The sequence below is a fragment of the Harpia harpyja genome, chromosome 11 (genome assembly GCF_026419915.1).
Source record: "Harpia harpyja isolate bHarHar1 chromosome 11, bHarHar1 primary haplotype, whole genome shotgun sequence".
NCBI lineage: Eukaryota > Metazoa > Chordata > Aves > Accipitriformes > Accipitridae > Harpia > Harpia harpyja.
Genome location: NC_068950.1, coordinates 44,967,057 through 45,103,630, shown reverse-complemented (window position 1 = coordinate 45,103,630; position 136,574 = coordinate 44,967,057). Strand labels below are relative to the sequence as shown.

General features: G+C 42.8%; 4 protein-coding genes across 13 annotated transcripts; 2 read left to right on the top strand and 2 right to left on the bottom strand.

Moving 5' to 3' along the window:
• Window positions 1–32,559: 32,559 nt before the first annotated feature.
• CTH (cystathionine gamma-lyase) lies at window positions 32,560–50,679 on the bottom strand. Its single transcript, XM_052801770.1, has 12 exons — window positions 50,484–50,679; window positions 48,705–48,786; window positions 48,060–48,155; window positions 44,971–45,080; window positions 44,183–44,314; window positions 42,132–42,189; window positions 41,256–41,333; window positions 39,643–39,795; window positions 39,311–39,432; window positions 37,392–37,444; window positions 36,054–36,192; window positions 32,560–33,310 (listed from the first exon to the last, which is right to left on the bottom strand). Exons 1-12 carry the CDS (start codon window positions 50,643–50,645, stop codon window positions 33,290–33,292), a joined length of 1,206 nt encoding a protein of 401 aa, XP_052657730.1. The 5' UTR covers window positions 50,646–50,679; the 3' UTR covers window positions 32,560–33,289.
• Window positions 50,680–54,759: 4,080 nt separating this feature from the next.
• On the top strand, window positions 54,760–83,957 carry ANKRD13C (ankyrin repeat domain 13C). Its single transcript, XM_052801194.1, has 13 exons — window positions 54,760–55,333; window positions 61,591–61,632; window positions 65,488–65,592; window positions 66,544–66,629; window positions 68,159–68,204; window positions 69,908–69,974; window positions 72,496–72,640; window positions 73,437–73,568; window positions 74,523–74,684; window positions 75,446–75,525; window positions 77,114–77,212; window positions 77,868–77,968; window positions 79,097–83,957. Exons 1-13 carry the CDS (start codon window positions 54,982–54,984, stop codon window positions 79,225–79,227), a joined length of 1,548 nt encoding a protein of 515 aa, XP_052657154.1. The 5' UTR covers window positions 54,760–54,981; the 3' UTR covers window positions 79,228–83,957.
• A 3,004-nt stretch (window positions 83,958–86,961) lies between these two features.
• On the bottom strand, window positions 86,962–110,064 carry SRSF11 (serine and arginine rich splicing factor 11). 10 transcript variants are annotated; one of them, XM_052800770.1, is made up of 13 exons: window positions 109,937–110,064; window positions 109,647–109,796; window positions 102,947–103,080; window positions 98,836–98,945; window positions 96,683–96,775; window positions 95,140–95,189; window positions 93,480–93,607; window positions 92,411–92,492; window positions 91,115–91,246; window positions 90,033–90,122; window positions 89,238–89,333; window positions 88,398–88,536; window positions 86,962–88,295 (listed from the first exon to the last, which is right to left on the bottom strand). In XM_052800770.1, exons 2-13 carry the CDS (start codon window positions 109,772–109,774, stop codon window positions 88,098–88,100), a joined length of 1,380 nt encoding a protein of 459 aa, XP_052656730.1. In that variant the 5' UTR covers window positions 109,775–109,796; window positions 109,937–110,064; the 3' UTR covers window positions 86,962–88,097. The 10 variants fall into 10 exon arrangements, with proteins under 10 accessions (XP_052656730.1, XP_052656735.1, XP_052656737.1 ...); XM_052800775.1 differs by lacking the exons at window positions 109,647–109,796; window positions 109,937–110,064 and adding exons at window positions 99,243–99,359; window positions 100,004–100,112 and having other exon boundaries at window positions 100,603–103,080; XM_052800777.1 differs by lacking the exons at window positions 109,647–109,796; window positions 109,937–110,064 and adding exons at window positions 99,243–100,112; window positions 100,603–100,662.
• Window positions 110,065–111,752: 1,688 nt separating this feature from the next.
• Window positions 111,753–130,673, top strand: LRRC40 (leucine rich repeat containing 40). Its single transcript, XM_052800652.1, has 15 exons — window positions 111,753–112,048; window positions 112,637–112,818; window positions 113,316–113,389; window positions 114,345–114,474; window positions 114,886–115,009; window positions 115,827–115,969; window positions 117,048–117,220; window positions 117,528–117,618; window positions 120,711–120,756; window positions 123,225–123,333; window positions 124,338–124,445; window positions 126,060–126,170; window positions 127,874–127,951; window positions 128,734–128,919; window positions 129,954–130,673. The coding sequence occupies exons 1-15, from the start codon at window positions 111,901–111,903 to the stop codon at window positions 130,057–130,059; spliced, it is 1,809 nt and encodes a 602-aa protein (XP_052656612.1). The 5' UTR covers window positions 111,753–111,900; the 3' UTR covers window positions 130,060–130,673.
• The last annotated feature ends 5,901 nt before the right edge of the window (window positions 130,674–136,574 follow it).

The following is a 136,574-nucleotide window of genomic DNA, read 5'->3' as shown; positions in this document are numbered from 1 at the left end:
TAAATCAACAACAGAATATTTGGTTCAGCAAGATCTGTGTACAGTACTGGTGATGGAAAGCAGTGTAGAAAGCTGTTTAAAATAAAAAAAAAAATTTAAAAATCCCAGTTTTTTCACACTGGTAGCAAGCCAGGTTATGTTCTCCTAAACATCCTGCCAAGATACACAATATGTGACAGTCTCAGCTTCCAGAAATTCAGAAGACCTGGCAGTCTGCAGTGCTGCTGTGGCCTGAGCACGTCACAGAGCGTGTGAGATACGGACTTCGTGGTGGGTCTCAGACCCCAGAAGCTGGTGGGTCTCCCTGGCGCGTTGGGAGCTCGGACGCCAGAGGCTGGCATGGAGGAAAGCCAAGGGTGTAGGAGGGGATCGCGGCGGTGCTCACGGCGAGGGGCTCCCAGGGCCATCGCTCCGTGCACGTGGTGCGATGGCAGCAGAAGGGGCTGTCCTGCTCTGCTGGACATCATCCTGCTGCTACCCAGCTGGGCACTGGCCGGGGCTGGGACAGCCATGGGAATGCTGGATCAAGTAGGAGAAGCGGCTGCCAGGAGCTGGGGCTCCAGCAAATCCGTATGGCAGGAGCGGGGAAGACGAGCGAGCAAACGTCCCCATGCAGGTCTCGTCCTCAGCCGGGAAGGAGCAGCAATGCTGGAGCAGCAACCAGCCCGATGCCAGCCAGGGGGTGTTTGGAAGGGAAGACATCTCCAGTTTCCGCAGCATCCTTGTGCAAACCAGTTCTGCATTTCCCTGGCTCTGAAACCATGCCCTTGCTCCACCGGGAAGAGGACAGACAGGAGCTCAGATCCAGGACTCACATCAAGGGAAGGGGTGTGTTTGCTTGCCAGAAGCACTAGCAATGTCATGAAAGCCTTTCTGGTTCATTTCAGTGTATTTAATATTTAATAAAGTCCATCTGGAGTCTGTGTGCCAATTTTTCACTGTAAAGCACAGATTTTTGAGCAAGTCTTCCACTCACAGCTGTTTACTTGGGGTTCAGCAAACCACACCAAAGAGGTTAAAGTTGAATGTGTCAGAAAGATGATGTGAAGTTCTTCCACTAAGCTGCTTTGAACAAGAGGCTTGACAACTCCTTTCTCCCCACAAAAGTGTGCTACTTCACAAATGTAGAAAAAATAGCTTTTCTTTGGAGAACAAAGTATGAAAACCCTTAGAAAAGCTAAAGGGAGCGCAGCTCTATACGTGTCTTTACTGTCACATGAGAAGAGAGAGAGGGGTTGAGTTAGAAGTTGGAGTGAAGATCAGCACACCTCTGCGCTGGTGGCAGCCCAGGACCCCCTCAACTAGGGCGGGTATCTTTAGTCATGAGAAACTGATGACTAAACTGATTTATAGCTTAGCTCCCTCGTTGGTCTTTCCAGCTTCGTGCCAGGCACAGCTTGGGCTAAACCTGCGCCTCACCTCAAACCAGAAAACATGCCAGATGCGTTTCGCTGAGCTTTGTGACCTGGACCGGTCAGAGCGCGCTGGCCGGCGGGGTGATGCTGCCCAGGGCTGCTGAGCATCAGCACCAGTGGTCCTGGCCTCGCCCTTGCCGACGGTTTTCCCTGATGCGCAGCGGGAAGGGGAAGATGAAGCAGCACTGGAAAGTCACCATCAGCAAAAAAAAAAGGTCAAGTGTGCCACTAATGGTGAAGGGCACCCTCCCCTCCCACACAGCTTCTGCACCACGGTGGGTCTCACCTGGTTATTCACTGATGGAGCTGTTGAACGGAGCTTCCTCGGAGAACCTGGAGAACATCTCCTACGCCTCTGGGCGGCTGCCGGAGTGGGTCCAGCCGTCGCCTCCCAGTCGGCTCGGGTTTGAGCACACGCTGCATTTTGCTGAAACACCACCAAACACCCACCATGAAAATACATTTTTCAAAGCGCTATCGGCACGAACACTTGTTTAAACACATGATAAATCTGAGCAAAATGTTGTTCCTATTGAGACAAGCTGAGAAGAACCATAAACTTTGAGAGGCAACTCATGAGATTGCACAAGTGGACAGGGCCCTCATATTTCGTCGTCCCCAGCCCCTTCTGCAGCCGCGGCCAAGAGCTGCCTCTGAATGCCAAAAACACCGAGTCAGGCTTGCCAGCGCTTGCCGGGGCCACACAAGTGTTCGGAGAGCCAGAGGACTTTTGCCCTCAGAGCCTCAGATGTGTGCTTGGACTTCGCTGTTTTTTTCAAAGACACAGTGTTTAAATTTAATTTTATCATTTAATGCAAATACATGCTCTGGGCAAGCTGTCCTTATGGAGCAGCAGTACGGGAAACAAGGAGCACCGTGAGTGCTGAGTGTTATGCATGGGCAGCTAAGCATCATTGACTGTGCTTTTCACAGAGAGGGGAAAAAGCACAGGTTAACAAAGAAATCAACTTGTTTAGAGAGAATGCTGTTCCCCTTCGATGATCAAAACAAGGGCCAGAGTTCCAAAAGCACTCTGAATCGATCCGTTGGGTACCTGAAAGGTTTCACAACAAAGGGGGGCACCCGAGTCCCCTGCCACGGCCAGACTCATGTCCTTCAGAGAGCAATATTTTAACCATTTCTCTTCAGAATTCAGATCCTCCAGCTTGCAACAAGCATTGAAGGAACAAGTCTAAGGAGAGGGGACAACTGTTCTCCTCGCTCACACTTTCTCGCTATAAACCTTAAAGAAATGAACTGAAAAGTAACCAGCTAGCCCTGAGTCCCGCAGCTCCTGGGCAGGCAGCATCTCTGCGGTGCAGGGTTGAGTATAGCGAGCTCTGCAGAGACGGACAGAGGGACGGATGGACTGCAGCCTCCCACTTCACGGAGCTGAGCTTTCCATCGCCTGCCCGAAGCACCGCCTGTCACCGATGGGGACATCCCCTGGGCAGAACTGGGTGTTGATGCAGACACTCTGCTGGGCAGCGGGGTAAAAAAAAATTATAAAATAATAATTAAAAAAATCAAACCCGCCTGAACCCAGACGCATGCAGGCTTCAATAGCATAAGACAGCTGGTGTCAGTAAAGTTTTGCTGCTTTGCTCTGATTTTGTCTTCATTATCAAACCATAAAAACTGAAAACATCTGAAAGAAAACTTGTACGTGCTTGGAAGCATTTTGTACATACATGGGTTTGCATTTGTCTTTTCCAGGCAATATTTGCTTCTACGTATTTGTCAGCATAGTGGGTCAGTGTTACCGATACACGTTTGATGTCTCGTTCAGGAGCACAAACTCCCCTCTTCACGTGCACCAACAGCCCCACCCAGATGCTCCCCAGCTGAGGTGAACATCACCAGCCCATGATGGGGTCATCTGGATCCTGCTCTGCAGCTCTCAAACCTGGGATGATCACAGAGATTAATTTCCTTACTTTACAATGGACCAGTAAGAAAAGACACCTACCCAGTCTGGAAAAGAAATTTCCATGTACACAAGTTTTCCAGATTAAAAAAAAAAAAAAAGGATTTGTTAATTTATGTGACTTCTCTCTGTGGCTGTATTTCACAGAGGAAAATTTTCAAAACAGCTTTGACTTTTATTACAGGACAAACATTATGAACATTTTTTTTTTAATATTTTTTTTTAAATGAATCAGCTGTTCCATCTCCAGCCTAAGTCTGTATCCTCAGAAGGAAATCTATAAACACCTTCAGAAGAGATGACTTTGGGAACCAAGAACTGAGGACTGATTTGAAACAATTGTTTTATACACTCAGGGAAAATTAAAATCCTAGGCTTATAGGATATTTCACGTTGGAAGAGACCTCGGGAGGTCTCCAGCCCAACCGCCCACTCAAAGCAGGGTGCTCTGAGATGCTCAGGACCTTACCCAGCCTGGTCTTGACATCCTCCGAGGATGGAGACCACACTTATCTCTGGGCAACCCGTGCCACTGCTCGACAGTCCGCACGGGGAGAAAGGTTTTCCTTATGTCCAGCCGGGACCTCTCTTGGTTCAACTGACGCCCACCCACCTCCTCTCATCCCCCCCCACGCACCGCTGTGAAGATCCCGGCTCTGACCACCCCTTCTAGGCGAGCTCCCCAAAGCCACCCCTGCTCCCAGCTGAACAAACCCCGCTTCTTCAGCTCCCCCCCCATCCTGGGGGCTTCCACTGAACTTACACCAGTTTACTCCCATCTGGCTTGTACTGGGGGGCCCAACACTGGAGGTGGTATTCCAGATGCAGTCTGACACGTGCCGAGAAATGGGGATGAGCACGTCCCTCTGTCCTGGCCATCTTAACGCCCACCGGCATGTCGCTGGCCTTCCTTTCTCAGCTCACTTCTTTAATCAAATTGCACATATATAATGTCTTTATCTGCTGTGAAGCCATTCTCATCTCCTTGTCCACTGCAACACAAGATGTTGTGCTGCCAGCTGATATACTTTGAAATCTGGCTGATGATAGGAATTAATGACTTGCAGGAAAGCAGAGCTCTCCCAGGCGTTTCAAAGACAGTTTTCTGTGTCTAGTGCTAAGTCAGGACTAGGAGACATTGCTCACACGTGCTGAGCAACAATCTCAGCTCTGTTCAGTTCTGCTCCAGCCACCAAAGCCTCACTGATGCTGCAACATCTACAAGAGGTTACAGCACAACCCCTCTGCAACATAAGTTGCAAATATTAAACAGAGCATGAACTCCCAGGCTGAAACCTGGGCCCTGAAAAAGAAAATAAATCCCAGCAGTCTGCGCTAATCCTGTTTGCTTCAGCAGCTCTGCTTTGGAGAAAACATTCCCTGTGATGGACGGGAGCCTGGAGCTGGGCTGCGGCCCCGAGCTATGATATCAGAAAATGTCCGGACACTTGCATTAACATTAGCTTCTCTTCTTTGTTGTATATATAGAAAATTAGTCTTCCAAAACCTGTAAATTTTGTATTAGCTCTTTCTCTAGAAGAACGTGACAGAGACGTTTATGTGCACCCACAGCTAATCCTCAGCAACTGCCAGCAGGCTCTTTCCCTCCAGCACTGTCTTGGAACATCTCTCAGCACACCTAAAAGCCTTCCCGCTCGCTCATGCAGCCCCAGAGGAGGGAAGAGACCGGCCACGGGGGCTAAAACTAGAGCAGCAGAAGGAATTCGCGGGCTCTGGGGCTGCTGCGAAGCCCCTGCGCTGCTCTGCCGCTTCCTCGGGGCACGCAGGTGGCTGCTCCTGCACAACTTGGTAGGTAAGAGAGAAAGAAGCAGCAAGAGGGAGCAGAAAGAAACGGGACGGGAGCCTTCCCCAGGTGCCCGAGCATCACGGCACGTGCTGGCGGTGGGTGTCACCGCAGCAAGATGTCCAGAGTCCTCGTCCCGTCGCTGCCCCAGCAGAGGAGGTCGACGCTGCAGGCAGACGGGGCGGAGGAGAAGCAACCCCAGTGCTACCTCGCGGCTGGCAGATGAAGGGCAGAGCAGGTCAGGGGTTAGGAAAATGGAGAGGAGAAAACAGGTAGGCTCAATGAATCCACCTTTTTGCTTTTCCTCTCCCTTTTCTTCCCCCTTACTGTGTAATCCGGGGGGTGCTTCAGACAGTGGCTTTGGGTTCGGCCCTTCAAAGGCAGAGCATCGTTAGCGAGTGACGTACCTGGAGCTCCGGACCCCTCCTGAGGCAGCCCACGCTCAGCCTCTGTGCAGCAGCGGATGGCCCCGACGCAGAGTCCGGTTCCTGCAGCGGAAAACTTGTTCTTAAATTAGGAGTGGGGACCTGGCTCCTTACCAGGCAGCAGGCAGGCGAAGGGAAAAGCATCCTGCTGGATGGCAGGAAAGTATGCACAGGAAGACAAAAGTACTCATTTATTTTTTTTAAACAGCATATTAACTAAAACCATAGTAAGTTAGCTTCTCTCTTATTTTATGCCAGATCTGGTATAAAGTTACAACCTTGCTATTGTGGCACATCTGACCGATGTGCTTTATGCCACATCCTTTCTCACCCAGTTGTTAAGGCTGAATTATTTTTGTGTCAACCCTTCAAAGAGTACCAGGAACAGAAATTCTGAGCACAAAGCTAATGTGCATGACTCCAGCCCTGCTGTCAGCTTTTATGCCTCCCCTCCCCAAGCACAGGTTTTCTGGGTTCAGTTGTGTGTCAGATATACTCTTCACCAATAAGTAAAGGAGAAGATGATTGAAACATGTTTCAGGACAATGCTATTCTCTCTTCATCTGTAAATAACAATTGGTATCTGTATTTTCTTTGTATTAACATATATATTTTTGTTATATGCATTTATCTATTTCTAGCAGCAAATTCATTTCCTTGGGTGCCCCTAGAGTACCACCAGTGGGTAAACTTCTTGTGATTCTACAAACCGGATATCTTTTGGAAACTCCAAATTTTATTTTTCTCCATGAACAACAACAAGCACACTTCATTGCAAATGAGGAGTGTCATTACTGTAGCCTATGCAAAATTATTCCGCAGCCGCATCGGATCCCTGTCAGGTTTGGGAGAAAAACAATTTCACCCAAATAACAGTGTAAGGAAAATGCTCTTTTGCATCAGACAGAGCAAATAAGAAAACCTGCCAGCCTGAAAGCAAGCAAACAGCAGTTGCAAATGATAAACAATTCAGTTATGCAGCTGACATCCGTGGCCTCACCCTGTCCGGTACATTTTTAACATGCAGCCGGAGAACCCGACCCTGCTCCGGCTCCCGCCGGCGGCAAAGCTCCCTGCCGCTGGAGCGCAACCAGAGCGGCAGCGCGGAGGCTGGGATGCACCTGCCCCTTTGGCGAGGGCCATGCCTCCTCCCTGGCACGGGGGGCACGGTTAGCCACCCAAACCCCCTGCCTAAAAGTGACCCGGGGTGTAGCTATGAGGCTGTCCCCCCAGCCCCTGCCTCCAGCCGGCTGGCAGCAGCAGCAGCAGCAGCAGCAGCAGCGGGCTCTCCCCTGCACGTTACCCACCTCGCAGCTCCGCCGTGGCCTCGGCTTCCCCAAAACGATCCCCATGGGAATGCGCTGGGAAGCTGGCAGCACCGCTCAGGCACCGGAGCCTGCCCTGTGCCCCCGCCAGGGACTCACCCCCCCCCCCCAAACATCACCTTCCCAGAAGCAAGAAGACCCATTTGTCACGCACAAGTTTGATGGGAGCTGGTTTCGCCCTGGCAGGGTGCCCTGCTTTTCTGAAAACACAGCCTGCAGAGGCCAAATTATCTCCCCTTAATCCCCGGGAGTTTGGCAGGGCTGCCTGCGCCAAGCCTGGAGCGGGTGCACCGAGCACGGGAGGGTGGCCCCGTGCCGCGACACCCCGGCACGCCAGAAACCTCGGAGGAAGGGACCTGAACAATGTGCCACGTGAAGGCGGGGGACCCCTGCTCGGAGCAAAAAGGGACCCCGACCCCCAGGTCTTTACTGAAAAATAGCTCTCTGGACACAGTGGGGCTCTGCATCTACTGTGTCTGCTTTGTTTTCCCTGCAAACTTGAGAGATGAGCTGACAAGAAGAGGGTTTGTCCCCGGTCTGAGCACCGACAGGAGTTATGACGACTGTGAACCAGTTCAAACCCAACTCCCGTCTGCAGCCAGGCAGTTTATGCTCTTACACAAGCCTGGAAAAACATATCTGCCTTCTGACCCATGAGCCACAGTTTAAAAGTATAGGTTATTAAATTGCATTTTTAATGACTAAGTCCAGAGACCCGATGCTAAATTTTTTTGTTTCAAAGGCTAAACCAGAGAAGACGACAAATTGCAGTGCCTTGGTGCTTTTTTTGGCTTTTTGTAAGGCAGGGAGCCGTGAGAGTAAAACAACCGACCGACCGCGAGACATACCTGGCACTCACGGTCAGCAGCCGCAGGGGAGGCTGGAGCATCCCTGCACGGCCGGAGGGCAGCAAGGACCACCGCTGCTCCCCCGAGACCCTTATGAACCCCGTAGCCCAGCACCCCACCTCCCCAGCACCACGGATCCCGGCCTGCCCTTTGCTGTGTGCTCAGGAGACCACCTCTCCTCCACCCCAGCACCACCAAAACCCCATCACCATGACGGGGCTTCGTTTGTGGGCTGTGTTCCTTGTTGAAGAGAAACAGGGATTACCTTTAACGAGCCTGCTGGAGGATCACGAGTCACGCCAAATGAGGCTAATTCAGTTTGTTAAACAAATCCAGCTGAAGACGTGCCAATACTTGCTCAATATTGATAAAATAAACGTTTTAAAGTGAAAAGTACATTTATGCAATTGTTTTATGGAGACATTTTAATCAGAACACCGGAGCAGGTCCCCAGGCAGGCTGTGACGTCCCCATCATTGGGGATGCTCAAGCCTGCCTGGCAGCCCGGCTCCAGGAGACCCTGCCCGCCCCAGCCCTCCTGCGGTTCTCGCTTGGACACGTTTTCCTTCGCTACCCCTCGCCCAAGACCTCGAAGGCGCACGGGCAGGGTCTGTCGGCTGCAGCCAGTCCGACGGGGCAGCCAGCGCCGCAGCCAAAATGCTCTGCCCCGTGAGCCGAAAGCCGTACCCCTAAACCCGCAGCAAAGCTCCTCGACAGAAGTGACGGGCATCCGCGCTTCCGAAGGGCGGACACAGATTTTCCAGCCCAGCTAGGGAAATCCCAGCAGGTATCCCACCTCCCCTGCAGACACCCAGAGCCACAGCTTTTATACTGCAAAAACTGAAAGTTTTCACCGTGAAGGCTTTTATATGCCCTGAGTAGTGAGTAAGTTGGGTGGCGAGTGGCTGTGGCATCACAGTCTGGTTGCAAAGCGTATCCGAAATGCAAGCGCGGAGGCAGCTGCTCGGTGCCGAGCTCCCTGTGGCCGCGGGCTCCGGCTCGGCGCTGACCCGTAGCACCGGCATCAGTACGGGCTTTCGGGCTGTCGGCACGTACCCGGGCCTCTGGAGAGTTCTGCAGGGGTATGGAAATTATATAAATTAGAGAAACAGAACAGGTCTTTAAACGCGGGTAATTTGATGAATAATAGCCCCTTGGAGGAGTATAAAATAGCAGTAATTCATAGTGGTGAAAATTATTTTCTGTTAAAGGGAGGTGCAGTAAGGAATGTAACACAGCCAGGGAAAACACAACATAAAATACAGCCTAAGCCATAACAACCGTCAGTGCATCCGCCACTCCCGAAACTGCCCAGCACCTTTTTTCCACTCCATTCCTAACCACGGCTCCGTGTGCCTCTCGCCTGCAGTGTCCAGGGCTGCCGGGGGTGTTTCACTGCAGCATTGCCAGGGCACACCGGCAGATTCCCAGTATTTCAGCGGCACTGCGGTGCATGTGAGGGCAACGCTTGGGCTGCTCCGCATGCTAAAGTAATTACATGATTACAGCTGGATCTGCGGGATCCTGAGCGGGATGATACCTGAAAACCCCGTTCTCTAATCTTTTCAACTCGAACCAGGCGCATTACAAAGGCATGTTTTAAATAATTGCTTTGCTTCAGCAACCATGGGAGCAGTGAATTCTTCAGCGCTTTACACTAGTTTTGGTGCACATGCCATACCAAATTTGACTACATCATCTTAGCTGGAATACGTGAAGACAAGCAGGCAGGCAATAAATATACATTATTCCTCTACGGAACAAGATAAATGTCTCTAGAAATATATACGTGGCCTTTAACAAAAGTTAGCATCCACACCATGTGAAGCACGTGGTAATTATTTTGTACATGTCAAGAATACCTCTCTCTTTATTCCATCTATTTTATCCTGCTTCTCCCACCACTATTTTTATTAGCCTTAATGATCATTTGAAAATAGGAGTTTGTGTTAGAAACAAGAAGAATTTTCAACATAGCAACACGGAAAGGTATAGGATAAACATGCTGCTCCGTGGAGATTAAGTGTGGAGGACTGTCTAGACAGCTAAATTCCTATGGATTTCATTTATCAGGTCCATCATGTCAAGGTCTCTTTTGTTTCCAAACAAGGTCTGGCAAAACCTTCACCCCACTTCAGCACCCAGCCTCTCCCTTCGGCTCTGCAGCCTCGTCTGCTCGGCGAGCGGGATCCTCTCGTCCTCCACCTCGGAAAGCCGCCGGGCAGGTTTAGGGTAAGGCGTGCAAGTGCTGATACCCGCTGTGCCATTCGTTCAGCATCCCTGCCTCACAGCGTTCGGTCATCAGCCACCAAAACCAGAGGCTGGTTCGCCCTGACCCATAGGACACACGTGGGGTTTATCACGGCAGCGTTCCAGCCTGGCAAAAGTCCTTCCCAGGAAATCACATTTCACTGCTCTCCAGTTGTAGCTCCTCAGAGTGTGTTTCCATTGCAGCGTGTAAACTTCTTTCTTTCCCATTTATGTAAAATACTTGAGGAAGTTGTTCCTTCGAGTCCCAATGGTCAAGAGATGAACAAAAGCCCATGATTTATGTGCAGCCTTATGTCCACCACGTTACCAAATTTTGAGTGACTGGCACAAGGTCAGCTCAGCCTTCTGCAAAGCTGAGCAATAATACCGTATTCATAATCTCATCATATTTATTTAAACTTTTCAGTTAAGGAATCCTGGGAGTGGGGTTATGGTAACCTGGCCCCCCCAGCTCAGGACACCATCCTGGGTGAAGGGGAGGTGGCACTGTGTCTGACACTCGTAGAAACCTCCAAAGATGCTGGCAGGACAGCTTAGCACCCTGACCTAAAGCATGCAGGGATTTCTAGCTGCAAAGCAAGACTGAAATACTGAAGCCCCTCGGCTTGCCTACCAGAGCATGCAGGCAGCCTCTTCGCTGGCAGAGCGTGCACCCACGTGGAGCGGGTTACAGCATCACAAACTCAAACTCCGTGCTGTATTCAGCGGTGGAAACCTCGGGAAAATGTCAGCAAAACAAGGATTTGACTCTGAGCCTTCTCTATCAAAAATTACCACTAGTCTTCAGTACTAGGGATCAATCAACGAGTCCATAAAGAATTAGTAATAAATTAACTAGTTTGTTATTTGCCTGTAAAACAAGGATGTTTACAGAGATAGAGATGATTTATTGGGCCATGACACCGTCCCATCTTTTCAATGAGCAGCTACTTAATAACTCTTTATGGTCTGCTTACAAAAGCAGCAAAAAGTGTAATACTGTAGTGCTACAAGAACAGTATTGCTGCTATAGACTAGGGATGATCTTGGCAACTCCCTTCATATCTACACAAGTCAATTCTAAAAAGACTGATCAAAGAAAGAAAAAGAACAAGCAAAGGAAAAGCCCCACTGTTAGTTGCACTAAAAAAATTCTCACACACAAACCAAACAAAAAAAATCCATTGTATTTGACCTGAAAGAGAAGCTGGACAAACCAAAGTCACCTAAACCTGATTTTTCCACATACTCCATTAGCAAAATTACTACTGTTTGTAGAGATGCACGGGCACAGGAGGATACAGGAGCATCTTTGTACCTGCAGCAGCCAGCCAGATCGGTAGCCTGAACGCCCAGTGTTAGCTGGAGCGGGTGCACGTGGCCACATAGAGCCGGGAATCCAGAGCAGAGCCATTTAAACTGCATATGTGAGGTTTCATGCAAATGGGGAAAAAAAGGAAAATGTCCTTCTTCTTTTCCCAAAGTAAATTAAAATAAACACATATGAATTCTCTCCCGAGGGTCTCAGGGAAGAGCTGAGAAGGGACCTTTTCAATATTACTGTAAAAACCACTTGCAAAGTGTCACCAACCGTCCCAAGAGAATTTCTGCCGTGAGGGGCTTGACTCCATCAGCTCCCTTTGCTCGTCCCTGCCGGTTCCCACGCCACCGACACCTCCGGCTCGCTGTTCTAATGCAGCGCTGCCTGGTCCTGCAGTCGAGCTCTGAAGGGACGGGCTCTGAAAAGCCCCAGCAATCACAGCGGCATTTTGGGTACATCCCTGGGGTCCTCCGTGCTGCAGGAGGAATTCAGATCTGGGCTAGAAACAAGCCTTTTCCGTACTGCTTCTCACCTCTCGCTTTTGCACTCCCAGGTCCCGCTGGCTGCAGGACCACTGCGAACCCTTTCTCCCATCCAACATCTGAAATTCCTTCCCGCAGCCAACATCTCCGGAGTAAAATCTTGCTGCTATAGCAACAAAGCCATGATAAACAGATTATCCCATCTTGAAGCAAGCTATATATCACCTGAATCCTGCTGCGGTGCTCCTCCCTCCGAGGCCCCTGCTCTCTCCCCTTCCTCTAAAAGTGATGGGCTTATGCGCTTCCAGCTGCAGGGGCAGAAGTAGTCGGGAGATGACCACTTGGCTGGATGATGAATATCATTGCTTTCCTTTTCACAGCTTCGAAGTTCTACACAGCTTTTACGCTAAAAAGTCAAGTAAAGCTCCCAACTCCAGCCTGCCAGCTTTGCAACATGCTGGCTTGCTGCCAAACCACAGGATCTCTGTCTTGCAGTCTCTGCGTGGTCACATGCAGCTAATGCCAACTGTCCATGACAATTAATATTTGTATTAATTACCATGTTGTTTTCTGATGCAGCAGAGATGCAGAAAAGTAGAGTTAAATCATACTCTTGTAGAAAATCTGCACAGGGGAGCAGGAACATCCTGTTTTCACTATTATGAGATGATACTATTGAACAGGATGTAATTATGTCTTTATTAGTTATGGTCATACACGTTTATTTGTGGGATTAAATATCTTGCTCAAACCACAGAACTCAATCTAGTCTAAAAAAAACCCCCAAAGACAGTTTTCCCCTCTGAAATTAAAAAGTTTTCCCTCTGAAAAGTGCCAAGGAGTTAATAAAATCCACTGATAACCAGAGAAGCAGAACTACTGACGGGATCTCAAGTGCCACGGCTGTGGCACGGCGGAGACGGCTGGGAAATGACGGCACTTTCCTCCCTAACCCCGCCGAGGGGTCGGTTGGGCCGTTGGCAGGGGTGCCATCACCGCCGCCTTCTGCTTGCTGCCGGGGTGAATGCTCTCCACTGCTTCCCCGAACCCGTTTGCTCCGGTCCGCTAGACCTTCACCGGGAGGAAGGAGTAAAGCCAAAAGGAGGAGAAAAACAACCGTCACGGGAGGATAAATCAAGATGCCAGAAGGTCTAAAGCCTACCTTCAGCCTGAGCTCATCCTCTGTGCAGCCCAGCCGCAGAGCTCACCGGGACCAGTAGCAACCGCGGCTGATGGACGTGCAGCCACGGGGGCTGTGAGCCAGGTAGGCTCGGGCTGTGCACAGAGCCACTGGCCTTACTCCCATTTTCCCCTGACTTTCCTTTTTCTGTCACTTCATCCGTCCACGAACAGCTGCTACGCGCGCGATCCGGGCGGATGGCTCTCCTCTGCTCGGCAGCGGAGCGCCGGCAGGTCCCTGTCAGACTCACCCGAAGGCTCACGTGCGGGGAACCGCACCGTGAGGGCAGTCGCACCCACCACCTGAAATGGTATCTCTCTTCAGAGCCTAAAATATTATTTATTTTCTGGGCTGTCTTTTTTTAATGGAGGAGGAAAGCTTCACTACCTTCCTCCTCATTTATTATGGGCATTAAGTTAAACATCGTTTCCTCTTAAATTCAATCTAATTAATATCAATATTGTACCGAGCCAGGCTAATCTAATCAGTGTTGACATTTAATATATTTTCTGCAAGTTGTGCTGAGAATGAGCTTCTTGCTTTCCATCACCGAGTCTAGAAAGAAGAGATAGCATTTTCTTCCAGTTCAGGAATCTGTACCAAATATGAACAAGGAAAGGCCCGGGGCATTAAGTGCTGGCCCCCTCGGCTCCTCCTGCGCCCCGTCGGTGTGCGCAAGCGATGCTGCGGGAGCTGCGAGGGCTCGGCCGCCCGGGCACAGCTGGTGAGTGTTCTTGGAAAGCAGCAACGCTAACACAGAACTCAGCCGCTCGCACACAACTCAGTGCACGCCGAAAGCCCCGCTGTCGGAAACAAAACGTTCATGTTAAAGCTTTGGCTGAGCTGGCAGGACTTCTCCCCGTGATATTCCCGATGGCGTCTCCCTGAGGGACCGGTACCTCCGGGCAGGTCACGGCGACGCGACCCTGCCACGGCACAACATCCACCGGGATGCAATTTTCCCACGGAGCAGCCCCGCTCCGCACCAGGGAGGGAGGACCTGGGGGGCATGGTTCCCCTCTCTGGGTACCCAAGCACCGGGCTCAGCGGGCACGGTCAGAGGCACCGAAACGCGGAGGAACCACGAGCGGTGGAGCTGGTTCTGCCGCCCCGGCGCTGCTGCCGGCCACAGGGGAGCGATGGGACCCCCCAGCCCGGAACCACCTGGGTGGGGGAATGCCCCCAGCACCACACATGCATTTACTGGGCAGCAAGTGTTCGTTTGAGAAGCGGATGCCGTTTCTAATGGGTTGCAAATAGGTACAGTTCACAGCAAAAGCGTTCCTCAACTCCCTGTTCCCTGGGTAACCCATTTCCATGCACAGTTTTATTTCATTAGTCCCTTAGAGACATAGAGAAGAAAGAAATCTCCACAAGTAATCACCTTTATAAAGTACCTCCTCCTCCTCCTCATGGCGTTCTCACACATCCATCAAACACAGCGGGAAAAGCTGGCGCGAGAGACTGATGTGCAACCTGAAGTGTCCCTCCCGCTACACCTCCCGGCCATCTGCTCCCACAGGGAGGCTTGGAGCGTGATGGCTCATTAACAAGCCAAGACGTCGTTGGATTCACTTTTGTTAGTGTTAGCTGATTGCAAAAATGCAGGGTTAGCAAGCTGCATGGGTTACTATACACAATAGCCAATGCAAAGTAAATAAAATAAATCCAAGATTCCTACATGCAGCTGTCATGATGAACTCAAAGAACTCAGCATTAAGTGCTATAAAAGGAGTTTCATCCTTAATTACTGCAATAGAGTCATGGTCCACACATCAGGCTAGTCTTACAAGTAATAAAATCTGCTGGACACTGATACTGTAACTCAACTGGGCAGAAAAAATTATTCACTGGTTATATGAAGAGAGCAGGCATGAACTGCCAGAGGTCAGAGAAAGGCATTTTGAGCAGAATCGCACCGTATTTTTGTTCTAGCAATAGCAGCAAGTTAAACATGATTCGGTATTATTCAGAACATAATTCCCTTTTTGTTTCGGACCCAGCAGCAAATAAATAATCTCATTTCATGTCAAGAGCTTGTAGAGAACAATGTAATGAAAACTATACTGTTACCAACTCCAAAAGTTCAAAAGAAAGACATATTCCTCCTCCCAAATCATTAGACTGATCTTTTCTTTACAAGTTCTCATGTTTTTTTGGCTAGACTACCTTTATTCAGCCTTTGATTCCTGAGGCTACTTACCACACCCTGGCTCGTGCCCAGGAACATTACTATTTTACCATGGGAAACAGCCTTATCAGCAATAGCAGTACTTGCAATAGCAGTAATAGTCGTTAACTTGCTCCTACCCTAACTGCTCTCAGGTCTACAAGCCCGTTTTCAAGCAACTTAGTTTTGTACCTCAGCCCCCTTTTTTTGCCCTGAACAGCCACCAGTGTACTCACTCCTTGACCGCAGCCCTGGGCACCCCTCTCCCAGCCGTCGGAGGGGGACTCAGCACACGTGTTGGAGGAGCAACCAGAAGACTTTGAGACAGCGAGAGCCTTGGCCGCCGTGGTCCAGCCCGCCGTGGTGCGAGAAGGGTCGGCCAAACCCTCTTCAAGGGCCTGGCACAAAGCACGTCCGAGGCTGGGCTCGTCTTACGCTCTCCCTTGTCCCTCAGCCCCAAATGACTACTTTTTCCAGCTGTTGTGGCTGGCAAGAAGCAAGAAAATGGAGCAGCCAAAGAGCATTTTCCCAACAGTGGTCAGAAGGCATGAACCAGACGATGCAGCTGGCTCTGGGGGTGCCTGGAGTTCACAGCCTCTCTTAACATCTCGCTGCTACACACTTAAAATACATAACATTTTCTACTGAGTCTCTTCAACTTTTATGGCCAGAAGAAGGTGTGTTTGTGGTGTTTTTTCTCCCTCCCTGCTAGTGATAAGAAACCATTCCCTATATCTGTATCACGCACTGCGGTCTGGCAGTGCCTTCACCAGCAGCTGCACTCTTTTTGTGGTCTTTTCTTTTGTGGTCTGATTTATAAGAATTTTATACACAATGAAGGTCAATAAATGAGGCATATAGTCATCTGGCACAGAATTAAAGTCAATACATTTAACTGCTCCCCTTGTTGCAAAGAGGGAAGGACCAACGGTGTGCATGATTGCGTGGAGCCTCAGGCTCCTCAAAGAATCACAGAATGGTTTGGGTTGGAAGGGACCCTAAAGATCATCTCGTTCCAACTGCCCTGCCATGGGCAGGGACACCTTCCACTAGACCAGGTTGCCCAAAGCCCCATCCAACCCTCCCCGGCTCTCAGGCTGGTGCGGACGCAGGGAGGGCCGGCTGGGAGCTGCGACTCCTCCACGGGCTCCTCACCCCCCCCGGCCACCCAAACCTCGCTCGGCCCTTCTCGTGGGTGACTGCGCCCATGCTGCCCGTGGGACGGCTCTCCTGGGCTTCCCACTAAATTGTGTCTGATTTTCCACATTTCTTTTGACGTGTGGCATTCAGAACTGGATACGGTATTTTAGCTGAAATCTTACCAGCATCGCGGAAAGTAGAAAACAGTCCAAATTCCCAAGTAAAACTTGACATTTTTGCAGAGTTGCTTGTTCCTGTTCAGTACGTGGTCCTCCGGACTGCGGCATACAGCTCTGCTGTCTGCCAAGTTATTGCCCATCTAGCACTGATGTATTTGACTTTTTTTCTGCTAAAGCCTTAATTTCATCTGACTGATGGGATTCGACTGGACCGTCTCCAACTTTTCAAGATCGTTTTAGGCCTGACCCTGTCAAATGCAATGACTGCGGCTCCTTCCAGCTCAATGTTATCACAAACATCTTCTGTTCTTCACTTTGTCTTGTAGAATGGTCATCAGCATTGAAGCAACTACTGAAAACAGTAATTGGGGCATGCCTGGGACCAACCCCACCTGAAACCTGTGATAGCAATCACAAAAACTTTTTTTCTTTGTGGCTTTTCCACTACTATCTTCCCCTGATGCAAATTCTTTTTTTTTTTTTTTCATGTTTTCTTCATAAAAACCCAGAAGAGAATCAACTGCCTGACTACAGCACATAAACATCCTCCGCTACCTTTCCCTGCCGGCTGCCTTTCCTGCTGTTGACCATATCTGTTCTGACATCTCGTCTCCTTTCGTTTTCTTCCCATGGTAGCCTAGATTAAATTCACGGCACATCTCTGAACGCCTCTCCAACCAGAGACCACCAGATCCACCAGATCATTTCCACATCAACCTCTGCGCCCGTTTCTGTGGCTCTTTTCTCAACAACTGAGGACAACCCCACCACCCCATTGGTAATTAAGACCCAGAACCTGATTGTCATGTCTGATTTGTACCTTCCCCCCCATACGAGATGCTCGGAGCACGAGGTATGAGAGGGTGAGGTCAAGTTGCTCAAAGTCACAAGCCAAATGACACAGCTCCCTCTGCCCTGCAGTGTGTGTGCGGCAACCAGCTGCTCCTGCCGACTAGTCTGGGCTGTAAAAAGATGTCAAAATCTGCAGGAAACCTCCTGACAAGCTTTCAGAGCCAGATACAGAGAAGTGGTGGAAGTTCTGGAGTTACGTAAATATTTTTGTTATATGGTTAAACACAACCACTTTATCCTTCCTCAGCACTGCAATAAAAAGCACATTTTAAATAAACAGCGTTTCAAAAGGATGTTTTGGTTTTGCATGCTTTACACCTTTTTTCATTCATTGGAATATATTCGGGCTGTAAGTACTACAGGTGAGACCCCCCAGCTCTGTTAGTTAGATCTGGAAAACACATCATGTTTTTCCAAATCCTTTGATTCGGGACTTAGCTTTTGGTTTAAACTATAAAAATAACCATTTGTGAAAAAGACACTATAACTTCTTGCTCCATGTTTTTTCCTGGTCCACATTGCTCACGCAGCAGGAGTCCCCCCTGGAGCACCGCTGCCGTCCCCGGCTGTGGGGTCGGCTCCGGCTGGGAGCCCGTCTGGGATCCCCCCGCCTCGGGCACGGAGCCTCCTCCTGACGGCCTTGGCAGTTTGACATTAATGGAGATGATTAAATTACAGAGAGTAAATTGGTTACTTGAGGAAATAGACTTTTTTTCCATTAAGGAGACATTCCCAAACCACCACAGATTTCTGAAAGTCTATTTATTTTCAGTAAACAGATGCAAAATAATTTGCAAACAAATCTCAGCCCCGTGTATGTTTGCAGGCTGTTCAGCACCGTTTTGGTCAGGCTGTTTCACCTTGATCCAACGTACTGTGCGCTGCTCAGTCAAAGCTTTGCACGGAATATTAATATAGATGGTTTCATACTTGTTTAGTGAGCAATAAACACTTTAGTTTACACATGAGCACAGCTGAGTCTTTGTGTGCAACACAGTCACATCCCAGCACGGCAAAGATAAAAATAGTTAACGTGAATGTTCCCCAGGCGCAACTAATAAGGGTTATGGACAGAGGAATAAATATTATGCTCAGCCCAAGTACACTTTGCTAACCCCGTGTTCCTCTTCTCTGACCAAATCCTACCAAATCTGATTAAAACAAAAAGTCGGCTGTTTTTGCAACACAAACCCATGAAAGAGGGGTTGGCTTTCCCAGCCCCTCTCCTGGAAGAAACAGAGATTTGCACCTTAGAAAGGACCAGGATTTAAGCTATTTTGCACATCACTGCGTGGCAGGGGACAGAAAAGGGCTGGCGTTGGGAAGCCTTTGCTATAAAGTGTGCTGCAGATCTGCAGGAGGCTTGGAATGAAAACCTGAATAGCTTTAATAAATCTGATGAGTTGATTTCAGTTAAAAAGAACTTATTACAAGAGGCCTTATTTTCTTATTAGGACATTTGAGCAGCTCATTAAAAGATTAGAAAATATTGAGCTTTGTAGAGCTTCTCAAACGCAATGTTTAGAATATTCCTGTTTAAAATTATTTCTGTTTAAATACTTCTGCCTAAAAACAACGTTACTAGTATTAGGTATCTGTGGCCAAATTTCGGACCGCAGGTTTGAGAAGCTCTGAGACCTTCCCGGGGCGGGGGGGGGGGGGGCCACAGCCATGGAAAACCCAGCTTGGTTTGTAGAAAATGTTTTCATTCCCCTGAAACACAAAGAAGAAAAATCACTTCAATATTCCTTAATTTGCTAATACTTGTAATCTCCTGCAGCCCAGACCAAACCCAAGAGAGCTGCCAAGAACAAATAACTACCGTTTCCATAGATTAGGAGATGAATCATTCATGTTATTTTTAGCAGGTCATTAAGGGCTGGCAGCGAAATTTGCAAACTGACTTGTGGGGCTTTTGATTTGTGTTAGCATAACCTTTTAAAGAAAACATAAACTGGGATTTAGAACAAAGGAAATTGAAAGACTGGAAATAATATCTCTAAGTTTTAAAATGACACTGAGAGATTAAAATAAATAGACTTCATGTGAGTCTCCTACTCACTCACAGCTCTCTCATTTAAACATAATGTAGCTCAACAAATACAAGCGAGAGGTTTCATATAAAAGATGCTAGGATAAGGATTTCTTTGACCCCGCAAATATTTACACGTCCTGGGTAGGGATGCTGCAGCCGCTGGGAAAAGCTGGGTCCCTGCGGGGCACCACGATCAGATCGAGAGGGAGTTTTCCTCCTCGCCCGCCTGGTTTGCGAGCAGGGAAGCTCCTTTTGGTTTCAGGGGTGCATCAGGGCACCTCAGAGGAGCCGCTGGGTCAGGGCGCAGGAGCTGGGTTTGCAGCGAGCAGGCTCCGTCGCATGCGGGGGCCGGAGAGCTTTTCACCCATCAGTGGAGCGAAGCTTCCTAAAGTGTGTGTTTAACAGAGAAACAACAAGCTGCAGATTAAATATCCAGCTTTTAACAGCTACTTTTCTTTTACCGTGCTATTGGCAGTACGGTGAGAGCTGTGCTCAGAAGGAAATCCAGGGAATATCCCATGAATTGTCTGAAAACTAAATGTAACTGGAATGATCCCAAAGAGTCGCCCGCATGCCCGGGGCGAGCAGAGCACCTTCCAGCTGGCCGGCTCTTAACGGCAGCTACCCAAAGACCCGGCCGGCGGGCGGGCGGACCGCAGCTCGCGTGCCCCCGGCCACAGCCGTACACCCCGGGCAGCCGAATTTCTGCCATAGCCCGCATCTGCCAGAGCAAGTCGGAGACTGGACTTGCACATACCTTCCCAAATGTGGAGGCGTTTTTTTGCAGGCGGGATCCCAAACATGGCTTTGACAGGGTGCTAGCCATCAGCTTTCCTATATTTCACTGTAAAATGTACTTAATCTCTAGTGTTAACAGCGGGCTTGTCACGCTGGTGTTTGTCAGCTGCACCGGCTGCAGACTGATGTATAGGGGCATCACCTCCAATGGAGCATCCCCATCCATCTTACGGAGCCTTACGTATTCCCTCGCCAGAATCAATGAGCCGAGGAGGCTCACAAGACTGCCGCACTCATCCTCACGAGCGATTTAATACCGCATCGTTTAAGATGTTATTGCTGTTGCCGTCCTGAGCCATCGTTAGGCAGCACAACCCATCCATCGGTAGGAAGAGCTGCCCGCTCGTGCACAACCAGAATGAGCAGAATACGAGCAAGGAGAGGTGCCGCTGCTCAGGTTGGGGTTACCCCTGCAGCAAGGAGGGCACGGTGCTGGGGTGTCCCTGCAAACAGAGCACCTCGCACCGCGTGTCACCCCCCCCGGGGCCACCCCGCTGCTGGCCTGGCCACTGCTGGGAGCAGGAAAGTGGCCCCGGGGTCGGGGTTCCCTTCGGCAGGAGCTGCTGTTGCTACCAAACCTCGTGCAGGATGGAAATACAGCCAGGAAAACAGGCGAGCAGGCAAAGGGGACCTGTACGGGCTGCACCATCGGGGAGTCTCACATTTCAGGGAAAGAATGGCTGACGGATCATAGGAGGCATGAAACCCCTCACCCTCTGGCTGGCCACCCACCCCAACTTTTTAGCAGCTCCAAAATACAACTATGAAAGGACCTTCGCTTCCACACCGGGCTCGGCTGCTCGCAAGAGCCCGGGAAGGACTAAATCTGGCTCCAGCTTATCAGCTCCCGCAGCAGTCGTCAAATTAAAGGGCTCTGGTTCGAGCCTCAAAGGCAGCAAGGATGCTCTGCCGCGGCGGCTGCACTCGCAGAGAGGTAAATGAGAGCACACGACGTGCGGGGAGATTGCAGGAGACGGGTTTTGAAGAGATGAAGATCGTGTCTTTGCTGAAGGGGGAAATTTGGTGTCAAAAAGGATCAGTGCTCAAGAAGGTGGTAAAAAGCGATGTACCTGAATATCTGAGGGCAGAGGAGAGCTGCTGCCTCATTATCTGCTTCACAGCCTCCTAATAGAAAGCCCCATCTCCTTTATTAACAGGATCAATAAAACTCATTTCTCAATAGGTAATGAAATAGTACGTGTCCACTTACAGTAATGCAGATAATTGATGAAATCAGCTCTCGTCCTCCCCTGCGTGTCCCCTCAGACCTCATTATTAGGTTCCCAGCACAGACACATCCATACATGGATGGCTCGTGTGAACAATACTCTGCCGAAAATAATGGAGCAGATGGCACTGTTCCCGACAGCCGGGGCAACACTCCCTGTTAGAAGGAACAGATGTACGGCTGGACAAACACTGTCCTCAGATGGGATGGTAGCAGATGTCTAGGGACGTGGAGAGCTGTTCTTACTCTGTGGACGGGGGACATATGAAATGCATGGCATCAGTCGTCTGTGCTAAAAATCCTGCAATGGTTTTGTTCGAATTTTTCTTTGAAGAATGGGTTTAATATGGAGTAAATTGAATTTAACCTTTGCTGTAAATGGAGGCATTTGTTTCTTTGAGTCTCAGGGGGGAGTTTTCATTAATTAAACTGGGCCCAATGGCCAAGTTGGCAAGAAATGTGTTTCCAAGGAAAAAAAGCAAGCCACAGATAAGCTTCAGTATGGTTTTCATATACCATAGAAAAAAATAACATATTTCCGCATCAGGGGTTAACAGTGAATTTTGCCACCTGAAATGCCTCTCTGAAAATTACAGGCACCGTGGGCAAGCCGCCTGCCGAGAGCAGAGCTGGGACCGAGTTCTAACAGGGACGTGCTGTTGCTGCAGGACGGCAGTGCCCGACACGGACCGGACTCAATTCACTCCTGCTTGGGGTCCCCCCAAGCCCCCCAAACCCCCCAAAATGCACCAAGGTGCCGAAGCCTTCCTCCTCCCAGGTGGCCTGCCCACAGCCTGGAGCTCCCGTCCAGCCCAGTCCAGAGCCTGGGGCAGAAAAGCCCCTTTCCCAGCGAGGGCTGTCCAGATTTCTCTTTCCTCCTTAGCGATGCTGAGGTTGAACTGAGTCCCACCAAGTGCTTTGTGGTCCTCCACCTTCTGGTTTGCTTCTTCAAGGACTGGGCGTGCCAGGGCAGGGCTCCGGTGGCACCAGTTTGCTGGGAAATGGAAGGAATCCTGCCGGAGACGTGCCCAGGGCTCCTGGGGAAGAGCTTCAGCAGAAGCTGCCTGGAGAAATCCGTGCTGGACATAGGCTGCAGAGCTGTGGCGGTTCACAAAGACATCACTTCAGCTGAAGCTTCGGTGAATTATTTTCAGCGTTGAAGCCCTCACGTAAGACTTGATGCTAGGAACCGAAGCTATTTCAAAGTAAGCCTTTGGAAAAAGCAACAGCATCAATGAAAACCCACGTGTGAAGGAGGACACCAGCCCAATTCTCCAAGTTCAGGCATTTCTGGAAGGAAGGCAGGGAGAAAAGAAGAAAAGGAGAGCAGTTCTGAGTTAGTCACGAAGCTCATTAGCTTAATTTTTCATGTGAGGTTGCAACACGGGAGGCATCAGCGAGATGGCCATACTGGGGGGTCTGCAAAGAGAATTAGGCAGAAGGATGGGCTCTGGGACCTGGGTCAGTAAGAACTTGCCATGCAGTTGTTATTTCATGGAAGCGGTGAACATAAAAGGATATTATCGCCAAGCCAAACCTACCACAGACCTTAGGCTGCCGGTCAGAACATCCCCCTATGGGAAATATGAGTCCAAGCAGATGACGTCCTATTTAACAAGCAACAAGAAAAAATAAAGTTCAATAAGCCAAATACTTGGAATCTGGGGAAATTTTTAGGATTTGGGACATCTGATTGCTTTTGCTTTTATTTTTATTATTCTCTGTCTTTGCTTCTTTTCATGTTCACTCTCTTTTCTATTTTGCCTACAGGCAGAAGTATCTTAATTTGACTTTCTGAGATACTTCTCGCTTCAGACAAATATTTGTTTTGATATCTCAAATGGTAGCTTTTCTAAATTTTAAATCTAAACTTCCCACTTCCCCATCTTAACACATTGCTGAAACTAGCTCTGAACTTGCTGCTTGGATGAAATCACTTACCAAAAGCAGGCATACCGATGCTGAAATGAAGCCTGGGAACAGAAAACATTACTGGTGGCTGGAACTGATCTGTTTCTGCTCTCCTCTATGTGTCCAAGCGAGAGAATTCCTTTTACGTTCATCTGTCCTCATGAAAGCCTAGAAGAGGAGAGGAGATAAATGATTAACATAATCTAAATATAAAGATTTTCTTCATTCTTAGAGCCTTTGTGACACACTCTCTTGGGAAATATTCCCAACTGAAATGGAATTTCACTCCGTTCTTCACAGATCTCGTATTGCTCTTGTGAAACACATGAAGCCTTTGAAAGTCAGTAATTATGATGTCAATAATTGTGCCATGGTGAGAACACCACAGGCATCTTGGAAATACAGGCAGACATGGAAATATTAAAAAAACACCTAACTATTAAACTTCCCTACCCAAACTCTGCAGCTGATCTGGATGAAGGTCCACTGGGGTGAAATGTATGTCTATACATTAACTGGTGCAGCGGCCCTGCTCCAGCGGTGGGTGCTGACCTGCAGACCAGCTGAAGACTCTGCCAAAAATCCCCTTCCCATCTTGCAGTCAGGCACTGTAATTTCTAGCAGGTAAAGGAGTACCTCGCATGCTTGGGAAAGGAAATGCAATCCGTAGAACTGCCTATAAAATTGAGGTTGTCCAAATCAATGAGTTACCTAAAGAAGGGAAAACGCAACCACTTAAAGGGCTTGGCTATGTCGTGCGTCCGGTGGTTTTTGAAAGGCAGCCATCAGACCATAAAATTCCTTATCAGCATTCCAGTATCTTGTTCCTCTTAATCTGAATTTTTTAAGCATCGGACTTGGGAAAAGGCAGGGATTTCCAGCTCCAGCCCATCGTGGTGCCGTGGCGGCTGTCAGCTCCAGCCTGGTCCTGCCGGCAGGACTTCCAGCCCCCATCACTCTCCCGCTTCACGGCTTAGAGCTGCTGGAAAAGGTGAAGCCGAGGCCAGCTTCATGCGGTATTTTCAGTGCTGCTGGTTTGCCAAGAAATATCCACCCTCGCTGAGAATTTGAGAGACCTGGATTGAGACCTGGACTGCTCTTCACCCTCTTGGCAGGACCAAGCGCAGGTCCCGACCCCTCTGCCTTACCCCCAGGGCAGCAGCACAGCGGGCTTGGGGGGTGAAGAGATGCCAGTATGGCAGAAAGAGAGACGTGCAAATAGTTCACACGCTCAGAACCAATAAATATGTGATGAAAGCCTTTGCATGCGATCGGCTGGTGGAACTGACCTAAACTTCTCATTAAATGAGATTCACAGCTGGGCTATAAATCACGGAGGGGAGCTGCGGAGCAGAGTGGATATTCCCACTCCTTATACGGGACCCCGGAGGATCCCATCCAGCTCATCTGCCAAAGGATGAATTCAGGATGAAATTGCCAATGGCAGCATGATCGTCTCAGCTATATATAGGGGTCTCCAGAGTGAGGGTTTTGCAAATCTAAATAAACTGATCACGGACAGTTACTTGAAGAAGTTAAGAAAAATGTCTGTCTGAGAAACCAGATGGGATTTGGTCTTGAATGTGGAAGACAATCTGAACTAAGTACTGTTGTACCTTAAATAAACATTACTGCCACTAAGAACTGCAACATGTTTTCTAAGAGTAAAAAGCAGTTTAGCCTTGGATTTACAGATTATCCTTGGAAATGTAGGTATCTGATTTCTCAGGGAATTAGCAATCTTAATTTTCTTGTGCTCCTCTGAAAAATCACAGATTCTGGATCCAACAAATACTTCTATGTACTTTAGAAATACATTCAAATAAATGTCTAGTATTAATAATTGTAGGGATGATAAATGAGGAAAAAAACAGATTTTTCTGTGAAGGAGGGCTGGTAATTTAAGAATTAATTCTGTGCTGACGCAGCACTGCACTGAAGCTGGAGCATTATCTATCTGAGACATGCATCTTGCTGGTGCCCTGACAAACCTTCTCAACACCTCCGAGGAGTCACACCTTCAGCATCTCTGCTACCCCAGACTCGCTTCGGTAGGTGGGTTTGTGCTGTACCTGAGAGGATGAGGACCCAGGAGGGGAGCACAGGCGGGGTCTGCCCACAGCAGCCCATTTTAGCGCTAGTCAAAAAAGTAGGGGGAAAAATGCATATTTTTTTAGTTCCATTCAAAAAATTAACACAGCATTCCCTCGGGACAGGAGAAAAATGAGCCTCGTTTGTGGCCACCTCCGCATTAGTATAGCTTCAAGTTTTCCCACTTGTCACATCCAACTAAAAAGCTGTTCAGACTTAATTTATTCATTCCAAATAGCCTTGACATTTAGTCACGATACAGGTGAAATTCTAGCCATGCACTCCAGTTTCTTCATTAATTCTAGACACTAATGTAGACTTAAGATTTTTAGGCTTTTTAAGAGCAGCTTGCTCAGCATTCCACGTGCAAGAAATTTACCCGAAATTTCTATTGACCGACCTAATTAAAGGCAAGAGGAAATGGTTGCAGAATCCTTTGTGATTTCTGAAAGAGACCAATATCTATAGTCATTAATTCATATTCACTCTCTCAAATACTGCACATCGATCAACAAATGAATTTTCCTTGTTAATAGATCAAATACTCTCAATTAATAAGTGTCGCTAATCGCATTTTTTCTTCCTGTAAATAGCAGGACCGCACTGCAAGGGTGCAGCATCTTTAATTGTGTGCAACCCAGGCTTTGGAGTGATGGACTGCGATTTGTTTCTCATGCACAACTGGGAGAGGGCTCGGCACTGCAGGGTCCCGGCGAGTCAGGAGTCCCCGTGCTTAAGTCTCATAAAGTCTCTTCCCCATTTTGCAAAAAATATATGTTCTTGTTTCCGTTTCTGCAACCTGTGTCAGAGACAAGAGAGCATCGCTTGCCCTTAGAGCAGGGGAAAATGAGTCGGGGGGAGCCCGGGGCTGCGGGGAGGGCTGGCGGGGAGCCGGCTGCTTTCATGGCAGCGATGGAGAGGCAGACATCTGCTCCCGCTCCACGGGGACATAAAAAGCCCCGAGTCATTGGACTTTTTTCAGAGAACGGTGTCAGGCTCAAAACATCTCTTTTTTCATCAAATCTTTCCCTTTCTTTCCAGTTCTGTCCTCGGCAATGCCTTGACAGCCCCAACCTGAACCGGAAAACTTTCACCAAGAAAGTCAGCGTTTCCACCGAACGCGCTTTCCCTCGGAGGGAGCGGCACTCTTGGGCAAGAAATAAACAGCCAGGGCGTTCTTCCCTCCCGAGGCGAGGGGGGGGAAGCTCCCTGCAGCCGCCGGCTCCGGGGGGGGCTCCGCTCGCTGCCTCTCGGGGAGCGGAGCAGCCCCCAGAAAAGGGCAGGAAGGTTTGGTGAGCCGAAGCCAATGCCCTCGTTGGTGCGGCTCGGGGACAGCGGTGCCAGACACTCTGCAAACACCTGCGTAAACAAACACACGGGGAGGAAAGGCAGGCAGGTACACAGCCTTTTGGTTTAATAAAGCAGGAATATGATATACTAGGTGAAAAACGTGTTATGCAATAGAGGAAAAATAAATTTTCAGAGCTGTTTATAGGGATAAAACCGAAGGCTGAAAGCTTTGGGAGAAAAATCTTTCAATCCCTCTCCCTGCCCCGCCATCCCAGGGACCCAGCCGGTGGGATGGGGATGCATCTCCAACCCCAGCAACTGCCCAGAGCGACCTGGGTGTCTGCGGAGACCGAGATGCCCTCACCTCTGCACGAGCTGAGCAGAGGGAAACTGGGGGAACCCAGAGACGGGTTTGGCCACGGCGAGGCTGCCAGAGCAAGAGCCTTGGCTCTGTTCCCATTTTACAACACCTGGCTTTTTAGCAAGCCATGAGAGAATCAGTATTTTCCTAATGGAAGACCATAAAAGGGAGGAACAAAAATTGCATTTGTAAGTCAGCTACCGCACATGATAGCAGACAAAAAAAATTATGAAGCACTTATCAGGCTCAAACTCAGTTTAGTGTTTCACAAAGACGTGCCTGCAATGGTTAGGAAGCCATACTAACACAAGAGTGCATCTGCTTTGCTGGAGTTAATGCCTTTGAGTCCACTAAATCCATAAATATGCAGGATACTGAGCTGCCATTTCCCAGCTTGTGCTCTGACACGGACCTACAGCAGCAGGAAAAGATGAAGCATCTTCATATTTCTGTGTTCATGGTCAGTGGTGACAGCAGGGGCCAGTCTGCAAATCTGCAAAATGGGCAAGTGTCTGCTGAAATGGAAAGTATGCACAGTATCGCTTGACATTTTCAATATATACAAGTTTATCTAATTATGACAAATAGCAGATTTCAATTACAGCAACTTTCCTGTAAGTAAAAGCTGGAAGTTTCTAAGAACTGTTCTGACTAATGTGGTACAGCTCTTGGCTGTGCTACGGCTGGAAAACAAAAAAGCCCTTCATCAAATGGTTGCAACTGCGACTGCAGCCAATAAATGCCAAAAAAAGCTCAAGTTAGGGCAATCTGAGGCTGGGAGAGAGCGCCGGAGGTGCTGACTCTTGCACTTGCTGCAAAACCTCCCGTGGACGATGACACTGCTCGCCCGGTCCCACGCTGCTCCGCAGCTCCCGCGGCGTGCCCTGGCTGCTCCTGGCATCCTCCCCGGGTGATTTGGGATGGAGATACCCACACATTCCCTTCCCCAAATACCCCTCCTGGCTGCGGAGAGAGGGGTTCACAGCCACATCTACCTTCGGTGCAAGGCAGTCGATTGGTACGGGAAGAGCAGCACCTCCTCTCCTTCGCGATGGTAAAAATGTCAGAAAACAGCCAGATGGGGATCACTCTTGTATACGGCTTAAAATTACATTCTAGCCCAAAGTTTTTCAGCAGAAGTTGCACAGGTGGCATTTTATTTCAGCACAGGCCGCTAACTCTTTATAGCCAGGCCCAGGAAAGAGCAAACGAACCGTGCCCCCCCACGCCAGCAGTGCCAGGGCCGAGGGGAAGGTGGGCACAGCCCCGCAGCCGGCAAGGCAGCAGCATCACCTGCGGCAAAACCAAAGCGATCTCCGTGATTTGGGATTTTTCCGTCCGGCAGAATCCCCCTCCTCGCAGCTGGCAGGGCAGAGGCTTGCTGGGGAGCAATGAGCTGATGCTTCTGCTCCCGAGTGCTCGCCTGCCCCATGCCAAAAAGCGGGGCACCCCAAATGCAGAAACTCTTCTGAAATGTGCGCATAGAACTGCGTGCCCAGAGCAGCAGTTTTCTTGCTTGTGGGTGTCTCTCCTGCCCCAGTGGGGTTTTGCTTTTTGCTTTCTGACCTGGGCTGGTGAGTCGGTGCACTACAGAAGAGGAAGGGCAGGCGCCAGCAGAGTTTTCAGTGCCAAAAGCCACCTCTGCTCTCATTTATTCCTGGGACACCCACTGTCCTCAGCAGATTCCTGCCGGTGTAAGAACAAGAACCATTTTGTCTTTGGCGTCCCCCACCATGCAGATTGGCAGCACATCAAATTCACAGGGCAAGGAGCAAGCCTGTAACTCTGCGCTGGATTTTGTGCAGGAGCTGCCACATCACTTCCACTTCCCCCTAACACCATTAAGTCACCTTGCGGGCTGCAGTTTCTCAGGAGAGACACGGTTTAATTGGTCTTATTTCTAGGCTTAGCACTATACAATTATTTTCCAGGGAACAAATGTAATCTTTATAATGTAAAGATAAAATGTAATCTGGCCTCAACATAAAAAGGAAATTCCCCTTGAAGTCTCATGTAATCTGAATCCACATCTGCAAAACCTAACTGAAGGATGAAACTCATCCTTTTAACTTCAGAAAGAATGTGATCTATGAAATACATGATGGATCTGGAGTCGGCCCGTGAGAGGGGGCAGATGGGAATGACTCCAGGAAAGTCACAGAAAGAACAGGTATTTAGAGAAGATCTCAAAGGATTATCTGCTATTCAGATGTATAACCAGCTTGTTGCATTCTCCTACTGTTCACTTCAACCCCTCCCCACAAGGAGACCGGTTCCTGGCAGATCCAACACAAGGCCAGTCCCCGGTTCTGGGGAGGACAACCTTAGAGCTGACTTCAGGCCGATATTGCACATGTTAAGAAAATCATTGAACAATTCACTGAGAATGTAGCTGCTGGCAGTTTTGTCTGTCCCTTCCCCAAATAAATGGTATAAAGGAAATTCATGTCTGCAGAAGGCAGCAGCCAAAGAACTAGGAAACACACAAGCTATTAATTTCATGGCAGATATTCTTTTGACAGAAACCAGACGCTTGTGCCCCTTCGCAAGCAGCTGAAGACCAACCATTCCCATACCAGGAGCTCATTGCACAACATAGTAGCTGCACGCTTACTAGAAAACGTATGTATCTGAGAGACTTTCTATGGATGGGCTTTTACACGCTGCTGACCCGGTGTAACCAGTAACCCACATTAAACCAACTAAACCAAAAACCAAAACGTTGCATGCACCACCCAGCAACCTTACCGACCCTGCCACAAGGCGCAGAGTGTCCTGCCCGGCCGGGAGAGGACGGTGGCTCTGGCAGGGCCAACCGATCCAGCACAAAAGCAGGTCTCCCCAGTCCTACCAGCTCCTCCAGGGATCATCCTCGTGAGAGGTCCATGCAGACTGCAGCCGTGGTTAACAGAGCACTCACGTTCGTGGGCTAGACTCGGGAAAACCTCAGCAGAAGGAAGGGTATCCTGACTGTAAAGCTGGTTTACGTAGCAAAACTTAAAACTTGTTGACTTGATTGCAAGAAGACAAATACTTCCTGAGCTGGGGAAGGCTGGAAGGGGCTGGCTTGGTCCCCAATCAGCCAAAACGAGCCACACCGAGGCCACAGATCATAGAGGACAGCAGGACCCAGCCTGCCCCAGGACTCACTCGTGTCGATTTCTTGTCCTCTCCACAGCCCTGATGTGCGGTTCAGCCCCCCGGGGCTCGGCTCTCCCCTCTCCGGCCAGCCATGACCCAAGCACTGGCATTACTTCAGTGTGGCAGCTCCTGTATTCGACATTTCAGTGAAATCTTATTTTGACATTTGTGATCTAATTTGCAAACACTGATCAAGGATATTCAGATGAATAAAGAATAATGGAAAAATTACTTCTGGTTCCTGATTTCCTGGGAAGGAGAAAAATGCAAGCTGCTCACCTCTTAACACTTCACTCTGCACAAGCAGGGAGCGAGGGGTTTCCAGCCCATCACTGCCACCTAAGGGTGCATACGGTCCCTGGGACATTCCCATCTCCCCATCAATTCCTCGCAGGCCCAGGCACATCTTCAGTTTATCCTTTCTAAAACTGCCCATATTCATCACTCATTACCTCTGTGTTAGTGAAGACACTACTAAAACTACCCGGACTGGGAACATACAAGTTAAATCAGGTATTTACTCAAAAAACGTTATAACCACAAATATGAAAATTTAAGAGAGAGATTAACATGGAAGAGAAGATAGTTTTCACTAGAGCAGGGAGAGTTACTAGCTCACACAATACAACCACGATGCCTTCATCACCAGTTGTGGGCTTTTTGAAAAATAACAAGAGCTCCTCATTTTCATACCACATACCAGCTACACCCCTATAGCATCTACTTGTTTTGCACGTGCTTTTGTAATATACTCATATGCAAATAAGTAAATGAGATGTTTCTTGGGTATGCATACCTTCATCTCAGTTTCCCCAGGATTTAATCATGCTAGATAATCAAGACTATTCTGTTTGTCTGTCAATATACATTAATTGTTTGCTGCTCAGAAGGCACAGTGCCTAGACAGGCACTGTTGATTGTCTTTGTACTCCGTACTTCACACCAAAATGCTGTATTGACCTGGTATGGAAAAAAAAGTCCTAATTTTAATTACAACAAAGAGAACTCTCGACCTATTTAAAGCCCTGCCTGAGCTCCGACGTTGTGCTGGGCCATGCAAGGCAGGCAGGGCTCTGCGGTTATCTGTAAGCGGAGGCACACAGGCACCCTCTGTGCTGGTTCCCCTCTCAGGGAGGGCAGACCGATGCACCGCAACACCGGTTCAGCATGCCCGCACCCCTACCACTGCTGTGCCAAGCACAGCCCCACCACTTTTGACTTTCTTTATTGTCCCAAAATCAGGCCCTGGGATCTCAGCCCGCTGCCTGCACCACAGCTGGCATCCGCCACCACTCCCCGACCCATCTGATCCATCTGCAGGTGGATGTCCCCGGCCGTAGCCCCTTCCCACCCTCCGACTCAGCCGCCAGCATCACTGATGTGCCACGCGCCTGCACAAATGCCAACGCAGTTCATCTGGAGCTTGTCAAGGTTTTTAAAGCTGTACTCATAATTATATACGCAAAAACTTATTTGCTGAAGCCTTTCCACAGAAATTAACACTGATGTGCTGCTTTTGCTTAGAGTCAAAACCAGATCTGGATAGTACAGTAACAATATTTATCCTGCAGAAGTTAATAAAAAGCCACCTGCAATGTTTCACTGATCTTACAGACAGGCTAACCGAGAATGACTCAGAACAACCACTCTGAGGGCTAGATGAAACACATTCATTTCCATCTCATGTTCAGCCTCTGCCCTGGCCATGGAGAACCCCGAGGGCTCGATTCTCCTACAGCCATAGCAGACGACAGCTAGCCCTGCTCAGGGTACTACTGGGGCTCACAGCAACTGGCAGCTGGCTACAGCCCTCTCGTCTCACCTTAGGGTGTTCCATACCATAATCTAAGGCAGCTTTTAATCAGCTGGCGAGTGAAAGTCTCCAAACTCGCATTTCGTGTCAGCTCTCAGCCTGAGAAAGAAACAAAACAAAGAAGACACCCCCAGAAAGTATAATTTTAATTTAGTCTGGGAAAGCTAGATGTTTTTACCAAGAAAGCTCTGTGTAGTCAGTCTTGTAGCAAACACCTGTAGTACTTGTGCCTCTTTTGTGGTTCTTCAGCACAGGTATTGAGGTAAGCCGTGGGGAAGCGGGCAGGAGGGCTGAGGTCTGTTCAGAGCTGACGCCTTGCAAGGCGCTTCAGGCAGCCGCCCACCACACACCCCAAGCAAGCAGCACCCCGGGGCACCTGAATATTCCTTGCCTGAGCATTGCAATTCGCAGGATAAGTTGTTATGCATTAGAATTTATATCTTTTTTTCTTGACAAAAGTAAAAACATCAGTGACATCATTTTCCCGTAGGAAAATTTAAACAAATCCAGGGTCATTTCATCATCTGATTTTGAATGTAAGTAGTATACACAAATGTCAAAACAAGTAATACATCAGGGAAATTCAAAGCATGTTTTAATTAAAATTATTCCCATTCCAAATATAAACCAAATCATTACCATGATTAACATTACATGATTTTTTTAAAAAAGGGAAAGAATCCTCTTTAGAAAGTTACTATTGTTTACCAGGTATTGGATTTCACTTCATTTTCAATAGTCCATAAAATATCAACAGGTGAAAAAGCAAGCATTTAACCACATTTCCAACCTAATTAAAAAAAAAAAAAAATCTAAGTTAAATCAACAGTTTTTACATTGGACTGTTGGATTAGAAGATATGAGAAAAATCAGCTGTGCATCCTGAGGAGCAGTAGTAGAAACCAACCCTTTTGACCTAACACCCTTGCACCCTTAGCAGGACAAATGAGAAACACTAACCTCCACTGAGAGAACCGGGATAATATTCCTGAGTGTGCATCACAGCTGCTCTCAAACACAACTTATTGACTCCATAAATTCCAAAGCCAAAGGATTACAATACAACAGAAACAGACCCACAGGAGAGCACAGGCTGTGTGCCATAGCGCACGGTCCACGTACAGCCAAACATCAGCAGAATAAATGTAGCGGCACAAAGTAAGAACTCCCTGGGAATCCAGCAGTGGATTGAACAGATTTAAATTCTCAGAGGCAAATCAAAGGAAAATCATTAGCAACTTGGCTTTCTGCGTCATCTTCTTTAGCCATTTCAACGTTCAATTTCAAGTTCCAGTTTTAAACATCAAGCCTTATGGTCTTCAAACTGCAATGAGAAGGAAAAACAGAGAGAATTACGCTATGCACCTATATCAACCATGCACTTTTTTTTTTTTTTTCCTTTTCATAAGATACATTTTAGCATTAGATTATAGTCATGCTCTGTGCTGGCATATAGAAATACAGGCAGTTACTGTTGCCAATATTCCTGATCACCAACCAAAAAAAACGGCAAAAAAAAAAAAAAAAGACCAAAAAATAAGAGGGACTAAAAATTTCCTGCCTGTACAGTACATCAAACTACTATACATCTGCAATTGCTGCAGGACTCAAATTTATGCTTGCCCACCAATACCACCATTTTCTCTCACACAGACAAAACTCTATTTCAAACACCTTTATTTTTTAAAAACATTATTTTGGGGGTATGCAGGTGCCTGCAGGGGTGCAGAGGAGAAAAAGGCAGTGCTGCACCTAGCTCTGCCTCAGACGTTGACTTGGAGCTGACTCAAAGTCCACCAAAGACTGTGAACTCTGCCCTCGGCATTACAAGGACTCCTGAGGAGTCACCAAATCTGCAGAATTCCCACTCAAAGAAAACAAACAGAGAAACCACCAAGAGTTATGGTGCTCCTACAGTACGAAAGTACAAGCTGGGAGAAAGGAAGAAGGAAACTCATGCTTTTTTAGTGTGGTTATTTATTAAACTTTATTCCCATACTTGCTGAAGTCCCTCTTAAACGTATGCCTTGCTGCAGTCCTTGGTTTGTCTCCTTCTCTTTGACCTCCTTGCCCACCCCATGGCGTGGCAGAGAGCGTGCCGCCTGGATGAAACATTTTCACTGCCTGGTGGCAACATGCCTAATACCTACATTTGCCTGTGTGGGAGCAACATGGGATCAAGTGGATACAAACAGACTAGAGTACATTTAGATTTTGTAAATCAAAGTTTTTGACTTTCCAGGAGTAAAGTTCAGTATCAGGCAAACAGGATACTTGGGAACAGAACCTAAAGTTGTAAAGACAGAATAACAAATTTTATGGATGGGATTGTGTGACAGTAGTTGGCAGTTCCTGAGAACAAAAACTAAGCTTGCAACAAGAACCAAAGATCTAGTACTGTCCTGGTTTTGGCTGGGATAGAGTTAATTTTCTTCCTAGTAGCTGGTGTAGTGTTATGTTTTGGGTTCAGTATGAGAAGAATGTTGATAACACACTGATGTTTTCAGTTGTTGCTAAGTAGTGTTTACTCCTATGAGTTTTTCCTCACTTTTACCGTTCCGATTCTCTCCCCCGTCCCACTGTGAGGGAGGTGAGTGAGCGGCTGCATGGTGCTTAGTTGCCGGCCGGGGTTAAACCACGACAAGTACACATCCTTGAGCAATGGATATCCTGAGATCGCCAACAGCATTTGCAAGGACTGGCTGGCACTCTCCTCTGGCAGCAATACCTCTGGGCTCTGTTTGTTGCCCACCAGGATCGGGAGGAAATTCTCCTTCCTCTCCCCAACACATAATTATGCTTATGAAGGTTGGAAGGATTTTAGTCTTCCATTAAAGCTCTGGAGAACAGACAAAATGAGAGGTTGAGGCAGAGTGCCTGGGTAGCCTTAAGGCATCTGGTTCACATGCTTTGCTCACACACTCAGATCTAAAGCTGCCATGAGATTTCACATCAAGAGGAATTCTCCTGCATACCCGAAGGTCAGGGACCTCCTTCTGGAAAAAAGAAAGGACCTTTCACACGACATGATCTGCTTCCTAGGATCATCTGGGAAACTCACCTAATAAGTTATCTGCAATTGCAGAAACGAAAGACATTGGCATTGCCCTTGATAAGTCACAGCATGATAAATATAGAGTACAGTACGACATGGCACATTCTGCAATGAAATACTGGTACATCAAACTGCAAGTCTGCAGCTGCCAAAGGGGATCAATCAGACTGATGTACCAGTTCAAAGTCAAGTGCCCATACTTTATATTTTTCAGCTATGACTAATCCTTTCCAGCAAAAAAAAAAAAAAAAAAAAAAGTGATTAAAAAAAAAAAGCTTGCAAAAAACCCCATTATCCTTTCAGTCACAGCATTAGCCGATCCAAAGCACAGCACAAATCTGCGTAGAACCAAAAGAAAGTACCCATTTAACCAGCCTCTCCCCTGCACACATGCACGTGCGTATACTCATACACAAACACATCTATACCTCATGAATTTTAGGTGACCTGCCTTGAGAAGAAAAGTCACTACATGGCATCACATTAATTACCATGTGCAAATAACAATTTTAACCTATTTTCTGAAATACAGAACTTTGGGTAGAAGAGTAGAAGTAGTGCTTATAAACAAAATAGCATTACTCAAATATTGGACTTACTGTCTGGGAGAAGCTCTTTTCTTGAAGCTCTTTAATATGTTTCAACCATCTCTAAAACTATGACATAAAAAATCTGAAGCACACGCTAAACACTTCGATGCCTGTATGACAGTCTCCCCTCAGCCTGGCTTTAGCGGCTATCCCCATCACTCAGAGGCCAGGGACATCCCGTCTGCTGTATCTGAATCTATGTCAATTCAGATCATGACTGACAAGGATTGTAAACCTTGCTGCACAGAAAAACCTAAAAATGAAAGCTTTAAAACTGCACACACACTCTGCAAAGTACATTTATGAGTAGTTTAAAAATTAAGTGAGGTAAGAATTACCAGGAGACAGTTTAGTGAGAAAGGCAGAGGACTAGAAGGGAAATTATTTTTAGAGTGACAGCACTAAGGTAACAACCAACTTACCGCAGCTTTCAGAGCTTGATCTAGGTCTTCCAGTAAATCTTCTTCATCTTCCAAACCAACTGACAGGCGAATTAATGTATCACCGATTCCAAGAGCTTCCCTATCTTCTTTAGGCACTGAAGAGTGAGTCATGATGGCCCTGTAGGAAAAAAAAATAGCCTTTTTTCTAAGAAGTTTTTACTTTTATCTGTAAAGACCAAACAAATTCGTTTCGCATCAGTATCCCCTGAAATTCTATGAAGATTTTACACCTTTTGTGTACCACCTGCTGGTTAACCCACAGATGGAAAGAGATCCTATCATCAGTTACTGTAAATTATGCAAACTGCAGACAAGTCAGTGACTTGTATCTCCCAGCGTTTCAGTACAGTATTTCCAAGCTACAAATGAGGAATAAGAAGAGGATACTTAATCTGGAACTGAAAAAGGAGAAAATCCTATTCCTCTTCCTTCCAGATATTTTTAATTTTTTTTCTAAAAAAGAGTATCTAAAAGCTCTGCTTTAAGCATGTGGAGAAACAGCTATAGTATACAGTCTCCAGTATAAAATCTCCTGATTTTTAATTTTTTTTTTTAACTTCTGGTTTCTCAGATCACTTGTCAAACTGCACCCACTTACACTGAAGAGTTTATTCTCTCCAGCTACGGAGGATATAGGTGAGAAGCTATTTCCCCCATATGCTCAGTCACTGACATCCACCAATTTGCAATCACCTTCCAACTGCTTCAGTGTTTTAAGATTTGCTGTTATTCTAAAATGAGTAACTGAAATGATTTAGCATATACGTTTAGCCATAACTTTCCATATGTCTTTTTGAAAAGCAAATTGGATTTAAGTAAAATAATTTAATTCCATAAAAATCCTGTTGTTAGCCTTTTAACCTAGACAGGGGCAACTAAGTATTACTAAAATCCCCACAACATTTACCTGACAGGGAGACAGATGCAGTTCGGTGTAGCATACTGAATGTGCCCTCTTGTGTAAGCAGGCAGAACGACAGACCTCTTTCCTCATCAGTGTGACCAAATCTGCTCAATACGACTTATTCAAACACACACTGATTTCTTGGATTTGTTATCATAGCAACAAATTGTGTCTCAGTCTCCCAGTTAAAACAAGGAAGCATGGAAATGCTTTCATCATTGCATTCTTATATTCACAAAAGTCACGCTCAGTTCTGGAGTAGCTGCTGTTTTTTGTGCTATACAACATACTATCCTTGAATCTCAGTTACATGCAAAATATCTAGGCTTTGTGTACTAGAAAATTTTAGAACTCCCATAAGAATTTTTTGTTACTCTGCGGCTTTTTTAGACTTAAGATGACGAATGACTTACGGATGCTCTGCTAGGCTTTCGTATCCGCCCAGACTCTCAGCCAGTGTAAAAACCTATGGGAAAAATTAAACAGAAGTTAACATAAGAAAGGTAAGGTTATGAATGCCTAGAAAGAGATGGTTAAGGAAAAAGGAATGTTTAGTGGTTTGTTTGGGGTTTTTTTTTTCCAATTTTTTCTGTAATAATTTTTATATTATGAAAGGTATTAGCTGTAACTAGGGGAAAAAAAGTGTACATTTAGCAGGTTAACAGCTATTAAGATTTAGAATAGACTTGTCCTAAAAAGGCCCTAAAGGGGACACTGATGCAAAAATTGAAATTAAAATATGCCCATGTTGAGCAAATATAACTCAGGAGTAGTTCCTACAATGCAATGCATGGGCAGCAATGGAGGCAGAGCAGAAGGGAAATGCACAACACGAGGGAGCAGGCTCTGCCTGGGCACCACCACAGTTTTCATTCTGTTCAGAGGAAGGATAGAGCAGGCTGCCTGAACAAGGTAAGACTCGGATTTCAAAAATTTCAGTTAAGGTTTAAGTGATCATATCCTACCCTTACTCTTCTTTCAGCATCACTCATCACTGTTCGCATTTAACACCTACGCTTTTCAGGCTGGCAAATGGCAGACTTGATGGGGAAAAAACCCAAACATTTAAGATTCTTCCCATAAGGCTGAACAGATTTTTTCCCCTCATTCCTTGAGTCTGATGGTTAGTTTAGTATTTTGAAAACCAGCCTAAATTTCTCAGTGCTTAACAGGACTAGTGTTTGTGAAATGCTTACTGTTAGGTAAAGGGTTTTTTAGCACTGATCTTTGAACTGTGGACAGGTATTCATGGATGACAAAAAGGCTCTCTAGAGAGCCAGCTGCAGTCAAACACAGATTCACGATTTGTCTGCTGTGAATGCATGTACTGCCCTCAACATTTCTCTAAAGCCCTGGTTGCTCATATTCATTTTTTTCCCTTTAAAAAAAACCCCAAACACAACTAAACTTATCAACAAAATAATCCTCTTCTCAGCCTGGTTTAAGGAAATGGCTTTACATTTGTACCAACCTAGTGACAAACTGATGGTTACCCAAGTCAAAGGGCTGAAGTGAATATACTCGTAAGCGACTACTTCTCCTGGAATGTATTCCCTGATACTTTGTCAAAGCTGGTAGATGTCCTGTGCCAGGATTAAATGCTCGCTTTCATGTAAAAGGATATTTTGTGGGAAAATTGTATTTTTAGTAAATTAATTTTCAGCTGATGACATTAGCTGGCAAGTAAGAAAGACAGGGAGGAGAAGGAAGTTCTAATTTACCTTTGTCAATTATTATTGATTTGTTTTTCCAAGAGCAAAACAGCAAAGACACAAGAGCAGGATGCAAATTAACCAGAGATCAAGACTAGCAAACACATTAAAGAGCACAGGCAGAATTAATACATTGCAAAGACAAGAGCAAAAGCCTACGGTTTAGATAAAAAACCCAAACAACTATGAGGGACTCCCTCTTTGCTTCATGATTCATGTCATTTCTCAATGGGTTTTTCTCCTGATGAGTACTTTGAAATATTACGACAGTATTACACCAGCCACAGCTTCTCTGCTGTCAAATCCTACAGGTATTTTTGCAAAAGGCTGGTATGCAGGCCCTTTATTAGAAGCAATGCCTGGGCTAACCTGGATATACTACACCCTACTGTGTAAACAAATACTTCAAATGAGCTGAGGCATCCTCTTCTTCCCTCTCATTAGCCTCCCATCTACAAATAATCTATTATTTAGAGATGGTTACACCCAAATGACTTTAGGAGCTTTGCAAGTACAGAGAAAGACTCCCCACCCCAAGAAAAAAAAAATTCCTTCCATTATCACCCTCAGAAGGACAGTCTCAAGTCCCTCTAAGGTAGTGTGTATTTACAGTCATTTACCTTTAAATTCCTGAGAAAGGTAGCAGCATGTTTGAGATTTCCTTTAATGTAAAAGGTTACCATCCCAGGACAGCCAGTACACTGCCGCTTGATCAACTCATGCTGAGGGTGTGAAGGCAAGCCTGAAATTTGTAGAAGTTGCTTTAAGTTAATTACCATCACTTCAAAGGGTAAAACAGCTCACCCTCAGCTATGTAGAAACAGCCTATTGCCAAGGTGGACACCTAACCCAGAGTCACCAAATGTGAAGGGTGCACAAACGACACGTAGTATTACAGTAGTCAAATCCATCACTCTAAGATGTCACCCGCTCTGAACTCTTGCCAACCTACCTGGGAAAATGACTTTCTCCACCCGAGAATCTGACTCAAGAAATCGAGCAACAGCTAATGCGTTGTGGAAATGTTGTTTCATCCGGATTTGCAGTGTCTTCAAACCACGATTGCACAGGTAACAGTCAAAGGGAGATGGAACAGCTCCAAGAGCTACAGAAATTGAAACAATATTCCACATAAAACAAAGGGGTTGGGTTTTTTTTAGTAAAACTAAATACAATCCTGATTTCCAAAATGTCGAAAGTTACAAGACAAGTAGAAAGACATCTGATGCAATCTGTCTTCCTCATCTCACACACATGGTAAGCCAGTTAATGAGCTGAACTAACAAGCTGAAGACTCAAGGATTAAATTTCTTAGACATAATATACCTTTACTCTTTCTGTTGTAGACAGAGCGCAGACAGAACACTGTACAGAAATTTATTCATTACAGTTAAGAGGCAGTAAAATTGTTAAAATCAACCTATATAAGGAAATTCTGTGTTAGGCAGATCCTCTGATGTGTGAATGAATTAAAAAAACCCCAGACGTACTTGACACGAGTTAGATGAAATTAAATAAAGGCATAATTTAGGATAGGACAAGGGGTAATGGCTTTAAACTGAAAGAGGGTAGCTTTAGATTAGATGTAAGGAAGAAATTCTTCACTGTGAGGGTGGTGAGGCACTGGAACAGGTTGCCCAGAGAGGTTGTGGATGCCCCATCCCTGGAAGTGTCCAAGGCCAGGTTGCATGGGGCTTGGAGCAACCTGGTCTAGTGGAAGGTGTCCCTGCCCATGGCAGGAGGGTTGGAACGAGATGATCTTTAAGGTCTCTTCCAACCCAAACCATTCTATGATTCTATAACTTAAATGTTTGTATGCCTCTTCATATACGGTGGTACTCTTTCTGCCGTGGTCTTAACTATAACCTAAAAAGAGACTTTGTAAGCAGTCATGCCCCACATAACTGCAGGTGCTGCCCATGGGAGACAGCCCGCAGCCGCTCTGCATCTGACGCTTTCAGGACGTGCCCCATCTCCTGCCTCTGCACATGATGCACAGAGCACCGGCAGAGCTCTCTGCGCCACACCAGGCATGGCTCTGGGAAGGGCAATAGAGAGAGGCTCCACGGCTCAGTCCTCTCCCGGGAGGAGCGGGACACACGCTTCTCAGGGGAAAGCAGGGATAGAGCGGAATTACAGTCCTGCAGCGAAGAGCGCTGCCTGCATTCAAGCCCCTGCCACCAGACAATTCACCCCACTCACCAGCCCCTGGTGAACAAATGTTGAACAACCCACACTGCTCTCTGCACTTTTCTAGAAGCAGTTAGGACGTGGAGACCAGTGGGATTAACTTTACTTGAGAGAGAAGCCACAGAGGCGTACCAAAAGCTATCATGTTTCCATAAGGCCACCCTATGTACCGGTGAAAGGCAGGGAAGAGAATTCAGGTTTCTTAGATCTGTGTTACCACTTTGTCTCCAGTCATTTACACTTCTGCACATTTAAATGCCTGAGCTACATCTCTAGATAGATTTTGTACTTGTGTGCATGCAACATGTTTCCCATTACGAGCTGGTATATTTGAATACAATTCATTTCAAGGTACTTCCTATATTGACAACTTACAGTTTTGTAAGAATTTGAGCCTTTCGTAGAGATCATCACAGTTTACCGAAACAAGTCCCATTACAACATCACTATGCCCTAAAAATGCAAGGGGAAGACAAGAACAGAATCAGCCACTCCATCTGCTCCAGCGTTCTGCCACAAACCCCCATTTTCTCAGTCTTGGTGCTAATACAGTCCCATTTTTGCGAGACACTGGGTTCCTTCTCATTGCTACAGCCGTCCTTCCTGTGCAGCACACGAATCATAAGGCAGATTTCAGCTTTTTCGAAAGCTCTGGTCAGCAGTGTGCTCTGCTGTGTGCTGCACGCATGCCCCCAGACAATTCCCAAGCCCACCGCCGCTAACTGCCAGAAAGCAGGACATTGTACAGAAATCAGGTGTGTCCTGTGGAGCAGCACCAGGCTGCTGTCTTAGCGACAGCGAACACCAGCCAGAAAACTTCCACTTCTATCCACACCACCAAGGATGTGTGGCTACAGCACAGGTACAGTAACGTTAACTCCAAGTCTGGGCTGTTTGGGAAACAACACAATGGACGTACTTTTGGACAGGGTCCAACACAGCCGTATGAAACCTCCTTTGAACCTTAATATAATTTCTGGCAGCTATCTTCTGCTGAAGCCACTTGCTTTGTTGTAGTCAAATTAAAGCCAACATGGCTATAAACACCTCTAGGTCTATTACCTGAAGTCAGGTCAATATTCCTTCTCCCAGGGGCAGTTTAGGAGCTATGAAGACTAACGATCTATTCAATGGTCCATCTCCTCTAATGGTCCATCTAAGAATTACTGGCACACTGGCTTTTGTGAACTGCCTGCAGCCAGAATGACTTTTAAATAGCCAGCCCGAGTTGTGCTGAACTCACATACTTACCGTTCATGTATTTGGTTGCAGAATACATACAAATATCAGCCCCCAGAGATAAAGGACGCTGAAATGAAATTAAAATAATAGGTCCAATTAAAGCTTGTGTGCACTTTGGTTCATTTCAAGCTATCAAGAAAGGCTGTGATCCAACACAGAAAATAACAATAGGTGGAGAAACTAAAAAAAAAAAAAAAAAAACACACCACAAAAACTTAACACAAAACTTAACACCCTAAACAAAAACCTGAGAATTAAGATAGATAGAATATGTGACAAAAACAATAGTACAGGAAAGCACTCTGACTTCAAGATAAGCACAATAAAAAGAACCCACAATAAATAATTCCCACTGGCTTCAGGGAGAGGAGTGATTGAATACATCTAACATACAGCCTGTTCATATTTGTGAAAAAAATAGTTATATTGGTTATGGATGAGGCAGGATAAGTAATGGTATTTACTCTGAAGCGTATTTCCTTGGAAAATGAAGACCTCAACATAGCCTGCAAAGCAAAAAAAATTGCATTGTTTTCTAGATATCAGTATTGGTGATACTGCACCGAAAGAACAACTGAAAACCTGAAGAAAGTGCAAAGGGTTTTGTTTGCCAGGTCTCTCTTCCCTAACCTCCCAGCTTTCTTCCCAGAAGCCTTTTTAAGGTGAGGCAAACTGAGATATTGTTCATTACTTCTTGCTCATCAACATTTTTTTTTAATCAGTTACTAAAGTAAAGGACTTCGCTCATAATATAAACATTTTATAAAGACTGAAGAGTATCAATATGTTAAAAGGTAACAAAACAAGCAGATTTAGAATAAAAGACTGCTGCTGTCAGATTAAACGCAGACATCTATTCAAGGAACGTGGATAATGTGCGTTCCCAATGTGCAGCCAGGAGAACGGTAGCATAAGCACCAGTGCCGTTTACATTCAATATAGCTATATAAATCACTCTAAAATTATGATCTTCTTAGTACAGTGTATCAGCAGCAGTCTGGAGGGGTTTAAAGACATTACCTATTATGCTTACTAGAATTAATCATTACAACTGACTTTCTCTTAGCATCAGGCCAACAAAGGATACATTAACTAGCTCATATATCCAGATGCTCACTTTTCTTCTTTCACACACGACTTTCTGAAGTAATACACATTGTGGGGCAGAAATCACCAAGGCTTTGGTATGTACAAGAGAAAAACCAAGTGCTGCTTTAGCTAAGCATTAACACGTTCTGTAAAACTCTTAATTTATAAAGCTCTCAGTACCCTTAATAAAGACACCTTGCCTTTGGCACTCATAAAGAAGTTTTACTTTAGACCTAAAATAGAAGCAATTAGCTTGGTCTCCTGAGAAATATACATAAGTTATTTGTAGCCCATGTTAAGATGAACAAGACTGACGTTTATTATTCTGAAGCATTTTTAGAACTTAGGAAATTGTCTTCACTTCATGTATTCTAGTTATAAAAGCAGAAAAGTTATGCCAGTTGTTTGAGATCAAAATTACAAACTTCTAAGCCACACATTCACCAAAATATTGAAGAAAAAGGTAACTTGAATGTCTCAAAGAAAGCTTTAACAAAGTTTACTTTTAACTTTTTCTTCCACTACCTTTTTTAGAATATCAGGTGGTTCAGAACAGATCATAAGCAGCATATACAGAAGAACTGGTATAAAAAGGCCAAAGTTAGAAAACAGGACACAGGCCTGTTACGATTTCCATCAGTGAGAACTAAAAAATGTGATTTTTTTGAATGGCAGAGAAGCCATTCTCCCAATAGCTTACCTGACTGTCTTGATGCAGTGTGTTTACTTGACTGCTGAGCTATATTGCTTTTGCTGCTATCATACTGGTATATGGCTAGCTATAAAATAGTTTGCATACCATCTTTACTAATGTAAAAAGCAGCAGTACATGGGTTGTATTTACAAGCAGAACAGGTAATTTTACAATGCATAGATCAAAACTACAGTTCCTTGGTGGTGCTTCCATTTTAAAAATGTATCTTCGAATACACCGAAATAACGGGGTAATTGTAAACAAACAAAGTACTTACCTGGAAATACGCAGACATAAAGGTGTTGTCTACTACTAGAAGAACATCTTTATGCTTATGTACTACATCTGCACAGGCCTGAATGTCAGTGACCTTCAATGTGGGATTTGTGGGTGTTTCAATCCAAACGAGCTGCAGTAATTCAACAACACAAAACATCAGTTTAGAGATTTTACAGTGCTGGTGATGATACATGTGTAAGTCATAAGTGCTTTTAAATGTTAACTTGTTGAGTGTCAGCTTCCCATGCAGGTTTGCAGAGTGGAAATAAGAAAGCATCCCTACTGAAGAAAGGCAAGGTTTCTTGGGAGAGGTAATATTCTCCACAAAAACAACTGATGCATGGGAAGATCATCAAGGCTTTTGAAAACTGAAGTGCATCACATCTGAAGGCGGCCTGACATAGGCAGAAGAAAGTCTTTACACCCAAAAGTTTGTAAGCCTTTTCCAGCTGAATTATCTTCCACTAGAGCAGGGGATTATCTGTTCCAGTGCCACACAGCACCTCCTCCGACCTTGGTGTTCCCTCTGCTGTTTCTTACCTTTTCCATCCTCCTCTCTCTCTCTCTGGTGTTTTTTTGCCCTTCTTAAAATGTTTTCAGTGAAGCACCACAAACATCACCAAGTGGCCTGCAGCGGAGATGTGTTGCAGCCAGCTGTGCCCCAACCTGTCACTTCAGAGGCCACCTCTGCAGACCCTTCTGCTCGACACATACCCAATACAACAAGAGCAAGAATAAAATTAATTAACGACACTAAGTAAGTTCAGCGATTTCGCTCTCTCCTACCTTGGTCTCTGGTGTAATTGCAGCTTCCAGGCATTCAATTTTTGTGCAGTCAACAAAAAATACATTCAAACCCATTTTCATGGCTACTTTCCTGAAGTATCTGTTTGTGCCTAAAAAACCCCAAACAAAACCAAACCAAACAAAACAAAAAATCAGAGACACAAAATGAAACATCTTCCTTAACTTTTCTTCACTGATCTCCAGTCTCTTGTATGCATCCATGGAAAGTCAGGAGGGTACAGTTTTATGCTGTACACCATAAATGGCACATTAGTACTTTTTTATTTCTAAAAAGTTTAAACATCGCTGTAGTTTTAAACAACATGGAAAAGTAATAATGGGAAAATGGAATCAGAGCGACTTATGAAGTACTCTCAATTAATAGCTGTTTGGGAGGGGGGGGTTAATCAGAAAATTAAATAGACCCCTTTTAGTTTGCCCGCTTCTAACTTTGTCTCCAGCCCTTTGCCATGCACAAGCTAGCAGTTCCAGTTTTTATATCCTCTTTCCCCCACCCCACTTTTAATAACTTTTTTTCCACCACATATTTTAAAACTGTTTTTTTTTTCTATTTAATAAGCTTAATTGAGAATATGGGAGAAGAAGAATCAAGGTGAAGACTCTAGCTACTGTGTTTCTTATCATTCCATTAAATAAACATGTAGAGAGGAAAATAGAAAAGTGATTATTTCCTTCCTTTCTGTCTTTGAAGCCTTTAATTGGAAAGATTAAAAGAAGCAACCAGAAGCAACCAGTTGATCACCAGATGTGCAACATACTGACTATCTGGCAACACTGCCTGGATTAAAAATTAATTCATTAGGTCTTCCTGCCAAGGTTATTCAACATTTACTCACTTACGCAGAACAGCAGTTTGCAATCTAGCCCTAAAGTCATAGTACATGCAGGGTATGATTCTGTGTGCTGAACACTATGTCTGAATAATTTTTTCTTTTTTTTTTTTTTTAAGGAAACACTTTTATTTCTACAATAAGCTATATATTAAATTCTCTCTTGTGCTGCAAGAAGCTTATTCAAGCATGGGAAATTTTCACATAGGCTATCAACTCTACAAATACAAACCACAGAAAAGTTGCTTTACAGTAGTCTTACATACTTTTAATAATAGCACACTACAAAGAATCCTTAGATGAAAATTAGAGGTTACACTGAAAGCAGCCCTTTTAAGAAGTTACAGCCATGGCTCAGAATTCAGAGATGTCAACTACCTACAGCTCCTCCTCACACGTCCCAAAACCCAGCACCTCTTAAACACGTCCCAGGCAATATGCTTTCCAGCACTGCCCGAGAGCTTTTCAATTTCTTTTACTGCTTTTCTGACAACCTTGAATACTGCAGACTCATTTGAGTTAGCAAGCGCAGTACCGCGCTCCTATCCAACCAGGCTTTTTACAAAAAATGCACTAAAAGCTTACCAAAGCTAGTGTACCCTTGAGGGAGCAGGGACACAGGCCAGCACTCAGCACCCAGCGACTCAAAGGTTGAGTCACTTCAGCTACAGGGCTGAAGCACGAAAGGCTGCACAGGGCAAGCGTGGTGGAGGAGTAAACCCCGCACGGCAAAAAGCAGTCAGCACAGGCAATGGCGAGGAAGTGGCTCACAAAGGACCAGGCTGCAGCGTGCAAGAACATGAGCAGGAAAGATGGCTAGGAACAGGCAGAAGAGCACAGCCTAGGAGAAAAACAAGCAGGGACGTAGGGGACAAGGAGCCCCCGATAACCGAGGGAAGCATGAAGGGGCTAAACACATCCTGGCCACAGCGGCCAGTGGCAGATCTGCAGATGTCCCAAGTCATGGGGCGTGAGCTCTACTGAATAAGGCTGTCTGTGTGGAAGCCGGTCTCTTTACAACAAAAGTATGAAAAAAATTCAGGGAAGAAGCAACAAAATTTGTCTCTGCAGAAACCACCACGGGCTGAGGCTTTAATGAGCAGGTGAATTGGTTTTGCTTGAAAAATTCACCTATGAGCCTTTCTGAAGTGAGGAGCTGATCATATGCTTTGGCCAAACGACTTTGATTTACCGAGTTCTGTGGTGGGAGGGCTGTGAATTAAAGGAGCAGATTGTCAGCGGGGATTCCTGCTGTCTTCACTCAACTTGGCTCCAGATGTACTTTGGCGAAGAGCTATCTGGCACGACAGAACTAAGACATCAAAAGCAAATGTGTGTATTTACGTTTGATGTGCACAAGCATAGAGATTACTGGCAAACAGTAATCACTCTTAGCAATGGGAAAGGTGATTACTCTCGCTAAAAGGTTTTCCAGCTATTGCTTGGGAAAACACTACCTGTTGCTGGCCTCTCTAACCTTCCTTTGAAAACAATGCAGATTTGATATCTTTGTGCCAAGGCCTTGAAGCAGACAGAGGGAGACAACAAGCTTTGCCAACCAGTGAAACACAGGAGTCAGGCGCGGAGGACACTGATTGCCACAGGACATCCTGGCAGACCTTCCCACTAGGGAATTTTGGGTGGCATCAACCTTTTGAAGGACTTTGGCAGAGGTGGATGCACTCTGTTACTGGGGAGTTTCTTGGAAAAATGGATCAAAAAAACCCTACGCAAGATCAAAACCTAATAGCGGGCTGCAGCATCACTGAAGCATTCAGAAGACATGGGCATAACAGATGCAAATTGTGCTTTCAGGGAAGATGACAGAATAGTTGTCTGAAACCAGACAAAATGCTGGTTGGTAACGGGTCAAACCTAGGAAAGAAACAGTAGAAATACCAGAAGCCGGAAAGCTCTGCTACGTTGGAATGCAGAGGGTCCTGCTCTGCAAACAAATCTGTGCAAGGCTAGGAAGTTGTTATTTTCCCCTCACTTAAGCATATAATACTAGTTAGCTATATTTTTTTAAAACCTCCATGTTGTGCTGCAGGATCTTTCAGTGTTTGAATTTCTAACACCAAAATCAGACAGGAGTGTTCTGTGTTCTGATGACTTGAAGAGGCTTTTAAGAAAAGTAAGGTCCTGCGTGGGAAATTCAGAAAGTTCATGAGAATCACAAATAAGTACATTTAATCACTTGTACAATGAAGATCAAAAACACACTTGTGCTTTACATACCTCCATAGACATCATTCATGCAGATAATCGTATCCCCTGCCTTTAACAGGTGAGTAATATTCAAAGTAGCAGCTAAGCCAGAAGCATAAGCCAAACCTAAAACAGAAAAGAGTAAGTGGCAGACGGACTGTATTTTAGTGTGATACAACCTTGTCAAACTTGCCTTCGCTTTCCTCACTTTGCTGCTTTCAAAAGGAACCTGTTCTGTCATTCTCGCTTATGCTATCTCACTCATAAAGTGGAATCAGTAGAAGCAGCAGCCTGATTTTACACAGAGTGGAACCCAGGACGAACACTGGTAACACAGTCTGGTAACAGCTGCTGCCTGGCTCCCACTCCCCACTGCATTCAGTGCTGCTGCACAAGGACAGACTCAGTTTAGCTGAGGCAATCAAATGCAGCAAGAGGAAGCACTAGAGAAAGCCCAATGATTGAGCTGGACTTTCCTGAACGATAAGCGTTGGACCCTTTTCACACCACAAAGCAGCTCTTGCCCATCACCAGTAGTCACAAGCTGTGAAAGCCTTGCTGTGATACAGCTGCTGCTGACAGCTCAGTGTCCTTGCTCCCCAAGTTATGCCTACTGTAGACAGTCAGGAGACACACATGCTGACATCTTGCTTGAGGAACCTATTAATTGCTTACAGTATTTAGCTCCATCTAGCGCTGCCACAGCCTTCTCTAGGCAATTCCGGGTAGGGTTTCCACTCCGGCTGTATTCATAACCCTGTTGTGAAAGCAAGAAACAAACATAACTTAAAAGAGAGCACCGAGAGAGTTTTGTACAGTATTAGTCCCAGGTTCCTTAAAAAGCCCTCGCTCTCAACACTGAGGTGACGCATCCACCTCCTCCAAGAACAGCAGGCTGGTTTTCTGGCTACGTCAAGCTGCTGTACACAACATCCGACTGGGCATCCCCAACCTGACAATGGTTTCTAGGGGTGCACTGGGGGAAGTATCATGCTGCTAGCCACATTCTCCTACTTTTTCCTAGATATCCATCTCTGGTCACTGTTGGAGAAAAGGCCTTGGGCTGACACAGTCCACTCATCCTTACGTTATCAGAAAGAATGAGTCCCATCTCCACGATGCTCTGCTTGAGGGCATTGGCCAGTGCCAACCTGTACCCATCAAAAGTTCTTGAAAGCTCAAACGTTTCCCTGGCATGCAATCAGGCCAAGTTCCATGTTCAAGTGCAACAGCTTTTATGTGAATACTGAGAAAAAAAAGAGTACTCATGCATGCACGGATGCACTGGTTACAGAGAGAACCTGGCTAAGCATCCTGGTATTTGCGTACTTTCAGGATTTCTGTTTAATGACAACTTGATCATATTCAGGAATCTGGCAGACCGCTCTCACAGAGCTTCCGGCAAGAACATGGCCACTCTATCATCAGCACATGAATGCAGCAGCGTGTGACTCCTTCTTCTGTGGTCTTCTTCAACACAGCTACCTACTTACAAGCATTCACAATTTTAGTCTGTGTAAGTGATTTTCTGTGGAATCAAAGATCACAAGGCAAATTCCTATTGCCCAACCAGCACAGCACGACGTTCGGACCTCAGGTTTGGAACAAATACTAATTTAGAAGTTGCAAATTTGTGCCATTTCCCTCACACATGCACGGTAGCCACCAGAAACTTCATGACAGACCAACGCAAACACTTCCAGTACTTTCCACAACACATCCACAAAATACTTACGATATATACATTTGGTTTGGAAGGACAACAGAAAGAGCCTCTTACACAATCTGCGTAAATAAGAAAATGTATTCTGCCTGGGCCCAGCGGCAAAGTAAAGCATCGTTATCAGACGGACTTCGAGAAAGTCCCCGATTGCGTGCAAACCACCCGGCCGAGGCCTGAACCTTAGCAGGGCCGGCAGCTGCCCGCACCTCACGCCCACGCACGCAGCGGAGCGGAGGCTGCCGAGCCCGAGGGGCGCGGGGTGCCCCTCTTCGTGCGGTTTTCACCCTGAAAACCACCCTAAAGGTGTCTTCCAGCCCACTGCGGGAGAAACCATCTCTGCCGGTGGGAAAAAGACGTTTTGGGTTTGGGTTTTCCCCCCCCCAAGAGCTAGCACCAGGGAAAATATTTCCAAGCGCTACAAACTGGGACACCCCCCTCCTCCCCTTCCCAGGGCCTGCCGTCTCCCCAGACCCCCCCTCCCCGGCCGGCCGGCCAGCACCGCCCGGGGCAGCCCGCCGACCCGGGCCGGGCCATGCGGGGCCGGGCCACTCCGGGCCGGGCCGCGGGCCTTCGCGGTGTCCCCAGCCGCACCTCCGAAGGCGACGGCTTTGACCCCAGAGCCCCGAGCCGCCCCGGAGCCCCCCCACCTCCCCGGGGGGCCGGGCCGGTGTGGACAATGCCCGGCTGGGGGGGGGGGGGGGGGGGGAAGCTCCGCCGGCGACCGCACTCACCGCGTGTTCCCCGGGGGCCTGCTGCTTGAAGGTGGTGGAGAGGGAGACGGGCGGTACCACGGCGCTCGAACGCCACTGCTCGGGTTCCTGCCCGGCGTGGATGGCCTGCGTGGCGAAGTGCGGGAAGGGCGGCAAGAAGCCCCGCGCCCCGCCGCGCTCCATGGCCGCGCTGCCACTACTGCCGCCGCCGGCACCACAGGCACCGCCGCCGCCCCGCCCTGAGGGACCCGGCGCGGGCGGGGCCTCGCCACCGCCCCTTCCCATTGGCTGGGGCGGGGCGGGGCGGGGCCGGGCAGCGCCCGCGCCTCAGGGAGGGGAGCGGGCTCCCGCTGCGGCACCGCCCGCCGGCGGGTGGCTGACTGACTGACTGACTGACGGACGGACTGACGGACTGACTGACTGACTGACAGGCGGACCGGGCCGGACCCGCTCCGCTCCTCCGCCCCGGTGCCGGCAGCGGTAACGGCAGCGCTGTCCCAGCCCGCGGCCCGCCGGAACGGCCCGCGGGCAGGCCAAGCGGTGAGTCAGCGCGGCTCGGTTCCCGAGCGCAGCCCAACCATCCGCAGGGAACCGTGTCTTGCGCCGGAGGCCGGCAGCCCGCCCAGCGAGGTCCCGCCACCTAAACGGTAGAGGAGTTTTCCTAATGCCGACACCTTCTTCTCTTACATTTCGGGCTCAATTTGAAACAACTGTCGTAACACTTGCAGGTAAATTTAGAGCAACGCTGGACCTAAGTGGAAGAAATACACCGGTTATCCTCAAGCCTGTTTTTCAGCCTCAGCACGTAGTAGAAACCTGAAATTGAGGGCAGAGGAATTTAGTCCTCCGTGGTGACAAATCTGTTTCCTCTGAAAATGTCTACGTAAATCCCATGGGCAAAGCTTTGCTCTGAGCCCGCCACACTGCCAGGACACCCGGTCACAAAGTCTCGGGTGGCCAGTGAATCTCGGGCAGTATCATAAAGGGTCCGTTTTCTTTTTATAATAGTTTCTGTTATGAAATTCGGGGTAGTCAATCTGAGACAAAGGGGAAAATGGAATTATTTCCTTGTCGTACAAAATTTCTTCCTCTACCTCCAGTGTGTAGCCCACAGTAGTCTTCTGCGGCTGTTTCTGGAGAAAGGAGGAGGTTGTCCTGCCCGTAAGTAAGTATACAGGTCTTCAGTGCTATTGCTCCTTTCACGGGCACAGATCCTCACCCTGATATCCCCACAACTGGCTGCTGAAGCACTTCACTGAGTAAGCACAAAGAGGAACTCTGCAGAAGCTAGTCCCACGGATTAGCCTGAGCAACCTGAGTAAATAGCTTGCGTGTTTTTCTTTTTAGTAAGGAGACATAAAAATTTCTGGAGTGCTTCGGGACAGCACCAGCTGAAAAGAGAATTAATGCTTCCACTTGAATGGAAGCCATTGAGGCTATGATGTCTTAAAATTTCTTACCTACTTTTTTTCCATTAAGTTTCCTTAAGTGTTCTTTGTCACTTTGAAGAATGTCTTGCTCTCTAGCATCTCTCAAGCCAGTCATTCTGAATGCCCAGGAGAAGCAGAAGCTAATTTCTCCAGAGCTGGCAAATTCCGTTCACTGTCCTCCAGGACCTCATTTAGTTTTGTTTTGCCTTGTGGAAGTAAGGGAAACAGCGACCAGAGAGCATTTCTCTATACTCGGGTGCTTTCGATATTCTCTTAGGTACACTTCATAAGTTTAAATGTTACTGTTAGACTTACAGATAGAATAAATGCAGATGCATGCTTACAGTGTATTATTTTCATTTACTGCCTGTCTTTGGGTTTTGTACAAATTTAGTCTTTTATTCCTCTCTATTTTTTGACCTATTCATTTATATACTAAAAAAGTCAGCATCCTTCCTGGAGGAATACACCCACGAGAAATTACTCCTCTGTTATTTATATCCTGCTTGAGGAATTCTGTTAAGTGAAGTTTCCACAGACTCACAGCCCAGAAACTGTAGAAGATGCAGTTCCACTCTGCCACAATATCTGATCCTGCTACTTTTATCTGAATTGCCTTGTGCTTGGAAGAGAGCAACTTAAGTAATTTAAGATGGAGAATATAAACAAGACCAAGTTCTGTTGTTAGATGGTAAAAAAACCCCAAACATTCTCGAGAATTTGTAGGTGTATAACAATTACGCCGTAGAGTCCTAGCACGGGAGGACATCTGGATGCACTACAAACGCCAGTTTTCAACAGAGCAGTTCCCATTAGTAATACATTCATTGTATTTCTGGATTGAATAAGGGACTCCATAATAAGCTGGTAAACAGTGACTTCATGCCTCTGTCTCCTCTTAGCTGGCCTCCAGTAATTAAGAATGCAACGTGAAGCTTCCAACATCAGCTAAAACCTGAGCTAGTACCTCTCCTCCACAAGACTAGCTGTGCACTGCACATGTTTCCAGCACAGCACCAGGGCAAACAGCCTCTTGTGCAGCACTGGAGAACGGACAAGAGACATGGGAGTTGCTAACAGTGTCAACCTCTAAAATTCTGTTTGTAAGTGGGTTTTAATTTTCTCTAAAAAGAGGAAGAGCCAGAAAAATCTTGTTGGAAAGACCAATGGGGTATAGAGCAAAGGTGACTTTTTTTTTTTCCCCCTAGACTTATTTAAAATTCCATATTAGAATTGTAAATAGCTGTGCGGGAAGCAGCTGTGCTGTCACTCTGAAGACAGCAGGCGCAGAAAATCGTATTTCGTAGTTCTCATCTCCCTAGAATTCTTCTTAGCCACTTAGTAGGAGAGGAGATGATGCAAATTGGGTAAAGGAAGAGGTGACCCAGAAAGGTGGTTCATTTATCACAGCAGATCTAATCTTCCTGACAACTTGCAGGTTGTTTCCCCTGGAAGCATTAGTAAAAATTCCAGTTTACCTGGAATTTGACACATCATCATTTTTTAAATGATTCATTCCACTATAGTAAGTAGATACTTGCAGAACTAGCGCTAAAGAAGGAGCTCCTGCAGGGAAATCTGGAAGCTCTGAACATAACGCAGTTACTTTGTAAGACGATAATGCATCTACAAGGACTGATGTAAGGACAGGATGGCTGTCTCGCCTTTCCCTTTTCCTGCATGTGCTTTTGAGGAAGACAACTTGTACAGGTCCTGTCATTCTCCAGATAACTTCTTGTTTCACAGTCGTGTATCCCGCTGGGTCTTTTCCTTCTATTTCCCTTTCCCTCTGTGAATGAAATAGCCACGCAAAAGAGGGAAATAGACGAATAGCGAAGGGACTGGGCAACGTTTTGTTCAGAACAGCACTAGCAGCCTATTTCTTGGCTCACAAGGGGATTCATGGAAGGAGGGCCGGGGGAGACGTGCGAGTGCGGATTTGAGATTGTGTTGTGAAATCCCTTGGCCTTTCGTGACCCGGGAAGTAACCCACAGCTTCTGTTCTCTTCGCAAACGAGGGGAATTGGCTCATCTCATTTATTTCATTGTTGTGTGGTTTGTTTATACCTCTGGCGCTCCGCAACGTACAGAACGTACGCCGTCATCTACACAGTTGTGTAACTAAACCTCAAACCAAGGCACTCCTGGATCCACCTTGGACGAGAGGAGTCCGTCGGAGCCATCACAGCAGATTTTTGCAACGGACCGAGAATCTGGGTCCTTCCCTCATCATACGCAGCACCAGAGACGGTGCTTCTCTCCCTCGGCAGGCTGAGCTAAGCCTGGGTAGGCGGGAGCGCTTCCCAACAGCCAGAGCCTGTGCTGTAGCAGCAGTCACGGTCCAAGGATAAGGGATGCAAGGTCTGTAGGAAGGCACGCTCCTCTGCCAAATGCAGTCACCTCAGGGGCAGAACGGCGAGCTGCCTGGCCCACACGGTACTCCCTCTCCCCGCACCCGTGAGACAACGGCAGGCCCTTACTGCCAGTGCAAGAAGCAGCTGTTTCCCTGGAAATGTCAGATATATTCTTAAGGCAGACGCACCAGCCTGTGCGTAAATCCCTGTGAAGGACACACAACCCGAAGACCCAGCGCAGCCCTCCGGCCAGGGGCCGCTCCGACCGCCGGCTCGGCCTTCGCCTCGGCCGCCCGCGGGCTCCCTGCCCCGGCCGAGGGCCCGCATAGGGAAGCGCCGGGCCCTCAGGGGACCCGCCGAGCCGAGCCAGGGGCGGCACCGGCCCACGCCGCCTTCAGCCCCGGCAGCAGCCCCGCCGCCGCCGCCGCCGACTCCCGCCCTCCTCCTCCTCCTCCTCCTCCGCCCTCCGCGCAGTCTCGCGGTGCCCGGGGAAGTCTCGCCTGGCGCCGCGCCTCTCGCGGGAGCAGTCGGCCAAGATGGCGGCGGCGCCGGGCCGTTGAGCGGGTCCCGGCGGGCGGGCGGGCTCCTGAGGCGCGGCGGTGTTTCGGGTGCTTCTGGCGGGGGATGCCGACGGGACGGGACTCGCCGCCGCGGCTCTGAGAGTATCGACCCTCCGGTCCGCGGCGAGCCTTCCCGGCGGGGCCCCGCCGCCCAGCGGGGCCGCCGCCGCTGGCGATGACCGGAGAGAAGCTGCGCTCGCTGCGCAGGGACCACAAGCCCAGCAAGGAGGACGGGGACCTGCTGGCGCCCGGCGAGGAGGAGGCGGCCGCCGCGCCCGGGGGCATCTTCACCGGGGGGCGCGGGAGCAGCGGCAAGGGCGGCCGGGCCGGGGGCCACCGCATCTTCAGCAACCACCACCACCGGCTGCCGCTGAAGGGGGGGCCGGCGGCCGGCGGGACGGGCCCGCCCGCCGAGCCCGACAAGTGCCCGGCGCACTTCCCCGTGCACGAGTGCGTCTTCAAGGGGGACGTGAGGCGGCTCTCGGCCCTCATCCGTACCCAGGGCATCGGCCAGAAGGACAGTCACGGTGAGCGGACGGGGACGGGGCGGGGGGAAGCGGAGCCCGTCGGGCCTGGCGGGAGGTGTCGGCCGCTTGGCCCGCCGCGCTGCGGGGAGCTGCCGCGGGCTCCGCCGGAGCCTTCCCTCCCGCTCCTGCTCCGCCCGAGACCTCGTCTCTCCGAGACCTCGTCTCTCCTCTCTGGGTTGCCGCCGGTGTTTCTCTCCTGGGGTTTGGGGGGGGGTCCGTGGGGTCTGCGGGGTAGTGCGGCCGCGCACTTGGAAAATTCGTGGGGTTTTCGTAATACGGGTGAGCACGGTACCGGCTTTTGTAACAGCGTAATGCTGGGAGAGCTTCCTCTTGCCGGGTGTTGCTTCACGTCCCAAACCTCCTCCATTTGAGGGGGAAAAAAAAAAAATAATTTTTGTAAAGTGTCTGAACTGTCACCTGTTCGCTTTTGGAGGTGGTGAGTGCACTCAGGAGTGGTTCTTTCGGCTGTTGGTGGAACGATCTTTGATTTTTTTCCCCAGGCTAAAAAAGCAAAACAAAACTTTTTTTTTTTTTTCTTTTAAATGCTTTAGTTCTGGGTTTGAAAGAGCCAAAATCTTGTTCTCTGCTCCTCTGCAAGCTTGCTTGGGGCATAGAAGTGGCAGTAGCAGAGGTGGAAATATGATCCTCGTGCTACTCTAATGCATAGATCTATAAAATCTTGCTAGAATGCTTTAAAATAATACGTTTAATTGGGGGAATATTTTACATTGTTAAAAAATAAATCAGCCTGTCACGTCAGCTTAAGTTTCGTGGTTAGTTTCCATCTCTACGTTTCCTACCTATTTCAAGAGTAACATGATATGGTTCTGCTGGGGAATGCTAAGTTATACCGTGGTATCTGGAGAAGTTGTGATTAAAGGGTACAGTTATGTTCTTTTTCTGATTAAGAGATAAATGTTCCCTTTGTTTTACTTAATGTTCCTTTTTATTTTACATAACACAATTAAGGTAGAGCAGTCTTTGGGAAGAATAATGTAATTGGAAATTAAAAGCCATGTCCACAATAACATTGGGCACTCTGAAACACAAACTAATCTATGCAGAGTAATGTACAGCTCAGTTGTCTCAATCAAGATGGGGAGGAGTATTTCTTACAACTGTCATAACATTTTTCTAAGTACGTTGTAGTAAATATAGCTACAGATATATTTATCCTGTCATCTTCATTCCAAATGTCCCAGCAAATAGCAGTAGAATGAAGGTAACAGACTCGGGAAGAAATTTTCTCACTCGGTGTATTTCTTCTGCTGCCTTCTCCCCTACACCTCCTCCGATTCCTCATCATCGTAAGCTTAATATCTTTCCTTTGAAGACACTTCCTGATCCATCTTTGCTGCACTATCATCTTCAACTGTATCACAACCATTGATACCATCCTTTTTTTGATATATAGATATGCACATGCACATATATAAAAAAAAATTTCAAATGAATGTCTTTCTGCTTTTTCAATGCTGTTTAGAATAGGAATGTTTTGGGGATTTCTGTCTCATCTTCTTCCAAGTTTTTGCTTTAAGTGTTCCTTTGCTATTAACTTTTCAAAAAAACTCCAGCAACAAAACCCTTGATATCTTGACATACCAAAGGCCTGACTAATATTTCCTTGTTATTGTTTTCTTTCTGCCTGAATCCATCTGTCACTTGTTTACGTATTTGAATTGTGAGTTATTTGGGACAGATAACTTCAGCTTACAATTATGCTCGGAAATAAGCCTGAAGAATCCTAGTACATGATAAGGAAGTGACAGAGGGGAGAAAGAACTTCTAGTAACAGTTATTGTTTATAATTCAGTCCCATTTTTAGTGTGCGGTTAAGTGCAGAAAAGCCAGGTCCTGTAGAATGTTAAACTCTTGGTGTTCTGTAAAACAAACACTGGCTGTGTCTGTAAATTGAGTGCAGCCTGCCTCGCTCTCTAAATTAACTTCAAAAAACATTACCCATCGGAAGGCCAGTGTCATTATTCCAAAGATGATGAGTTTCTTGGGAGAAGCCTGTATGTATACCTATTAGATTACTTTTATTTTTACTATAATAGGCACTGAAGAGCTTAAACACATATTCAGAATAAAAACATGTTATATTCTGGAATAGACAAATCTTCTTGCCGAATTACTCTTGGAAAACAGACTCAGCTTCCTTGTAGGTGTGCCAGATGCCTAACAAAAGGTTGAAAGCTACATATGCACGCGCATGTGGACAAGTACTGTATTTTATGCACGTTTTTGTGCAGTTTTTATTTGCATGCCCTGGATGTGCGTGTGCAGAATTTCAGGCACTGTTGTATCACTGCTTTCTTGGAATACGGCCCCGCAGGCTATATGACTTGGGGAGGGAGGCATATATGCTCATTTCCCAAAGCTATAGATATCGATGAAGTTGTCTTTAGATGAAAGGGAAATGTGAGATTTGTTTATATGATGAATCAAGCTGTTGCCAAAAGAGAATGAATTTGATCGCAACTGTTCCAAGTATGTGCCCATTCATGTTCTAGTCAGTGTCTAGAAATGATCATATCAAACAGGTTATCATTATGATTAAATTGCATGCAAGTCATCAAAGCTACACGTCAGCCACTTAATTATTTACAGTGCCCTTTTTATTATGGCTCTCTTTGCATAGATAAATGACATAGTTGTATATTTGCACCTTTCTCTCCCTCTCCAGCAGCTGTCTCGCGTAAAGCTACTTGTTTTCATGGAATCTTATGTTTACCGTTGTGGTTTGTGCTGTGGTTCACTGAAAACCTCAAGCTGTTAAAACCATCCGTGGAACTGAAAGAAGTGAAACTGCCCTCTCCCACCCTCTTGCCTATCCTGGCAGAAATGCTTAGTTGCACTGTGCACTGGCTAGGAAAAATTGATTAGCATTAAAGTTCAATTTTTTTTTTTTTTCGTCAGACTAATTTAACCTAGAATTATTCTGTATGCTCTGGATAGTAAACGTTCTAGAGGAGCCGCAGCTGTCCTTGCCATGATGAAGCAACTAAACATGATTTGTATTTTAGGATTGGTGGAACTTGAGGTTGCAGTGTGATAGAATTCCCTTGGAGCGGTTCCCTTTGAGTCCTGTAAATACTGGTACTAATTAATTTATCGGTCTGTGACTTCTATCATCCAAATGCTAGCAAGAGCTTGATAGTGTGGCTCTGTTTCAGCACCTGCTGGGGTTGGGTTTACATTTTCAGATCCCATCTCTCCCAAAGGAGTGGAAGTTAAGTTGTCCTGTTGTGCCTGCCAGCCAGCCAGGTTTTTGAGATGAAACTTATGGAAAGTCTTTGGCTGCTGCTGGCTTCAGACCCTGATAAGTACCACTGCTGCTACTCAGTATTTTGATGGTTGACAGTTGTTGCTAGATGGGAGACTGTGGCAGCACTGGTCTCATCTTCTCCAAGGCATTTGTCTTCCCTCAGTTTTCCTGGGCAGAGCGAAAGCTTACCTCTGCTTAAGACCATGATTAGACAAAAGAGGAGTCTTTCTGCTTGAACAGCTCTTCCGTTTCTCCTGCTGGGAGGAAGAACTTGAAGATTGCATGGATGCATTCTGTGAGCTGAGTGATTCCTCACTGCAATTTCTTCATTTTGTAACATACAACCTTACATAGTTTGGATGGCTTATTTTGACAAGTCAGAGTTAAATTTGCTATTGATCAAACCCATTTTGATTGGCCCAAAGAGTATCAAGACCTCCCCAGGTTTATTAGATCTTAAGACGGATGATTAGTGACGGAACTGTGCAAACCGCCATTCCAGGTTTGATTTTTGGATGTGCCAAAGCTAGCGTTGTGTCTCAGCTTGTGCTGAGACTGTTTTCCTTTGGGGAAGGGGTCAGGGAGGTACTTTTGTAAAGTAGCAGTGGAATTCTGATGGAATTAAAACGTATGTGAGATTACTGTGGTGCTTACAGGGTTTGGTGTGCTGGGTGCACGTTGTTAGGCTGCTCCATCATCCCCAGTCCTACCACCATGCTCCAGCTGGCTCTCCAAAGCAGCCGTGCACTGTTGCGTCTGTGCTCCCTGAGCTTGGCTGGTCCAGGTTAGGAGTTGTCTGGAGAGGAGTTTGTCGTGGGCAGTGAAAAAAAAGGCTTGACGGGCCAGGTGGTCCAGAACGGTAGAACTACAGTGTTTCTAAGTTTCATAATGTCCCTTTTCTATGTGTTTGCCATGCCTCTCCTTCTTACTCCCTTTCTTAAAGGTGCTTTCCTGCCTTACCTGTTAGTGTGGCTCTTCTCCCTTTGGTACAGCAGCTAACCTCCTATTTTATCTCGCTGATGTTTGTTAAACCTTAGACTCCTTCTTGCCAGGGACTTACTGGCTAAAGACCAGCAAGCAGGATATTACCGCTTTTCAGCTTCCTCGTAAATAGCTTTTTATTTTTTTTCTTCTGGAATTGATAGATTCTAGTTTTTGTGCTTTATCGGTTATTGTACTGTCTGTTTTTCTGCATGCTCCTCTTCTTCTTTCCCTTGTCTGCTGTATCCATGTTTCCTACCTAATTTTTGAATTGCAGACTTTTCGGTGATCGCTGAGTCAAAGAAAAATCTATGCTGGAACTGCTCTCTGGAGGTGATCTAGTCCAACCTCCTGCTCAAAGCAGAGATAACACGAGTTAGATCAGGTTGCTCAGAACCTTGTCCAGAGGAGTTTTGAAATGATGTGTGTTATCACACAACTGCTTCTGCTTATCGGCCAAATGAAAGCCAACAAAGTTCTTGGGAAAGCTGTCAGGGGCCTGGTTAGCTTTCGTTTTGTTGTTTCTTGCCATTATACCAAGCTGTCATAGCTACTGGCGCTGTCTAGCTGTGTTTTATTCACTGAAAGGGGGTGTGGTTTTTTAAATTTTAAGGTTTATTAATGTGAGAGAAAACTTAGTGTAGAGCTATTTATATATATATCCCATTGAAGTGCCTGATAAGGTGAGGAAAATGTTTACCCTGGCTTGCATAATTTGAATTTTCTGAGTACATGGTTTGGCTCATTCTCAAGTTTGTTCCTCAGTAATGTTGTTATTTCAGTCACTTAAAAAAGAATGGCTGTATCCAGTCTTCTAAATTATGTTTTGACTAACAGATGTTACAAAATCTATCAACAGAAAATTTGAGGTTGGCTTAGTTAGAGTGTACATAATGAACTAGGATGTAGCTGTCTGTGATATTGCTAGTGACCTGCAAGAATAATTTGTACTACATGTTGAATAGCTCATTCAAAACCGCTTAGAAACTCTGCCTTTTACTGCTTGACTATCTTGATCAGAGATTCCATGATACTTTAGTATGCTGGCAATTACTTTGTATAGCAACCTCTCAGTGTTTTGGATTGCATCTTTTAGATGTACAGTACATCATCCTTTGCATGTAGCAAGTACTTATTGCTAACATGGTACTGTAAAATAACCCCAAATCAAATGCATTTGTTATAATTGCAAAAGAAATTTGTTTTCCAGCAATTTTTCTGTTAACTCCACTAAGAAAATGTTTAAACATATAAACAGAGTAATACAGTTAAATGGCAGAATTTTGCATCCTTAAGCTACATAAATAAAATGCGTCAGAATTCTGGTAGCAGCATTAATCCAGAAAAACAACTCTCTGTACCTTACAGTGCATATTTAAGAATAGAAGTACAAAATGTGTCATATGCATAGCCAGGAAAATAGGGTCATGTTTGTAATACCTGCTGATAATCTCAGAAGCTTTCTTTGGAAACAAGGCATTAAAATAACCAAAAGGCTTTTTTGTAGTGAAGTTACTGTTACTTTGCAATCTGTCCAATACCATATCAGTAAAAAATTTTGTACTGAATCTTTGAAAAATTAATAAAATAGGCTCTTAAAATTTTAATCAGTATCATATCTTTGAGTAGCTTTTAACCTAGATATGTCATTCTTTGTAAAATATCAGACTTTTCAGACCATGATAAGCACAGAGGTTTAGGTTCTCTCTCTCTTGAAGGTACAATTGGATCCCTTTGACTGGGGTAAGGTTCAAGATGTCATTTAAAAAAAGCTCTCTTGGCCCATGAAATGTGTTTCAGATATGTTTATTTTAACAAGTATAATCCAAATGCTTGCTTAGAAAAAGGTAACTGCTCTGGTGTATTTTAGTATGTTCCTTGGTTAGGTCATGGAACTGAGGTTCCTTAACATGTAATGTTTGAGTCGTATGTGCAAACGCCTGAAGGAATTGCAATGGATTCTGTTACCTTGAATCTAATATCTTTTTATTTCTATTACTTGTTTTAGGAAACACTCCTTTACATCTTGCTGTGATGTTGGGACATAAAGGTAGGTAAAACCATTAATTTTGTTAGCTCTTAAATTATCCTGAAGAATTAGGGGGAAGAGGAAAAAAAGGTTTTTCAGTTTTCCTGAACATGATCTTGTGTTTCAAGCTAGTTCAGAGTTGGGGTTTTCTGAAAAGAAGATGCCACGCAGATTTAGAAGAGAAAAGTTGGAGAAGAAATCAGAGCGGTTCTTTAGGCCAAAATCAAGGAGCTAGGTAGTGAACGGGGTAGAGTGGAAAGGAGTTGTAGCAGTTGGACTCTATGAGCCTAGAACAAGAACAGTGGGTGGACCCAGCTCCTCTCTTTTTGCAGAGTTGGAAGGAAATTGGGAAACTTGGCATATCATAGAAGATTGAGAAACAACTCAAAGCAGTGGAGGCAAGCATATGCATGCCTGCTTCCCCTTTGGCATCCAAGCAGCTGAAGCAGAGGGATATATATACTCAGTATGTGTAGTAGGCAGGGGGCTTGATCCAGGCAAATCTCTATTTTAACGTGCAGTTAATTCATGGTACAGAAGGGTTAGTAATTTCTGTCTGTGTGATGATACCCTTTTTCTTTGTCAACACTTTTCTGGTTATTAGTGTCACTGTGTTGGTTGCTGATCTGGTCACTAGAGGTGTTGAACAACCCCATTTAGCTTTTTCCCAGTGAATTGAATCAGAATAACATCCTCTAGAATAAAAAGACTCTGTGAGTGGAAATGTAATCGCTCACCTGCTTTTTGCATACTCCTTTACTCACTTGATTTGAATTTCTGACTCACTGCCTAGCTGTTTCTTCATGTGTCAGGACTGCCCTTTGCGGGGCACGGGACAGCCTGTAGGACTGTGCAGCCTGTTGATTCACGATGGGTCTCCTCTTTCCAGATACCCTTTGAGGATTTCTTTACAGCAGAATTTCAAGGCACAAGATTTAAATTTCTACTTCAGATAGAAAGTATAGAAGTAGATGTGTTTCAAGACTGGGAAGAAACCTGGAATATGATTGTTTAGTCTCTGTGACAGTAAAATTCTTTTTCACTACTGAAACAGGAATGGCTTGGTTTCATTCAGCCATGGGAGTCCTGTGCCTGGTGCATGGTACTGTTCCACAAGAGAGCTGTTGTTAACTGAAACACCTGGCAGATTTGGAGAGGGGAAAGCAGGAAATGCAATAAGTTGTCTCAGGACATTTTGGTAATACCTATGAAGTGATCTAAGATAATTGAGAGTTAGAGTGGGAGGTAATTTTGAAGGAAGAAGGGAGAGAGGTGGCTTATACAGAAGCAGCAGCAGTAGAGCTTGCTGGAATCTGCCAATATTGGTCTAGCCTGTGATACTTTTTAAATTAAAAAAAAAAAAAGGAAGAAAAGAAAAACATGATATGCAAAACCTTTTTGAGACAGCAGTGACGCAGATATGTTTTACAAGTGCCTGCCTGCTAGAAGTCAGAGACAGGAGGTTTTTTCAACCTGAGAAAAATGGTGCTTTATCAGAACTGCTGTTTTCCAGTGAGGATCCTAGACTAGAGGCTTGGAACAACAGAAGGAAACAGTGGCAGAAGCCTTAAATAAGGCATTTTTCTTTGTAAGATAGATTTTGCTTTTGTGACTACTTTATGTTTTCAAGCAATGATGATCAGCTATGTATATGACTTCTGTTGTGCCTTATTGCAGTGTTTGGTTCAAGCTTTAGTTTGTCACAGTCATTAGTTCATATTTACAAGTTTTTCACTGTTGGGTGAAGGGGTTGTGTGGTTTTGGTTAAAAGGCTATTAGCTGTCATGATGGGACACTTTCCATATAGCTACAACAGTATCATACCACATTAATAAATACAAACAATTTTGATCAAAAAAGCTGCTTCTAATAAAACTGTTAGAAAAGAGTTTACCAACTTTAATTCAGTATGGTTGAATATTTATTCTAAGTCTTTCTTGAAAGTTTGTTATTTCATGTTTCAGCTCTAGGATATCTATTCAGTGCTGACAGATCCCTTGAATATGAGTTATCCCTGTGTTTAGTGTAGCGAGGAGAGGAGAGGCCTTTCTTCCCCCTACCCTTTTTCTCATTGGCTGCATGTTTTAGATTTCAGTTTGCAGTTCACCTCTTGGCTTCTTTCCATATAGTCAGTCATCCTGTGTGTAAATCCTTTAGGATGCTTGTGATAAGCCTTTGTCTAGCTTGCCTAGAGCAGGGCTATTTGTGCATGACATCCAGCACAATACCTGGTTTTATTGTTTTGACTTTGAATCCTGCATAGTCGTTGATCCACCAAGAACCCCAAGTGCTTTCCCACCTTCTTAGTCTGTCTCATTGATATCAAAGGTCAGTTTTCCGTCTTCCTGGGGTGATGCATGTAGACTGTTCAGCTGTATATAGCGATGTTATAGCCATTTTTTTCTGAAGTGCAGGATGAATTTACATCCTGTTTGTGTAACTGAAAATGTAATCTGGTTAGTAAATGCAAGCTTATCTGCCTGCTCACTGTACAGTGTTGTTATTGTGTTAGGCACTATATTTAAGCAACCATAAAAATACCTCTCTGTGTTTGCTGACAAAGTAGTCAGGGCTTTTGTTTATTTACCACAAAAGATAGTATATTCACCAGTGAAGTATCTCTTCCTTTCAAAACACTGTGCCTGCCAGTGACTCACGATTGCTGCATCTGGAATGACTAGTATGGTTTCCTGTAACACCTATAGTAGGAGAATAATCCAGGAAGTTCCTCTATCCGTCATGCCTGCCTGTCCGATTTCTAATGAGACATTTCTTCACTTTTCTGTAGTTAGAAACTGAAGAGGTGTTTCAATTGAGGACAGCTTATTCAAAACATGGAAACACTGAAAGCTTTCTTCTCTCCTTAATTTTAAGGACTATTCATCATTCAGGATATATCCATCATTCACCTTTTACCTGGAGACAGAGAAGGGAATGCAAGCTGAGCTGTGACTCCGCTAGGAACTTGTGTGGCTTTGATGAGATGTTAACATTGCTTTATCGGCACGGTGTGTGCATGCTGAGCGTCAGGGATAGCATTGATGCACGCTGTTACTGGTGCTGTTGATGAAAAATGTAGCGCGTTGCAAGTGTACCTCTACTGATGGAGCACAGGACCACGAGTTGTGTGCTCTGTCATCAGTGCTCCAGGTACCCATGTTGTTAGTCCTACAGTACCTGTTACTTGTTGTACAGCTGGTTATGCACATGTTCTGAGGCTTTCCTAGGTCAGATTGTGCTTGTTTGCCCGCTTTAGATACCATGTTACCACAAGACCTTACACCACACAGGGATGAGTTAGTGCCACAGCTTCCTCTCTGCCTCCCATAAACGCGAGGTTCTCAAGAGTTGCCTAAAGTCTATGTCTCCATGCGCATTTCTAGCAAATCAGTTCGCCGTTGACCTTTGGGTGAAGGGGATTCAGATAGAGAGGGGGAAGACTGTGCACAACTTCCATGTGTGGAAGATCAGGAAGTTTGTCTTGGTTCGTGGGTTTGTGCGTGGAGAGAGCTGATGTAATGTTTTAAAAATATTTGTTGCATAGTTGTGTGTGTGTATATGCATGTAAAGAAATAACAGCTTTAGAAAAAGCAAAATGTAAGCAGCAGAAGGGACATTTCTTCAGAGGTTATGTAATTGGTGGTTGATCACCAATTATGTTCTTAGTGCTTATATTTAACAGGGAAGTGCTGTAAGTACTTACGTAAATGTTTTTTGTTTGTTAAAGTTTGAGTCAGAATCCAGATATGTATATTGATAAACAGTTTAATATCTTGAATATCTACTTCTTCTGCTTTATTATTGTTTCCTTTATTATGAATCATATTGCTACATCCTTGATGTTTACTGGAAATAATTATTACTATTTTGTTACAGAATGTGCCCACTTGCTTTTAGCTCATAATGCTCCAGTAAAGGTGAAAAACGCTCAGGGATGGAGCCCTCTTGCAGAAGCCATCAGCTATGGAGACAGACAAATGAGTAAGAACCTCTGCTTCGCAATTAATTAGAAATGGAGGCCTCATTCAGAACAGGAAAACAAAGGTTTTCAAGCTAGGGTTTTTTATAATACTATTTTAGTTCTCTGAAGAGTTTATCTGAATCAACTAAACTTTTTTATATCTAAATACGATATGAAAGCTCTATACATGCCCATTTCCTTGAAAGAAATTGTATTAGGATACATAATGCTAAGTAGAGTTAAGATTTTGCTTAAAGTGATTGTGAAAGCTATAAACTAGCATTCTGTATTTAAAACTGGAGTTACAAGGTCAGAATGATTTTAGATGTATGGGATCATCTAATATGAACTGCTCCATGTGGTCATACATATATTTGGTATATCAACTAACAATGCAATAATGCTTTTGTGTTGCGTCTCAGCAGGCCAGTAGGCAAATACAGTGATTACTTATTCACTCCAGACACAAAGTAGTAAAGGGAGAATTATTCTACTGCTGCTCACTAGTGGATGTTAACAGTATTTGGTATTACCATGTCCCATAGCAGAAAACTCACTATATATTATATATCTATTAATATATTAATGCACTAGTTTGTAGTATACTAACAACATTCTGCATGTCAGCTCCTCACTGCTAAAGAATTTTCTCAGTGGGAGTAGCTGTTATGCAATCTATAGGCTCGTGTTCAATGATATACATGTGTACCCACATGTTTACTAATACGCATGTAAAGACCTCTTGGTACGATTGTATACTTTATATTATAAACAATTATTGAGGCTTTTCTTCCTGTTGTGATCAGGGTAGGCTATGTATAATTACTATAACTTGAAGTGAACTTCTCCAAAGTCTGATGAAATGTTATATTTGCATTGGTTTTTCTTTTTTTAAGATGTCAAATAACAACACTAATGTGTAATTAACAAACAAATAGAATAGATTTACCTTATCATTAATTTCTATTTAGTTACAGCACTTCTAAGGAAGCTTAAACAGCAGTCCAGGGAAAGTGTTGAAGAAAAGCGACCTCGATTATTAAAAGCCCTGAAAGAGGTAAGTTCAAGGCAGTTGTATTGACAACAGAAGATTGTTATGGAAAGCAGTGGCTTATATTCTGAGTATGGATGCTCTGGCAAACTGTAAAAAAGGTTTTACTTGCTTTTACAAATCTCTTTTGCTCTTAATAGCAGTCTTGGCTTACAGTGTCCATTTTAAGGGGTCACAGAATTATGTGTATTTTTGAGATAATACTTCCTTCTCAACTTCTAGAAATTCAGATAGAAAGGTTTATGTAAGACAGAGCTGCTAGTTGTCTTTGCAATCTAAAAGTTAAAGAATGTGTTTTTAATCTGTATTTATTTAATTAGATTTTTAAGGCTTTCTTAAATCTTTTGTTTTGGTGAATAATTTACTGGTTTTGTTTAGTCACCAATGATGACTGACGCTTTCTTTTCTTGCTTAGTAATGAAAGAGATTTTTGGTTTAATTCTCCATCTACATGCAGCAGCCAATTCTTCTTGAGCACAGTGAAACTTTCCTCAGTTTAGGGAAATGAAGAAGAAAAGCTCAGTTTCCTCTGTTTCAAACTGCTGCTAGTGTGCTAAAACTATGGTTATAAAACACAGGTGTTTATTTCCCTTTAGGTGGGGTGAGCTTCTCCTGCCTAGTCAAGTGGTAAAATATGAATGTGTTTGTAGAAAACCAACTGTTTATCTTAAGTTAATTAAACCATATATCTGAAAAGTTGAGCTAAACTGTGTCAGTGATACACTCTACGAATATGCTCTACCAGTGTTCCTACGTTTTTCATCGATCCAAGGGAAAAAAAACCAAACCTGCTGTCTGTCTAGAAGTGAAAAACTTTCAGGTTTTGTGTGAGAGCAAACAGAAAGCAGACATAGCCTTACTAAAACAGCTCTGCTGTTCCCTGTTCCTGCTGGTGCAAGACCTGGCCTAGAGTTGGGTATTTTTCTTCTTGCATGGAGTAGAAGTATGTGGCTACCTCAGTGTATTACCATCATTTGCTAGTTTTAATCAAGTCACCCCTTACTTTGCCTTTGCCTTTGCTTTGCATACAGTTTAAATGTGTTGGCTGGCATGTTTATGGAGGTAGACCAGTTTTTATATAAAGACTTAAGCATATTTCCAGAAGGCAAATTGAAATTCGTGTATGTGAATACTCCTAGCTGAAACTTGACTTACTAATTTAAGCCAGAACATGTAATTCCATGGGGTTGGATGTGATCAATCAAAGCAAGCAGAGAGCTCCATAGATCTTTTTTTTTAAACACACATTTACAATAAATCTTCTACAATCCATGGCTTTATAGCTCTGTAAATTATTATTTTTAAAAATAATTCATTAAAAATGGGTAGTTCAAATGAGTTACATAATTTTATCATCATTTAATTCTACTCTAGTTAAAGTTTCAGAAATGTTTAAGTTCAGTATAAATTCAAATACTAACATTAGAGAAAAAGTTTTCTTTGTTTGGCAAAACAAAACTGCCGGTCTTTCAGCAAATTTTACAGTTGTCATTTAGACTAAAAAGCTTGTTAATATATTCTTCTTTTCATCTCAGCTAGGTGACTTCTATCTAGAGCTTCACTGGGATTTTCAAAGTTGGGGTAAGCAATTGCATATTCCTTTCATACGGAGATAATGGAATCAGTCTTCAGCATGCTTGTTCTCTCAAGCTTAAATTCTCTTCTGGTTTGCATGTTGGAAAGTTCACAATCCAGTTCTCAAGATCTAAGTTATAAAGAAGGGACAGACAGCTTTTTTGCTGAACTATTTTTGCTTACTCATTTTTGGAGCTGAATTCTATTCTGTAATTCAGTGACACAATATTGCGGAGAACAAGCTGTTGTTTAAGAAATTATTAGAAGAGTGAAATATTTAAAATGTCTCTATCTGGTCGATTGGTGTCACTATAGAGCAGTGGTTTGAACAATTTAGTTGAGTAACTGCACTTGGGGCATTTAATTCCCTGAATTTCAGCCTGTACTCTGGTGCCTGTCAGTTAAGTGCAGCTATGTGGTAGGTTCTTCAAACCCTAGCTTCACCTTAGTGTTTCTATTATGTGACTGTATAATGCTTAGTGTTTTCTTAATTTCCACCCCCTCGTATTTGTAGAAGCAAAATCTAAATAAATTAGCAAAAACATACTAACGATGATCAACATTTCTGAATAATGTCAAAATATCAGAAGTGATACCTTCTGTTAGTGGTTGAAATTTAAGTTAGTAATTTTATATACTTTTATATAGGCATAGTCTAAGTATTTGCTGACTACATGCCTCTTCCAATATTTAGAGGAGGAATGAACACCCAGGCTGCCATCAAATGTTGAACAGATATGGAACAAACACCTCATTTTTCTAGGTGGCCTACTGTGTGCTGCACATTTAATGAGTGGACTCTTTCATGGAAGAGTCAGCATAAAAAAGAGAGTAGAGCTAGGCATAGAGTAAGGTAAGACATTGCTTAGTGATGAGACTGCAGCCTGACTTGCCGAGTATGATGGTGGCAGTCAGACATTGCACAGAAAAAAGTAATGCCAGAGGTAAAGCCAGCTTCTAGGGGTCCTCTTCTCCAGGAGTCTCACTGCACCTCTCTTTACATTATTTAGTTTTTTCTATATATTCTCTTTCTTGAAAGGAAAAAGATACTCTGGGCAGTGCCTCTGTCCTAATTATTGGTCGTCTAGGCTAATTACATTTTACAGGTGGTCTTAATTCTTTGTAGTTCATTTTGAAAGAAGCGTTGAAATGTCATTGTGTTGAATTGGTTTTATTGCTATAAAGTAAACGGTCCTCTTTAGAGTAAGGACAGCTGCAGTCTCATATATCCATCTTGTAATACTATACTGACTCTCAGTTCCACTGGTCGTTTAATGTTTGCTTGGTGTTTTAAGCTTAGTGCATTGGATCTTTTTTTCTTTTTTGCTTGTGGGTGTTCTGCTTTAATTATAGCTAGGCTTTCAACTGGAACAATATATAAGTAAGCTATCAGATCATAGAAATAAAATTTCAAACAGCTAGAAGACAAGTTATTAGAATTTATAAATGATTTAGCTGTGGCTGAGGACATTTTAAATTATGTCCTGATGCTGAAAGTAGTCTGTACAAATACAAATCAGTTTTGCAGTTATTGAATAGAAATAACCCTGGTATTAGTCAATTATATTTGTATTGAGATTATGATGGAAAATGGGTATGCTGTATTTGTATTAATATACATTGAGATTCAAACTGATGTATAGTTTTAATAGAAATACTTTGCAGAAGAACCTTAATGTCCCAATTGCATTCTCTCTCCCTACCTTTAGTGCCTTTACTTTCCCGAATTCTGCCTTCTGATGCATGTAAAATACACAAACAAGGTATAAATATCAGGTAAGGACTGATTTTACAGTGTGTGTTTGTCATGTCCCACCTATGGGAAGTGGGGAGTGACTCAGATCTGCAAATCCCCTTGGTGTGGATTAAAGTGAAATAGCACTTGAGGTCCATACATAAACATCAACTTTAATGAGAAACTTCTATAGCAACAAATATTCCACAAACGATGGCACTTTCACAACTAGATCTACCTAAGGTATGCGACTTTATGGGAAGTCAAGGTTGGCCTTGCGTTACTGTCATGATTTAACCCCAGCCAGCAACTAAGCACCACGCAGCTGCTCCCTCTCTTCCCCCCCACCCAGTGGGATGGGGGGAGGGAATTTAAAAAAAAAGTAAAACTCGTGGGTTGAGATAAGAACAGTTTAACAGAACAGAAAGGAAGAAACTAATAAAGATAATAATAACACTAATAAAATTACAATAATAATAATAAAAGGATTGGAATATACAAGTGATGCACAATGCAATTGCTCAACACCTGCCAACTGATGCCCAGTTAGTTCTCAAGCAGCGACCCCCCCACACACCCCACCACTCCCCCCAGTTTATATACTGGCCATGACGTCACATGGTATGGAATACCCCTTTGGCCAGTTTGGGTCAGCTGCCCTGGCTGTGTCCCTTCCCAACTTCTTGTGCCCCTCCAGCCTTCTTGCTGGCTGGGCAGGAGAAGCTGAAAAAAATCCTTGACTTAGTCTAAACATTACTTAGCAACAACTGAAAACATCAGTGTGTTATCATCATTCTTCTCTTACTGAATCCAAATCATAACACTGTACCAGCTACTAGGAAGACAATTGACTCTATCGCAACCAAAGCCAGGATAGTTACTTAACGATTTTAACTATAACTTAGAGGCTACTTAGAAGTGGGGGGTGAGGGGGGTGGGAGAGAGAGAGAGATCACCAGTTGTGGAACTGGTCATGCCTACTTCATGCCTACTTCAGACCTTTCTTCTTGGTGCGTGCATTGTGCCTCTTCTCATGGTCCCAACTCCGGTGCTTCTACAGAGGCCATCTTCCCTACCAAAGTTTTTTAACAAGTGTTTGAGACGTTGGCTATAATTAGTCAGACCCTTGCACTGCTATCTAAGTCATAAATATCTGCATGTTAGTGAAAATGCTGGATGCCAGCGGGCGCTGAGGAGTCTGCAAACATTTGTGAAACTGCATTGTGTTTGTATGTTGGCGTTCAGAGGCAAGAAGTGGTTTGAACTTCAGACTGTCTTCTTTTCTCTATTGATCTGAATTTAACTTCGGTTCCTGAGTCACTTAAAATACAAAGGAAAAGCAATTAAGCTGTATAAGGCTTTATCTACCAGACATGACAATGATTAATTGAAAAATAAGAATTTGATATTTTTAACACAATTTCAAATACATGAGCTTTCAGTATTTTGTGGAGAAATGTTGCTTCTCCAGTCTGCGTAGTTAAAAAAAAGTGGCATAGTTTCTCTTTTTAAAATGCTTAATGTGACAGATTCACAAAGCCAATAGAGAGCTTCCAGGAGTCTTCCCAAGCTCAGCTCTTTAACTGGTTTAGTTCAGGGTTTTGGATTCAAATGTCTTTTCTGTCTTTTTCTTTAGGTTCCAAAGTTTAAAACAGAAAGTCAAGAATATGATTCAGAAGATTCAATCTGTAGAAAATGTTCTATTAAAGCTGTTAGCATAGGTGTGTGAACTGACTTTTTAGGTCAAATTTGAGTCTGAGACCTTTTTTTTCCTTCCCATTTCTGTGTCCTCTGCTTGTATGAGACTGGCACTGAGTGAAAATAGCTACAGATTCTTTCTTGAAATCAGAGGCCAATATATGATGAGTATTAAGCAATCACCCCTTAGAGCTGAAGTGGCCACTGAATTCAGGCTCTTTAACCATCTTTGTTAAAGAAGTCAATATTCGAGCAATAATGGGTATGAATTGCTAGAGAGATCTTTGTCCTTGGCTCTGTCTTGCAGTTATTCAGGTCAGCAGAAGCATTTCTTTTGTGTTGGTGAGGGGGAAAAAATAGAAATAGCAACTAAAATAAGTCAAATAAAAAAAAAATCTGTCTGTTTCTTAGTCCTTTTTGTAATTTGGGTCATGTCCTAGTATTGTTACTCAAATCAGTGGCTGCTGCTTGTAGGATAGGGTGCTGATCACATGGAGTAGTTGTATTTCTCAACATGTAGCACATACTGGCTATATAAATTCTGTCACTTCCTCATGCTGGCAGTTTTGAAATAAAGTTTTCTGATGAAAGCTTTACTTCTTCCTATGAGTTTAGTGTAAGAATAGTTTGGAATGCATTTATAATGGTAGAGATGTTAAAATGTGAAACTTATTAATTGTTAATAGCAATTTTTTTTATTTCTGCATACAGGCTTCACTTAAAAAATATTCTATGAAAACTTAAGCCTTAGTGTGTTTGGTTGTCATTAAAAAAAAAAAAAAGCTTCTGCTTGCAAACTGAACTTACTAATGTGTTTGAGTGTTTATGAGTAACTTCTTTTAAAGTATCGGTATATTTTCACAGGCTGGACACAACTCTCATAGACTTTACCGACATGAAGTGCCAACGAGGGGATTTAAGCTTCATTTTTAATGGTGATGCTGCACCCTCTGAATCTTTTGTAGTTTTAGACAATGAACAAAAAGTTTACCAGCGAATACATCATGAGGTAAAGATCTGTGTGAACGTAGGCTGTGAAATACCTCAAGCTTTTACTTCACATCAGAAGTCTGACTTATTTTATTAAAAGAAATGTGCCTCTCAAAAAGACCCAAACAAGCTCCAAAGAAATGTAAACCAAAGAATTTTTTGTTCAGTTGTTACAACTTAAGCTGTATAGGTAACATAAAATTTTGTTACGAAAAACAGTGCTTTTGAATACAGACTTCTAAATGAGGAAAAAGCTAGAATATGAATCTTTTGGAAAAATCTTTTATCATTCTGAATAGGCAAATATGTTCGAAGTTCTGACATGTGCTACTTTTAATCTTTCCAGTGGGCTTAATTTAGGTGTCCTCAGGTGGGTTTTCAAAGTTGCTTGCCACTGCTTTGCATTCATTTAGTCACTCTGTGGCCACTTTAACTGTTAACAATGCAAGGGTATGACTCATTGGACCCCTTGTGTTTAGTCAAGTTTTTAATTATAGCTTTATCCACCAATCCCTTAAGCATATGGATCTTGGCCTGTGGAACGGGTGTGGCTGCTGAGCTTCTGGATAAATCACACTTGGATGCTTTATTTGCATTAATATTTAAGATTAAACTGTCTGGTAACCATTTGGGCAGAGCTTCTATAAAACAGTTTGAAAATTCAGGAAATGCTAGTTCTGGGAAAAGTTCCAAAGGAAAAGACTTATTGATTTTTTTATTATTCTTTTTTTTTTTTTTTTTTTTTTTTTTTTTTTTACGAAGGAGAAGTAATCATTATTTAAGTTCTGTTCAGTAATTGGGAATTTTTCTTCTAGGAATCTGAGATGGAAACAGAAGAAGAGGTTGACATTTTGATGAGCAGTGATATTTACTCAGCAACGTTATCAACCAAATCAATTACCTTCACACGTGCCCAAACAGGATGGCTTTTTCGAGAAGACAAAACAGTAAGCTGAAAGACAATTTCACAGACTGCTTTACTGGAGACAAAATAGTTCAGACAGCCTTAGGATGATGTGGTTGGGAAGAAATAAGGAGTAAAAGAGTAAGAAGTTCAGGGCGGAGGAAAAATGTCTCTCCTTACGCCCCACAATTGTCACTAGTTTGACCACATAGAATGTATGTGATGGACTGCCTTCATAAGAAAAAAGTAGCCTGGAAGAAAGATGACAAAGTGTAGCTATTGGGCAGGTGGGAGAACAGATTGTACTGAAAATTACTTTATTGTAGGACTATATGGTCTCTGCAAATTCATTCCAGGGCGTGCAGTAAAGATTTGCTGCGCTCCTGTGTTGGAGAAATGCAGGAAGATGGGAGTGTTCTGGGTAGTTTCCTTTGGGTGTTCCTTTCCATGTTATCAGTCTGACTGAGGTGCAAGTTCTCAGCTGTGGAAAAAATTGAAATGGCCACCGTTGTAACTTCTTTGAGTAGGAAATTGCTGTCTTGTGACTAGCGCGGAAGGATTTTGTTTTCATCTGGATCTGTTCAGGTAGTGCCATTCATCACAAGTTTTCATCTAAGCTAGTGTTTCAGAACTTTTTTCCTTTTGAATACCAAATCCATATTCTACATGTGTAAATCACCCTTTAACACAGCTTGCTGTTGAAGGGGATTTTAGTCAGATTTCCCTTGACCACCCTTAAATTCTTAAACAATCTTTTCTGTCTTAAAGTTTCCATTGATATGAAATTTCTGTTCCTGATGGAGTTCTTGTGTTTGTGCTGTACATAACCTTACTGGGAATGTCCACTGAGAGCTCTTGTGGTTGGCTGTGTAAATTACAACATTTCAATCCTGAAGTTATCTGTCTGCACTGAAGTGCAATCATTTGGATATGCAAGAATTCAGATGTTTTTATTTTATCTTCTCTGCGTCATTAATGTCTGATTCCTTTCATGCAGGAAAGAGTAGGAAACTTTTTGGCAGATTTCTACTTGGTTAATGGTCTTGTATTAGAATCAAGGAAAAGAAGAGAACATCTCAGTGAGGAGGATATTCTTCGAAATAAAGCTATCATGGAGAGCCTGAGTAAAGGTGGCAACTTAATGGAACAAAATTTTGAGGTATGCTTAAGTAATTCTTCACAGTATGTGAATTTTTGCATAGGAGGATAATCTTTCACACCAGTCATTTAGCAAAATCTATAGATAATGTTTTTATTCTATTTTGATTGTCTTAATTAAAAAATAATAAATATGACCTACGAGTATAATCACGGTGATACATTAATGAATTATCCTGATTAGTGAACACATTGAGGAATTTCTGTGATTATATTGGATATTTCAGTCTTAATTTGTTTCTTAGTAAAAGATGATGGTTTTGGCTGTGGCAAATCACTTTAACTTCTTTTAGACCAAATGTTTAATGTTTAAAATGCCTTTCTGGTTTTCTTTTCAATCGAGTTTTCCTTTAGCTTCATTAAAATGGACTAAGCCTGTTATTATCACGATGAAATCAAGAGCTATTCAGAATGAGCCAGACATCATCTGGGAACACGCATACAGCCTTTTAAAAATGAATAATTTATTTCTGTATTAGCTTGTGCTTTGTTACTTGTCATTCAGACACTTGAATTAACTGATTAACTGATGTATTAAACCAGCCAACTTCTATGTAAAATACAGTTTGAGGCCAAATACCTAAATGGAGACTATGAGAGCAAGAGCAGGAGATAGAAAAGCCCAGTGAAGTATCAGCTACAGACTGGATAGACTGTATTGCTGTTCTTCATAGAATTGAAGTACAGTTGTATCTTTTGAATGGCAAAATTCTAAGAGAATATAAGGAAAGATAAACAGTTAAGATATGTTTTTCTGAACAGCCTGTCAGACGGCAGTCACTTACGCCGCCATCACCCAATACAATTACATGGGAAGAGTACATATCTGCTGAAAATGGAAAGTAAGTATTTTTGTTTCGTTGACATTAACTTCCACAGACACCTTTAGATTTTTGGTTTGGGGTAGTGGTTTTGGTTTTTTTTGTTTGTTTGGGGTTTTTTTTGTGTTCTCTACTTTGCAGGTGGCTTTTTGTTTATAGCTTTCTTGGGACAGAGGAACGTTGGGTTTGATGTCTTGGATGTTTAATGTTCTTCAGTAGGCTGGCTGGGAAGCTGATACCTATATACATAAACAGTATTATTGCATCAACTGGTGACAAAAATACTGGATGGGTGTCTACCTGAGACGCATGGCTTGAAATTTAAACATTTTGAAAATATGCACGTCTAAGATGGCTTTTTTTTCTTAAGGAAGGTTTTCTGACAAATTCATTGCTGTAATTCATTTATCTTTACTTAGGATAGTAATAAATAATCCAGTTCACCATGTTTAAAAGAAAAGTTTATGATTTAATGAGACTCTAGGAGCAGTGGCAGTGTATAAAAATGCACACTTCTGGAATACAAGGACATACAGATCTCCTAGAACTGTCTAGATTTTTGCAAGATACTCTCCTCTAGGTGTGTAACTAGGTAGGGAACAGCTATAATTTAATTTAAAGTAGCTTCATTTCTAGAAGATGGAAGCAGTTGAGTTTATTTTCTAGGACTGCATGCTGTCTAACTGTTGAATGTAGAAGGACCAAAAAATGTACTGTCACATAAGTAACAATGGTTAAAAGTCCTTTCTCCAAAGATAGTAGGCTAGCCTATAGTCAGATGTTACCAGGGAATATGATGATATTACAGTACAGGCTTAGTAAAAAGGTACATGGATCCGTTTGGGGTTTTGTTGGGTTTGGGTTTTGTTTTTTTTTTTGACTAATTTAATTTTTAATGTACTTGAGAGAGAATGAATATTCAAGCAGAATAAATAGGTTATGCTTGAACAGCTGTTACTATTGGGACAAATATGTATATACATAAGATTTTGCTTTGTTTAATAATCTGATTAACTGAAGGGAGTTTAATGGGAAAATCTAGGTTTCTAGCTAATACAAAGCAAAAGAGGAAAAGACTTGTTATCTTATTTGTTACCTGTCTATTCCTCTTCTATAACAGAATTTTCTGTCCTGTGTTTTCCAGTATTGCCTTCTAGTGATAGTAGAGTAACTTTTCTGCCTTCTCTGAAATTGTTTCATATTTTAGGCTGAAAGCAAATTAACCTTCTTCTAGTTCAACTTGATACTTTGTTCACATATAGACTATTTTAATTAACATCTGAAATCAGCTGTATATATTTCTGGGTTGTTATGTCTTTCTATAGTGTTATTAATATAATGTTTATGAGGAATTATTTGAAGATTTTTAAGTCGTTTCCCTAACTGTTTTTGTCTTGTCTCCCAGGTTAGCAGAACTCATAGTAATCTAAATTAAGATGGTTAGTGACTCATTTTTACTATGCACAGCTTTTACTTTTAAAGTATTTGCTTTATTGTAGGGATTCTTTACTGGCGTTCTCAAACCTGAGTCTGTCTGTCTGCCTTCCTTTAAAACCAAGGTTTTACTGAGAGAAAAACTGACTTTGTCTTTCTCCCCTCCCCCCTACAGAGCTCCTCATCTGGGAAGAGAGCTGGTCTGCAAAGAAAGCAAGAAAACCTTTAAAGCTACAATAGCTATGAGCCAGGAGTTTCCCTTAGGAATTGAATCGTAAGTCAAAATTATTGGCAATGAATGTTATTTATATGTAGGAAATGTTTTAATGTGTTTATGAACTGCAGAATTCTTTGTATCTTCAGATATGGGAATTTGGCAGTTTAAAACCTGTGAACGAAGTGACGCTGTTAAGCACGTAAACTGTTAAAATTAGAGACCTCAGTGCTGGCGTGCCTGTTACTGGAAGAGCCAAGCACTTATCTTACTTGATAAGACCAGAGGTTTGACCAGGTTTATCATGAACTTGTCACAATACCGATGTGCCTGATACTACAGAATTCTAAAACATTTTTGTCTGTAACAAGTTTTAGCATAAAGTTATGCCCTCTAAACCAATACAAAACCATGTCAGGTTCCTTATGCCCACGGAGAAGAGGGTGTGGTACAACATGCTTCGGTCTCTTGTGTAAAATGAGGACAAGAAATTAGTATCGTGATGTTTATTTGTACGCCTGTGGTAATAAAATATGGATCACTAAGAACTGAATGTGAGGATGCTGATATTGAAGCTCTAAGGAGATAGATATGTAAGCATGATGTAATTTTTAAACTCCTTTTTTATCACCTTGCTCTTTGGGTCATTTTTATCTTTTCTAGAGGGAAAGCTTGTGAAACAAGAATTTGTAATGAAATCTGTTTTCCTTTTCAGACTGTTGAATGTTTTAGAAGTAATTGCACCCTTCAAGCACTTTAACAAACTTAGAGAATTTGTTCAAATGAAGCTTCCACCAGGCTTTCCTGTAAAATTAGGTAAGATGACTACAACAACTCTTGTGGCTTTGTGTTTCCAAAATGTGTGTACTTACTCATGCAACATGTTCAAAACTTCTGCTGAGTTTTGGAAAAGAACTTGCTTACATAAGAGTGTGTTGCTGTAGGTTTCAGGCAAACATAGTTAAGTCAGTGGAAGTAACATTAGGTAGGAAATCTGCAGCTGAAAGGTGAATATAGTCCTAGTCAGGAAGAGCGCTCTGTAATTCACATTTTCCTAATGCTAGGGTCTTGCTCTAAGAGTAATGTAGATATACTGAATTATCCTTGTGTTAAAGGATGATCTCAGTCATGAGTTAAGTATTTTGTAGCATTTTTGTGTTTCTGTTTCCTCAAGGCTTACTGGTGATATATTTTTCACTTACAAATAAATAGAAAACTATTACACTCTAACAAATGGAAAAGTATAAAGCAATTTATTCATGGTATAGATTATCACAGCATAAGCTGCCAAAAAGTAATAGTACCTATTCCAAGTGTTAAAAGATTTCTTGCATACCAGTAAGTCGTTTAAGCTAGACAATTCTGAACAGACTATATTCTACCTCCTATCGTATTTGCACAGCTCTGTTTATTGAGGATTGAATTTTTGTGTAGCTCAGTTAGTTCATGGGCAAGTCAGTTTTATTGAGGATAACTCTCAAGTGTTCAACCTCAATTCAGATTGGAAAAGGGTTATATTTTAAAGCAAACATTTAAAAGGTTCATCTTTTCATGTGGATTTGCTCAACTGAAGCCTACATGTGGCGACGTTATTTTATCTTCAGGCCAATGTCCTCTATTTTAGCAGATTAATTTGTATGTTCACAGCACCTTGGTTTCCAAGTTGTCAGTCTGCATCAAGAAAGGAAAACCACTGAATTAATAATATTAACAGTTTTTTGAATGGTGTATTGAGTTGGGTATTGTTTCTGCACTCAGGGTATCTCAGTATGTTCTAAAATAACTTTCTTTAAACCACCTTCTTTAAGAGCTTTGAATCGCCATTGTATAGAATACGAAACAAGCTTCTACGTCTGAAGTTACAAATCTTTAAGTAACAGTTGGTAATTATTGGTAAGCCTGTATTTCTTTGCTCTTCATTGTACTGTTTTGCTTCCTATCTAGATATTCCTGTATTTCCCACCATCACAGCCACTGTGACTTTTCAGGAGTTCCGTTACGATGAATTTGATGAATCCATCTTCACTATTCCTGATGACTACAAGGAGGACCCCAGCCGTTTTCCTGATCTCTAACTAAACTGGAAGGTTAATGGTGAATAACAATACCAGCGTACCACAGTGAAAGCAAATGGATGCAAACAGCCCACAGATATAGATAGAAAAGTGGGTCATAAAGGAAGGGATAAACCTAATAATCCAGAAGAAAAGGGAACATGCATCAAATGACTGATATACTGATACTCACTATAATGGGCATCTAATCTAGTTCCTGATTTACAGCAAGTCTCCTGATGTGTCGTTCACACTTTTATACATCCAGTACTGCAAACGTGGTAGTCTGACACCTCAATGACCCTGAGAATACTTAACAGCTGTGAGGACTATCATTCGTTTTTAAATTTTTTACATTTCTTGGTGATACAAAAAGCACTCTTGGACCATTAGCATAAAAGTTGAAATGTCTTGGCTGGATATTAGCCCTATAAAACATCCCACCATACTTAAGATGACCATATTATATTCTTTCGAGCTTTGTTTTCATGAATTGTAAACTATGTATCATTATGTATAGTTCAGTAATTTGAATGTTAGTTGAACGTATATTAGAAGGAATGCATTTTCTGTAGATGAATGAACCAAATGGTAACCATTAAACAATTGCATTTTCATACTGCAATACACTTCAGAAATAGCATTTGCTCTGCAGGGAATAAGGTACCTCCTCTAGCACCTTAGTGCAATCCATTGTGGTGCTATCCATGTCTCTCTGAACCATTAATTCCTTCACTGAGCTGTTTGTTAATCTTCTTTTCATTGGCTCTGCACTTAACTTCCCTTCCTCATACTGGCTTGGAAGTCCATGCTCTGTCCATGATGTTGCATTGATTAGCATGCTCGGAGGTTCATTAGCTAGAAATTGTCACTTTTTTTCTTCTTTTTTCACATTCACTTAGGAGACTTGCTCCATACTGGTTGAGCAGTATGTATTCAGCAGCCACTCGAAAACATGGGAAGCATATAAAGAGTTACTAGAACAATAAGGTCAAGTGTTAAACCTTCATATAAGAAGAAGTTTCTCTTGAAGTTAAATTGTAGTGCACATTGAATAGGGCTCACATTTGGAAGATTTTATTTGCAAATGCTTAGGATGTTTCCAGATTAATTTCCTTCCTCTTAATATTTTAAATAGGTAGGCGTTTCAGTACTCTGGCTTCTTGAGCTTATTCTCATTCCAAGTGGTTCCAGTCTCCTAATTTGACAATAATCCAGCTTTTGGGTTTGTTAGAAAGAATTTGTGCAAAAGGCTAATGGTGCTATTTGTTTGTATTAAGAAATTTAGATTAAAGTGCTGTGGTGTAATTGTACAAAAATGTAAATATTTTCAAAACTATATTCTTTGTGCACTGTAGTTAAAACTTTTTCTGGAAATAATAGAGTGAAGTATCAAACTTTATTATAAAGAGAACCATCAATGCTTAGTAAAGGTAACCAACCTAACTAACCATGCAGGTGTTAAATGGAGATGGCTTATCACAAGGCAATAAAAGCTGACTTGTCAGGTACATCGACAGAATGTGGAAATACATGTCTGAAGCAGACGTTCTTTCAAAACTTCTGGAATCTGTCTGTATAAAACCCAAAGAGGCTGCTCTAGAGAAGTACAGTATCCACTCTGTAAGTGGAGTCCTAGTGAATCACTATCAGCAAAGTACAGATAAACTGAAAATAGGAAGTTGAGGTTGATCCTCTTCCAGCATCACTATAAACCTGCAAGTTTGACAGGTGAGTAATGTTTACTTTGCAGACTGTGATCGATACACTGGAGTTACTAATTCAAAATCATATAAAAAACAAAACTATAGGGGAGGAAAAGCAAAGGGAAATGTAGAATTGTAATTACTTTTGAAGTACTGTATCAGTAGCAGATGTTGAACATTCGGTAGGAATGATAGAACTTGTTCTTCCAAGTAATTATGAATTCCTAAAGTGTTTCACATCTATGGTATAAATTGACACCCACCTCATGCTCCTCCTTAGAAACAGCTGAGATCCCTACTGTGAGAGACCAGGGTTGAATGTGTAGAGACTGAATTATGCTGTCAGTGCTGGAGGTCAGGATTAAATGTCAGTGGGGCCAAATACAGATTTCTCCTGTTGCCCTCTTTTACAGATGCCCGTTGCAGGGTAGAATGTTTTGTGTAGTGCTGCTGGGTCGGGTCTTGTGCCGGCTGTGAAACTGAAGTGGGTGCAGGTGCTGTACAGGAGCACCGAGTTGCTTGGAAATTTCAGCAAACGCAGAAGAACGTTTCTCCATAAGGTGAATGTTAGAAATCCTTTTTCTCAGTATTACAGGGAAAGAACCATGTGTTTCATATTACTTTGCAGTTTTGGTTATTCCAAATTACCATCACAGAGCTTGCTGACATGGGAAGGAGCATATGTAGCGGGAGCTATGTGGTTAGGCAATATAGCGACTGCAATGGACTGGATTCTAGACTCTAAAAGAAAAAAAAAAAAAAAAGACAGCTTTTTGCGTAGCCTCATGTGAAAACAGGAGGTTCTGTGTATCTCCATCTGCCTATAGGACAGCCCGTGTCATCTTCTGGTGGCAAATGAGGTGTCTGACTCAAAGCCCACTGCAGTTTGTGGAAGTGTTTTCTGTGATTTCCATGGACTCTGGCTGCAGGTTTTGTGGGGTTTTTTAACCTTCATGATTACACAACTACTAACTTTGATACATTTTAAGATTTGCAGAAACTTTTTATAGCGGGTTGCTATATTAAGGCTTGCTCTAATTTGGAGTGTCAGCAGAGAAGAGTGGACACAGATTTGGTTGACTGTAGTCTTTTTACATTATTATGGTGAACGTAGCCTGCTGCTTCTTTTCTTCTTACTACGGGGCTGAAAGATCTGACTCCAACCAGATTGTCCTTTCCAGTTCAGTGAGTTGTCAGATTCCTGTGACAGCCTCATGAAGTAAGACTCACTCGGCGAACTGTTTCTCGGTACATTTCCTTCCAACTTTTGGTGATGTGTTTTTTGTCTGAAACATTCCTAGTGATGAGTTCTGAAACTTAAACCAGGGACACTTGGGGCGCGGTTTCCGGATGGATATGCTGCAAGCTGCAGGAATCCTCGTTAGCGAGAGGGACGTTAGGCTGAGCCTACCTTAGGGATTTGCGTCTTGGCACAGGCGTGGAGATGCGATCCTGGCAGCGTAGCTGTGCTGGTGTGGTTCTTTAGTGGTGACTCTGTCCACACTGATATAAATGTTTTATCCACTCTAATTTGTTTTGCTTGCAAGGGTTTTTGTGTTGTACTAACACGAAGTGCGTATGTGTCGGTATGGATGCGTCCGCACGGAAGCGTTGCTAGCGCCGTGGATGGGTGAAGCGTTTCTAGTATAGAAGGAGCCTTGGTCCACAGCTGTGCTGTGGGCACCGGTGTCCTTTACCACTTGTGATCTCCTGGTCAGATATCTTTTGGAAATTTATTTTTTTTCTAGCAGGATTGATCTAGCAGGACTTAATTTTTGTTTTTCCCCTTTTCCTTAAGACCACGTTGGGTGTTAAGGGAAGGTTTGGTCCCCTGTAGGGTGATTACATATCCACAGCGGTTTTACAGAGGTTGTCTCATCCCTGCTGTGCAACAAGGAGTGTGTCAGCTTTAACTTGTTAATTTGACTTGTGCTCGTGTAGGGACTTCATTGCAACAAGGTACCCTGGAATGTAAGAATGCCTGGGTAACTACAGCTGCCTTTCTGGGCACGCCAGCCGAGGTGTACAGTATCACTTGTGGTTAGCACAAGTGGGATGAAAAAGGGAGCTTGCACAGGCTGGGTAAGAATCCCCGTAGTAAGATGCACATTGACTCCGTGGTGTTCTTCGAGGTGAAGCTGACAACAGTGCGCAAGTGCTGTGTGTGGAGGAGGAAACCTCTGTACCAGGGCTGTGGGAGGGAGCACCTCAGTTCAGAGTTTGGGGCATTGTTTCTTTCTGATCTTGCCACTTTCTTTTTTTTTTTTTTTTTTTTTTTTTCTGATGGCTGTGAGGTTTTCTTATGAATAAGTATTAAAAGACAGCCATTCATTTTGGTAAACTGAAATAAGAAATTGTTGCAAAAGACTTCCTAGGGTTGTTTCTTAACCAAACTGTTTTACTGGTCTTCCAAAATATTGCTTTAATTTGTGGCAAAGGGAATGCGTTTTCTTTTTCGTTTCAAGAAGCTGCTGTTCCAGTCACTGTACTCACTTTACTGCAATTCTTGATTTATGTATCAAAATGATTTATTACAAAAAACCTCTGGATATATTTGTGCTGGAAACCCACCTTGTTAATTTGATATTCAAAGCAACTGTCTGGTTTTTTTAAAATGTATTTGTTCTTGATTTGTAATTCTTGCAAGGATAACTGCATTATTTAATCTGTATTAACAAATTTCCTGTAATGCTGCAGTTTCACATTTATTTTCCTTACAATTTGTAATTATCATGGAAACAATGTCACTTTTTTGCATTTTACTAGTTGTCTGGTCCATGTTTTTAACTTGCCTTCACTAATAGTAATTTTTGGTTGTATCATTTGTTAGAATAAAGACCAAAATATGCTGTTTGATTCTGAAACTGTTCAATATGTGAAAATTGAAGTTTTAACTCTCTTGTCACAGTACTTTTTGGGGTACATATACACTGTAGATGTGCATCTCTGAGCAGGGATTCGATCTGAGGGGACAAGCTCACACTGCTACATTCTGCAAGGGCATTTTATTGGTCATTTTAAAAATAAAATCCTGCATTTTCATTATAGACTGTTCTTTACCCTCTGTAAAACTCCAGATTTTATTGGACTATCTAGTACGCAGTGGAATAGCAGTGATGCAAGGAGATGGACAGTAGCTTCTGGGATCTACCTAGAGCTAAGGAGTCAGAAGTCTAGAAATACCTACCCAGGAGGGAGGGAGGGAAGGAAACCTTTTAAGTTTGCTGAACCATGTTCAGTAATTACAGAAGTTTTATCTCCAAAATCCAGAAATGTACTTACTTAAATAACATGTGACAATTGGTTGTAACAGTAGTCTCTTGGAAGAACTGTGGATGATGTGGAAAGCAAAACCTGGAACTTCCGAAGTTTCATTTTGCCTTGTAGAAGGGTTTTTAGGGTTTGGTTTTTTGTTGGTTTTTTTTTTGACTTAGAATTGCTCTTCTGCCTTCCTGCAAGCATCAAAAGTTGAGCTTGCAGAGCAGAGATCAGGACATCCCCCTATAGTTAAGGATTTGCTAACTTTTAGAATCTTGTATTTATAAAGGGTAGGGAGAACTCATGTTTGGAGTTACAGAAAGTGCTGAAAACTTTACCAGTTAAAACCAAGGATTTCAGTAAACTGTGTGGTTGTAGCCTTTGCGTTGCTACAACACACCGTTAAATACTGTGGGGAGCTACAAGCCTGGCTTTTGCTATGATGAAGTACTTTTAAAAGGAGAATGACAACATACGCTAGGGCCTTTCCAGATTGATTACTGTGAAGGTACCACTGAGCGAGACATTTGTCTTTTGTGTACGGTAAGTCATCCATGTATGATGGCCCAAATATTGAGATAGAATTCCCCAGTGCCCAACAGTAGGATATAACTTTTTCCACCCGGATTGTAGTACTTCGTTCTTACTTAATATGTGTCATACACATTCACTCCAAATGAAATATTGCAGCATGAGCTGCATGCTGACAGGGTACCTGAGAACTGCAACAAAATCACTACTGACATTTTTAGTTTCATTTTAGAGGAAAAGATGTCTCGTTCCTCAAGATCGGAGGGAAGATGCTTTCGGCCACCTTGATGCTGATGTGCAAATGGAACAGCTGGACTACTGGGGATGGGAGTGAAAGCTGACAATAGCAAACATAAGGCTGATGCATAAGCAAAAATGAATCCTATTTGATATTAAAATGCTTGGGGTTTTAAGAACTCTAGTAGCAGAAGCAATAGCTACTGAAACATTTAATATAGCATGGGCTATACCCACAAAGAGTAGTAGTCATATGTGGTTCCTAGCTGGCATTTTCCAACAACTTCAGGTTTGGTCTAAAAATAGTTGCCCATCTTTGGTTGCAGCCTGCCAACAGACACTGGGAGAAAAGCAAAGAACCCCTTTCCCTTGCCCTTCAGCTGACAATTAGCAAGTTACTCAATTACTGTGCTTCAGTGTGTCTTTTGTCTGTGACCCAGCCATCAAGTACTAACGGGTGCTGCCTCATTCTCTGTACAGTTCCAAGTGGAAAAACTCACTGCAAGTACCACTGTCAGTTAAATCCACCTGTAAGAATGCCAGAGGCAAGGAGCAGCTGGTACTACATCAGGCTTAAACTCCTTCAGTAATGCAGAGAGGTGTTACATGACTTCGAAAGCCTCACCTCGAGAGGCAGGTGAGCCTCTGCACTACCGTAATTCGCAAACCAACTTCAAATTACTAAAATAAAGTAGTTCTTCTTCTGGCTCAGTGCTCTGTGTGATGTGGCATACGTGTACCTGGGAGAGGCGGCTCTGCTGCAGGTTCAGGCAGCAGAGGAGGAGGGCAGCGCCTCGTCTAACACTGCTGGAGGGGAACACTGCAAGGGGTTACGGGCTCTTCCCTCAAGCGACCAGCAGCCACCGCTCACAGCACGGCTCTCCAGGCTCAGCCAACACGCGCTCTTAGCCTGAAAGGCAATAAACCAAAGACACCTAAGCTTCTGTGCATAATTAGCAAATGCAGTCTAAACCCATCCCCGTTTCTCCAGTTTGTATTTGGGCTTGGGCAGCCGGAGGTACGCAGTTAATGCACAGCACAGACTTGGTTTGTTAGTAAAATAAACTAGAAACAAGTCATTTAATTACATGTAGCCCCTGATCTACCATCTTGAGGTCAACACCCTGACTTGGCCCTTCGTTAGAGCATGTGAATGACTTTCACAACAACAAGGTCTAAGGATCAAGGAGGTTTACTTTATTACTATAAACCACTTTATGTTCTTGCGCTTCACATAAATATCCTGATGACAACAAAAAAGGCACATCTATGAAGACATCATGCACCTTGTCTGTGTCTATTTTTATTTTATTACAAGAACAATCACTCCCTCTCCACTAGAAATAAAAGCCTAGAACTGGTTGTATGACATATACCTCTCTGTATTGACAAAATACTCAAAACAGTTGGTAAAAATTTACATTTCTACAAATTCTAAAAATGACACTGCATATCTAAATGGCAAGTTCCACCTTGCCTGGGACAAAAGGACAGTGTAAAAAGAAGGTGGTTTGACTCATCAGATTCAAGAAATTCAAGCGTCACTTACAGTTTCATTCCAAAACTTACTGATTTAAAACAGTAAGTTTTCAGTTGACATTAACAGCCTACTTCATATGCACAAAGCACTCGCTGCTTCTGGTTTCTGCTCGTCTTCCATTACCATCCTGAAGAGGTCAATGTTCATATTTCAATGAAAATACAAAAAATTTTTTACAAATACATATTTCTTTTTAAAAGTACTTGTCCCATAACATCTCTAGATTCCCATTTAAGCCCATTCCCTTCATTCCCCAAAAAAGTAAAATAATTCTTTCATTAGTGTAACATACTTAACTAGAGCTAAAATGGCAGCCTTAGCAGCTTTCTCACTGCACTTACAGGTTTTGAAGAGATAAGAGTTGTTATGGTCTTTTTAAAACAGGTAGATGAAGAAAGATGTATACTCTAAATGAATGAGGTCAATTTTCATACATTCAGTGGTGTAAATAAATACCAGCAGAGTTTTATAGGAAAGTGAGTATAAGTTTAAGGGTTTTATTATCAAAGTTTTGTAAAACAATTTCAGAAACTGTACATCAACATGGCACAGACTGTAGCCTACTTTTGTCTTTTTATCTGCACAAAAGTAAAAGCTCTTGAACTTCGGTAACTAAGAAAACAGCTTGCCTAACTACTTTGCATATAACATGGAATCACTGTGTGCATAAGATTACTACTGCAGTGACAGTAAACACAAATTTATTAGTTTATACAACTTGAGATCAAGTAAAAAGTACATTATCAAGTAGACTTGCTTTTAAAAGCATACGAAGGTCAATTTTAAAATGCACTACCTTTTTGTAATGTGTTTAGCTCTAACAAATAAAACAACCTGGATTATGAAAACTGCACAAATCAACCTTTAATCACTGGGCACTGATCAAGCAGAGATTTTCACTTCCCAAGGCTCAAAAAGAAAAGCTAAGAACAATTGCACCTTGCCTGAGATGGATTTGAACTGACAGATTTAAAAAAGCCCTCAAAAAGGTCAGTGCATTTTAACTTTGTCAAAGCCAAACAAAATCCACCGGGAAAAACAAAACAAAACAAAACAAACCAACCCCAGCCACGTGGCTTAAAAAAAAAACAAAACCAGAAAACTATCTATATCAGAATGCTTTTTTTCAGATGTACTGTCAATTTTTTTTGTGTAGTCACACTTAAGACCCTTAAGTAGATCCACCATATGTTGTAGGACTTTAGAACATTTAGGATGTTTCTGCCACAATCAACATGCAGTCAGTGCATTCCCTATACTGCTCTATTACTGCAATGAATCAAATTCTAGAAACACTATCATAAGTGAGCTGATTTACTAAAGGAGATCATACAACAAACAGTCCATGCCTGCTGTAGATGCATGCAGCTTTTTACTTTTGCTTGAAGCATCACCAAGTTAGTAAAAATTGCTTGGCTACGCAATCCCTTTCGGCCGTAACAAGAATGGTTACCTTTCTATAAAGCTTTTGATGTGAGTTAGTATCAGGAGATTTACAAACCATGTATAGCTTAGAGCTGTATACATCTAGATTTAGGATTAACAAGTACAGCATAAAAGAATCACACAGGAATGACACTGATGCACGTCTGCAGCTGTGTTCACTGCAAAGGCAAAATTCAGTCACTCATATCCATGTCCTCTTCATGATGATCATCCCCATTTACTTTGGATTCCCTCGCTGAATCTCCACTTCCTTTATCAGCAGCAGACTCCTTTACTTTAGGGGAGGAAGAATCTGCCATTTTCTTTTCTTCCTTTTTCTCCTTCTCGCTGTCATATCCTTGTTCTTCTTCGTCATAATCCCTTGTGACCTGCTTTGCCGAGATAAAAAAAAAAAAGTAAAACTTGCTTTCAAAGCCCCTGTTGGTTTAACACTACAGTACAGGCAGTGAAGTTAAACAGGTTTTTAAACATACTTTCACATCTTTATCACTCTCGGATTTTCGTTCTCGATCCTTCTCTTTGTCTTTGCTTTTTTTTTTCTTGCTTGTTGACCGCTCCCTCTCATCTCTACTTCTCTCCTTGTCTTTATCCTTCTTTTTTTCCTTTTTATGCCTACAACGATAAAGTACGTATAAGAATGAAAACCCCCAACACACCATTCCATAACTAGAAGACAGACCATATCCAGACTGTTACCCATAGTTCATTACAAATCTAAAGGCAGAAATAGTGGTGTGCAACTACAATACACCATTCCCTTTCAGAAAATAACCAAACATCCCAGTTTCTTAGCTCTGGATCAAACACAAGCACCACAAAGCGAAGTCTAAGAACACAAAGCGAAGTCTAAGAACACAAAGCGAAGTCTAAGAAACACCGTGTTAAGAATAGCAATGCGATAGTGTTTTATGAAGGAGCACCTCAAGTTCCCCATTTAGGGAGACAGGATCACAAAATGCCCAGGCCCACCCAAAAGTCAGTTGACTCCCATTGTACAGAGCCAAATGAGCTGGGAACTCTGGGTATCTCCTACTCCTCACCCCTGGAATACCTCAATGTTTGGAGTTCTTGTGCACTAACAGAGAAGCTCTATGCTTGAAGCCAATTAAATTATGATAAAAGTGGTAGCAGGCAGCAGACATCCTCTCTCTCAAGAAGTCAACCTATGGGCTGGGTATAAGGAAGAAGCCAAACACACACCATCTTCAAAACAACCCCCACTGTGATCTTTGCTGTAGTTCACATCTTGGGAATTTTCCACCCAGGCAGCCTCTTTTTTTTTTTTTCTTTTTTTTTCCAAGAGGCTTACTGACCTTCTTGGAGATGGGGACCGGGACATTTTCCTTTTAGGAGACCTGGGTTTTTTAGGTGACCGTGTTCCACTCCTGCTTCTTCTACGTCGTCTTTCTCTGCAGGAAAGAGAGATCAAAATTTATTGGGGTTTCTTTTGGTTTGGTTTTTTGTTGGTTTTGGTTTTTTTTTTTTGTTGTTTGCTTGGGTTTTTTTTCCCCTATATCTATAAATACATCTCTGGCTCCAAAACCAGCACTGTTCAAAAGGTGGTAAATATGTATAACTCAAAATGGTTATTTACTATTAGCAGTACTGCAAAGGCCCTGCAGTTGCTGATCAGCAGAGTAAGTTGTTTCCTGTTCTACCTCCACCTTCATGAACAAATTGCTAGCTTAGACTCTAACGGGGATACTGACCCTTTTTGCAAATAGAAACAAAACAGTTTGTTCTTGTTAATATTGCAAGTTAATTTTGGAAGTTTTTAAAAAAAGAATGGCGCACATTTTGCATATATTTATTCCATAAATCAGGAAAGAGTTTAACAGTGACCTCAAAGCATCATACTCTCTTTGATACAGAGCAAGCAGAAACTATTCTAAGCCCAAACAATACCTCCAGAAACTTACTGTATCAGGAGAAAAAAAAAAATGCATCTTATAGACATAGGTAGAGAGAGTATACACATGCGTTTGTGCATATACCCAATATATCCACAACAGAATCATCATCCTATTACATACAAGAATGTTCTTTCTATTAAAGTGGATAAAGCATGCTGGAAATAAAGACCAAGGAAAACTTTCATGTTACTGTACCTGCTTGTGCTTCTTGATCGTCTAGTTGTGCTGTAGCTTTTGGGGGGAGTTTTAGAACGTTTCTTTTCTTTCTCTTCCTTCTTTTTATCCCTTTTAGTAAAATACAGATTTTAAGTTTAAGTCATTTTCAAACTATTCAAGTAGCATTCACTACTTTTGCTATGTAGGAAAAATGAAGACATGATAACTACACTGGATAGCATATACTGTTTAGTATTTCTGGGGCCAGTCACATTATATTAATGGAAACAAAGATTACAATTATCTACAGCAAAATAAAAGAACAGCTCTTTTGTAGCTTCTGTGTACAAACAGCACAAAATCTGCAAGTCCAGATGCTCACATTTCCTGCTTTCCAAAGACAGCTACTGAGTAATGCAGCTAATGCCTGCTGCATCTGTGGACTCTTAGGAAAATCATGTTACATGTTTTTATGTAACTAACTGTGCACATGTATAGGGCAAGTGTAATATAATTCTACAAGATGTTACAAGAGACTGTGACTTTAAAAAGAGCCACTAGTTCATTTTGCCCTTGTTTTTTTGTGGGCTTTGTTTTTCTTTCTTTTTTTTTTTTTTTAAATTAAGCACTGTTGTGGCTTAATGCCAGCCAGCAACGAAGCACCATGCAGCCGCTCACTCACTCCCCTCCACCCAGTGGGATGGGGGGAGGGAATTTAAAAAAAAAGTAAAACTCGTGGGTTGAGATAAGAACAGTTTAACAGAACAGAAAGGAAGAAACTAATAAAGGTAATAATAACACTAATAAAACGACAATAATAATAATAAAAGGATTGGAATATACAAGTGATGCACAATGCAATTGCTCAACACCTGCCAACTGATGCCCAGTTAGTTCTCAAGCAGCGACCCCCCCACACACCCCGCCACTCCCCCCAGTTTATATACTGGCCATGACGTCACATGGTATGGAATACCCCTTCTTCTGTACTGAACCCAAAACATAACACTATACCAGCTACTAGGAAGACAATTAGCTCTATCCCAGCCTAAACCAGGACAAGCATCAACATTTAATAATTTCACTTCTGGCAAACAGAACAGATTTACTGAAACAATTACCTGGTTTTGGATGTGCTCCTAGACCTTCTGCTTCTCTCTCTGGAATGAGATCTTCTTCGCCTTGGACTTTTAGATCGCCTCCTGCTTCTTGATTTTGAATGGGACCTTCTCCTTGATCTGCTCCTTGACCGTCTACCAGTAACACATTGTACATGGGAGTTAAACGTATGAAATCTTGATATACTATTCAGAATCCATCTGATCAGTGCTAACGGTATTGTAATGCACAATGATATAGAAAACAGAAATATAGAAAACAGCGGAGGACTCTCATGGAGTCTGCCAAGGAAAGGGAAAAATACATGCACAAATGCCAAATGTCAAAGAGCAATGATGCTTCAATCAGCTCTCTTATTGCTCTCCTTGTAAGAAAATATCAGTCCTATTGTAGAGGAAAACTGGTAAGTCACACTGAAATGTGAAGAAATTTTTAGAACACTAAACCAAATACAAGCCAATTACTGAATATGCAAATAAAAAAGTAGAAGTGGGAAGGCCACAGTTAAAATGGCTTTGCACAGACCACTGCCATGCACTGTCTACTTTGAGTTGACAAGGCAAGAGCATAAATGAGCCATACGTCCTTCTGTTTGGGTACGACAATATTAAGTTCTCTCGTCAGGATACCTGAACAGATCTGATTTCCAAGTAAATCATAACCTAGAAAACACTGGAAAAACTTTTGTCCCAGACACTTCCACTAAGCTGCATTTGCTGTACATACTAGAAACAAACAGTCCAACAGGTAAGCATTTATGTACGTAAATAACGATGCTCAGAGAAGCCTCCTAGTACTTGGTTTTAAGACAAATTGTAATTACCACATGAGCACATTGGAAAGAGACTGAAGAAAGAACAGAGGTTTAAGGAACTATTGTAAAATGGACAGTCTACAATGGCTTAGGTTTTCATAGTAGTGAGGGCTGTGTAAAAACCAAGGCTCTGTGCTAAGGTGTTTCTTATCTGATACAAGAAACAATTTATTGTTAAATAAAATCAGAGTCCAAACACTGCTAGGACTAGGTGTCCTGAACTTCTTTCTGCAGTATTTTAAAGTATTTTTGAGGTATTTTTTCCTATCATCTCTCCCACCCTTTCTACAAAACTAGAGGTAGGGCTCCATCTCACACTACAGTCTAGCCAAATCACAGCCTCATCTTTCTTCAGACCATTTGCATTCTTCCCTCTCCTCAGCCTCCATGAGTGAAGTGTCACTTCCAAGAAGTATTTTTGAAGGAATTGTTTCATCTATGTGGTTGTTGTTTTTTTTTTTTTTAAGGCAAATAAGCTAAGTACCTGTGTCTAGATGAAGAAGGTGTCCTTCTCCTCCTTGAGCGTGACCTTGATCTTGAATGCCTTCGTTTTTCGTCTTTTTTGTCTGGAGTTAAAAAGGAAAAGCAGAGTAAAAAACCCACTGTTATTTTAGCATTCAAAAAGATTTTTATAAAGGAAAGGAAGTTGAGCTTCACGCTATAGATATAAGTAAGATAAAGAAAACATAAGGAATATTTTGACATTTGAAATTAAAACTTATCTATCCTTTTCCTCAAAAGATGACGCAAAGAATGAACACATGACAAAGACATGTATGTGACATAAAACCAACATAAAGTTTTATGCAAAATTGAAGAAGTCAACATTCAGAAAATGTTTAATTAAAGTCAGTTAAAAGATGATAGCTGCAGGGCCATGGGAAGTCTTGTTAACATTTCAGAATCTCTGCCATTTTGTGAAGGGCTTAAGAATCTCTCAAATTATTGTTTTGACTTTCCCACAAAAAGCCTCAACCAAAACAATCAGCACATTTTTCTGGTATAATAAAAGAACAGGATCTCTATTCTTTCCTGAAAATGATCAGGAGGCTGCAAAACTGTGTTTTCAGTGTTTCAAGTTACTGCTTCTCAGATCTGGTGGATCTGACATTTGTGCATGAACTGTTGCATCTTGTTCTAAAATAAAATCTACTGAAATAAACTAAATAAATAAATAAATAAATAAAAATTATCTGCAAACTTCCACAGATTAGGAATTGAAAGAAAGGAAATCATCCCCAAGAACAAACATCACTAGGATGTCAAGTGGTTAAACCACTTGCTGTTTCCACTGAAATCTCAGAGATGGCAGTATGAACTTCAATTTTCAAATCAAGTGAATTTTGGGAAAAACAGATGATTAATTCCCTGCATCATTCTGCAGGACACATGCAGCGTTCACACTGTAGAATTAAAAACCTGTCAACTATAAATTAAACCACTATAGAACATGAAAGCATTAAGCCAATATTTTGCAGACGATTAGCTTTTATCATATACTAGGTGAAAACTCCATCTTGAATTGAATGAGGTATTCTATGATTTAAAATTACCTGGCTCTATAGCAGCAGAAATTAATGACTGTGCTTCTCGTACTCTTTTCATAGCTTCTTCTATTTCTTTACTGGAGGTATCTGATTTCAGACTTGGTGAAACAAGACCTGCAGCTACATGGTTCAACCTGGTAAATAAAAAACAATTTTAGAAATTCAGTATTGATGAATCCAAGAAATACATGCCTCCACTGTCAGTTTGCAGCCTATTCAAAGTGACTGATCTAAGTGAATCAGAATCTGCCTGCGTTTTGTCACCATTCAGATAACAGAGTAGTAAGTCTAAGACGTGATATCTGTGCTGAAAACAGTGGCACGAGATACTAGTTCATATGGCTCTTAGAATTCCAGTAAACTGTAAATAGCAGGAAAGTTTGTATTGGCTTGCACAGATATGTTTCTAATGACACTTTTCAGAACATTTTTGTACAACACAAATTCAATTCTCATTGCCTGAAGGAACAACTCCACAGGAAACACAGTAGAAGGTCAGTTTCCACTTTTATAAGCCATACTGAGAAGCCTACAATCAGTGATGAAATTTAAAGTTCAGAAGATGTGTTCTACAAGGTGGCTTTGAAGCCAACCAGGTATACCCAATATACCTGACTGATGTTTATCTAATCCATTATCTTGGGTAACTATTTTGTTCAATCAGTTATGCATTCCCTGCTTACAGAAATGTCAATTTAAAATAGAGAGTAATATGCCAGAAGAGTATTAAAAATGAAGATAGATCACATATATAGTTTTATCCCCAGTATAGATGAGATGGCTCTGACAATTTAAAAACACTGAACAACCAAACAGGGTTAGAAGAACTCTATTTAGCTAATACAGCAGCAGGGCAAGCACACACTGATATGCCTTCCCAAAGCTGAGAGTTCAAAGAATGCTCTCCAAAGCTTCCTGCAATTTGCAGTACAAGGGCCTTCTGAGGCAGATGTGGTTTCTTTGCATTTAGTACACTTTTCATCTACTAATTTGTCTAATAGCTTTTTTTCCATGGCATAAGCTTTCTTCATCCTGTTGCAACGTTATCGATAGCTTAACGGCACACTAAAACATTAAGTGCTACAGTTGTGCCCTACTTGCTGTCTCCATGCCACGCTATTTTGAACAAAGTTATCCTTTTTCTGAATACTGAAATAAAAACTAGCACACACTTGTGCTTACTGTTATTTGCTCCCTTTTTCTACCAAGTAATAAGACATGCTGTCTTTTGTTATCTTCTGACAGCTGTAACATACATAGACTCTTTTATTATCATCTGTTGCAACAGTTGCTGGTCTCAGCTCCTTCTCAACCATAGCCCTTTCATTTCAACCTTGCGGGATGCAAGGTGCTAGCTGCACCTTTACATTACAGACACAGAAGCGACAAAAATGACACAAGAAAAACTGAATTTCTGTCTCTAGCAAAATGAAATCCCAGAGATTAATCGGTGTTATTCCATAGATGCAAGGCTGAATAATCTTCATTTCCTCCCCCTCTTCTCTCTCCCATAGCAAAGAGAGTCTGCACAAGATCCCCATGACACTAGTTTTCTCCAACCTTAATTACACCCAGCAGGACAAAGATTGGATACTACTGAATCACAACAGATATTCCGGAGATCAAGTGTACTGCAACAGAAATATTTGTAAACACTGATACTTACTTTGGATCCACTGTGCTCATAAGTTTTAGTAGTTGATCTGCTGCAAGAGACTGTGAGAGAAAAAAAAAAAAATTAAAACCACATTGGAAGATGTGTATGCTTAAGAAGGTTATCTTTCTCGAATGTACGCTCAGCAGTGGCTAAAGCAAAAAAAGTCTCTACAGATGAAAAAAACAAAACAAAACACAGCCCAAACAAGTTACAGATGAAAAGGCATATTGTTCTGTTTTAAAACTTGTGGATTGTGGTGAGGGTGTGAGCATCACTTTTCAGTGGTACTTACGTACTTTTTTTTCCACAGCAGGCAAACATAGGCCCTTTCCCGGACAGAATCAAACAACTTCAAAATAAAAATACACTTCTGGTATTTACAGGTTATTTCTCTGTTACTTCAAGAGAATAGAGACCTCATTAGACAACTAAGTTGCCTATACATGGGAAGTCCTCAATGTCAATTTATGAACAAGAAGCAAAAGCTTCTTTACTCTAAAAATTCCACAAAAAATATGGATTTTGCAGCTCTTAGGAAAATCCAGATATTACTACAATTGGTCACTTCCTGTACCACTGGTGTATTAACAACTAAATGTTTGGTCCCCACTAATTTTCTTTATACAGAGGCAGCCATGTGCTGAACCCAAACAGTTTGTTACAATCAGCTGGCTTAATGGACAAAGGAAACAATCCTTGATCATACCAAATTTATATTTTTCTAATATGCATTTAGAAAGCTTATTTTTTCGTTTGTTATCTCATTATCACCATTATTTGCTTGTTACTACACATGGCATGCACAAAGAGAATGCTAAACGATAGATTTCTTAGCAATGCATTAAATTATTGCTACTTCTTGTACCTGTAAAACATGTTTTCTGTACAGTACTTGGGTTCTTGTATCTTAAATATTAACTCAATATTCTACTCACTATTACTTAGTACTTAAAATCTTTTTTTTATATAGTTTAAAGAGACTACAGTTTAACAAAGTCTCCTCAGTATTTTCTACACCTACAAAATTAAAAATCAAACAATTTTTTTTTTTTACTCTAAGTACGAGGCAGGTTCATAGCTTGATAATGACACATATTTGAGATATTTCATTACTAGCCCCAAATTATTTTTTAGGTCCTTTCAGCATTTAATTTGATACTCCTACAGATACTATTTATTCCAAACAGGTGCTCAGAAAAATCAATCACTGGATTTTTCAGACAGTGGCTGTTAAACTGATATAAATGAAAATTACTGTTAAAACAGAAAAGAGGATAGCAAAAGAAAAGTGTTCATATATAAACCTGCAATGCCAAGAAACAAAGACAGCATCCTAAGAAGTTTAAAGAACCAGCAGCCTGTGCAGACTACATTGAGCCAAGCCTTTAATTAAAAGTAGTATTTCATAATACTTCTTCAAACCTAGGTGTAGTATTTCCAGATCTTCAGGTTGTTGTTTAATATACTGGTGAACACTAAGAGCATCATGTATGCTAGTCACACTACGTATGTGCTAGGGACAATAAAGAAAATTTTACAATGTGTGACATACCTGAGAGTTTAAGTTAGCTCCAGGAAGCCCAAGAGCAGCTAGGGCAGGATCAAGAGCAGGAGCTCCTAAAGCAGCTAAAGGAACAGCACCAATCTGTAATAAAGACAGCAATTAGACAAAGCCACATTCAATTGATAAAAAGCTGTTAGATCAAGATTCCCAAGCATTAGACATAAACTTGAAACTTGAACTGGGTTTTACTTAGGCTTGTAGCTACAGGAAACATTATACTAAGGTCAGTGAGAGTATTTCAGTTTTCCTTATTCAGGTATTCCAAAGCTTAGTATATGAAAGATTTTTTTTTTTCCTATTATTATTCTAAAATGAAATTCTGTTTCCTCTGCATCCCAATGGGGCAGGGCAGGGGGAAGAAGTGAAAAAGTAAAGCATTCCACTACATTCAACAAATAGTTTAAAATGAAATTATTTTCCAGTGTTAAAATTCATTATAAGCTTCTGAGCCAACTACTGCATATCTAAATCAATTTAGGATTGAAATTAACATGTTTTATGTTAAAAGACAACATAATATTATTACATCTCTGCAAATTTCTCAAATTTGGTTAAAACTGGCAAATGGGTTGAAAAGCTACTGGAAGATTAAGTAGGATGATGGCATAGGTCTGAATTCCTTAAATTAATCTAGAAGCCTCATGAAAGAACCTAATTTTTTGGCCACTTAAAGTGAGATGATCAAAACATATACTGAAAACACAACACGCACTGTGCTAAAAACCACATGATCTTATGTTAATCAAACACTATGCTGTTGCTATGAGGTCTTGCTCTCCCTCCCTTCCTTCTCACTGCCTCCTTTCTGATTGCTCTGGCTCTTGAGACTCATTTGTCAACCAATTCAACCCACTGAGCCGTCAGAGAACTTATTTTTGTGCTGTCTGCATCAAGCTAACACATCGTCCTCACTAAAGGATCTGATGAGCTCCAGAGCCAGCATAAAAGCAGCAGCAAGAACATGTAGTCAAGAGCAAGGGAGCAGAACTTTCCACTTTTTGACAGTGAGTTTTTCAGTTAGCTGATCTCTAGAAACTGTATAGGCTTCTCCTTGCAGTCTCAAAAGAAAAAGCCACATTCCCACGTACTGATTTTGTGAACATAAACTACAGCTCTACTTTGCTTTTTCTGAGTTAGATGCCCAACTCCCAGTAACAGTCAAAAGGAGCTACAAAGCAAGCTTTCAAGATGTGTTAAAAAAAAAAAAATGACCATCCACCACAATTTTCCATAAAATCGATGTGAAATAAATTCTGCCATTTAAGTGGATCGGGAGTAGGCTGGGATCCAGAATGACAGAACTAAAACCAAGGTGGTTCAACAACCATTTTCAGGAATTTATATACATACAGTTTCTGGTGAAAGAAATCTTTAAGATTGTATTTGTTTCTTCCATCCCTTTCCGTGAGTTTCCAAGTTAAACTTTAGACTTTTCCCTCTACATACGGTTAAAGAGACCTTCTGAACAACTCAATGGCAAGTATATCTTTCATGCTATCAGAAATCATAGCAGAAGCTAGCCAAAGAAGAGCTAAGCACAAGCTGAAGAAGTAGGTTTGAGAACTGCAGAATTAGTGAAGCTTTATTCTTATTAATTTGCCTCTTGTAATTTGATTCTCTGTTCTCTAATAAGATGTGCTTTGACTGAACCTTTTTCCACATGTATTATTCTTGCTGTTCATCTTCCACATGAATTCTTGTGCATTTAGAGAATGAGCAAATACAGGGTACAATTTTTCCCCCTCAGTTGGAGTATTAACGGAAGGTATCTCCACAGCATACCAACTCCTCGAACTTCACAAATTTAAAATCTACGAGATCTCTACCGCTTGTCAAATCTGTCTGTAAGCGTACAATGGATAAAAGAGGGACGAGAGAGATATAAACACAGGGCCCCTGAGATACCAGAAGCATCATATTAGGGAAAGAAAAGTATCCCATCTAGCAGCTTATCACTGCTTTGCCACAATTCATATCAGATAGCTGTAACAATCCATCGCGGTATATAAACTAAAACATTCTAGGAATCAGCATTAGCACATCAGTCTATATATCCTGAAAAAAACAACAGAAAGTAAGTTAGAATCTAACAACATAAATCTCATTGTTTCCCCTGACTTCAGTCTAACTGGAAAGCCTACCTGAGAAAGTGGGTTGGGAGTAGGCAGGAGTCCACCTCCAGGCAGCAGACCTGCCACAGCATTAGCTGGTGCCAAGAGAGACAAAGCCTTAGTCTCATCAGGAATAACTCCTGCAGAGAAATAGCCTTGCATTAGAATGCATTCCATTCCAAAGGCAGAAAATACACAAATACACCCAGAAAATGTCTCCCTGATACACCACCTGAGTTTGTTGAAAGTACTTATGTTGGCTAAAATACAAAGTTTGATGTCTATTAATATTTATCATTAATTTTTTTTGTCAGAATGAAACTTCAATGTGTGAAAATTTGACTGTTCCTTTTTCTCTACAAATGGTTAAGTTTCTAGAGCAAAAAAATAGCACAATACACACTACTTTTTTGTTAACACTGCCAAGATTTCATCACCTGTACTCGATTTTTAAGTCATGAACCAAACGTAAGCAAGCACAGTCGGTTCTCCAGGGGTGTGCTCTCAACTTTCAAAAGCTGTTTTATGAACAACGACTCGTGTCGGCTGCTTCACTATAAAGCACACAGAAAAATCAAGATACACAAGACAAAAAAAGTTTGATTTAGGGGTTAATAATATGGTACAGTTCACTATGTTTTCTTTTACACCTACCATATAAATTTTGTAAAACTTAAGAGAAGGCATGGAAATATTTTTTTGTTGAATCAAGCGTAGGGCTTTTGCTGACTTGTCAAATGAAAATGAAAGTCTCTGCAGATCTTCAAATACACGCTGTGTATGTGTGTCTGTGGGTGGATGGGTGCATACATACAGTATATCGTGGCACATTCCTTACCTGTGCAGTAAAATGCATTTGTTCCAATATGTGCCATGCTTATTGTACCAAGAATGCTGCTACATACTGCCATTTCAGAAGAAACTTCTGGCCCAAAATCTTGCAGCCAACTAAGACAAGTGTCTTATTTTACTGCCTGTTCTGCACATATAATTGTAAGGGTCCTACTACGAAACAAGTAATTAGGTAGGTATTTTTATTCTATCCAACAGCAAAAGCCCTATACAGATGGATTAATTTGTTAATGTGCCCAAGCCCCCAAAATGAGAGTTCAATAAAACAATTTTACTATATATTTGCAAATACCAGTAGTGTTTCTGTAATACATATTAAGAAACTGCATCTCATCATAAAACATACAATATGTACAGGGCACTTAAGAGAAACTGGATAAGCTGCAGAAGAAAACTGTTGGGTGGTATTTTCAGCAGGGCCTGGTATATAGTTCAGGCTGAACCAGGGAAAAGAACTGTAAAACACAACAACAAAAAAGAAAAACCACTGTTAAATAAAGGTAATGGTTCCTTCCACCTATACTGAGAAGTGCCGATAATATAAACAAATGTATAATACACAGCACTGTTATCTTGCTTGTGTCATTGAGCTGTCATCAATTTAGATACCAAAAGTTATGGAGGGAGAGGGGGGAAAAAGGTCATTTAGATAAAGGGCATTAATGCATAAATATATTAACATACCTACAGAGAGATTATGGGGTAATTTTGCATGCAAAATTATGTCTCAGAGGATATTTATAAATTATATCTAAACATTTCAAATTAGTGCAACTACAACATTTCTGGCATCTAAATACAAATCCTCAGACTTATCTTGAGACACCTCATAGAAGATCTGCATCCATTAAAAAAAGTCATGCATCTGATCCTCTAATTGTTTTTTAAAAAAGTATTTAGAAATAAATAAACTACAATTTTAAAAAAAGCAATGAGGCCCCTCACCAGTTAATTTTCATGCTTCAAGAGTTTTTTTTACTGCTGCTTTGTTAGAACCATGAAATACTGCATGAATGTGTAGAAATGAAAGAAAAAGAAACAGACAAAAGAAACAAACATTAACCAAAGAACCTAAATACCCCCCCCAGCCATCTTTAATCTTAGAGTTCCTTCCAAATCTAGGAATATCACAGTGAAAATTACAAATACTAAACCTTACCGTAGACTTTGTGTTTAGTTCTATAACACAAAGCAACAGCCAACACCAAAATGTCTGTGTATGCTAAAACTGGAGTGCGCTTGTGATATAGGGGATAATTATTGCACTAAACAGATAATAAACATTTACTTTAGTGACAGGCAATATTAATACAGAATCATCACAATAGAAAATAAAAGATAAAAGGGCCCAGTTCAGCACAGTAGTTAAGCATATGCCTGGCTTTAAGCACATGAGCAATTTCACTATGGTTTTAAGAATCTTGCTGTATCGTGCTTAAATAGCTTGTTGAATTGGGACCCTGGCAGTATGCATTTGCAGGGAAAACTCTACTCCAGTACAGGGACAAAAGCATATGATTACACAACCGGGGGGCATAACTTTATTGGCTGAACATATCTCTTGTGATATGCTACATCATCATGCCAAAAAGATCAACATTCTGAACTGCTAGAACACCACAAGAAACAGCCCATGAGGAACTCCTCGATTTAAACAGGCCCATTAAAATATTCTACTTTATTAATTTTATTTTCTTTACACAATCTGAACCAAAACTACTGGGCAGATTTCTCTATGTGCCAGATTTATCCACCATCGAGCACAATGGACAAAGTCAGACTGACAAAGAGAAAAAATGTTTTTATCCTTACTGGAAAAGTTAAACACTAACATTCTTCACCATGGGCCTTGGAGAACATTTCAGTACTAAGTCAGATGGACTGTTGCTATATCATGCTTTAATACAAAGACGAGGACAAGATGCCTTTCAACTATGCTATTACACCTAAACTAGCGAAAGCAGAAGCAGTAACTCAATGGCAATTTCAGAATGTGTTCTGTACTCTCAAAAAGCAGCATGTCTCAAACAAAGGTCATGCTGCAGATTCCTACATTCCAGAAATTAAGTTTTCACATCTTTCAAGTTTAAGGAATACAAAGATAAGACAGCTCCCCAGGCCTCAAAAGACAGCCTACAGCATTACAATGTCTTGATTATAGGTCTGAACCCAGGCCATGTACCAAATTTATTACTGTAGTATGACTTAATCTGCAGAGATTTTATATAATTCAAGCGATCTGGGAAAATCCATTATTTCAGAAGTAAATCAAGAAACAGTACAATGGAAATCAATTACTTCTAAAGCAAGTCTAGAAGAGTTTAATAAGACTTCTGTAAGAAGAGGTGTCTTCTCAGCACTTTGTTTTTAAGGTAAGTTCCAAAAACCCTGCTCAATGCCTTTCAAATTACTGTAACACCCTAAAATGTAAAAATAAAAAGAAGAAGAGAGAATGTAGTTAACAAGTGGTTACACCAGGAAAACACTTGGGGACTTGAGTGCTTGCTGGCCTTTAGTTAATGTCTAGAATCCCCTGTAGCTGCAGAGGACCCACTGTTTTTCAGTCATCTGGAAGGGCTTTGCATTTGCCTTCTCCACTACAAAAATCACACACACAAATAACAGAGAGAAGAGTTTATTATTTAGTGAAATTCTATAAAATATATCAAGGATGAACAAGAAAACTTGGAATAAAAAACTAGTACCAGTGCCCATTTGGCACCTCTTGGAAGATCTCACTTTCAAATTAAACCATAATTATTCAAACCCTTGGTATACTGGACTTCACAATGAGAGCGAGTGCCTTTTCAGGGAAGTTCCCAACTAAATGCAGTGGCAGCATATCTCAAAGAAATGTTAATCTACTCTCCCATGCGCTCTCAGGGAGGGAGAAACCATTCTCATGAAGAGATTTATGCCTATGTGAAAGTGGCAAACAATTCTTAAGGCAAAATTTCCGTAAAATGTTGATCTGTTTGCGTAGGTCTGTTTGGGAAAATGTCTCATTGAGACTGATAAAGAGCAAAATTTGCAAATAATTCTGCCTAAAATGTTAATATTCTAAACTTAAAGACACACAAAACCAGTAAGAGGTAAACTTTCCACTTTCATTCAGTGTCACTAGATAAAAGAAATTATTTAAACCATAGGCCAATGGCAATATACCAAGGGTTTCAAAATGTTAAGATCTTATACGTTTGACATTTTACTAATCCTCATTTTTGTGAGCTATACTGGAATAAAATGCCATCATACGGTGGCTTCATAGGCCATTAAACAATTCACAAACCTTCTGCATATGGTACGACTATCAACGCTCTGTCAACGAATACAGTGTTTGTCAGATGCTGGGCCACAACTGCTGAGTCAGGATCATGGAACTTTACAAAACAGACACGCGATGAAACAGGCAAAGGAGAATCACTGAAAAAGAAAGAAATAAATTACTTGGATGGAAGCAAGTCTGACAGTATGAAACTTCTATTGTCTCCCCACTTTCACCAAACCAGGAAGTCATAGGGGACTATGGGGTACTTCTCTAGGCAAGAACATGATTTCAGGTTTTGTATCAAACATCATTTTGCATGACCACAGATATGAAATTACAATGAATGAAGCCCATTCACTGTAAAATTGCAGCAACAGTTTTATTGCCTCATTTGTAACTGGACATTAATTCTACTATGCACAATATATCTATGAGCAGTCACCTAAATGCAAATTAGTTTTCGTGACCTGTCTGTGAGAAGGGAAGGAGACAAAGAAAAACTTTGCTCAAGAGAGATAAAAAGTTACCTACTACATATACCGCCTAAGTTACCAAAACCAGTAGTTTTACACTCTCTGCTTTAGGCCCCAAATTACTTAAGATAAATTATGAAACGAAGAGGGTAACGATCAAAAGACCACTATGATTTTACTTATCAACACAATTTCATAAAAGCTTCTAGACCAAACTTCATCATGCTTCTTCTCACGCATACAGAAACTCCCAAGTTCATTCTGAAGGGATGTACACTCCTAAACACATGTCTATCATTCAGCAGTAACAGAACTAAACACAAAGAAATTCAAGAAGCTCAGGTAAGCAACACTACTAAATCAATAAACATAGACCTCTTTACAAGATAGGTATGTACCCACTCCTGAGTGTCTGTCAGCAGCTGCATAAAAAAATCCCAGACATGGAAAATCCAAGAGAACGCCAAAGTTTTGAGTCACTTGAAAAAACGAGAAATATCTACTTCCTACAACAGGAAAGAATTGTAGGCCATACAACTGTGCCCCCCCCTCCCCTCCCCTGAAACAAAACAAAACCAAACCCCCCAAAACCAGAGGCAGAACCCAGTACATGTCCAGAATGGGTTTCAAAAGCCCATATATCCTGAAAATGGTGCAGATTTTGCTTTAATCAGACATATAAGCTAAAAGACGGCAAGAAAAATCGTTACGCAGACACAACTGTGCAGCAGCAGAGTTAAAAGCTGCCTCCAGAAGTCGCAGGGCAGGTCCTAAACCCCTAGTTTCTAAAACAAGGCCAAGGTACGTGTGCTGTTCAGGTCTGCCCTCCAGTACCAGAGGTGCAAATTAGCCTAAAGAGGTAGCTCTGAAAAATATTCACTAATTCTTCATGACAAAGATCTACCTTTACTAACTAGATTTCCAGAAACAGTTGTAAGACTAGCTCTTCAAAACACATCCCACTGCCAAAACAATTTTATCTGGGTCGAAGAACGTTGATCAAGTCTTTAAGCACTGAAAGCGCAAGGAGAATTGTCAGAATTCAGGAGAAAGGAGAATTACTTCGACATCAATGAGACAGACATCCAAGATCTATTTTTGTTAGTACAAACGCCAAAAACTATCTAACCTTCACCACTGCTGAGATAGGCTCAGCCCAACATGGCAAGTTATGCAAACTGAACAACGGCCCTAAATGTCTATCAGATCACACTTTAAATTTACTTTAAATTTAACCTGATGTTAAAAACTAGATTGAAGCCAGCGTATTGCAGCTTTTGAAATATTACAATTAGGAACATCCACTTCACCCAACATCTTGCAGATTTATTAAATTGTAAAGTAACATTGTAGCAATAAATGGCACAGAAAATGAAAAATTGAAACTATTAGCTCTTTTGTATCTACAAATACACAGTAGCTTGCCAAAATGTTGCCTTTTAAACTCATTTGCATAAAACCATAAAACCCAAAGAAGCACTAGCAGACAGTGTTTCACAAAATCACAGTAGTAAAATTTTAAAGATAAGTAAATCAAGGAGTTATGGCATACCTGAATGGTATACAAAGTTCTAAAAAAACTAAACAAATTATTACATCAATGCAGTACAGTATTTTCAAACATTCTTAAAATGTCTGTGATAACATGGAAACATGAAACGGAGTAGATACTGTTTATATACACGAGTATCACTACATACTAAGCTGCACAGCTAGCTGAATCTACAAAACCAACTGAAAATACATAAGGCTATGCTTATTCAGCCTGATATTTAATATAAATCAGTGTATTTAATTTTTTAAAATGTATTTCCAGTCACTCTGAAATCCAAGCTGTGGCTGAGCAAAATTCATCAAGAACAGAATGTTCTCAACAGTTACCAAAAAAAGGCCATCATTATTCTAATTCACCAGGGATTGAAAAATTTAGTAATTCTCTCTCAGACATCATGCCAGTGAACACCGAGACACACAACGTTTTACTGTGGTTGGTGTCTGAACAATGTACCCATTCTGAAGTACAGTAGATACTGAAATACAGCAGATAAACAGGGAAATCCAACATTCATATCATAACCTCTAACTACTCGCTCCACCATAGTTCCCTCATATTGCAACCAGCATCTTAAGTATTAAATCTGATTTTTTTAAAGGGATATTTCTGCCACTTACACAAACATTATTACTGGCATTATTACTGATGTAAAATCAGGCTAGAATCAGGCTGGAGTGAATAGATTGTCCATGCAAGAGATGTTCTTCAACATTACCACATTCATTTGGTGGGAAAAAACAGTTTAAAAAACCCCACAAACAGCCAAAAACCAAAAAAAGAACCAACCCATGTGCTTCACTTGGAAACAGAAGTTGTCATCCTTTTCTCAGCAGAACAACTACCAGTAGCAATTGCAAGTATTGCCAGTATTCTGACAGAGTCCGTGTATAACTTCCATCAGCAGTTATTAGACAAGGCAAAAGATCTTACCAATTACTATGCCACCCAACGTATGAAATTATGAAGTATGCTCCTAATTTTATGAAGCTTTAACTCTATAGACTGTATTTTCCATCAGATGTGCTTTTTTCTTGGTAAAATTCTCTGTCCATAAAAATTTGACTGGATCATTCATATCTAAAGAGCAAGACCAGAGAAAACATTGGTTTCTCTATCAAACACCAGTGGCATAAGACCTCTTACGTCCAAGTTTCAGAGCAGAAACTTAAGTTTTGATGGAAAGGCAGTTTTCATATGCTGAACAGAATATGCTGAAATCAGCTTTTTTATATATATATATACACACGTGTGTATATATACACACACCTTTTAAAAAAAAAAAAAAAAAGCCCCCCCCCCCCCAAGCACTCTCCATTCCCTCCACTTTTCAGTTTTGCCTACCATGGAGGATGAAGCTATACGGAATACAATACAGAGAAGAACCAGGCAATGGAGTTGGGGAAAAGCAGAAGGAAGAGGGAAGAAAGGGTTTGGGGAAGAAAAATGGAGGAAGTCACAGAGCTGGTTGTGGATTAAAGATGTAATATGAAGCTGAGATATACATAAAACGTGTAATAGCTGATTAAATAAACTGGGATAAGGAGATGGATGAGGAGAAAGAAACAGAAATGTAGAGAAGCTGAGGAAGTTAGATCTGATCTGGAAGCCCAGGAGAACAAGGAACTTCTACAGGGGACAGCAGAATCAGAGCGACCGAGAGAAAGATGAAACAAATAAGGAGGTAGAGCAATGGAAATGGGACTGGTTAGTCAGAAATACTATATGCAACAAAGAACCCCAGTATAATCTGGGACATAAAGAGATTCAGACTATGGAGAGAATTTACAGATTGCAATTTATATCCTGTACCCCCCCAAAAATGGATGAACACCGTGGGCAGGGAAAAGTCAAGACCTGAAGTATAAAGAAGAAAGAACAGAAAAGGCTTTAGAAGAAACAGATGAAAGAACCTGCCACTATTAGAAAATATACCCCTCTTCGGTGTGAAATGAAATCAGAGACTCTAAAGCATTCCGAGATCAGGTCCATGAGTACCCCAGCAGAGACCTGCAGTGGGTCCAGAGGTGTCCGAGCTCTTGGCATCTCTGTATGGACAGCAACACAAAGGAAATGACACAGAACCTACTTCAAATAGTAAGGTTAAAAATTAACCCCAGTCTGAAAAAAGTGCCTGGTCTAGTATCAACCGCCCAACCTTTATATGCAGTTTTCAAAAATGCTATTTTTCCACCAAGACATACATTCTAGATTGAAGATATATTACAATGTTCACTTCAGCAGCTATTCAATATTTGGCCCATATTCTGCGCACGGCCTATTTAGTGTCACTATATTTCCTGTTCTGTATTGATTTCTTCGGTGGCTTTTCTACAGTTATAGCTTTTTTGTAAATACTAAGAAATCTTCACAATATCCCTACAAGATGAAGCAGTATTATCCTCCTCTTTCATTAAGGGCTTTGAAATACAAAAGAAATTCAGGCCGAATGTTTTAAGTAATTTTTGGTCCTGCAATTCGAGATACCTGCCACCTGGGTTACTGGAGTTATTTGCATCTTGTTGCCTTTTCTCCCTCGGCACATAGCCTTCACTGACGCAACTGTAAAGGCAGTCAACTCGGTATTTTTCTATGTGACAAGAACACCAGTGCCAGAACAAAGGAGGCAGAAGTCAGCAGTCAAATGCAGGAGCCTGGCCTTTTTGCAGAAACAAACTTACGCCAGGACACAAACCAGTAAGTTTGCCCTAAAGACTTGTATCTACTAGTATCAAACATTACAGACACAAGGGCACAACGCAGATCTCCCTCTTGTCTTCCCACAGCCCAGCTCTACAACATATCCATCACAGACTTCTCTCCAGCGCACAAGCCCAAGACAGATCCAATGCTTGTACTGAGGAGGGTCCTGTGGGGCCAGTATTTCACTGCACATTTGTGCACAGGACCCAAATTAAGAACATATATATAGACAGTCTGGGGTATGGTAAAAGGAGAGTTGCTGGGCTGGGCTTTGGATTTGGAGATTTTTTGTAGAGCACTTCATTCTGATACCATAAAAGTAATCTTTTAATGGATTAGTTAATATGTATCTAAAACTACAAAATTTCAGAAACAGAATTCACCTATATTAACCTTCCTTAAAAATTAGACAAAATATTAAAATACAGAGCAGCACATCAAATAACTGCATCTGTTTAAAGGTGAGTTACTTTGCTGGCTGCCAAGTATTAATGGTTCTGCCATGTAAGTATAGTTGTCCCAGCTATTAACAACGCAGCTCTCCTGCCTGGAATTGTCCCTCAATTTCAGTTACATAAACACTGCATTTCGCTCTATGCTTCAATTTCCAACATTGGCAAATTGCCAAAATCCAACCCAAAGTAAGAAACTGCAAGAACACCAGAAATGCTGTTTCTGAATTTGCATATATAACCAGCTAACAGGATGGGTGAATTTTCCTGGTTTTGTGCTGGCAGGGATTGAAGACTCAGTGATGACAAAAAGAATGCTTTGTGATAGCCTTTTTTTTTTTTCCTAAAATAAAAAAATCCAAATAGCCTTGGGTATTAAAAATAATTTGACTGTGTTCTTGTTTGATTTTTCTCCAATCGAACAATCCTCCTTCATCGTGCCAAAAAGAAACCTTTTCACTTACGTAATACACATGCGAAAGATCAACATATAATGACGTTGGGTTCTGCAAGACAAATCAAACTGACACAACCAAAATCAATGTTAACACCTAACATAATAAATGCGTATTATTTGCACATTAGTCATTACCTGCCCGTTTTGCACAGAGTTCTTTGCAAGGAATGCATATTTATATCAAAATTTTAGTTCTGTGGCTAACCGTCCATAAACTGCCTACAGTTCCGGAGGTTAACCAAGGCAGCAAAGGTTAGCGAGACAGCCCTGCAACAAACAGCTCGGAGGGAAAAACGTGCATCCGGCAGGGGGAATCCCGCGTGCGACTGCATGCCGTAAATCACTGCTTTTTCCCCCACGCAGGTGCATAATTACGTGAAGAATTCTAATTGTAGGAAGAACATAAGCTCTTACGGGGGCCCAGCCACTCTCCCCGAGCAGGGGCGTACGAGAGCAGCTCGCTCCGGCCCCACGCACCGAGATTCGCCCCCCCACCCCAGCACACCCGCAGGTGCATAATTACGTGAATAACTACAATTGTAGGAAGAACATAAGCTCTTACGGGGGCCCAGCCACTCTCCCCGAGCAGGGGCGTACGAGAGCAGCTCGCTCCGGCCCCACGCACCGAGATTCGCCCCCCCACCCCAGCACACCCGCAGGTGCATAATTACGTGAATAACTACAATTGTAGGAAGAAAATAAGCTCTTACTGGTGCCCACCCGCTCTCCCCGAGCAGGGGCGTACGAGAGCGGCTCGCTCCGACCCCACGCACTGAGATTTCCTCCCCCGCCCCCCCCAGCACACCCACACGCTGCCGGCCGCGAGTGGCGGGGATGGCGGGGGGGGGGGGGGAATCTCGCCGCCTCGCAATCGGGCGAGCTCCTGGGCGACTCGGCGCCGAGCCGGGGGCGTGGGCAACCCGAGTCCCGGCAGTCTCGCCGCCGCCGGCCGCCATGGAGGCGGGCCTGCACTGGGGGAGGAGGGGAGGGGAGGGCGGAGGCGGCGGCCGGGCCGCGGCGAGGTGGAGGAAGGGACCCGCTGCTGGTGGGGGAGAGGAGGGGAGGGGAGAGGGCCACCACTCACTCGGGGGGGAAGAGGCGCAGCTCCTCGATCTTTCCGAGGAAGCCGAAGAGCGTCCGCATCTGCTCGGAGCTGGCGCTGGGGGAGACGTTGGTGACCTGGATCACGTCGGTGCCGCTGCTTGAAGCCATTGCGCTACCGCCCGCTCCGCTGCTACAAACACATCGGGGAGAGGAAGAGCGCGTTAGGCCCGACCAGCTCCTCGCTGCAGCTCCTCACGGCCCCTCCTGCCGCCTCCGGCCCGGCCCGGCCTGGCCCAGCCGCCGCCGCGCACAAACGGCCGCCCGCCTCACCAGCCTGCCTGGGCCGCAGTATCCCACAATCCCCTGCTGCCGCCCTCCCTCCGCGCAGGCGCGCGGGGCGCGCGGGCCCCCACGCAGCCTCACGGCCGGCGGCCTGAGCGCCTGCGCATGCGCGCGCCCCCGGCCTCCGCCGGGAACGCGCGGGGACGGCGCGTGCGCAGGCGGGTACCACCCCCCCCTCCCCGCCAACTCCCGCTGGAGGGGGGGGACCAGGCTCCGCCTCCGCGCGCGGGAAGCGCCGCGCATGTGCAGAGCGGGGGGGGGGGGCCCGGCCGTTGGCTGTGGGCGGGAAAGGCGTGAGGTGGCCTCTCGCCTCAGGCGCTGAGGGGTCTGAAGGACGCGAAGGTTGGCGGGGAACACTGAGCCTGAGCTGCCCTTCGTGCCGGTAGCACATCCAGGTGGCGGCTGGGGTTCCGGAGTACTTCTGGTCGGTCTTAAGAGGAGCAGATGGGCCTCAACCTTGGCTGGGCTGAGCGCGTTGCTAACAGTGCCCTGCCCGAGGTGTTCCAGATGGGCTTGGTAATGCTGCTTGGGCCTTCACAGCTGTAAGCTTAACATTGCTGCATTTTAAACAGGCTAGGTTAATTGGTATATGAGTTAATCGTATTTACGTAGAGATGAGCGGAGTGGGTGTTTTGTTGCCTGGGCTCACTGAGATGAATGTACTTTGAGTGCTCTCTACGTTTTCTGCTCTGTTGCTCCTGGCATCAGGTCATGAATAAAGCAACATTACTTCCAAAGTCTATGAAAGCGATTTTTAAGTAATGAATATGAATCATTCCAGGAAGTTCAGCCCTTCCCATCTCTTGTCATGGTTTCTGACCCTGTTATGAACCAGCTTCAGCTTGCTTAACTCCTGCCTTTCCAAATACATCTTCCTCTTATAAGAACAAATATAAACTGAACTTGAAGACTATATACAAAACTCTGGGATTTCCAGCACTTTGTTATTTCAATGCTCAGTTGAAACGCCCAGCATGTTCTTGCAGAGTGCTGCCTGGTGGCTCCCACAGAGAGAGGAGACAGAAAAAGGGGTAATTAAACAGTGGTAAAAAACTAATGAGGCCAAAATCCTTAGTCAAGAGCTAACGCCTTAAGTATGACAGTTTCTTGAATCACGTTCTTGCTTACCTAACATGGTATTTGGTCCTTAACTAATTGAAGCTCAGTGGAACTACTAGTCAAAGCTTTTTTTTCAAACAGGGTAGCACTGGAAACGCAAACCCAGTGTTTGAAAAGTGCTACAGCTACAAACTTGAGTGACTAAGGGGGAAAACGCGCCTTTTTCGTAATTCTCACCAGGAACTGCTGGTAGGGACGCGAGATCTGCACCACATGGTGTGCCCAGCTGCAGCTCATTTGTGGCTGAGTCTCCTTTCTAATAATTAGCAAGAATTTGACACCCTCAGTTGTGTCAGCCGCAGTTTCTAGTCTTGCTCTGCTCCCGGGCTGTGTGGGTTTGCACCCGATGTTCAGGCCGCTGTTGAGGGGGACGGGACTTCTCCTTCGTCCTCCCGTTTGCTGGAGGGAGTTAGAGCCAAAACCGCAAGCGGACCTGGACGATGAGAACTGTGCGCAGTCCAGCTGCGAGCCGAGACCGCCATGGAAACGTCTGTTTTCGTCTCGCACAAAGGTGACGCTCTGGCTCTTAGGAGCAGCCGAACCCCCCTGGGGGAGATGCCAACGTCCCCCTTTGGGCCCGGGGACCGGGGTGAGCCCTCGCCGGGATGGAGGGAGGCTTTGCCGGCCTCCCCTGCTCCCATTTCGGGCCACCATTTCGCCGTCGTGGCTCCCACCCCGCACCTCCGGGCGGGAAATGGCGGCCGGGGGAAGCGGTAGCCCGCCGAGCGCTCCGCGGGCCGGCTGCCAGCGCCCGGAGCCCGCCTGAGGGGCCCCGCCAGGCTCCGCCTAGCTCGGCGGGCGGCGGGGCGGCGCCGGCCCGGCCGCGGCGAGGGATGGCGGCGAGGAGAGGTCGGGCGGGGGACCCCCGGGCTGGCTTCAGGCGGCCGGCGGCGGAGCCGGGCCCCGCCGTGCCGCAGGGGCTGATCCGGGCGGCTCGGAAGAGCGGGCAGTTAAACCTGTCGGGCCGGAGCCTCAGCGAGGGTGAGCTCGGTGCCGGCGGGGACGCGGTGCTCCTCGCCGTCCCCTGTGTCTGGCGGTGACACCCCTTCTTCCCCGCACCTCGGCCGCGCTAAGCCGGGTTCGCAGCCTCGCTGGAAGCGGCGGTGCTGCCGCGGAGGGCCGGGGCCGGGGGAGGGCGGCGGGGGGGGAGCCCCGGGGAGAGCGGCTGCCCGTGTGCCCAGGCCTCGGCTCTCCGGGAAAACCCGCGGCTCTTCAGCCGAGGGAACGGGCGCCGTGTTTGCCGGCGGTTGCTGGCCGACCGATTCCGCGGGGCTGCTGTTCCTCCTGTGCCTTGGGGTTTATGCTTGGCCGTGCCATGCGGGCAGGACAGGAAAAATACAGAGGGAGCAACAACAATGCATATTTCCTGCCATCTGTTGGCAGATCGACTTACTTTTGGCTGTTCCTGGCAGATTTCCATCAGCTTGCTATTGTCAGCTCTGGAAAAATGTCTCTAGAAATGCAGTTGACTGTATGGGTGTCTGTATGTCTGAAAAGCATTACGATAGTGGAGCTTTGAGAGTCAATATCTGAAGAATGTAGTTGACGCCTGTATGTTTGTGTATGTAGTGCCTCAACATGTGTGGCGGATAAATTTGGATACTCCGGAGGAAGCTCATCAAAATCTCTCTTTCGGTGCCGCGGATCGCTGGTGGGAGCAAACAGACCTGACCAAGCTGATACTCGCCTCAAACAAACTGCAGTGTCTTTCAGAGGATGTCAAACTTTTGCCTGCGCTCATTGTCCTGGATGTAAGTACACTGATCCCATTACGGTAGAACTGCACTCTCCCTGTAGGCGGTGGGAAAACATGGTCTTAGATCTTTGTTTTCCATTTCCCTGCAGTGGTGGATGTGTAGAAGTGGCACTGGTGTATTCTCAGGATAAAGAAAAGATTGTTACAGATCTGGTAATATGTCAGTTTATACGCTGGTAGCGGGTGCTGTTCTGTAGAAAGATCTATTACTTATTTATGAAGGAAGAGCTATTACTGGATGCAACCACCTTTCCTGCACTCCACCCTCTCCCCTGCTTCGTATCTAATCTCTTAGTGTTTACAATCAATTAAGTAGAATTTTGCAGATTGGCAGTTGCAGTGCTGCGGTTGGTAATTGCTTGAGGCATGTACATAGCTGTACTTGTGTACAAAATTCTGTGTATTAGGTTAGCTTGATTTGTTTCTGGGATAGGGAAAGAAAACCTACAAGGTATAAATTAGTAACTGTATTCTAAAAACTTTATTTTCCAGGTGCATGATAATCAACTGACATCGCTTCCTTCTGCTTTAGGAGAATTAGAAAATCTTCAGAAACTTGATGTCAGGTAAGTACAGGTTACAAAACTGGAACATGAGAAATATTACAGTGACTTTCACGGTGTGAATAAGAGATTGCAGTATATCATTTTCTTTCAGAAAATTTATTTCAGATTTTTAGCTAGATAATATTAATGTATTGAGAATCGCTAAGTTTTGGATCAAAACTGATGATCTTAGGTTTGTTAAAATTATTTTCACTGATACTCAAAGACACAAGTCTCACTTGGAAGGTGAAAACAGTGATATTTTGAATAATCACACGAAAGTAATATCTACATTCATTTGCTTCAGTCTGGCAGTTTTGAGTATAAAAATACTTTTTGTCCTGAATAATATGCATTGGAAATAATTGTATAGATCTCGTTCATGCTGGAAAGTTCATAATCTTCTGTTTGCTGGAGTAATTTTGTAAATTCATGCACAGGGAGAAAGAGAGTATGCTGCTACTGTGTGTGTGAACTACATGAGCCAAAAAAAAATTAAGATCCAGCTGGAATATTGTAAATTCAGATGAGGATTCAATATTCATATGATGAAGCATTTTTGAAGAAATAAACAAACAAACCCTTAATTTCTCCCAGGAAGCTAATCCATTGTAGAGGGCTGAGACTGTTGCAGGAGGCAGATTTTTCTTAAAGGTGACGCAGCAAGCATATGTGTGTGCTGCGGCGTGGGAATGTTTTGCAGAAGCCTGTCTCGCTGTAGATGTAATTAGTAGTTAGTCTGTGCCAGCACAGAATATCCAGTGTATCTGATGCTGGACGTGCTTCGTACATGCTCTAGGGTCTGAAGACCTTGTGTTTCAACAAGCTGTGTGTGGCTAAGATAATCCAGCTGATACAAGCGTTGCAGCTCTGGTTTGGATAGCATCATATGTAACTAAAGTGTTCTGTATGCAGTTACGTTCTTAAAACTACTTAGCGATTGTTTTTTCCCTTTGTGTTACATGTTTAATACTAGCCACAACAAACTGAAGAGTATCCCAGAAGAATTGATGCAGTTGTCACATTTGAAAAGCCTCCTTCTTCATCACAATGAGCTGAGTCACTTGCCGGATGGATTTGGACAGCTTGTCAATTTAGAAGAATTGGTAAATTCAACTTTTTGAAAAATACTTAGTTGTGCAGAAAGGCTGATTTATCCATGTTTTGCTACTGTTAATTAAAAATAGCTTAGATGGCAGAACTTTGTGAATATTCTAATGACTTATGTAGGTTGTCAGTTAGTACATGGTGGGTTTCCTTGTTTTGGTTTGAAACCAAGTTTTGCTCTTGGTTTGCCAAATATTTTAAGAAAAATCAAATCCCTTGTGATCTGTCAGTTATGGGAGACTTGTTTCATCTATTCACATTTCTACCAGGGAGATCCTGAAGATGTCAGCCATCTAATTTTAGTGTTCTGCCAGTAATTAACTTTGCAGTAGCAGTACTCGTGGGATATTTTAAACATCTCTATTTCTAACCACTCTCTTCCTCTCTCTTTTTTTTTTTTTAATCTTCAGGATCTGTCCAACAACCATCTCACAGACATTCCAACAAGTTTTGCTTTGCTCATTAACTTAGTGCGACTCAATTTGGCTTGTAATCAACTCAAGAACCTGCCTGCAGATATCAGTGCGATGAAAAGTAAATTTGTTCCCTCAGATTATTTAATGCCATACAGCCAGTTCTGTAGTTATGTTCAGAAATATGGTGCATATTATTCAGGATTTTAAAAAATATTCTTAAAGAGTTGATGTATTCTCAAGACTATTAGTTCAGAATTATTTAAAAAAATCAGCTACAGCTAGTGTATATCAAACTTGAGTCCTCTTACGGTTCGTATTTCTTGATAAATGGGGCATGGAATGATCAGAAAAGTGTAAGGATTAGTATTATTCTGCTTAGAAGTTATTACCCTTAAGGCTGCAATAAGCAATTTGACAATTTTTTTTTCTTTATTGCATATTTTGAGTGGAAAATAAAGCATTAATGAGAGATAGTTGACATTATTGGGGAGGAAAATACCATAAATTAGAGAGTGATAAAGTTGACTTCTAACATTTGATTGTTAAATATCAAGCTGACTACTGGTTGATGTGAAATGGGTATTTTAATAGCTGTGGCAGATCTACAGGAACAGGTGACAGACCAGAGCTTTTATAAATGCTATAGAAATTACTTGCAGGTCTTTCTGAGATGGTCTGCAATATTAGACTCTTTCTTGACAAGAGCTAGTATCTGGCAGTGTCATTGAAAGCGTTCCAGAATGTTCTGTGAAGAATAAATGAAAAGCAGATGCCTTGTTTTCAGAAATGTTGATGCTAACTGATTTGATTTCTTCCAAAATTCTGTTTGGCAAAATAGTTATGTTTATTTTAAAAAGCAGGATATTTATGCTTCTGTAGATAACTTTTTATTTTCTCTTATTTTTCTGTTTGTCACTGCACACTTACTTCTGTAGGCTTAAGACAACTGGATTGTACTAAAAACTACCTGGAAACTGTACCTTCTAAATTAGCGACTATGGCATCTTTGGAACAACTTTATCTGAGAAAAAATAAATTACGTTCTTTACCAGAATTTCCCTCATGCAAATTACTGAAGGTAAGGTTTGAAATGGTTGGTATACTGTAAATGTATTTGCTGTAAACTTTTAAAATAATGACTGTTACTTTAAACACAAATTTTTGTGGAGTGCTGTGATCAAAAGTTGATAATTCTGTGTTTAGAACTTTATTTAATACATCCCCATTTGCAATTACTCTTACTGTCCACATTGGTCAATCTTAAGGTCATTTGGAAGACAAATTTGCAGCAGTACTCTTCAGATTTGGAAAATAAATACCTAGAAGAGGAATGACTGAAAAACTGGATCTGGTATTGCCTGCAACAGTTATTTTTTATCTCTAGGATCATTTTCTGGATAAATTTACTTAGTTTATTATAATTTTTTTCTTTGTAACTGCAGAGAAAGTATACTTTTTTTTCCTTTTAACATAATCAGATCTTCCAGATATTTTGTGGCCTTAATTCACGATATATTTAAAATTGAAAATTTGTTAATCAGCTAATAGAAAAGTGATTGGGCCAAGTGAATGCCTGTATCGCTGTGTTGTTTCCAGTGACCAAATCCATCAAAGAATGCAGATACTTCAGTTCTGCATAACTCTGAACTCAGCAGTTCAATCAATCCCAAGGTATTTCAGCATTTTCTAACAACATTTGTGTTGGTGTGTGAAGTTCAGTGTCTTAGTGCGTCCAGCAGCATGCGCGCACTCTTTCTGGTCTAAAGAACCCTTCAGTTTTTCCATTGTAAATGAAACATTGCTAATAGGGGGATGGAGAGATACCCTCTCAAGTTCCTATAACTTGGAATTTAAGAAAATTCTTGAGTAAAGAAGTCGTGGACAAGTTCTTGACAAAAGTGGAGCAAATTTATTCCTAGGTTGGAAATGGAACCCAAAGCTAAGGGTTCTGTGATGGTTTGAAAAAGCTAAGTTCAGACTCATGTCTCTGGATCTTTGGAGGCTTTGATATTTCATATGCAGATGAAAGAGAATTGAGATCTGTGTTTTCTCCACATCATTGTATGTTTTTGCAGATGTCATGGTTTAGGAGATTAGTGAGTTATAAAGTAATTTTACTAGAGTAACATAACTAAGGGTGATCTTTGTTTCCGTAGGAATTACATGCTGGTGAAAATCAGATCGAAATACTAGATGCAGAGAATCTGAAGCATCTGAATTCCCTCTCTGTATTGGAACTTAGAGACAACAAGATAAAATCAGTTCCTGATGAAATTACTCTGCTTCAGAAGTTGGAGCGACTTGACCTTGCCAACAATGATATCAGTAGGTAATATTAAAAACTGCGTTATGTCTGTGATGAGGCATAGCTAATGACATCTAATGACAACTAATTCTATAGCTGATGTATTTCACTTTGTAAAATGTAATTAAAAAAGGACTCAATCATAAAATGAAGGAACCCTTTCTATATTGTGTAACTGCTATGATCAAACTGTGCCTTTCTTAAATGTGATGTGTTCTGTATCTTTTTATTTGAACTTGAGCTTCAGAATACCGGCCTATCTGACAAATCATTGCAACTTCTTTAGAAATTGTTTTGAAGCTGCTTTGAAATGAGTTGTTTCCCTTTGCAGATTGCCTTATACATTGGGGAACCTTCCTCAGTTGAAATTCCTGGCATTAGAGGGAAATCCTTTGAGAACCATTCGAAGAGACCTTCTGCAAGTAAGCACTATAGACAGTATATAAAGTTTGGTTATATTGCATACATACGTTATCCAAATTGTGCAGCCAGAACATTAAAAAAAATACGAAAACCTCCGGATTTCAAGTAGCCTGTGCAACTTTAATCCATCTCTTTTGTTTGTGTGTGTTGTGATTTGGATACTCCTTCCACTGGAGTCTGATGCAGTGCATAAGACCATGAGGACTGTGGAATAAAGGACGTTGTTGCTTTATAGGACCTGTTTCTGATTTGCTACAGAAGTTGTAATGTATACTGCAAATGAAGCAATGGGTGTCTGGGAAAAAAAGGGTAAGGCAGCTGTCTGCTGCCTAATCCTGTTGCAATCACAGTACATTGCAGTGCTAGGCGAATACTTTACATGAGGCTTTTCCTAGATGAGCATGGATTTCTGTTTTTCATTTCCTGCTTGCCTGAATTAAGGATCTAAGGTTCGATTTCCAGAGCGTATTTGATGGCAGATGCATTTTGAGCAATGGCAATCAGATGTACTACGTTTTCTTAAGGATAACCTACACCTCACATCTGCATTCTCTTTGTAGGTATCTTGGTTTCGGCTGGGATAGAGTTAACTGTCTTCCTAGTAGCTGGTACAGTGCTATGTTTTGAGTTCAGTATGGGAAGAATGTTGATAACACTGATGTTTTCAGTTGTTGCTCAGTAGTGTTTAGACTAAAGTCAAGGATTTTTCAGCTTCTCATGCCCAGCCAGCAAGAAAAGCTGGGGGGGGCACAAGAAGTTGGCACAGGACACAGCCAGGGCACCTGACCCAAACTGGCCAACGGGGTATTCCATACCATGGGATGTCCTATCTAGTATAGGAACTGGGAAGTGGGGGTGGGGAATCGCCGCTCGGGGACTGGCTGGGTGTCGGTCGGCGGGTGGTGAGCAATTGCACTATGCATCGTTTGTACATTCCAATCCTTTCATTATTACTGTTGTCATTTTATTAGTGTTATCATTATCATTATTAGTTTTTTCTTTTCTGTTCTATTAAACCGTTCTTATCTCAACCCACGGGTTTTGCTTCTTTTCCCGATTTTCTCCCCCATCCCACTGGTTGGGGGGGAGTGAGTGAGCGGTTGTGTGGTGTTTAGTTGCTGGCTGGGGTTAAACCACGACAGTAGGTAACCAGCAAAGTGAAGGTGTGAGTTGTGCATGAGAAAACAAGTACATAGGGTAGCAGGGAGGCTGGCGCATGGGCACTACTGCTGCTATAGAATTCCCTTTATTTTTTTTTTCCCTGGCAGGCCCCTCTTCTTGTTGGTGGTATACATTACTTCTTTCTGTGGTTTTGCCAGTGTTGTGAAATAAATGCTTACAAAGCACTGGCATTCTCTAAAAATAAGTAACGCTGAAGACTCTCTGTTGAAATGAAATTTTGTAATACCTGTCAGAAGAGGGAAAACATTGTGTATCTGATTAAGTGCGTGTTGTATGCACTAAATTAATGAGCAGGGGTTCAGTGGATGGAAGTCATACGTGATTCCAGAGTTCAAAGTTGGCTTAAAACGTACATGCAAAGGAGTCTGAGGTAGGGTTGCCTGGTTACTTCAGTTCTGGTATTCCCTAGCTTCTGAGGATTTGCTGTCTTTCAAATATAAGAGCACAGATGTGTGTAATTTCTTGTGTATATTTCAGATTTGTAGCAAACGACAGGTACAAGGATTCCATTATGGTATTTTGTACTTACACTGTCTTGATACATTACCAACACTGTAAATTCATATAACTGGAATTTTATATGCCTATCTAGATGTTTTTACACTTGATGTAGAGGAGTAATTGATAAAGCTTGTAGGGTTCCCCAGGCAATTCTTGGAAGCAGGTGAATACTGAGATTAAGGATTGGCAGGGACTGGGGGGTAAGTATAGTGTAGCAGGCACAGATTCTTCTCTTGTTCGTCCCTGCACCATCTCATCTTTTCCTGTTTCTCTGGCCTCTCATCCTAGTCCTGAACCCATTCTTGATGAATGTCTAGTCAATTTCTGTTAAATCCTAGTCTCTCCTTTTTTGCGTAACATACTGTCACCTGGCTGTTGAGCTTTGTCTTACTGTGTGCTTTCCTCTGCATGCAAGCCACGTCACTGTTACTCAGCTTTCTGTTTGACCTTCACCTTTTCCTTAAAAGTTTCCAGCTTCTTCCATATTGGCTTCTTTTGTCTCGCTCAGCTCAGCACATGCCACGCCTAGCTGTGCCTGCAGTCAGTCCCAGTCTCCTCCAGCCTCTCTTTTGCAGTCTTTTGTCTTCTGTTTCTGTCATCTTGCCAGATTCCTTGTCAGAGTACCTTCCTTTCCCACTTCCACATTTTCTTTATCCCCTCTGCATTCAGATCAGCCAGTCTCTTATTGTGTGTAACATAGATGTCAGCTAGAATGAGAAATGTTAATTCATATTCAGCGCTTTAGTTCAGTCCCTGGTTTTAAAGCATCGAGGAGAAGCATGTAAAATCTTGAGGAAAACCTAGCTTTATCCTAAACAAATGGGCTAGATGAGATTATGCTTAATTACTCATAGATTATGCAGATAGTAACTGTATTTGACCAGTAGAAGTTGCTATGAGAGGATTGAAAGTCAAATCTTTGGAGGACTGAGCTGTTAAAAATTCATGCAAATTATGTAAACTGCAGTGTTTTTCCCAGAGTTTATAATTTTAGACATAAAAAATTACCAGAACACTGAACAGTCAGCTTCCTTGACAAATTTTAAATGCTTCTCCAAAGCATAATTGGACTAGACCTTTTTAAGGAGAAGATTAAGTTCATTTGAATTTTTTTCCTTGCTCTTGGAACGGGCTAACTACTTTAGATAAAAAGCTAAAAATGTGGAGCCCGAGGTAGTGATATGAGATCGGAAATTTTGAGCTGGAATAAATAAAATTGTAAATAAGCAAGTTCGTAAGATGCTGCAAAGAAGGTTTTTCTATGGGAAGCATTAGGTGTATTTATAGTCAGCAGTGCTATGGGCTCCACCTGTGTGACTGGAATTGTCATTCTTCATTGTCAGAACAGCTATATAAACACTGGCTGGTAAATGCTTATTGACTTTTTTTTTTTTTTTTTTTTTTAAAGAAAGGCACCCAGGAACTTCTGAAATATCTAAGAAGCAAAATCCAAGGTATGTTGCTCTATTGCATTGCATTTTAAAGAGCATCTTTCTAGGAAATTAAAATAAGTTAGAACCTACAGAGGGTAGCTGTTTAAATCCAGGTTCCTCCAGTTATCCTGCAATGATAGAGTTTTCTTTACTCAGCAGTTTGCTCTTATATTTTGGTGCTGTTTCTTTTTCTTATTCTATTAGAGAATACTAAATAACAAACATTCCTTACTGAGGATTATCATTTAGAAAAATAATCTTAAGTATTTTTCCCCTGGCCCCTTTATGCATTTTGCATGAGGAATTCCAGTAGCTTTTTTATTTTTCCTCTGAACATCATGGGAAGTTTACATAAGGGGTTCTTCTTTTTAAGCTTGCCATATGTCTGCTGGCTTGCTCACTATACTGTGACCAAGAGTAGGTGATACTTTCCAAAGGTAGCATGTATTATTCATTCACATAATAACATGGGCAGTATGGTCCTGTGATTCTCAGAAAGTACATGCATGAAAAAGTCTACCTTGAAGTCTTGGTGATACCATGAAGTCTGCCTCGTAGCTGACTAAGAATATAAAAAGTTTTGGGGGAGAAAGTAACTGATTATTTTAAATATCATTCTAATCGTGGCCTGTTAGAATTCATCTTTCTACTCTCTAATAGTCTTGATCCCAACCTTCCCTATAGAAATAATTAAAAATTCATAAAGCAGAAAATTAGGTGAAATATTTCAAGGGGATTACTTCTCTGCCCAAATGCTGTATGTTTTTTGCAGAATCCTCTCTTGGATTCAGAGCTCTGCCCCTGTGGATTTAAAAGCACCTAGATGATTCTGTATCACATTTCTTTAACAGATACGGTACTTTGTAAAAATGAACTGACAGTATTAAACAAGCGGACAAAAAGTTGCTAGTTGCTTCTGCGCGCTCAAGTCACTTTCCAGGTTGATACCTGGACTTCTAATTCACTGAGATACTTGAGCATTTGCGGGGCGGGGAGGGGGTTGTTTGTTTTTTTTTTTTCCTCTGTGTTTTCTAAACAAAATAATTGAGATGACAGTGTATTTTTTATTATATAGGAAACAGGCTGTCAGAGTCTTTTAAGTAACTTGCATGCTGAGAAGGTGAAACCCTCTCCAGACAGGACTTCAGTTTACTATCTTTAGAAATCTTTCTTAAGTTTTAAAACATGAAGTAGTCAAAATGAACAAGTTCACTGGCCATGTTAAATATAATATGGAAATTACTATGCTGCACTTAAATAGCAAAAAATGCTTAACCTCTTAATTTAGAAGGGGTCTTGATAATACATGCAAGCAACTTTTATTGACAATGGTATGTGTGAATTTTCCTTTTTGTTAAGTAGGTTTTCTCTCGGTTTGCCAGAGGATGGCAGTATTAATTAGGTTACCGCAGCCTATACAATTGCTTCAAAATGTCAGGTTCCATGCAAATCTGACATATTATTAACTTGATAATTGGATGCTAGAGTGCATACTCAGAAACTTAAATGGTAAACTATAATAGATAATATAATTGTGGATAATAAAATCAGCTAATGTCTTGCATATACAGCAATGCTTATGATTTTACTCTACCTGCTAATGGCATCCAAGTTGGAGCTAAACCAGTAGTAGTCCTATTTCTGTAGAGGTTTAAACTGGAAAAAGTTGTCTTTTTTTTTAAGCTTGTTTTTGACCCTTTTGACCTTTCTGAATAAAAAGATAACTAGTTGTGGTTAGACACAGTTGTTAGTAGACTTTTATTCATGGCTGCTGCTGAATTTCCATAGAGTTTTGTTCAATTTCTTTTAGTAAAAGTTGAATTTATCATCTGTTTGGACCTGTAGCTAAGCTTTACCCTACTTAGGCATATGTGAATACCTAGGGTGTGATGCCACACCTCAGATGTGCAGAACGATGCTTTTAATCTGCATTTCATAAACGTTCAAAGTAGCCTTGCAAAGCCAATAGCTTTTTCATGTGGATTGTAGATAGTAATCAAACGGAACTCTACAGAGGAGGTTATGATGAAGGTTTATAAATATTAATGTTTTAACTAAAATTGTGGTCATATTTGCTGTTCTGGATATAGGTGATCTGGATCACCACTTCTAGCCCGGATTCCCCGTTTATCATTGTTTCTAGCTCCCCACCCCTTGGAGGGTACTGCCTAACATAACAGCTAGCTGCTGCTAGCATAACACCTCTATCGCTTCCTGACCTATTTTTTTCAAAATCCAAGTCAACTTGTCTTCCCTCCACCCAGCCTAAAAAAACACAACACGGAAACCCGATTACAGAAAAAATTTACTAGAAAATTCTTGAAATAATCTGAGTCTGATTATATGCAGTTGAGCCAGAATACAGGAATAATTAAAAAGGGTGATGGCTGCTGACTAGGGACACTAAACCTCTCCATCGGGGCCATTCAGAACACCACATCTGACTGCAGCCTGTAGTTCGTGTGACCGTATACGTTTGTTATCTCTAGATGACATAACCAGACCAAATGAAGAGCCTCCTGTGACAGCCATGACTCTTCCAAGTGAGTCAAGGATTAACATGCATGCCATAACTTCGCTAAAATTGTTGGAATATAGGTATGTGTTTTGAAATACTACCTATTTCTAAAGTTGTAAGAACACGTTCATATTTTTTGCCTTTTTTTTTTCCTTCGTGATACATACCAAACTGTCTGCAAATCCTGCTGCATTTGTGTGTTTTTCACTTCAATTTGTGTGCTCAGGAATAGGCAGATTTGAATTGCAGGGTGGATTAATTATTTCTTTGTATTATCAAATATTCCACAGTAACATTCCTTTTGGCTCACTGAAACGCTTAACACTTTCAGCTGCTTTTAGTACCTTTTAAACTTCTTTAACAATTTTCATTAAGCCTCAGAACATCTTGTGGTAGGTGAATATCTCAACACTTTCAGCTGCTTTTAGTACCTTTTAAACTTCTTTAACAATTTTCATTAAGCCTCAGAACATCTTGTGGTAGGTGAATATCTCTTCAGTGATTTCTGAAATGCAACCAACAATGTAACTTGTTAGGTTGGGAAAGGGGAAGAAAACCCTATTTGTGGAGAGCTGCCGGGTGAAATGCATAGTCCTGCTGAGAGTTGGAATGTGGAGAGGACCTCACTGTGGTGAAAGGGCTGGGATGGCTTTGGTCACCACAAATGCTCAGGAGCTCCAAACTGGCGAGTTACCCGAGTTACACATCACTGTGCTGGGGATGTTTCCTGAGCTGAGAGGGTGAAATCTGTTTAATGCCAATCTTGCTACACTTTCTGGCCCCATATGCAGCATTCACACTCTGTTGAGGTAGAGACACAACTCAGCTCTTAGTGGTTTTTCTTAAGCACAATAACAGATCAGGGTGTCACTGTGAAATGATATTATCGCCCAGATGCCATGTAACATGGTGCAGTGATTGGTAGCTTTCTGATTAACAGTCCTTCAAGGACTTTAAATTGTCGATACTTGTATATCTATTCTACTACTCATCTTTTTCTAAAAGAAGATGAAAATTTCTTGTTAATAAATAGGAAATGATTAACTTGTTTGTGTTACTCAGCTAAGTGCTTTTCATTGTTTAGTGAGAAACAGGCAGCTGTGATTCCTGATGAAATGTTCAATGCAGTCAGAAGCAATCCTGTCACCACTGTCAACTTCAGCAAAAATCAGCTGAATGAAATTCCTCCAAGGTACTTTTGTAAAGGTCATTCTTTATTTGTTACTTTCTTTTCTACTTTTGTTTCTCAGTATCTTGTGTTTTTCCTAATCAATGCTATCTATGTGTTTGTACACAGACACACAAATGAAAGCATAACTGAGATGCTGAAACTTGCGTTTCTAGTATGAGTAGGATGCAGTGGGTCCACTGATGAACATGAAGATGGCAGTAAAAAGAAGCTTGGCTATACTCAATGGTGCTTTCATTACACATTGTTTTTCATTTTGCTTTGCTAAGCATTGTTGAAATGAATGAGGGGAGACTGATGTGGCTTCTCATAATAATGAAGTGCTGTACTTAACTACACTGTAGGATTGTTTTCTCTACAAAGCGGTCTTTTTCCCAAAGGAAGATAATTTGTGTGGGTTCACCACTTTATTGGGTGATAACTTTGTACTATAGCTGAGGTTCCATTTCAATTCAGTTTCTTCAGGTAGCATAACTGTGTTTTTTTTAAAGGAAGCCTGAACATTTTCTATGCCTCTTTTCTTGATAGGTTTTGTGTCCCATCACTTATCATTTGATATTATTGCACTTGTTACATCATCCACAGTCAAGGAAAAGCTTTCTCTTGACACTAATGGGAATAAAAAGTCTTTTTGTTTAAGGAGGAAGGTTACTGCATCTCTGATAGCCCAAGAAAATCATGAAAGCTGATTTTTAAGGATACCACCACATTTGTGGGGGTAACTTATTTCCATTCTTGGACCCAAGTGTGCTGAACATTTAACCTTTAGCACATAGAACTTGAAGAGGTGTGATCTCTTTCTCATAAGAAAAAAAAACTATTTTCAGTACAATTTCTAGAAAATCAGTTTAGTGTGATAATGCTTGTGCCTCCCATGCTTTTGCACTGTATTAGAGGCTGTTGCATTCACTGGGGATAGGTGTAGGTGGCAGGTGCTAGGTGCCAGAGAATTCAGTGGCAATCCAGGTAGGAGAGATGAGTATTTTCTCCTTTAATTACCTTTTGTTTTTAGGGCTAAAACAGAGATTCTGTTCTAGGGATTCAACAGCTAACTTTTTGAGCTGTTTATTATATTAAGATGCTTTGGTGTAAAATATTTCCCTTCTACAAGAAGCAGCAAATGCTGTGTTTCCTCCAATTTGTAATGGCAGAACAGTGGAACAGAAACGAAAGATGGAAATAAAAATAACAATCTCTTTCTGGTTTTTGACTGCTAAAGAGGGTGGGTGGAGCCTTTTTGTGAAAACATTTACAGGGCAGGAGATGGCAGTGATGGTGATCTGTGCTATGATTTCTGAAATACCTCTTAATCGCATTTAAGTGGATAGGCTTTTCTAGTAAAATTTACTCTCCTAATCACTGAGAGAAAATATACTCTCCTCATAACTTTAGATAAGTGATTCTGAGCTTTGTCTTTACATCAAGTGTAAGACTCCAAAACGGGCAGCTTCCACAGGCGAGGGTTCCATTATCTTTGCTCCACAAAATGGCTTCTGAAATGTCAAGAAACATAGCATGTCCTTCATTTGTAGAATAAAGCAAGTTTTTTTAATAACTTAGAAAACAGAATGCAAACACGAGCTTACATAATAAAAGTATATTCATATTGGGTTTCAGGATTGTGGAGCTGAAAGACTCGGTTTGTGATGTCAACCTTGGCTTCAATAAAATCTCATCTATTTCCTTGGAGCTTTGCGTGCTCCATAAATTGACACATTTGGATATCAGGTTTGTGACGTGTGTTGGACTTCCTTTCTCGCTAACTTATTTTCATGCCTTTTTAAACCAGCCATCTGTTACAGTGCAATAGCAGTACTGAAATAATTTTTCATTTCCCAAAATGCCTCCGTGACAGCTGAATGACCAGCAGATCCGAAATAGCAAGTGGCCTAGATTTAGGCATTGGTTAAGGAAAAATGCAAACAACAAGTGAGACTCGCTGTGATGAAAGGTCTTGCCTCAGTTATGAAAAGGTTCTTAGGGATGTTAAGTTGCTTTTTAAAAACACCCCACCACCACCCCACAAAAGAAGCCCACACCAAAAAGTCCTGGAGGATAGCTGGGGAGTAGTACAGTGAAGGTACAAATCTTGTGCTGCCTGAAACTGAAGCTGTCTGTAGGTATTTTGTTTGCAGTAGTTACTTACTGTCATTTTACTTTCTCTAACTCCTGAAAAATGCTCATTGGATTTGTTTAGACATCAGGATTAGCTCACTGGCATTTATCATCTTTGGTGTTTCACAAAATCAAAAGTAGCAAAGCACAGTTGCAGAGCCAGGCTTTTACTTTAAATCAAGCCAAAGTAACCTGCCTGTGCCTGGAGAGAGTCCAGCGAGGGGCCACCAAGATGCTGAAGGGACGGGAGCATCTCTCCCGCAAGGAGAGGCTGGGAGAGCTGGGACTGCTCAGCCCGGAGCAGAGCAGGCTCAGGGGGATCTCATCCATGTGGATAAACACCTGCGGGGAGGGTGCCGAGAGGATGGAGCCAGGCTCTTCCAGTGGTGCCCAGTGCCAGGGCCAGAGGCCACGGGCACACACTGACATGCGGGAGGGTCCCTCTGGACATCGGGAGACACGTTCTCACGGTGAGGGTGACCGAGTACCACCAGGGAGGTGGTGGAGTCTCCATCCTTGGAGATAACTCGGAACCCCTCTGGACACGGTCCTGGGCCACCAGCTCCAGCGGGCTGGGCCAGGTGAGCTCCGGAGGTCCCTGCCAACCTCAGCCGGTCGGTGATGCAGTGACATACATGCTGCCGATGGAGGAGTTAGGCTGACGACTGCAGAAATGGATGATAATAGGAGATTGATGAGGCAATGAGGTTGCATATCTTGGTGATTAAGAATTTAGGTCTAAGTCTGGGCATCTTCTAGTGACTGGTCTTTATTGTCCTGTAATGACTCTGTGTCACACTGAGGACATACCTTGTTTGTCCTTACAAACACCTGTCTTCCTTGTATTTAAAAAGCTTCTGAATGGCTTTCTTTTGTGGGAAACGCTAGGGTAATGGTAGCCTTAAAGGAGTTTGTTACAGCACTTGGATGGCAGGCTAAATGAATTCTGAAGAGGTTTAGACTTACCCTACTGATTCACTTTGGCACCAAGATTGGGGCAGTTTCATAAGCTTTCCTCCAAAACCCAAGGAGCTGAATTGCCAGGCAGGTTTGTGGAGTTGTTAGATGCTTTGAAATACTTGGGAATCTTTAGAGGACAGACTTTAAATCTCCTGCTGGCAGAAATGAGAATGCAAACCTGGCTTGCATTAGCAGGCATCTGTACTTGAGCATGGTCTTGACCCATTTACGAAGCAATTAATTGGTTTAAGACAGCATGTTGGCACTGATAAATATGCATATTCTGTCTCTGTGGATTCTTAACTAAAAACTTTGTAGAAGTTAGTGATTATTGTTTGTCTTCATTTGATACACAGAAATAATGTTTTGACATCTTTACCTGAGGAAATGGAGGCACTGACAAGACTGCAAATAATAAATCTTTCTTTTAATAGGTGAGCAACTATTTAGATTTGGCTTTTTTTAATATAATAATAAAAAGAATGGGGCCAAATTCAGTGTAATTTTCCTGTGATGTAAGAATGAGGAGGCACTTGATGAATTAGCTGTGAGGTTAAAACCGATGAAGTGAATGTACTTCCTTACACAATGGGTAGTGTATTTTTGGAACTTTCTGCCACAAAAGTTTTGGAGAGAGACCGTAGCAACTGGTTAAAAAAGGGATTAAACAATCTTGTGAACAATATATCCAAAAATGGATAGATACCAACAAACAGGACTACCCTCTAGCATCCATAACACGGCAGTTCCGAGGGATGGAAAAATATGAGGGGAATGGTCGGCAGGAAGCAGCCGAGCGGAGTCCCTGAAGAGCGTCTGCTACTGCTGCTGTTGCTCGCCGCAGGAACGAGGTTGGGCTGGAAGTGCCCTTCCTCTGCTCGGCAGGGCGTTTCTTAAGTACACAGGAGAACAACTGGCTGTTGTTCTCCCTTCTTTACACTGGTGAGTCATGTTCTGTGAGACATGCTGGTCTTGTCAAGTGAGTGTAGTTGGCCTGCGGTTCTGTTAGAGGTGCTGAGCTGTCGCTGTGCACGTTCTGTTGACCTTTTTTTTCACTGTGTGCATCCAAAATAATGGATGCTTTCTCCTTTCAGAGCAGCATGTTTAAACATTTACCTTAAATAAATACAGCTAAAATGCTGTCTGATTTTAAAGGCTGCTAATTTTTGAATGCCCTGCTTCTGACTGTTACTGGTTTGCCTCCTTTTTCTTGAAGATTTAAAGCATTTCCCAGCGTCCTTTATCGCATCCTGGCACTGGAGACTATCCTGCTCAGTAACAATCAGGTTGGGTCCATAGACCCTCTGCAGCTAAAGAAGATGGACAAGCTTGGAACACTGGACCTTCAGAACAATGACCTCCTCCAGGTGCCACCAGAACTTGGAAACTGTGAAACTCTGAGGTATGTGTTTGAAGTGACGACCTGTTTTATAAAATGTGTTCTGACTGATCTCTTCAGGGCACGTTTTGTCAGAGGAAAAAGTACTAATGGGCAGTATATTTTTTTTGTAGGTCTCAATGTACAAAAAGGGTCTCCCTTACCATTTGTAAGCCAATGCGGTTTCTTCCATATTTTCTCAATATTGCAGCGAACTGGGGCAGTTGTTTCATGATTTTTAAAAAAAGGGAAAGGGTGTGTTGCTTTGTGTAAATCTAATGTTAGAGCCCAAGTCAGTCACCTTGTCTGTAGGTACAGACACGCTGCCGGTGCACCTATAGACAAGCCCGGTTAGCCAGGTAGGTGAGCCACAGCACTGCCTGCCAGTTAATAGGTTTAGCTCCTTACCTGTGTGTGGAACTCAGGTTGCTGTAAAAGAGACAGGGTAACATTCTCTAAACAACGTGTAAAGAGACATGACTGTGAATACCCTTACATCATGTGCCTCGAGGAAGACAGTTACGCGTAAGTGGTCTGTCTTGTCCAAGACAAGTAGTCACCGGTCCCTGTGTTTTCCCCTTTAAGGACACTTGCTGGAGGGACTTCAAAAACACAAAACGAAACACCACCCCCACAAGCAAAAACCTTCAGAGATGTGTGCGTACCAAAGAACAGTGGGCTAGCAGCTAAGCTAGAAAGTGGAGGGTTACAATTTAACACAGTTTTCCCCTTTTACTGTACCATTTCTGTATTTCAGAAGTTCTTTTTCTCACTCTTTCTTCTGGCAGAGGCTTGCTGAAGAAGTAGGGTGTGTGTGTATTGTGTGTCTACAGTAATATACCACCACTGATTTATTAGCATAAATTAAAATTCAGATGTCTCTAAAGAAGATAAGTTAGTGCGAACTAGGGAAGCAGAAATTAAAATTCTTTTAGTAGAACAGAAGAGGAATTACTTATGAATTTCAAAAGACTCAAAAATCTATAGGCAGTGTACGAATGTATTGGTACAAGGAAAAGTCTTTCTACAAGTAACTCAAAATCTCTCTGGTTTTCTAGGACACTGCTGTTAGAAGGAAATCCATTCCGCACTCCCCGAGCCGCCATTTTGGCCAAAGGAACAGCTGCAGTGCTGGAGTATCTGAGAAGCCGAATTCCTACTTGATACAACAGTCTGTGTCCTTGGCGGAGTCGGGAATCAAAGTATTATCCTATCCGACCAAATGCTGTAGGGTTGTACTGCCTTCCTCCTTCTTCGTCAACTCTTTGTTAACCTGGCCTGTGCCATAAAGCATTTATGATGCTGTTTAGAGTTCGCATGCTAAGGAAGAACTCGCCTATGAAGTATTTTCCCCTCGAGGCGGCATGTTTCAAGAGTGCATTTTAAAATACCACAATATATGTTTACACTTTTTGTAATAGAGGTTGCCATTGAAAGCTGCCTTCAGTAATAGTGACAAGGGTTTTTCTACAGTTAAGCTAATTTTTAAAAAGAATTGTCAACATCAAAGTATTTGAGCAAAAGGCAGAAGTAAACACCTTGATTTTTGTATGCCTGTTTTACAGTCTCCTATAAGGTATTTAGTCTCTCTCCACTGCTGCCTCAAAAAACCAGCTGCTGGTCTGTTATGTGGTAAAATGCTTGAACCCTTAAACTGTGGTGGCGATAAGGGTTTGGCACGTGATGTACGGCAGGCTGTGTGCGCATTTCGTGTAAAAGTAAGCAACGTGTGGTTGATGGTGGTAGCTGCACTGAAACAATAAATGCTCCCTGTTGGATGTATGGTTTGGGATTTTTTAAGCATAGGCTACAATTAAGTTTTCTAGCCGGTAACGTTTAGATACTTCTCATTTTTTATTTAAACACGCTTCCGTGTCCTGAAAGTGATACCTTTGTTAATACTAGTAATGCACCGTGGATGTTGATAATGGAGAAGGAGGGGCTGCGCGATGCTGTGCACCCTGTGACTGCGGACCCATTGCTGCTCTGTTAGGCTGCTCCAGGCCTGCGACTTGGAAAAGGGAGCGGAAGCAGACACGGGATGGATTCCTGCTGGCAGGGTGTTGCGTGCTGCTTTTCTTGGTGAGTGCTGCCGACCAAGGCGCAGCAGCTGCCTGTTCCTAGGGCTGCATCGCTGTATGTACCGCCTAGGTGCTGTGGGTCGGGTAGGTGCAGGGCCCGCAGCAGTGCCCTGAGCAGGGTGGAACCTGTGGCCAGGCGCAACGCGGGATCTGGTAGCTGCGTTGCTTCTGGCACGTGAGCAGTGCTGTCTCTCTCTTCCCAGTACTGCCCTGTCCTCTGTTGCCAGCAAACAAAATTTAATGCTCTCCCTATGTATGACTACTGCTTCTAATGGCAAACTGCCGACTTCTTTGCAGTAAAGAAAAAGCTTTCAGGTAAAAGATGTCCTTGCTAAGCTTTAGGAACAGAAACATGCCTCGCTCTTCCATTCAGCTGCTGCATGAAGGCTGCTGGGCTGACATCGGGCAGGGGTAGCATCCTTATGGTATGTATGTGTTTATACGGGAAAAATACGTGTAATGAAAGCATTTTCCTTTCTCCACCTGTCCTTTCTGTAACACAGCAAAATTTGATACAGTTCAACATTAAACGTCCCAGGTTTTGAACATGTCTAGAATTAACAAAAAATACACTTAACTCCTCCTCAGGGCCTTCAGATTTAGCGAGCACCTTTCAGCAAGAGCAGGGATGGCTGAGGCACCTCACACACAGCTGCACTGGACCGTGACCCCCCGTTAGCGAAGGACCAGAACTGGCCAGCACAGCTGGAGACACGAGACACCGAGGCCTGGTATTAACTGGCTCTAGAAAGAGAGGGACTGGGGGGCAGCGGAGGAGAGGGAAGGGGTCAGGCGTTTCCTCTTAAAAATACATGATAGTGTCTTTGTGCAGAAAGAACGAGGGCTTGTTTGAGCTCAAACAACTCAAGAGCTGTTCTGCAGTTACTTGGACAATGGAACTGCTGCTGCTTGCACCCCCCGACCCTCTCTTTTGTTTTCCCATCTTTCATGCGGCATTTGTACCCAAAAAGCAGCAAACGCCAAAGCTTTTCGCAAGCTTGCAGTCGCTCCATTTCCGTATTTGATCCCTCACCAGTAGCTACGGCTGACCAAGGGGAGGTGCTCAGTTTTCAAGTCTCTGACGTATTCAGGTAATTACAGTGAGTCTTTCCCGCAAACACCGCTTGGTTTGCTGGTAGATGCAGCAAACATTTCTGAAGCTGTAACTTAAATGACTGGTGAGAAAGGTGTCGTTACTGGGTACCTGGACTGGTTCCCAAGGGAGGGGTTGGGAACAATAGTTTCGCTTCCCGTAACTTCCAGAACAGTGTTTTTGGAAACCTCAGATCCTTTCCAATAGTAAAAGATGACAAAAATTAATTACAATAAGGTGACATTTTTATTATTTATACAATAAAGAGACTTTTTAATGTTATTCAAAACACTTTTTTAAATACTGAAAAAGTTGGGTACACCAAAGCCGAAAAATGGCTCTGCTATACACTGCACAGCATTGTTTTAGTCCCTGTATTTGTTTTATGTACAGAAGCATCTGCAAAATGCATTCTAAACACAATATGCACCTTACGGATAAGTGTCATACATGAAATAAAACTGGAAGGATACAACCTGCATGTGCAAATTAACTAACAATAGAATTGATTGCACTGAATCAATAGATTTAAAATATAATTTTGAAGTACCTTTTTGCACGTAAAATGAAGCAGCTTTCAAGTTCAGTAAGTCTTTATACTGCAAAAAACATTAAGTACATTCACAATCTATGTTAGTAAAGTAGTAAATATTTCTTCATTCAGCTTTATTTACATTAATACTGTAATTAAACTGAAAAGTACAGTTAGTCATTTGTAATATAGCAATCTTTTAACACATACAAAAATGACCATTTTCTGTATATAATTTAAGCTCAAAATCACAATTATCTCAAAATATTAATTACAATACAGCCATCTCCATCATAATTAAACATGTCTTTTATAAAATGGTAAAATTTTTAATAAAGTAAGCTGTTGGTTCTGAACTGGATACAGTACTCACAAGTAGAAAACTGAACCGATGAGAGCGTTGGTTCTGCCCGGGGGGGTTCGGGGCAAAGCCACACGTGCCAGCAAAGAGACAGAGAAGGCCCCGACTGACAGAGATGAAGCCTCTTGTGCTGCAGGGCTGTGGCTGGGTTGGTGGTGCTGCAGAAAACGCCTCGCAAGGGCCGTGGGAATTCTTATGCAATGCAATGACGTCATTCACTTCCAGAATATTTGCTGGAATTGTCCAGGAAGAGGATTGGCAAAAAGCTTTTTCTTTTTTTTCTTTTTTTTTTTTTTTTTTTTTGAGACAGAAATGATTTAAACTCATACAATTCGCAAATGCTGTCTTTTGAAATTTGCTTTTCCGTGAAAGTGGACGTTGGCCGACGCACGCGCCCTCCGCGGGGCAGAGCGCGGGCGTCCGTGCCTGGCCTCGGGGTGCCACTGCTGTGCCGCACACGTGGCTTGATGCCCGCCAGCACGCATACCCAAACCGAAGGCGTTCAAAACAAAACCAAACCACCAATTAATTCATATCCTATCCAAACTACTGGCCTGAAAGTTGTATCGTTAACATTGTATTCCACTCGCACTGGCAAGACTGACAAGTGAAATAAATCCTTACATCGGCTTGCCTGAAAATGAAATGGTACATCTTTGTGCGTGTGCTTAAAATTAAATTTTTGAAGGCAGAAGAGTGGGGGAAGAGTGCTGAGGCAGGATGGGGAGTTGGTACACACTAGCCCGTGGGTAGGGAGCTCAAACTTCACATAAAATTTTATTCTTTCTTGGAGAGTCTAAATGTAAAATCCCACCAGTTAAAAATACTGCTAAGGTAGGTGTTGACTCCACTGCCCACACCTGAGGCTTATCACCTCCTGTGCCTGTTTATGAATTTTGGGAAACGGGTACTTGTGTCAAATCCTGTCTCTCTTTTACAGGGCTTGCCTGGCTGGGTGGGAGAGGGGTGGCACTACGCTGGAACCCAGAACCCCAGGTGAGCTTCGCTTCCGCGGAAGAGGCTGGGCAGCACAGACCCCAGGCTCTAACGCTCCTCCTGTTAGCAGTTAGTTCCCTGGCAATAAATACCCCTGGCACCCGGTCATCCCGCTGTGGACCCCTGGGTCTTCTCGTGAGACCAGATCCTGCACGTGAGCGGATCGAAATGCGTGGTTTTTCATTTACTAGCATCTTTGCATTTACTGTTGCATATATCTCTATCAGATATATACATATATACACACGTATCTATAAATAAGCAGGTTTTCGATTGCATAAGGTAATTAAATGCTATATTACAAGCCCGAGAGGTTTAACCAAGGAATGTCTTTACATTCCAAGTGTTTACTAGCAACAGCAAACCAATCTGCTGAACATTTCATACTGTAATTTTTAGTTGGATTTTTGGCTCATGAAGATTAGTGGTGGGCTATAACATTAGGGATTTCGCTTTTCAGGTGTTCCGATATGAGCTAAAAATACAGCTATTACAGCAATGTTTCCAAGGTCTTTTCCTTCCTGTTCAGAAACAGACCGCCCTATAAAAGCCTCAGCAGCCTTTCAGGCCGAGTGTTCCCAGTGAACCCCTGGAAGTTGTGGCGTTTGGTGTCCCGCGGATGCTCTGCACCGGCCTTGGGCACTTACCCCTCGGCTTGGCTCTCAGCTGTCACTCACTTACACGCTCGGCTTTCTCCTGCCCAGGTACCTGCGCCGAGACGCTGGCCAGGCACGGCCGTCCCCGGCTGGCGCACCCCGTCCCCACCTCAGGAGCTAGCGTAGTGCCGTGAAACATAGATGCAGACGTGGACGTGTTAAAAAATATCTTGGAAAACAACATCAGAACAGATTTGAAGATGTTAAATGATCGCTATTATGAACAACTGGCTTCTAAATGCCATAGTTCATCAACACCCAGATACAAACTGCAAGCTGTGAATGGGAAAATGGGTAAATTAAGACTGGAGAGTCCTGCAGGCTTCCTGGGGTCTGGTCTTAATTTCTCAAAATAAGAAAAGTGTTTTGGAAGCAGCTTTTTTTCTTTTTTTCTTTCTCCCCTCCCCTCCTCTTTGTTCCCCTTAAGAGCTGCCTTGTAAGAAGACTGCAGAAAAGCAAACGAGTTCCGACCAGCCTGGCCACTGGGTTTTCGGCACACCGCGTGCTCGGTGGAGGAGGCCCCGCAGTGGGTTACGGGGTATGAGGGGTAGCGCAGGAATAGGAGCTCTTTGAAACTTGTTACAAAATGAGGATAAGGGAATTATGTCGCAGGCTTCCTTTTTAATCTAGCCCTTCCCTGAGGATCGTTAGTTAAGTGTTTATTGCATGGAAAAATCTAAAAAAGCCGAACAGCGCGTTCCCAGCTAACGGAGCTATTGCCGTGGGAACGCGTGCTGCAGCACTACAGCAACAACGTGGCGGGGGAGAGCCGCCGGCCGCACGCTGGACTGCCTTCCCCTTGGTGTTTGTAACGCAGCCTGCATCAGTACGAAAATTTCCATTAGTAGCTTTAGAAAGATACTGAGTTTGAGGGCTTGTCTAGTCAGTGTGGGAGAACAGACGGCGTACCTGGGAGTGCTCAGTGGCCTAAAGAAAGGAAACCATCTGCGCTTTGAGACTGTGCTTGCCTGGATCAACATACATTCACGCACATGAAAGTGAACCCACATGTGGAATTCACCTCGGTGAAGTGTCACCTGCCTCCAGCACTTGCCATATAATCGTATTTAGTAGTAAAAAGAAATAAATCATAATTATGTGGAAAGCACGTACATAACCTGGTACCCGACCTGCAAACCGGGTTGCACGCGATTGGGTCTGTAAGGTTACAGGAGACCTTCCAGGAAAGGCAAAAGGTGCAAGTTATTTTGAAGGACTAAAGTAAAAATCCTAAGTAGTCCCATTAAAGTAATTTTAAGTGCTTATAACAGTAGTGCTAGCTAAACATTGTTTCAGCCAATTTGAATAAAAATATGCCAAAAAGAAAATACTTGGTATTTTGGGGGCAGTGGGGGTTGGTGTTAAAGCTTTGCTACTGTCTGTTTCAGTTGGGAGTGCAAACTCTACCCCAAGCCCCTTCCTGGAGTCGGTGGGAGTTTTGCCTAAGTTAAGGACTTAAATGTGACATTCCACTGCACTAACTTGATTTTATTGTCCTTGCCTTTTCATTATAATCCATTAATGAAGGCACTCACTCAGCAAGTTTGAAACATAGTTCTGCACACAGCCTCGACTGATGATGCCACTGTGCTTTAGATCTAATAAACTCAGCACGCGGGAAAGCAACCGAGCACAAAATCCGCTCTTAACAAGCACTAAAGCTCACTTGCTTTTTTTAGCTTACCATTTTTTACCTTTAAGTTCTTCTCTTGGTCCTAAGGCAGAGCCCTCGTCATCTTGCCTATGTCTGCAACTCCCTACCACATTCGTGGCGCTACGTACGTAGTAAGTATTATTTAATGCTGCCACAAGTCTCGGGAGTCTGTCTTGTCATTTTGCTTGGCAGATGGGTGCATCATGTCCTGTATAATGACATCAGACTGCATTACAGCATGATTCAAAGCTGCCGTAGTCATTATTTACTGCATTTTCCTGATGGAAGCGGAGTCCCAGGAAGGAT

What these genes read in the sequence shown, in the direction of transcription:
- CTH (XM_052801770.1), bottom strand. Translation starts at nt 50,645, where the DNA reads ATGGAGCGCGGCGGGGCGCGGGGCTTCTTGCCGCCCTTCCCGCACTTC. An exon ending in GCTCAAATTCTTACAAAACT is followed by an intron (nt 39,796 to 41,255) that starts GTAAGTTGTCAA and finishes CAATTTCTGTAG; the next exon opens with CTCTTGGAGCTGTTCCATCT. An exon ending in GAAAGCCTAGCAGAGCATCC is followed by an intron (nt 36,193 to 37,391) that starts GTAAGTCATTCG and finishes TTTTTCCTACAG; the next exon opens with GGCCATCATGACTCACTCTT.
- ANKRD13C (XM_052801194.1), top strand. Translation starts at nt 54,982, where the DNA reads ATGACCGGAGAGAAGCTGCGCTCGCTGCGCAGGGACCACAAGCCCAGC. An exon ending in TATTAAAAGCCCTGAAAGAG is followed by an intron (nt 66,630 to 68,158) that starts GTAAGTTCAAGG and finishes TTTTCATCTCAG; the next exon opens with CTAGGTGACTTCTATCTAGA. An exon ending in ACCAGCGAATACATCATGAG is followed by an intron (nt 72,641 to 73,436) that starts GTAAAGATCTGT and finishes TTTTTCTTCTAG; the next exon opens with GAATCTGAGATGGAAACAGA.
- SRSF11 (XM_052800770.1), bottom strand. Translation starts at nt 109,774, where the DNA reads ATGGCTTCAAGCAGCGGCACCGACGTGATCCAGGTCACCAACGTCTCC. An exon ending in CTGCGCCTCTTCCCCCCCGA is followed by an intron (nt 103,081 to 109,646) that starts GTGAGTGGTGGC and finishes TTTCTTTTTCAG; the next exon opens with TGATTCTCCTTTGCCTGTTT. An exon ending in CCTTCTTCATCTAGACACAG is followed by an intron (nt 91,247 to 92,410) that starts GTACTTAGCTTA and finishes TGTTACTGGTAG; the next exon opens with ACGGTCAAGGAGCAGATCAA.
- LRRC40 (XM_052800652.1), top strand. Translation starts at nt 111,901, where the DNA reads ATGGCGGCGAGGAGAGGTCGGGCGGGGGACCCCCGGGCTGGCTTCAGG. An exon ending in GGGCCGGAGCCTCAGCGAGG is followed by an intron (nt 112,049 to 112,636) that starts GTGAGCTCGGTG and finishes TTGTGTATGTAG; the next exon opens with TGCCTCAACATGTGTGGCGG. An exon ending in TTGTCAATTTAGAAGAATTG is followed by an intron (nt 114,475 to 114,885) that starts GTAAATTCAACT and finishes TTTAATCTTCAG; the next exon opens with GATCTGTCCAACAACCATCT.